Source organism: Gambusia affinis, linkage group LG01 (assembly GCF_019740435.1).
Source record: "Gambusia affinis linkage group LG01, SWU_Gaff_1.0, whole genome shotgun sequence".
Taxonomy (NCBI): Eukaryota; Metazoa; Chordata; class Actinopteri; order Cyprinodontiformes; family Poeciliidae; genus Gambusia; species Gambusia affinis.
In genome coordinates, this window is record NC_057868.1 from 39,213,703 (window position 1) to 39,335,598 (window position 121,896).

General features: G+C 38.5%; 3 protein-coding genes and 4 long non-coding RNA genes across 17 annotated transcripts; 3 read left to right on the forward strand and 4 right to left on the reverse strand.

Annotated features, from left to right (window-relative positions):
* Positions 1 to 13,859: 13,859 nt before the first annotated feature.
* On the reverse strand, positions 13,860 to 15,205 carry LOC122835700. The gene is made up of 2 exons (XR_006371346.1): positions 14,986 to 15,205; positions 13,860 to 14,483 (listed from the first exon to the last, which is right to left on the reverse strand). It is a non-coding gene; the product is annotated as an uncharacterized LOC122835700 (long non-coding RNA).
* A 9,441-nt stretch (positions 15,206 to 24,646) lies between these two features.
* sox18 (SRY-box transcription factor 18) lies at positions 24,647 to 30,812 on the reverse strand. The gene is made up of 2 exons (XM_044124975.1): positions 30,035 to 30,812; positions 24,647 to 28,525 (listed from the first exon to the last, which is right to left on the reverse strand). Exons 1-2 carry the CDS (start codon positions 30,432 to 30,434, stop codon positions 27,195 to 27,197), a joined length of 1,731 nt encoding a protein of 576 aa, XP_043980910.1. The 5' UTR covers positions 30,435 to 30,812; the 3' UTR covers positions 24,647 to 27,194.
* A 33,761-nt stretch (positions 30,813 to 64,573) lies between these two features.
* LOC122835775 lies at positions 64,574 to 65,709 on the reverse strand. The gene is made up of 2 exons (XR_006371356.1): positions 65,085 to 65,709; positions 64,574 to 64,991 (listed from the first exon to the last, which is right to left on the reverse strand). It is a non-coding gene; the product is annotated as an uncharacterized LOC122835775 (long non-coding RNA).
* Positions 64,884 to 75,872, forward strand: tcea2 (transcription elongation factor A (SII), 2). 3 transcript variants are annotated; one of them, XM_044125005.1, is made up of 10 exons: positions 64,884 to 65,021; positions 65,889 to 65,951; positions 66,309 to 66,414; positions 66,657 to 66,750; positions 66,915 to 67,039; positions 67,237 to 67,293; positions 68,098 to 68,252; positions 68,339 to 68,485; positions 68,562 to 68,633; positions 75,795 to 75,872. In XM_044125005.1, the coding sequence occupies exons 1-10, from the start codon at positions 64,953 to 64,955 to the stop codon at positions 75,870 to 75,872; spliced, it is 966 nt and encodes a 321-aa protein (XP_043980940.1). In that variant the 5' UTR covers positions 64,884 to 64,952. The 3 variants fall into 3 exon arrangements, with proteins under 3 accessions (XP_043980940.1, XP_043980924.1, XP_043980931.1); XM_044124989.1 differs by lacking the exon at positions 75,795 to 75,872 and adding an exon at positions 69,903 to 70,252; XM_044124996.1 differs by lacking the exon at positions 75,795 to 75,872 and adding an exon at positions 69,903 to 70,252 and having other exon boundaries at positions 66,918 to 67,039.
* rgs19 (regulator of G protein signaling 19) lies at positions 75,434 to 103,575 on the reverse strand. 9 transcript variants are annotated; one of them, XM_044125042.1, is made up of 6 exons: positions 103,335 to 103,506; positions 94,566 to 94,676; positions 83,655 to 83,830; positions 81,792 to 81,881; positions 80,400 to 80,634; positions 75,434 to 78,677 (listed from the first exon to the last, which is right to left on the reverse strand). In XM_044125042.1, the coding sequence occupies exons 2-6, from the start codon at positions 94,578 to 94,580 to the stop codon at positions 78,489 to 78,491; spliced, it is 705 nt and encodes a 234-aa protein (XP_043980977.1). In that variant the 5' UTR covers positions 94,581 to 94,676; positions 103,335 to 103,506; the 3' UTR covers positions 75,434 to 78,488. The 9 variants fall into 9 exon arrangements, with proteins under 9 accessions (XP_043980977.1, XP_043980994.1, XP_043981003.1 ...); XM_044125059.1 differs by lacking the exon at positions 103,335 to 103,506 and adding an exon at positions 103,178 to 103,257; XM_044125068.1 differs by lacking the exon at positions 103,335 to 103,506 and adding an exon at positions 97,554 to 97,811 and having other exon boundaries at positions 81,792 to 81,869.
* On the forward strand, positions 97,701 to 98,712 carry LOC122835770. The gene is made up of 3 exons (XR_006371355.1): positions 97,701 to 97,794; positions 97,882 to 98,296; positions 98,452 to 98,712. It is a non-coding gene; the product is annotated as an uncharacterized LOC122835770 (long non-coding RNA).
* A 3,749-nt stretch (positions 103,576 to 107,324) lies between the features above and the next one.
* On the forward strand, positions 107,325 to 110,153 carry LOC122835782. The gene is made up of 3 exons (XR_006371357.1): positions 107,325 to 107,413; positions 107,637 to 107,711; positions 109,002 to 110,153. It is a non-coding gene; the product is annotated as an uncharacterized LOC122835782 (long non-coding RNA).
* The last annotated feature ends 11,743 nt before the right edge of the window (positions 110,154 to 121,896 follow it).

Below are 121,896 nucleotides of genomic sequence, written 5' to 3' on the forward strand. Positions count from 1 at the left end.
CGCCAGTGTGTTACTGGGGAGGGAGTCTGTCTGAGGAGTGGGAGTTTGTGTGGCGTGGCAGCTGCCATGTTCACTTTCTGTTGTTTAGTCACAAGCTGCAACGATGTGTGCAAACACACACACACACACGCACACACACAACAAAAAAAAGACTCCCTGCAAATAGAAGGACAGTGAGCACAGAGAAAGGGACACAAAGGGAAACATTCAAAGTCTTTCACCTGCTGTACACATCATGCTTTCGCTGTCTGCTGCGAGCATGCACACATACACACACACACACACACACACACGCACACGCACACACACACGCCCACGCACACACACACACACACACACACACACACTGTAACGACCGTCCACCCTGCTGGCCCTCAAGAGCTCAGGCTCAGTGACGGATTCACACAGACAGCCTGACATAACAGGCAAACAGCAGAAATAAAGTGAGGTAGAAAGACACAGAAGGAGAGACAGAAAGATTTCCAGAGACGAGGACGGGGGACGTGGGATCGTTCTAATCCTGTTGTAATGTTTATATAAAGAAAAGTTATTACTCAACCATCAGGGTTTCTTCACTTGCTGCGGGCAGAGAGGACTAAAGAGCCCAGCTATGGTAATTTACCAGGCTGGCCGACATCCTTTTCAGAGAAATGTGAAGGAATTTGGGATTTCTGGGGTGTTTTTGAAACATTTTCTGACAAACGACTGTGTGTGTGTGTTTGCTAACAGTGAAGCTGTTAGCAAAGTAATTCTGGCTTTAAATCCTGAATCTGCATGAAGTTTGAATGTTCTCACTACATGTGTGGGTCACTTTAAATTACTGTTAGGTGTGTGTCCTGTGTGGCTCACTGGCTACTTTATTACTAGGTCAAGCAATTCAACTCCTTAAAACAAACAATAATAAAAACGAATCATAACGCAATGCATTTGGACACCTAGATGAGGTGACTGAGATCCAACAAAGTCTCAAAGTGGGGAGAAAAAGGAGATTTACGGTGTTTTGAAAGCATCTTGGTGGCTGGTGCTAAAAGATTTTAATCCAGCAGGAAGCTTTCGATCTGCAGCTACTGATGGATTGTCGAATATTACAGGGTGTGTCTGGCTTTCTCTTCCAGAAGCTTCATTTATTATCTTCCATTTGTAAGAACAAGGAGAAACTTTGGTTCCATATATGTGAGGAAGTAAAAAGAAACTTTCTAATAGCTGAATTTCCCCAGAGGAAAATGTGAACGCTGGAGACGGTGAGGAGAGACGTTGAAGAGATCGGTCTAATTCAGCAGGGAGAAGATAACAGAAGGTACTGTACCTCCCAAAGACAGCTCTGTCTTACACAGCTTATATTGTATTGGAATGAGAAGCTGATGAAACATGGAGAGTCCAGAAACATCTTAAAATTTATTCCCCAACACACCAACACCTCAACGATTCCAATAATAGTGCACGAGATAACACCCGATTTACCAAAACACGCTGTGTGTGGGAGTGGATTCAAAAAGTGACAAAAGTAGCAAGCGCATATTTTAGGTTTTTTTTTTTAATACTAAATGTAATCTCTCTGTTGGCCACTTTATTAGGTACAACTTGTGGTACTGAGTTAGAACCGTTTTTTTAAGTTTAACCTTTGTGCTCTAATTTTCAGCAGGACAAAAACCAGCTGACAACAAAATTCTGTTTAGCAAAGGATTCCTTGTCCTGACTTGTGTAGGATCCAGAAGCAGTGAAGCAGAGGAGAGTTAAAAATGTTTAATAAATATAAATGTTAAATGTGCAGAAACTAAGACCCAGAGGTTAAAGGACTTGAGAACCAAGAACCGTGTGAATACAACAGAGCATCCGGAGAGGACTGAAGGAAACAAAATGTGGAGTTTAATTAGGAAGCAGGTGAGTCAAATGATAAAAAAATTAATAATTCTCCAGGACTGCAATAAATAATCAGATTACTCGTGATAAATCGATTATTTAAATAATTCTCAACTAATATAGTAAATGTCTTCTGTAAAATGTCTGAATAAGACGCCAACATCTCCTCTGATTGGCTGATAGATGATGAGCGTTAGCACCATGGCTAAATTATAAATAAATGATTTCTTTTAATGTCTTATTGCGTTCATGTGTGATTTTAATTTCATTCATTACTTGATGGAAACATCGCAATTTTTCGACATTAGAAGAATATCGACAAAGTTTTTATTCTACCTCCAGGGTTTTTTTGTGGGCTCTAGTAGGCTGACAGGAAAGGGGGAGGAACGGGGGGAAGACATGCGGAAAATGTCGCCGGGTCGGGGAATCAAACCCGTGACGGCCGCGTCGAGGACTGAAGGCCTCCAAATATGGGTCACGCTATCCCCTACGCCACCACAGCACGGCCTCGACAAAGATTTTGAATGAAACGCAGCTAAAGAGGGTGTCTGTTTACAAAAGAGCAGAAAGTCTGTTTGGACAACCTTGAAACTTTATGTCTAGCCGCTTCTCACAGTATGAACATTCTGCAGCTGATGCTATAATAAGCCAGAATGGAAAAAGGTTGAGGTTTGGATGTTCCCTCTTCATTTAAATCTCTGCAAAAGCATTCGGTAAATCTCGGCCTGACTGGACTGTCTGAACAGGCTCTGGAAAAATCCATCACACACTGTCTAAAGGCTGATTGACGCTCCACTAGGGGCCGGCATGATTGAGAGCTGCTGTTGGCTCACAACACTGATCTCATACTAAACTGGGCAGACTCCTTGTATGCCGCTATAAATAATGGAGGATGTTCCTCTCCATCAACAGTTTTCCACTGACTTCCTAAAACGAACCAAGATGTATGATAGAGAATGATGAGACAGGTAAGAATGCAAATCTGTCAGATTTAAACACAAAAGAGCTTTCAAAATCGCACTGAATCAATCAAGCAGCAGTTAAAGTCTGGTTGTTGGTCCTCTGCAGCAGCACAGTGCACAGAGCAGCAGTAGCCATCAATAACTGCTGCAGCTGGCCTGTAATTTAATGCACTCAGCCTGTAGGTGTTTAAGGAAGAATGTGTGCAGATTCCAGATTAGCTAATTCTCACATGCTGAGCATGACACCCTAAAAAATTCTCCACACGCCACAGATCCATTTTCTCACACAAAAGTAAAAAACAATCTCATAACTGATTACTTGCCAGAAGAAAGTGACATAAAGCCCAAATTCAGACTGAACGGAAAGCATCGTGCAGCAGCTGCAAAGCTTTTGGACCAGAGAACCTCGGATCAGTTTTAGGGAATTATTCTCTAGTAATTCAGTCTTTTCTCCAGCAGATCACAGGACATATTATTCAGTTAAGAGACATTCATTTTGACAGTGCACTGGAAATGGAAAAAAATATATATATTTTTTGCCTTACATGTCAATAAATAAGCATAAACTCTGAAAATATTGGAAATATCGAAAAGTAAAAAAATTTAAACAGCTCATAAGTTCTGGAAAAACCTCTTGGTTATTCAACTAAATATTGATTTCTGAACTCTTCCCGAATTAAAACTTTGGTGTTATTGTTTCTAAATGAATATAAACTTGTTTTCTTTGCATTATTTTAGGTCTGAAAGCACTGCATCTTTTCCATTATTTTGACAATTTCTCATTTTCCGCAAATAAATAATACATTTTTGCTTGGAATTTCAGAGACATGTTGTCAGTAGTTCATAGAATAAAGGAACAATGTTCATTTTACTCAAATATATACCTATGAAAAGTCAAATCAGAAATGATTAATTGTTTATAAACATGCAACAGAATTTTTGCTTGTTGGTATTAAATACCCAAAGTTAAATTTTTGTTTAGAAGTAACCATGGTAAACATGTCAATGTTTCTGTCGTGAGTCAGAAATGAGTTCTACTAGTATTACAGCTGCAAGGTTAACAACATCCTTATTATTCAACGTCAGTGTGGAGAATCTGCAGAACACGATGGAAATTTATGTGACACTTAACAAGAAAATCTGCTTTGTTGGAAACAGCTAAAGGCTAAACAAAGTCAGGATGCAAATGCAGAATCCATTTCTCCATTTTCTGCTCTCATAGGGATCCGAAATATGTTTCAGGAACATTTTTGTTCATATCTCAAGTCTAATTATCATGTGCATGGCACTCATATGAATAACTTTAGTCAAGACATCGTCATGCAGAAGACGGTCTAGATATTTTTGGCTAATAATAATAATCCTTCCCCAAAAAGAGTCATTTTCTTTCATCCTTTTAATTATTTAGTTTCAGCAATGAGGAGGATTTTTTTTCTTCTCATCTCGGTCTCCAAAAACGGCAACTGTCTCATTATGATTTTAACAATCTTGCTACAGGAAGAATGAGGGGAGAGAAGAACGATGACTGGATGGGCGAAGGGGAATGTTGCCTATTTTGGGGTGCACATCTTTTTACTCTTTTGGATTATTTTCTGTACCATGGTTGCTTTCAAATCCGTGGCTTTTAACATGTCCAAGTTCAGTCAGTCAACAAGAAACAATTTAGCAAACAAAATTATTATTTAGCATGGAATAAAACTAGATTATTAGTTACGTTGATTACAAAGTGACAGCTTGACTGCAGAGAGGTCACCACATTAATACAAATCCAGTTCAAGGGTCTTTCGAAACTATGACACTGTAAAAGGTTTCATTATTGACAAAAATAACTGGACATTATTGCACTTTAAATATTTTTTTCTCAAACACAACAATGCAGGGTTCTGTGTTGGTTATTCTCACCAACAGAGGCACATTTAATCGCTCAGTTGCCTGTGCTAATTTAATTTTTGCTTCATTTAGCCTGTATTTATCCAGTTATTAAGAACAAATGATTATTTTGTCCTTAATCTGGCAGGGAGGGAAGAACACATGGCTAATGTCAGACTAGCTAACACAATCTGCCACATCTGCAACATTTTACACATATGTTACGGCTACAGTTTTCATCTAATTTATTTTCCACTATCTTCACATTGTCAACAGATCACAATCTTACATTCCTGCTTTCAGGTTTTGCAATTGTAATTTTGACAAGTTATCATGTTTGTGACGAGGCTCCTGATGCATAAATAAATCCCTGTCACCTACCACTGCTTAAACCTGGGCGAGGGGGAGAAGTGCTGCACAGTCAGTGTTTATCTAAAACTCCTGACCAGATGTTTTCCCCTGCCAATGCTCTCCCCCATACTTTAATATCACTTATAGTGGTTTATTTACGACCCGAAGGCCCATCAGTGTTCTTAGCTTAATTACTAAAGGGTTATGTGTAATCACTGATGGAAGCTTCTGGAGACCGCAGAGAAAGATTGGCTGAGAGAAACGAAAGGTGGCCATAAAAGTGAGCGCTGCTACCTGGGTGAGTGAGAAGGAAATGAGAGGCAAACACACGAGGGAGGATAAAAGACAATTAAGTTTTATCCATATGAAGCGAATGGTGAACGGCTGCAGGAATCAAGGCGTTATTAAAAAGACATATAAATGCATTCCTATCATGCTGGACCATATTCTGTTTGTTTGAGGTTTTACAACTCAAACCTATCTGTTTTATAGCATCAAATATTCACAGGAATTATGGGTGTAACAATAAATACATAAAGTACTGAGTTTAAGAAAATGATTTTATTATAACATTAATATTATTTTTGGTTTTCCATAAACGAACCACGGTCTTTCCAAAGCAAAATTTATCTTAAAAACAACATTGGAAATCTTTGCTACCCAATTCAGTCTAAGTTTGACCAGAGGGCATATTTTAAAAATTTCTCTGTTCTGGGAAAAAATGTCTATTCAAGTTGAAAACACCAAAGCACTCATACTGCAGCAGAAAACAGATCCCAAAACAACAGAGCTTTGTGTTTTCTTTGTTTACCTTTTCCTTTTTATTAATATATTCAGCAGATGACTAAGTTTTAACTGACATGACCCCGACTCCGCCCCCCGTGTGGAAGTAGAGCAAACAGTTTTAGAATGGCTGAGGTAGTGGAACTCAGTTCATTACATCGTTTGAGTCATTTTTGCCTCATAAGGCAACAGGCCATAAAGCTACAATCGTAATCTACACAAATAAAATCAAGCATAACTACCTTCACTTAATGATCTCCAATATGACTATCAATAAGTGTCTTTATGGCAAAAAATTAACAAAAAATATTTACCACCAGTAGAGATGACCGTGGGGTAGTTGGTCAGTCACTTAACGTAGACATGAGGTCGGCTGCAGGCCTTCATCCATTTCTTGCATTATTCCAGACTCTGTTTTTTTTTTTTATGTAATAAATTGGATTCTACCGTCTATCCCCTCTAGAATGATTGACAGGAGGCGTCATGTCAGATTACTCTATATAAAGCAAAACGGATCTTTAAAACCCCTCAAAAAATAAATTGTTGCTGTTGGTATTTAAACAACAGAAAGCTTTTCCTATGTTGTTTTCTTGACTTCTTATTATTGTTTTTCATAATGTGATGCACTTTGAACTGTCTTGCTGCTGAAATGTGCCATACAAATAAACCTAATTGATGGATATGTTATAAAAATATACGCCTTTTTTGTGGCCACGTCACGTCACATGGATCTATATTTGTGTTTTGTGTTCAGATTTGAATTTCCATGTTGTCCATGTTTTGCAGTTCATTTCGATGTACTTTTATCTTTGCTGGCTATATTGTGAGACATTTTAAAGCTTTTTAAAATGATCATTTCATTGCACATTTGCACCATGACTATTAAAAGAACCTTGATGCATTAACAGGTTCACAGTTGTGAGTAACAAACATTTTAGAACAAATATAAACCAACAAACTCGCTACTAGATTGTAAACTGATCCTGCAGCCTTTATGCAGTAATTTCTGTAAATAAATCAACTGTTAGGCAGCTAATTTAGGATTAGCAATTTGATTTTTGGGTTGCAGTCAAAATAAAATTTTTATAACTTATTTTTAATATTGTGATTACTGTAATCGGGTTCTATGAACAACTGTGTTTATAGGATATGTATACATGATAGTGGTCTGTACTTTAATGCATCCTAAAGAGTATAAAAAAGCAAAAGTATCAGTTCTCTAGAGGTAATTGGGTTTTCCAGTGTCCAGCAATAAGACTCATCTCAATCAGTTGGCCAAAGCAATAAGCTCAGCACATATTCCCTCAGAGCCTCATGCCTTAAACTCAATGAACTGAAAGCAAAGCCTAATGAAATGGATGATACAGAGGGAGGATAAGCTAGAGTCACAAAAATCAATGAAAAGGAGCAACGCTCTGTCTCCTGGCTACAGAGTTTGCCAGCTGGAGACCATAAAGTTTGGAAAATTAATCCATTACAAAAAGCAAAAGGTGCAACTTCTTCTTGTGGATATTTAGATGTGCTTTGTCTTTCTTTGTGTTTCTTTGTTTTCCAATTCAGCCTCATCGTTCAACTTAATTTTTCTTCTGTTGTGATGGAATACACAAGACAAAACTATATAGGCACCCTCCTGTCAAAATTTAATCAGGGGATGATTGATGAATGATTAATGACCATAAATAATTGCTTTTACTTTCCGGTCACATGAATACCCCCCGCCCCAATCCGGCCACGTGATGCCCCCTCTTCAAAATAGCAGGAGGTTGTATATTTAACCATTAAGCACATTGATTTTGAAAAGCATTAGAATATGAGCTCTTTACTCAAATCTTCATTGTGGTAAGATCATTGAAGAGTTTCTTATATCGATGAAAACTCAACATTATGTGTGGCGGGTTAGCTCAACTGGTCAGAGATCTTGCTAAGAATGCCAAGGTCATGGGTTCAAATCCCACATTGGCCACTGGAATCATAATGTTTTTTGTAAGGTCAACTCTCCAAAATTGAAGCAGAAGACTTTAAATTGAACCATTATTCATGTTTATTTTGGAAAACTTTAGAATTTCACTGCTTTTGTCAAGGTCATGTAAGTTTTTCTTACATTGATGAAAACTCAACATAATGTGTGGCTGGTTAGCTCAGCTGGTCAGAGTAGGGTACTTATAATGCAAGGTCATGGATTCAATATCCCCACTGGCCTACAGAAATATAAAGTCTCCAGGAAATCAATTCTTCATAATAGCAGGAGGCTGTATATTAAACCATTATGCACATTGAGTTTGAAAAACAATAGAATATGAGCTCTTTACTGAAATCTTCATTGTGGTAAGATCATGCAAGTTTTCTTAAACCCATGGAAACTCAACAATATGAGTTACCTTGTATTTAGGAAAACTCTGTCCAGCTGACATTAGCTCAGCTGGACAAGGTGTGGTGCTAATAACCCTGAGGTAGGTGGTTCAATCCCCGTACTGGTCAATGGGTATCAAAAGTCTTTCAGACAAACAATACTACAAAATTAAGAAGGGTGGAAAACAAAATAAACACTTCTAAATAAAAAAGGTTGAAAAATAAACTCAATACTTCAATATCAAAAAGGTTGAAAAATAAAATAAACACTTCAAAATAAAAAAGGTTGAAAAATAAAATCAATACTTCAAAATAAAATATTGCCTGAAAATATCCTTTTAAGCATGTTGATTTTGAAAAACATAACAGCATTTTTTCAAACCTTGATTGTAGTAATATCATGTACGTTTTTCTTATACAGACGAAGATGCAACTTTATGTGTGGCTGGTTAGTTCAGCTGGATAGAGTAGAGTACTTATGAAGCCAAGGTCAAGGGTTCAATCCCCCTACTGAAATAAAACATTTTAATACAATCAACTCTTCAAAATAGCAGGAGGTTGTATATTTAACCATTAAGCACATTGATTTTGAAAAGCATTAGAATATGAGCTCTTTACTCAAATCTTCATTGTGGTAAGATCATTGAAGAGTTTCTTATATCGATGAAAACTCAACATTATCTGTGGCAGTTTAGCTCAACTGGTCAGAGATCTTGCTAAGAATGTCAAGGTCATAGGTTCAAATCCCACTCTGGCCATTGGAATCATAATGTTTTTGGTAATGTCAACTCTCCAAATTAGCTGGACACTTTAAATTAAACTGTTATTCATGTTTATTTTGAGAAATTTAGAATTTCACTGCTTTTGCCAAGATCATGTAAGTTTCTCTGACATTGATGAAAACTCAACATTATGTGTGGCTGGTTAGCTCAGCTGGTCAGAGTAGGGTACTTATAAAGCCAAGGTCACTGATTCAATCCCCCCACTGTCCTACAGAAATATGAAATTTTAATAAAATCTACTCTTCAAAATAGCAGGAGGTTGTATATTTAACAATTAAGCACATTGATTTTGAAAAACATTAGAATATGAGCTCTTTACTCAAATCTTTATTGTGGTAACATCATTGAAGAGTTTCTTATATCGATGAAAACTCAACATTATCTGTGGCAGTTTAGCTCAATTGGTCAGAGATATTGCTAAGAATGCCAAGGTCATAGGTTCAAACCCCACTCTGGCCATTGGAATCATAAAGTTTTTGGTAAGGTCAACTCTCCAAATTAGCTGGACACTTTAAATTAAACTGTTATTCATGTTTATTTTGAGAAATTTAGAATTTAACTGCTTTTGTCAAGATCATGTAAGTTTCTGTGACATTGATGAAAACTCAACATTATGTGTGGCTGGTTAGCTCAGCTGGTCAGAGTAGGGTACTTATAAAGCCAAGGTCAAGGGTTCAATCCCCCTACTGTCCTACAGAAATATGAAATTTTAATAAAATCTACTCTTCTAAATAGCAGGAGGTTGTATATTTAACAATTAAGCGCATTGATTTTGAAAAGCATTAGAATATGAGCTCTTTACTCAAATCTTTATTGTGGTAAGATCATTGAAGAGTTTCTTATATCGATGAAAACTCAACATTATCTGTGGCAGTTTAGCTCAACTGGTCAGAGATCTTGCTAAGAATGCCAAGGTCATGAGTTCAAAGCCCACATTGGAATCATAATGTTTTTGGTAAGGTCAACTCTCCAAAATAGAAGCAGAAGACTTTAAATTGAACCATTATTCATGTTTATTTTGGAAAACTTTAGAATTTCACTGCTTTTGTCAAGGTCATGTAAGTTTTTCTTACATTGATGAAAACTCAACATTATGTGTGGCTGGTTAGCTCAGCTGGTCAGAGTAGGGTACTTATAATGCAAGGTCATGGATTCAATATCCCCACTGGCCTACAGAAATATAAAGTCTCCAGGAAATAAATTCTTCATAATAGCAGCAGGTTGTATATTAAACCATTATGCACATTGAGTTTGAAAAACAATAGAATATGAGCTCTTTACTGAAATCTTCATTGTGGTAAGATCATGTTGATTTTGAAAAACTTTGGTTTTCTTAAGTCCATGTAAGCGTGCTGAGGTCATGAGACATCCTGGGGTGAGGGGGCATCATGGATCCGAATTGGGTGAGGGGGTTCATGTGACCGGAAATTCAAAGCAATTAATTAGGGTCATTAATCATTCATCAATCATCCTCCGATTAAATTTTGACAGAAGGGTGCCTATATAGTTTTTTTCACAAGAGTTATTCGCGTTATTGTTTCTGCCGGAGCCGTTTGATTACTGACTCAGATGCTTCAGAATGTTGTTATTATTATTATTATTAAAAACCAATAACTTACTGTTGAGGTAGCAAAATTGTCATGGGATTGCAGACGCCTGTAGGAGAGAGTTGAATACTTTTCTGAGAGCCAGTTTCAGCAGGAGTGTGAGAAATCAGCTGTGACTGCAGCGAGCTGGGTCAAACCTGGCAGGAAGAGCTTTCTGCTGATGAAACTGGATTATCCGCACACACTCTTACACTAAAGGCACATGTACCACAGAATATCAGAAGAATTTTATTCAGAAAAGTGTCCGGAAAACTGTAATTCAGTCAACAAACCTCAAACATGACATGTACTGATACATAAGCACAAAGGAACCCAGTGTGAGTGCAGCTGGCACAGCTTTAAACTAAATGCAGAAGAAAAGAAACAATTTGTTCACATAAAGGAATTTTTGTTTTTTTTGCATAATGTAGAACTAAAGTTATTTTTTTAAGCTCACATTTAGGTTGATGGAATCTCAGTAAAGTTATAATTTTGACATTAGAAATGTCACAGCTCAGTCACACTGCATCAGTTTTGTATATATTTATATTTTTGTGGAGTGTGTTTGTTTCTCTTGTCAATGTTTGCTTTGTTTGTTTCACATGAAAAGATCAGATGTAGGCAGTAACTAGTTACATTGACTCAGTTTCTTTTGCTTAATATATATTGTGTCTACTCTACTCACCTCTGTTAAAGTCATGGTGGAAACAGTGATATTTGTTGCACATCTTAGATTAAAATTAAATAATTTTTTAACCTGAGAAAGCTCCAGACCAACTTCAGTCTTCGAAAGCAACTTCCAGATGCATCTCTGCACCAACTAACATGAAGATTAATCTGATCCCAGTGGGTTGAAGAAGGATGTATCTAAAGCTACGTTGACACTGCAGACCTTAATGTTCAATTACAATTTTTTATAAAATCCATTGGTTTTTTGTTTTGATTTCCTGTTCGTTCATATTTCTGAATATTTGCGGCTTGTATGGGAGAACTGCAAACAACCTAAAATCATCCTGTACGCACATCAGTGGATGCAGTAATGTCACACGTAGCGAGCGCGCTAAGTGGCACTAAAAAGCCAGCTAATATGGCAAAAGCATATTATTTATGTTTAAACAGCTACATAATGTGCTTCTTTTACTTCACATTCCTTTTGCCATATCTTTATTTTATATTTATGAATTTGCACTTACAGCTATGAGCTTTATTCTGTACCATTGTTAAACTGTGAATTCTGTGCTGCCTATAGTTTCCATGAATCCTGGTGTAGCATGTCGACACATGAACGTTTGGATTCTCCTGGGTTTGATGCATCATATTTCTTTTGGAACAGTACTTGGTCCAGTGGGTCCAAGACCGGAGAGGTGTGTGAGGAGAGAGGCTGAAGTTGTGAAGTTGTTAATCCAAGCAGAAACATCTGTTAAAAAGCTGATAATCCTGCTGTGTTTACAGACAACACTGCTGCTGCGAAGACCACGGTGCAAGATGCAGCAGACAAATGTTAATCTGGCGCCATCTGCTGCTCAGTCACTGGAATTACATTCTGATTGGAACTATTAAAAGATTAACTGTTATGTCGTAAATAAATAAACAAAAAAGTATTATAAAATAGATTAGAGTTACTTCATTTGCTTAAAGTAAATGTAGAAACAAGATAGTTCTCAGCTGTTTCAGAGTCACAGATTCACACTTTATTTCAATCGGTGACATCTTTGTCACTTCAGGATTATTTTATTCTAAAAGCTAAAATTTGCTTTCTTGAGGTTTAAGTGCTAGAAAATCTCATTTCAAGTTTTGTCCAACATATGCACTACCATATATGGAGTGCTGACGTATTGTACTGCATGAATGAGATTGCGCTGTTCACAAAACAGATTTTCCAACAGGAACAAGTCAAATGGATGTATAGGTGCTTGTTGGCAGCACAGTAAAGGATGGAGTAAACTCTGTTATCTTCTTGCTGTAGGATTAGGAAACAAGCTTAATGCAAAGCTGAGGCATAAGACACAATTCATTTAATGCCCAAAACACAGAGCTCAAACAGAGACACAGTGAATATAAAAAGTCTAAACAATCCTGTTGAAATACCAGATAATGTTGAGGTAAAACAATGTAAACAAGATAAATAATTTCAAAACTTTTCTACCTTTTAATGTGATGTTCTTAGCATAAATCTTCATCCATAATCAGGATGTTTGTTTATTTTTGTAATAGGTGAGGTAGGTCTGACAGCAGCACTGAGGAGCGACGTGACGTTCTGGACAGTTCTGTTCCTGTTCTGGAGGTAACTAATTCAGACACACAATGAAAAAAAATATTTGCAAAAAACAAAGGCGTCTGAAATACTGGGGAAAAACATGTTGTGACTGAGTGACTCTTTATATTGGATTCTGTAAGAAATAAAACCATTTGTTGTGATCTAAGTGAGTCATTCTCTCAAACTGTACAGTTTTTCAGTAATTTGCTGCCAAGACTTCAGGTCACTCTTTGGTCTGGTGGATCTCTCTTGGCTTCAGCAAAGTAGCAATAAAAACCTGGATCTTTCTCGGAGCTCTTATGGCTTCTAACCCCGGCCTTTGGATGGGACCAAACCAGGACCAAAATACCACTTGAATGTGCTTTAAGTGTTTTCATTATATGTTTTTATTTCTTATTCCCTCCTGCCCAAAATTACGTCTGGCTTAAATCACATCGTCTAGAGAACTAAAATGTTCTGACATTAGCTTCTCAAACTGGAGGAGAGTCCAAAGAGTCAATGACACTTTAGTTTCTCTAACGGTGAACATCAAGCTGCGTTACTTTCACTCTTTCTGTATGGCTGCTGCTGATGTTCCTGCAGGTGTGGACTCAAACCACAGGACTTTAACTTGTTGTTTAGAGTTTAAAACCATAGTTTATGATTTGGGACTTGAGTTTTATGGCTCTCAGAACCTAAAACCTGCTATAACTGTGGGTCTGCAGAGAGGTTTGAGTCCTGTGGGACGTACGCAGCATGCAGGGTGTTATCTGCTAAACATTTTCCAGGTTACTCTTAAACCTACAAGTGTTGGAAATCTTTGCTGAGACTCAGATTTCACAACGGCAATTTGTTTTTTTGAATTACAAATGAATCTCATGAATTAATGAAAACATAAATTGGTAAGTAGTAGAGTTGCACCAATGTTCTTAGCAAGTTCATTTATATTCTGTGGTGGATTTTTCTTTGCAGAAATCTTCATTAAGAGAACATTGTCCTTTGTTTTACATCTTTCATGCATTTTCAACAGTGTAAAATTTTATTATTCAAGTTTTGGTGACGTGGACAAAAAACAACATAAAGACGTCAATGCATTTATTAAGAACACGTTTCCATCTTCAGGTCATTTTCAATAACTACGTCATTCTCTGATGTGAGTGCATTTGCAGTAATTTGCTTTCCTATCCAGCAGAGGGCCGTTCTAAAAACTGCCATCATTTTCTGCTTAGTTCAAACTTTGAACTCTCAAATTAAATATCCATCATTTCAGATGCAAAACATTTACAGAGGTGTTTTTTTTTTCTCATAATAACTACATTCATTTACTTTTTCACTGGTAAAAGAAAGTCAGCTGGAGGTCTGGGCAACAGAATAGCACCTTATAGCATAGCTCTATTCTCCAAAGAAATAAACGAAGCAAGCAAGAAAAAAGTGGGGAATTGATGCCAGTGAGATTTGTAAAACAGCTGATGAACGCTGGTATGCAGCAGCAGCCGCTGCTGGCTTCTGGTTTGGTTTCTTCTGCTCTCTGTGTTGTGCTTCTTGAAAGGTCCAAGTTTTTATTGCAGCTCGTTTTACGCCAAAAGAAGCAGCGGACCACACATCCAGAACCGCAGCAGAAACACAGCAGCTCCTGGAGGCTTTCAGGTTTTTGGGCTTCTAGAACCTTTTGTGTCGCCATAAATCACAGCTGACTGTTCAGACGCTGTTTGACAAACAAAATAATAACAATAAATAATCTTAATTAGGAATTTAAAAACAATGTAGGACAGGATGCTGTTGTTTGTTTATATTATCAAAGAAAGGGGAAATGATGCTGGATAAGAAAGGAAAGATAGTGGCTCTGTTTAAACTGTAAGCTTTAATGGATTATACAAAGTCTCCAATTTCATTATAAAATATTTGTCAAATAAACTGACAAACACCAAAATGTTATAATAGAGTCTGAGCTTCTGGAGGCATAATCCTGATTTTCTCATATTTTTTTATTGATTGTAAACTGAGCTTTGATCTAAAGAAGTTTGGTGCTTCATGACGTAACTGTGCAGTGAAATTAATCATATTAGCTTCACTTCAAACAGACTGTGATGAGTTTGTCTTCATGTTTGTGTGGGAATCCCAGCTCAACTTTTCTCTATTCTTACTGTTTTATATATTTTGATTTCATAAAACCAGATTAAATTTTTTCCTTCACAGATTTCCCCTACCTTAGATCTGCATCTCTGCAGCTCCTCCAGAGCAGTTTGGTAGTTGAATCATTTTCATTTCCAGATAAGTGGAGCTGAGTTCTGTGAAACGGACAGATTATTGTTTGATAACCAAACTTTTCCTCAGCTTTCTCCCTGACCTTTGTGCTGCTCTCCTCAGTCTCCATCATCTGGTTTATTGGCTTTATTGTTTGTTCCCTGATGTTCTCTAACAAAGCTCAGAGGCCATCACAGCTGGATTTGTGGTGGGGATGAATTACTCACAGCTGAACCCAATTTAGTAACTTCTGAAGGCACAAGTTGTCACAGGCTGAGCACAAATGCATGCTGCACTGTTTTAGTGTCAAAAATCCTAACAACCTCAAAGATTTTACTCCTACTTTATGTTTGTTCACTACTTTGTGTCACTATATCAAATAAAATCTCAATAAAATACATATAAAATGTTAAAAAGCGTAGGCTTAATTTTTATTTAATATTTTTACTCAGATGTTTTAATTTGTTTCAGCTCCATGTGAAATACTCATTTGAATGAGAAACATTTTATTAGGAATATATTTTAGACAGAAACAAAGATGCAAACCATTGAGACTTCCACTGGAAAATCTGAAGTCTGTTTCCCGTCTCAGGCTCTCCGGCTTCACCTGCTGATTTAGTTACCCCTGTTTACCGGTTAGAGCGCTTCACGGAGCAGAAACCTGGAGTTTGTGGTCTCCCAAGAGCAAATTTCACTCCAGCAGATTCTGCTGTCGGTCTCAGAAATGGTTCGTCTGGAGTTTGAGTGTTTGGAGGCTTGGGACGAGGTTTTGTGCTGAGTTTGCATCCCTATATTTGAAGACAACATTTAGGCAAATGCAGAGTCACAGCTGCAAGAATTCTGTTTTGATGGTAAAACGAGATCCAACTGATCAAAACCAGTAAGAAAAATTTAATTCCACCATTCTAATTGGGTGGCTTATTGTCTTACGCAAAACAAAACATTGTGCTCTGAATAAACTGATAAAATTGAAAGTGGAATGATCAGAAAAATGCCCTAAAACTGATCTGATCTGCAGGGATGATAGTGACTGCAGTTCAAAACTCCAAATAACCCCAATTCCAAACATCCGGACTATTCCTGTGAATCGTTTTGTCAACAAGACGGAGTATTTTGTAGTCGAAGCTTCATCTTTCAGATCTGATGCGTCACCTTTTCCACAGACTCACAGTGAGCTCAGCAGATCTGACACGGCAGAGCGAGAGCTAAATGACAGAGTGGGGAGCGGAGAGGTGCCCCTGTGTCCCTGGTCACACCAGTGGGTAACCACACACTTCATCCAATGGCTCCAGACACACACTCACACACTCACACACACACACACACACACACACACAGGAAGGTCAATGATATGTTGGGAAACGTAGTGAGGGGGAAACCTGAGAAGGGGAAAGCTAAACCAAAGAGAAAAAAAACAATAACAAGAACAACCTGAAAAGATCAACACAGTTTCCATTTCTTTTGTTTTTTCTCTCCATCTTTGCAGTTTGGAGCTTCATGATGGACCAGTTAGTAGAATCCTGCGTTTGAATCCCAGCCTGGGAACCTTTAGTATGAAGTTTGTATGTTTTCCCCGGTACTACTGCTTCCTCAGTTAAGACTGCTAGGTTAGACGGTCACCTTAAATTCTCCTTCAGGTGTGTGTGCCTGGTTGGACGTCCTGCAGGGAACAGGATGGATGGACACTTCCTGTCTTTATCCCACCAGCTGCGTTTCCATTAGCCATGTAATTGTGCAAATTGTAATAATGAAAGTAAATTCCCTTAATGGGAACAATGCGATTTTATAAAATAATAGTGTTTTTTGATAAGAGGGTTGCAATGGAAAAAGTTTTTTTTCATATCACACGAGTCACATGGATGTTTTCACCAGCGGAAAAGATGAAGAAGAAGATGTAGGAGGATGATGGGACAGCCTGCTTTTTTAATAACTTGTTGTGTGAACAAATTTATTCTCATGAAATTTTAATTGAGGACTTAATTAACGGAAACACCACAAAGAGAAATCCTGTTTTTTTTTCTCGACATTAGCAGAATATTGACACATTTGAACTGATAAATGGGCTGCACAGTGGCGCAGTTGGTAGAGCTGTTGCCTTGCAGGAAGAAGGTCCTGGGTTCGATTCCCGGCCTGGGGTCTTTCTGCATGGAGTTTGCATGTTCTCCCTGTGCATGGTGGGTTCTCTCCGGGTTCTCCGGCTTCCTCCCACAGTCCAAAAACATGACTGTCAGGTTAATTGGTCTCTCTAAATTCTCCCTAGGTGTGAGTGTGTGTGTGAATGGTTGTGTGTCCTGTATGTTTTCTGTGTTGCCTGCAACAGACTGGCTACCTGTCCAGGGTGACCCCGCCTCTCGCCCAGAACGTTAGCTGGGGATAGGAACCAGCAACCCTCCTGACCCCATTAGGAACAAAGGGTGAATAGAAAATGGATGGATGGTTGAACTGATAAACTTTCCCTCGCTCCTCTAGCCCCTTTAAAATGCTGCATGCTAAGACATGTTGAGCATCCTGTCTTTGCCTGTTGGTCATACCAGACAAGATGGTTGCCTAGTTTTCAGCTCTGTAGTTGACCAACATGAGCTAAGATGGAAACAGGAGCAGTGTGTGTTTGCTTGAGGTTTTTTGACCATTTCAATATGCTCCTTTGATTTATTTATTTTTTTTGCAGTCTTTTCACCCATTCTGTTTTTATTATTTCTTTTTTTTTTTTTACTTGAATAGATTTGGTTGCCAAAGTAACTGCTGTCACTCTTATTTCTCTGTTTTTTCAGCATCACCTTCATGTCTTTTTTTATTTTCCCACACTTCTGTTTCTCCTGTGTCTGTTTGCAGCCCCGCGTTATGCTCACTACAATGTCATGCTGGGTCACTAAAGCAAACACACACACACACACACACACTCTCCCACGCGGCGTCAGTGCCTGTTATAGTGACAATGCCACGAACAAAACCAACAACAGACAAATATATAAAAGTGGGCTAAAATTCCACTCAATTTCAGGAGATTTCCACATCAGCGCTGCTCTCATAAACCCTATGTTTAGACATCCATGCAGTTTCAGGAAAACCAGGGGAGCCAGAAAGATAAATACACTGAATTATAAAGTTTTGGAGACAGTCATCCCCAAATAGCATGGGTACTTTTTTCATGGGTTAAAAAGGAGACACATGGGACCACAGAGCGTCTGTAGTCGTAAAAAAATGTCTTCGTCTTCTCTCGCAGGCTGTCATCTTAAATTTGGATCTCATTTCTCCTCTTGTTTGCTCTGATTTGTGTGTGTGTGTGTGTGTGTATTTTTCCTTTTTATTTATTCAACATGTTTTTCATTTTCTATTTATAAAAGTTTGGAACTTGTTTAGATGTTGCACACAGTGGCGCATAAAAGGAAAAATCAGCAAGAAAATGGAACAATGCTGAAATAAATTTCCAGAAAAGTATTTTTCTATTTAAAAAAGTTGGTAAAAATGATGGAAATAGATAAAATATCACAGTGTTCTGCATTTCTTGATATTTTTTATGTTGCAAATCATGAAGAAATCAGTTTACACTATAACTGTGTGTAAAAGGTCGACTCACCTTTTGAACTTTTTCACATTACAGTGTCAAACTTCAATGTGTTTGGTGACAAACCAATGAAACGTCGTGTTTGTGAAGTTATTATTTAGTTATTTTTAAAAATATCTAAAGCTCAGACTGGGTGGAGAGAATCTGCATTTAGATTTATGCTTTGACTGGGCCAATTTGCTCACTAATGCTCTCTAACCTCGACATTTAAACTAACACAGGTGGCCTCCACCTTTCAGCTTGACATACTATACTTTTCTTGTTTCTATATTAGAAATGTATAAAAGTCATGAATCATCTTCCTTCCAACTTCACAACTGCATGTCACTTTGCGTTTGTGTTTTAGTGAAAATCGCAGTAAAATGGATTCTATTGCAATGTGACAAAATGTGAAAAGTTAAAATGCTCTGAATACATTTACAGGTAGAAACGAAAAGTGGAAAACTGCTCTTTCTGAGATTCTTCTAAAAAAAAATCTAAGTCTTTATTAATATTTCTGCACATTTATGGACCCAGGACAGTTTGCTGAAATCCCTCATACAATGAAACTGGCGGATTTCCAGTCTCATATTTTTCTGATAATTTGTGGCCATTTATTTTAAATTAGTCAGTTTCTTTCCTCTCTGTATCTAATTTCAGATTGAAATCTAACATAAAAATGAATTCAGGAAGGAAAACCAAACAGAAAAGCCTAAAATGGTGGATATATTTGTTAGACAGAAGCCCAGAATAAGAAGAGCTGGGTTCCTGCTGACTCAGAATCTGGCTCCAGGATTGGCTGATTTGACCATTTCCACGCTGATTGAGGAGTTCCACCTCTGAACATTAGTGGTTAGGCCTGCCCGGGATCTGAACCCACAACCCACAGGCCCTTCAAAGCCAAGGCCACCAGACCAGCAGACCTCTGAGGTTTAACACCCACACCTTGGCTCCCACCAAAGACGGAGGGCGAGAGCCGGGAGGAGAAGGAAGGATAGACTACAGCAGGAGAAAAAGATGAGAAAAACGAAGACTGAAAAACAAAGAGGCATTATTTTCTTCATAAGTCCCTGAATGCCTGTTTTGTCATCTGCAAACAGTGCCTTGTCTAGCAATGTTCCCAAATTTCCAGAATTCCCAAAAGTTCAAGCAAATGGCCCAATTTTTATTTTTTTATTTTATCGTTGTTTTGAAGCAAAGCTGCATCTAGAGGCTGAAAGTGAAGTCAGACGCCTGGTAATGTGATTGTGTCTTAGAATGACGAGTTGAGAAATGTACAAGTTGCTCCTGCATTAGGACGGGGTGTGTCCGTTTGCTGTGATGTCCGTCTTGTTTTATTTAACTAGGACACAGATGTTCATTTCTCTAGACAGTCAGCAAGTGCTCAAATAATGAAATAATCAGAAATTATGTCTGTCTGTCTTTGGTTTTAGCTGCTTCAAGCATTCACAGTGATGTATGTGTGAATTATACAGTCTTTTGTGAATTGTGATGCTCAGGAACCTTTCAACATGTCCACCAAAAAAAAAACCAGTGTTGATTTTTATTTACCTACAGAAACTCATCTTCACATGTTACTCATTCAATTTGCACTACAAACTTTGTCAATATTCGGCTAATGCAAAAAAAAAAAAAAAAAAACTCTTTCACATTTGCGGCGTCTCCATTCATCAAGAATAAGTATCACATGTGAACGAGTTTGTTCACGTAATTATAAAACACGCAGCGCCATCATCCTCCTACGACTTCCTGTCATCTTCTTCGTCATTTCTGCCAGTAGTAACATCCGATTGTTCATCACATGACTCGTGGGATGAGAATTTTTTTTTTCTTGAGAAATACACAAAATTTGAAATAGCACAAAAATATTTAGCTAGGATGTTTTTTTTTAATTGCCATTTTTCATAATTCCAATTTGTGCAATTAAATTGTCAATATACGCATTTAGAGCTTGTATACGTTCTGATAAAAAATTTTAAAAACCAATACTGAAGTGTAATTAGCATGCGTACTGGTGCAGAGGCAGACCAGCCGTGTAAATTATTAAATGAAAGTCTTCACATTTGTGAAGCTGAAATGTTTTGAACGTTAATCTGGTGCAGTTTCGCCTTTGATGTTTTTCTTCCATGTTTTCTTGCTCTTCTTCCTATTTTTACTTTAAAAGTCAATTATTGTGGCCTGAATGGTTGCTGTAATTCATGAACACATTATTACTTTTAAAGTGCGACTTTAAAAGTATGAAACACAGAAATGCCAAGCTTTTTAATTCAGCGAACCTTTCCTAACAGCTCCTACCAGAGGATATGAACACATTGCTACTTCCTGCAGAGACAGGAAACAGGAAGCAGGGGGGGAATAGAAGACAGAGCCTGACATCCTGCGGCAGAGAGGGAAAGACCCCCTTCACACACACACACACACACACGCACACACACACACACACGCCCCTTCACCATTACATCATCGCAGTCAACTCAAGTCTTGTAATTTCTAGTTTAGCAAGAGTTATTTGGCCTTTATGCAGTGAATGTAAAAAGTATGTATGCCAACTTTACTGCGATGTGTGTAATTCACCTGTTATTGCAAGAAATACAAAATATAAAAAACTGCATTTATTTGTTCTTTTCTAAGTGTGCACAGCATCGAACGAATAATTTAAAGGGTGTAAACTGAAACTAGTAAATTCTTTAAATGCTGAGATGAAGAACTTTTACTGAAAACCTTGCCAGTAATTAATTCCTGTTGCATATGAATTAATGGACAGATTATAAGATTTGTGAGAATCAGAGTGGTCACAAATATCTCATAACAGAAAGACAGGAAGCTGCAGCAGCCAATATAATCTTAATTTCAGTCTGAAGTCACCGTAAAGACAGAAAAATGCTTTGGTTTTCAGAGAAAGCACAACTTTATTGTCAATGTTTTAATATTTCATAGATAAAATTTGTGAAAGTAGACTCATGAGTTGATAAACTGTGACACAAAAGGAGAGTCACGTCAGTTGGACCGCGCCATCTAATCAGTTATCAAACCCTGAACCTAAATGTCAACATCTGGATGTTTTATTAAATCACAAACTTCAGAAAACGCAACAGAAATAACAACCAGACTCACACAGACAGAACCTACAATTTGGGTCACTGCTAAACCAGCTAATTAAATGTAACATTACAAATAAATTAAAAACAGACATATACGCTCATATGCAGCAAATGCCTTTACATAAAGTTTTATGTAAGACTTATAGGAAAACGTACACGAAGAAGCTCAAATTCACAAATACATTTACAGCATAAACTAACTGTCATCTTCAATCAGACTGTGTAAAATCACACACACATGGATGACCAGTGATGCAAATACACATTTAGTGTGTCAGTGTGTGGTTGTGGCGACTGATCTAACTTTTTGACCACATGTGACCAATAAAACACAAGGCAGACAAGACTGGAAAATCCCCCTCTTTATTTCTCTCTTTCTTCATTTCTTTGAGCTTCGACTCAAACTGTCTCAGATTCACGAATCCTTTTCCTCACATTCTGATTCCCGACAGAAAGGGAGGAATCTACCTGTTTCTGGTTTATTTTTACTTTTTTATTTGCTTCAGAGTGATATTGTTTATTCATAAACACTTTTGAACATTGATCAATTTGCCAAGATCTCAAAAACATCGCAGCACGTCGTCATAATGGTTTATTTGTGTGCATAATTTTGAGGAAAGAGAGTAAGTTAGACAACCACTTCAGTGGTTCTTGGTGCAGCGCCCCACTAGGCGAGGAGGGGAACAGGTTTTTCAAAGGGTTTGATGGTTTGACAGTGCAGTGGGAAAACAACCAAATGTTGCAATCTGCTGGACTATCAGGTGCAAAGTGGTAGAGATGTTTACCGTTGTGACAACAACAGTAGGTGTTCAATACACTGAAGGTGTATTCTGACTATGGAGGGATCAGATTTTGGACTTTGAGGAAACAGTTGCGTTTTTGTCCTGTCTGTGAACTTCCAGTGCTTTAAGGGTAGTTAGCTTTCACCTGGATCTGCTAGGTCCATTCATCGAAACTGAAGTTTCAACTTTCTTCAAAGGCTTCATGAGACATGAACAACAATGCTGTTATTTATGAAGCTGAGTTTACTGAAGAAAGACTTAAGCTTCAGTTGGATTTTTCCAAATGTTGGCCCTGAAAGACTCTGATCTGTCTGCTCCGTCACTCCACAGTCAAAGTTCAGAATTACCTCTTCATCATGTAATCCAATCTGCAGAGATCTGTTAATGAAACATGAGCTGAAGCAAGGCTACATCTAAATCTCACAGCCTATCGGCTTTGAGAACGGGAATTTCAAACGCCTGCAGCAGAATCTCACGTTTTTTAATTTCCAGCTGCAGGAGCGGGAATCTTGTCTTGTTTTCTTTTCCAGTCAGAGCAACAAGCAGCCGGGTGAGGTGTTCTCACAAAAATATACACCTCTTCCCCTTTTCACTTTCCACACATAAAGAGGGACACACACCCTTTTTGAACATCCCAAACTTCCACACGAGTTTCCTCCTGGTTGCTAACATTCCTGTCAGCTACCTAAGCAACACACATACACACACACACACGCACACACACCATGAGATGAAAGTACACGAGTCACAGTAGGAAAACATGCCTGAAGTCCCAACCACACAATGTTTGGTCATCTTTTACAGACCAGTTGACATGTCCAAACGTTGTTCTGCTCCAACGGAGATTTAATGAAATGGATTAGAAACGTAAAGTAAACAAAATGAGGTCAGACAGAAAATAAAGGGAAGGTTAGGCGTTTATTGCCTTTTCAACATTTTGAATGTTTTATTCATGGGAAAATATTTTTATCTGAATATCCGCAAAAAAATCAACAAGAATGTTTTTCTGACACTTTTCTAGTCAATGTCTTTAAGAAGTGTTAAATAAACAACTTTATGATTATTGATGCAAGTTTTCATAAATGTAAAAGCTAGAAAAGTATTTTTAGCTCTAGAAGCAATTATTATCTTAATTCTTATTGGAATTATATGATTTCTTTTAAAGAAAATGCATCAGCCTGGTATTATGAACTATCATTTTGTTGAGAATCCTGTTAGTTTCCACAAACTCCTTTTATTTGTTTAGTTTGTTTTGAGTCTTTTCCAATATTTCACACCTTAGATGTGTTTATTCAGCAGCTCTGCCTGTTCTCCATCATAAATCAGAAACCTGTCCTCTTCTCTGTGTAACAATACCACCCCATGCTCATTTTCCTTTTCCTGCTCATATTAGGATTATTTGGGTTAACATCCATTTGACAGGCGGGCTGTGGTGGCGTAGGGGACCCGCCACCCACGCTTGGAGGCCTCGAGTCCTCAAGTCGGCCGTCGTGGGTTCGATTCCCGGACCTGGAGACATTTTCTGCATGTCTTCCCCCTTTTCCGGTCAGGCTACTGTCATATAAGGGACACTAGAGCCCACAAAAGACCCCCTGCAGGGGTAAAAGAGAAAAAAAAATTAGTTCTAACAACAGAAATGATAATGATTTAAAGTGATGACAAAAAAATAAAAATGAAATTAAATAACACCTGGGAAAGGTCATATTTTTTGTAGCAGTGGTTTCTCCCTGCTTTTTGAGAGTTTCTCTCTTGTTTCCTGCCTGTTATTTCATTTCTCACATACAAAGTAATGTAAACAAAATTGTAAAATTATGTCAGGCCACTAAAAAAACTATTTTTAAAAACAGGAATGTGGCCCTAATGAAACTTCTGTTTAATGTCTCTTTAAAAGTTATTCATTTGTTTAAAATGTATTAATTGTGACTGCATGAACCTGTTAGGTTTAATGTGTTTAGTGCTTTTTAGCGGCAGATTCAGATGTTTCTGCTGGTGTTTTATTCTGGTTTAACAACACTGGCCTTAACGTGGCGTTTTATGTCTTCTATTGACAGAACACACACTTCAGACATGTATGGATCTGCAATAAAAATTAATCCTTTTATGTCCTCTCGGCCGTCATGCTTTTACTTGAATTTGACTTGAACATAAAAAATAAAAGGGTTTTTGTTTTATTGCTACAGAGAGTCAGAAACTAAAGTAAATCCTTAAAGGTGTTTATTTGGTACAATTATTGAATACAACAGAACAGATCCATTTACAGCCAACACACCGTTTTCAAACACATAAAGAAAACCTTTGCTTTTTGTAGAAAATCTAAAAGTTATCCCTGTCAGGCAGATTTAGAAGCATCCCAGTGACACTTCTGGGAAAATACTGGTTTTAATTTGTTATATGACTGCTGAGAAAAATGTCCTTTGATTTAATCCCAAAATCCTGGGTGTTTTCTTTATTCTCTTAGATAATTATTACCAAAAGGCCCCAAGTTTCCAAAAAAACGCCTGTCTCTCTCTGAAGTCTTTTTGTGTCACAGTAAATTAAAACGGAAAAAAAAGAGTGCTTGGTGTCAACAGAGAAGAATGTCAAATGCAGATGTAGAAACTTATTTTTACTAGTTCACTTGAACTCCTGCTTCTCAGTAAGTATCTAACTGAAGGAAAGTTGAAAGAAGACCTAAAACCTCAGAAATGGCATGGCAAATGTAACTGGTGGCTCCGTAAGAGATACTTGATTTTGTTCCACTGTTTCATGTACATCAAGAAACAAGAAACAAGAAACAAGCAGTGTCGCAGAGACTAATGCAGAACAGATGCAGGCTCCATCTTTCAGGAAACTTCTTGTTTTTCTTTCCCTGTACACAAAGCTACAACAGGACGGAGAGAATGCTGAAGATAATCAATCAACAAATATATTTTAACCTTTTCTTTCAAGTACGGCCAATAATTGTAAAGTTATTCAATTACTTTTAAGTCAAAAACTGCTAAAAAAGATCAACATGCTTTTCCTGTGTATCAAAGTGTTGCGAATTGTTAGCCTAGCTAAATAGTGGCACTTTTGTTATCTTAACTCTTCCAAAAACAAAACAACAAATTGCAACAGCAATACTTTGTTGGTTTTTGGAGGAGTGTTTAGTATATATTGAAGGGTAAACTTTAGGATTTCATAGCTGGTGTGTGCAGCCATTTCTCCAGTTTTCATCCATTAGTCAAGCTAGGCTAGCTAGCACCCTAATTACTACACAAATATAAAAACAATGTGTTGGTCTTACTTCCAGCAAGAAAGCTGGTAAATATCATTCCAAAAACTTCCTATCAGAAAAATAAGATCATTTCTGTACAAAAACATATTTCAAACAATAGATATTTCATCTTCAAAAAGTATTATACCTCCTATACAGCTAATACATTAAATGCAGTGCAAAGAGAACATTTCATAGTCTAAATCTCTCTTTCACAAAAAGCACTGAATCAATATACACAGTATGACTACATGAAGCCTACAGTTTCCAAAAGAAAAATACAATGAACAATCATAAAAAATCTTAATGTATGCACGTATCCGGTTGCAAGTCATCAAAGTTGACTCTAACAAATTAAAGAAAGTGACAAAACTTTTTTTTTAAAATATATTTTCTCTGATATGTTCCAGAAGTTTCAAAGAACCTGAGCCTAACGTGGAAAAACTGTTTTGTTTTAATAAACGATCTGTTTGGTAAATTAGAGGACTGCGGTAAGATAAAGCAAGACTTGAAAACAGCATCAGAGGATATCTGCTTGCCGGTAGACAAAGACATGTTTTAAATCTCAAAATATTATATTTGCCTTTTGACACAAGACCCTGGGATGAACTGAGCTGCAGAAGGGAACGGGATGTATCACATGGAGAAAGAAAACCCACCCTGACTTGTAAAACATCCTAAACGTTTGTGGGAGACATCAGCGGTCTGTTCTGGGTTAGTGGTCAGGCTTTCTGAGACTGGAAGCAACCCCCACCCCACTGAGTTAAGGTTTCATCCTGAAGGTTTCTGACATTTAAATTTAAAGTCACAGTTAACTGAAAATATTGTGGATTTACAATTAGTAGTATCAGCTTACAGCACGGAGACGGCACCAGAGTTTTAACAGACTGTTGGATGCTCCGAATACCGTTTGGGACATTATCATTCTACTTCAGGTAACAATACTTACTGCCCTTAGTGTGACGGGTTCTTGCAGTTCCATATTACACCCAAATAAAGCCACTACTTCTGGATGTTAAACTGGTTTTGTCAGTGGATGTTTACTTCTAGCTATTATAATAATTTCTAAAATACATTTTGATGCAAAGCACAACGACATAGAGAGAACAACAGATTTTGATCATTAGTGAGTCTAATTCCAATATGTAGAACCACTGACTGATCAGATTTATTGATTATCCAAAATGAATCTGCTGAAAACAGGAGAGAAAGAAAAAAACTAAAATGTTTGTTGGAAATAAGAAGTCTTTTAGTGTTTGATTAAATATTTCAGCAACATGTCATGTTTTGTTTTTCTTGTCTGATCTTTTTACAATGCACATTATATAATTAAGATCTAAATAAACTGTTTGTCAAAGGGCCCGGAATAACGTTCAACATTTGTTTCACATTTAAAAACAAACTCAAGCAGTTTTAGAGTAGGACATGACTCGACACTGACTTCAATAAAGTTTTGATATAAAATTTTCTTTGCAGATGCATTGAGACTGTGTGAGATGAGATTCTGTATTTATCCAGTTATACAGGCGCTGTAATAAACGGCACTGCTGGCGTCAGAGAGAGCAGATATCAGAGGGCTGCTTCCATCATCACAGCCACCAGCGCCACTCATAATACTGCTAACGATGCTGCTGCTGCTACTGCCTCCAATGGCATTACACCCACCAAGGACTTTTGACCCTCCTCCACACCCTCCAACCAGTCCGTAGGGCTCTTCTCGACTCCGTCCCATGTTGACATACTGGTCAAATTCATGCCTGTCCACCTCAGACCAAAACTCAGCAGAGGAAGAGCCCATGTGGCCGCCGGCCTCCAGGCTGGACTGGTCTGAGTGTGAAGAGCGACTGAAGGTGGATGCAGGGAGGATGCAGGAGGATGAGGAGGAAGAGGAAGAAGTTTCAGGAGGAGGGGAAAGCTGTCCCAGGTGAGAGGGATTGAAGTGCGTAGCGCTGGACGCAGTGCCTCCATACATCTGGTTGAGATACCCGACAGGCGCTGTGCTCAGAGGTGTTTGTTGGCATTTTACCGGCTCATGGATGCTGAAGGACGGGCGAGGATAGGAAACAGGAGACGAGGAATCGGCTAGAGGCGGAGGACATTTCACAGGAGTCCTTAAGGGGACCTGATGACTGAAAGCATGAGTAGGAGCTAGCTTAGCGCTAACTGAGCTAATGCTTGACGTCATGTTTGATTCAACAGAACTTATTCTAGAGTCGAGTCTGGAAGTCCTGCTTGGACTGAGACTTGCGTTCATCCCGATGTTCAAGCTGGCGCTGACGCCGATGGCGTTGTGGTGACTGTGGTTGTTGTTGTAGTGCTGCTGGCTGTAATGTGGGTTGTGATGGTGAAGGCGGTGGTAACCGCTCCAACCTCCCATCCCCGCCTCGTCTTGCATGTGTTGGGGGAAGAACACGGACTCTCCGGCTCCGTCTTCCAGGACGTCCAGCGGCGACATCTCCGGGGTGGGCAGGCCGTAGCTCTCCAGGTCGGCGTGCGCTGGGGCCGGAAGGTCCCGGAAGTGGCCCAGGGACGGCAGCAGCTGGTGGGGGTGATGGTGGTGGGGAGTGTGGGTGGCCGGGTGGCCGTAAGCAGCAGCACCAGGTACGCCATCAGCAGCCAAAGCGCCGACGCCGGGGCCTAACCCGAGAGCCGGGGCCCCACCTTGGGCCAGGCTGTGCAGCAGGAGCCCGGGTTCCACTCGCTTCAGCTTCTTTGTGGTCTTTTTGCGTCGAGGTCTGTACTTATAGTTTGGGTGATCCTGGAGGTGTTGCACACGGAGACGCTCGGCTTCCTCCACAAACGGCCGCTTGTCTGAGGCACTCAGGGCCTTCCAGGACTGACCTGCAAGATTTGGACAAAGAGCGGAAACGATTACACTTTTCATTAAAGAACAAAGTTATTATTTCTAATCTAACTGATGTCGTGAGTCCTAATCGCATTTTACCCTCATGTCCTGAAACCTGAATCCCTTTTTACACCTAAACCTACAATCATTTTAATTCATGGATATCGTTTTAGTAGCTATTTACATACGGCCAATGAAAATATATCCAATAGTGTACTTATAGTGTAAACAAAGATCCTGAAAGCAGGATTGGTTGGCCCCCTAACCACCTTTAAACCACATTCAGACCTCTATAAATCTCCTTATCTTGACATCTTTTAACTTTTCAGTTTCTACAAATTCCCATCTTGTTTAGATGGAAGACACCCTCGTATTTTTTTTGAGTCTAATTAATAAAGTTTTGCCCTGAGGGTTGAGCTCCATGTATTTATGCTCTGCATTAAGGGTACATATTTACAGTTTGTCTTGTGGTTGTAAATGCTGGCTGCTTCCAGATCTGCAAAACAAACTTTTTTTCCCAGAAACCTGCGGTTTGGATTTGAGTGACTCTGAACATTTCAAGCTGCAGATGAACTCCAGCTGTACAGTGGGTCTGCACTGAGCAGCTCCCACGTTTTAATCTGAAGCTCAGCTTACAGCTGGACAAATATACAATAAAATAAAAAAAATCAAAGGATGTTAGTTATTATATCTAACAAAGTGACATCAGCAGTTCTTTTTATTATTATATTCAGTTCTAAAATTTATTAAAAGAAATATTATTTTTATCATTCATTAATGACATAGTTAACTTTTCAGTATGCAGAGTTATAATCAGTGCAGTAACAGACAGCAGTTGAGTGATTTATAAATGTTTGTTAATATTTTCTGAAGATTGTTGCATTTTTTTAATATTCAGCTCACATCTTTAGCAAAAAGTGAGATGCACAAAACATTGTATTTAATGTAAATATGTCTTTAAAAAGCTGTAATATTTACTAAAAAATTACTGTTGAATTGGCTGATTATACCTAGATCAGGTCAAAGTCGAAAAATCAAACTTTATTTTGTTTGCATTAAATGCATCCAAACTAAGAACTCCTTCAATTTTCTATCATCAGATAAAAGCAAAGGCTTTCACCCACTTTGCATCAGATCAATAAAAATTGAAGATTAGGTTTGAAAATGCTTTGATGCCTTAATGGAGAAAGTCTGGTCATTCTTTAATTTTCTGTTTGACTGAAAGCTACCACCAGTAGCACATTTTTCTGTCTTATGTGGTTTATTTCTGTCATTTCATCAGATCTAGAAGAAAACCAAAAGCTGGTGAAGGTCAATAAATATCTGATTAATGCATTTTTAAGATTTTATAGCTGTCTGAACTCTTAACCTTTAATATTTTCCATATAATCCTTTTAAGATTAAGCACACAGAAAAATGTTAAACTTGTAAACTTAGCCATGAATTATGAGTTTTACATGATAATTGCTTTGCTTGTTAAAAGCTGAGGCTGCCGCTCGTCTTACCCAGCATCTTGCTGAGCACGGCGTTGTGCAGGTCCGGGTTCTGCAGGGCCAGTCGCTTCCTCTCATCTTTGGCCCAAACCATGAAGGCGTTCATGGGCCTGCGGATCCTCTGCTCGGCCCCTGAGGCTTTCCCATCGCCCGCCCCGGCCAGCGGGCCCCCTCCCGGGGTCAGGTCAGGGCTCTGTCCCCTGGAGCCGACCGTCAGAGCCATCCTGGGCTCGCCTCTCCTGGGTTCTCCAGGGGCGTCGGGAGAACTGCAGTCTGCTGACAGGCTCTCTTCAAAATCCATCTCAGGGTCGGAAGCGGGACTCGGGGTCTCCGACGTCCAGCGGCCTCCAAAGGGCATTTGACTGGGATTCAGGGAGGCCTCTCTAGGCAGGTTGGGCTCAGTTAAATTCATCCCACTCAGGTTAACGTTCTGTCCAGAAAATCTCTGCTTTATGTTGGCTGAAAAACTCTGAATGTTTCAGATGGAAAACGACCGAAGGATCAAATGAGGAATCTGACGGATTTGGTGCACAAATCCTAAAATAAAGCATCGAGATCTGAGAGGAGAGTGGAAAGGAGAGAGAAAGGAGAAAACAAAAGTTGTGGTGCAGGATATTCCCTCTGAAGAAAAAAAAAAATCCAGAGACTCTGCCTCTTTTGTCCACTTCCTTTTTTTTCCCTTCCCAAAAAGACAACAGCTCTTGTTTGGATTTTGCGGTTCAGCAGTTGATTTCTCTCAGTCGGCGAGGCCGTCCAACTATCCGTCTCTCCGTCTCTCTACCTTGTTTGAAAGTTTTGAAACTTGTGGCCAGATTTAACCGACCCACGCTGTGTATATATACCCCGCCCTGACCAATCAGATAAATATATAGCTGGGGCCTTAACCAATGAGATGCCAGGCGGCTGCGAGGGAAAGAAGTGAGTCTGTCTGAGAGACAGCGAAGGGGGAGTTCAGAACTTTGCCTCCCCCTTTTTCCTTCTTAACGGCCTTTCCTCCCCCTTGGAACTACACACACACACACACACACACACACACACACACACACCCTGTCCGCCTGTTCAGGGAGATGTAATCAGAGAGGTTCCATTGTTTTTACCCAACTGAGACTGGAGCATCTCACACACACATACACACGCGCACGCCCACTCACACACACATGAAACAACACACACATCCTCTAATGTGCAGCATAAAACAAGCAGATGTCGCATTTATAATTAACCTCACCAACAAATGAAAGACAAAAACACAACAACACTTTTAGTAATGGCATGTGAATCTGCCTGATGTGTGTTTCTGCACTTGAAGGCGTGTGTGTGTGTGTGTGTGTGTGTGTGTGTATTTGAGGGTAGGACAGTGGTCACACAGCCAGCCGCAGTCCCAACCAGAATGATTAGTGGCTGAGATTAACAACAACTCACTGGGGAAACTGGGACCTGGAGGCGGTGGGGGGGCATGGCAGCCATGACGCCTGGGACATGATGTTCTCCAACTGGGTCCACGGCTTCCATTAAAGCACTTTTAATTGTAATCACAGGTAAGTTGCTGCAGATTGTCATTCTGCAATGCATTTTGTTATTAATAAAATTATTGAACGTTTCAAGAAAAAAAAACTAACTCTGCGCTGAAATGATGATTTTCTCTTTAAAACAGAAATTTGAAAAGAAAACTCAACTCAACTTCAACCATTATCTTTGTTGAGGTTCATAAAACAATTACAGCCACCCTCTAGTGCAACAATATCATAACCTCTACACACACAGACACACGCACACACACTTCCCTCCCCACGCCCAGCTCCATGGGAGGCTCCTGTGGCGTCTCAGAACCTCCTGCTCGACCAACCAGGAACTACTCCCACGTACCACTGTTGTCTCAGGCTCACTGTCTGTGTGTGTGTGTGTGTGTGTGTGTGTGTACCATAAGAATCTATGCTGAGAGTTACTGTAACTGTTTAGGTGTGACAACTTCAGTATCAAACCTTTGGCTTCTCTTTGTGTTTCTCATTTTGTCTCATTTCCTGCATATTTTCAGTCCTCATCCAGAGTCAAAATGAATATTTACATTTAGTGACTCATTCTTCCTTATGGTTCAAATCATCAAACAAATGTTATGTTCAGAGAACTTGAGTGCTTGAAAAATGAAGCAATTTTAAATTTTTATCATGAGAAAACAGCTATACTAACCAACTTGACAATGAAAAAGTAAATGCCCCCTAAACCTAATAACTAGTTGTGCCACTTTTATCATCAGGATGACTGTGGATTAGTCTTTTACTTCTCTGTGGAAGAGTTTTTGGTGAACTGTTTCTGGCAGAATAATTCACATTCTGCCACATTAACACATTTTTTGTAAATTGTGAATTTAAGGTCATGACACAGCATCACAATTGTATTCCAATTTAGACTTTAACTAGGCCACTCCACGAACTCTATCAAGCACAGCAAACTAGAACCAAGTCATCGCACTATCACCATCATGTTTACATGTCAAAAAAAGTATTTTATTCTGAAATGCTGTGTTTAATAACAAAGTTATTCTTTGTAAAACTTTCTCTTTTGTCTCATCAGTCCACCGAATATCGCAAACTGTCACAAAATTCAACCATTTCTGCTCTGAATTTCACTTTTGACAAAAGAAGGAATATTGTTTTTCTGCAAGAGAAAGAATTGGATAACCTGCCTTCATTGGAGCTTCAGCCCTTTTTTCTACCATTATATCAGGCTTCATGAATGTCCCTTTCCAGCCGTTTCCGTAACTTAACAAGTGGAATGTGTGTGTGAGACAGTGCCGTAGCACCACACCTTTGCCACAGAGGAAATTTGGCAGCGGCTGCAGACTTTGTGGCGAGAAAGAAAATAGAGAGAGACATCGAATGAAGGAGAGAAGACATGGCGACAGGCGCATTTTTTCTTACGTCTTCAGATAACGCACACACACACACACACACACACACACGCAAACACACACAGAGATCTCCATCTTACAAACACAAACAATCACACACACACCAACATTCTGGACGACCAGCCGGGACACAATGGCATCGTAATGGGCGTGTTTGTGTGTGTGTGTGTGTGTGTGTGCGTGCGTGCAGTGTGTTTATGTGTGGGAGAGGTCATGTTCACACAACTTTCTATTTTCGAACACGCTGAAGGAGGGAAATGTGTGTGATGATGGATGGGAGACACACACACACACACACACACACACGCACACTGTTAACATGGGTCACCGGGAATCCCCCACCTTTATCACACACACACACACACACACACACACGCCTACGCTAAAGAAGTGGATCATATCAGCACTTTGTCTTGGATACTGGACATTGTAAACTACTGTCAACAATTAGTAAACATGTAGATCTAATCAGAAATTCTTTCCTTTTTTATAACCAGAAGTGATAAAAATCAATCATCTTAATAAGACTAAATGTGACTTTCCTTTACCTTTTAGTAAAGTCTCCACAAAGCTATTTTATATAAACACATTTTTAACACATTTATTGGTTTGAAAGATCCACAAGTTTTGTATTTTTACTTTTATTCTTCTGCAGACATTGAAAACTCAAGATACTTTACACTTCGTATCATTTATTTCATTTTCAAGGGATTGAAATCCCCTTTTCTAAAGGTTCTCATGAAAATCTTGACTTCATTCTGCTGGATTTATCCTGCAGGAAGTAAATGATGTCTACTATTTCCATCCATCCATCCATTTTCTGTTCATCCTTGTCCCTAATGGGGTCGGGAGGGTTGCTGGTTCCTCTCCAGCTACGTTCCGGGCAAGAGGCGGGGTCACCCTGGACAGGTCGCCAGTCTGTCGCAGTGTCTACTATTTATTAAGGATAAATCAATCAGTGACTTAAAACCAATGAATGGTAACATTGTGATGGATCTGATGGAAGACTGACGTGGTTAATCGTTATGAAAAAACCATAAACCATATTTGTGGACCCAACTGCTATTTTTGGAAAAATGCGTAAAATAAAATCAGAGTCTTAACCTAAAATTATTGGAATTCAGTTTGATCTGAGTTGCCTAAGAGACATTCTAAAATAACACAGAATACAATTACGTGTGAATTAGAAAGATCTTGTGTCAGTCATTTTGGCCTTTTTTAAAAAACAAAAAAACAATTTGGGGCAACAAGCTACATAAAATTACTTTATTCTGAAAGTGGTAAGTTTTTTTTTTTTTACCATTTAAAGCTGCATTTTGCTGAGATTGCATGAACAGCCCTTGTTATTTTCCATTTCTGTTTCAATAAAAGTTTTTCTACTCTCTTTGATATAATTAGTGGACTGAAGTCAAATGTTGCATTCCCGTTTTCAAAGGGTGTACAACCCAGAAAAAGACAAAGAGAATTATGCCAAAGAAAGAAATTAGGCTATTTTCCTCTAATCTGTTCCATAATATTACTAAATATTTCTTTATGTGTTTTTGTGAGGTTTTATGGTCAGCAACTGCTTGGGTGTGATAGAAAGAATAAAAAATGTTCTCCTTTGAACTTGGAGTTTGAAGAGATATTTGCATTCAGTTAGCAGTGAGTTACATAAGGAAACAAAACACTGCTGAAGGTTTTTCTGTATAAAGAGCCATTAAATTTAAATAAAACCAACACAACATGAGGTGACCTGTTTGTTGAGCGTGTTCATGTGTGTCAAATGCACTTTTTCATGTTCTGACTTGTTGAAGTTTTTACAACAGTGTAAATAAGTTTGATTCTTCCAGACAAGGCTGGGTGCTGCTGATTGTGTCGTTTACATCATCGCTGCTTTTGGGGCTCAATCACTGGCAAGGAAAATACACGTTGCTCCTGGATTGGCTCCTTTGCCATTTGCTTTCTGGTTTGTGAAGAAGCATCGTGAGGCATTTCAGTTTACCAAGCTGCAATTTCCTCTATTAAAATAATCTGTAAATATGCCAATGTTTTGTAAGTAATTTGAAGTGAAGATCTATACATCATCTTGGCTAAAGTGTATGTGCAACCATCCATACAGAGCATCTTATTGCAACACTGATCTCTACACCTCACATTATTTTTACTTTTTCATTGTTAAAGGGGCAGTTTTATGTATTTTCCAGGCACATATTGTCATTTTGTAGCACAATCAAGTAACTATGTTTCCTTTAGTTTTCTCCAACTAAATAAAAACCAAACTGAAATATTAGTGTTTGGACCAAAAGAGCATAGATTAAATATAATCACCCCCCTTCAGTCCATTGGATTAAAATGCTCTGATGAAGCTAAGAATCTGGGGGTGATCATGGATCCTAATCTGAACTTTAATAACCACATCAAATCTACCATAAAAACATAATTCTACCATCTAAAAAATTCTGCTAAAATTAGACGACTCATGTCCCCACAAGACTCTGAAAAATTAGTTCATGCCTTTGTTTTTAGTAGACTCGATTACTGCAACGCTATTTTTACTGGATTATCAAAAAAAGCAATAATACCGCTCCAGCTTCTCCAGAATGCTGCTGCAGGAGTCCTGACTAAAACAAAAAGAGATCAGCACATCAGTCCAGTTCTAAGATCCCTGCACTGGCTGCCTGTTACTCAAAGAAAAGAATTTAAAATCTCCTTAATGGTTTACAAAGCACTTCATAATAGAAACCCAGACTACATTTCTGATCTTCTTCAACCATATAAACCACTCAGACCTTTAAGATAATCAGAATCAAACCTTCTAACTATTCCGAGAGTCAGAACTAAACATGGTGAAGCAGCTTTTAGTTTTTATGCTCCAACGCTCTGGAATAAGCTTCCTGCCTTGAGTTTATTTAAAACAAGGTTAAAAACCTTCTTATTTGACGTTGCCTATTCTTAAATGTTTGTTTTTTAACGATATTAAAAACTGTAATGTTTATTTTGTTCATTTTTAATCTCCTTGATCTTTAATTTACATTTTTTATTATCTTCTTGTTGTATGTTGTTTTTAACTTTTTTGTACAAGCACTTTGAATTGTCTTTGGCTGAAAGGTGCTATATAAATAAAGTTGCCTTGCCTTTAGTTGTGATAAAAATGCTACGCTAACCCTGAGGAGTAGCTCCTATGATGTGCAGTTACATCAAGTGTTTGCTTATTGCTGCTGGCTAGTCTGAAGGAGCCAGCAGATCAGACACTGCACCTTAGAGGAGGAGCTAGGTCCACCCAGGAGTTTCACATTGATGAATGGTTGCCATGGAGATTAAAGGATCGTTCAGGATCATGAAGTTTACCATCAGGTCCAAGCTGCGCTGACCAGTGTTGACTTCTGTGACTCAAACTAAACGCTGACTGATTTCCTTTTCTCTGTAGATTCAGTTTGCACTGAATGATCAAGCTAGCTAACACTTCCCAGCTGGTTTTTAGGACTTCTTTAAACTGAGATTTTTTTTATGAGCTGTTCTGATAAATAGTTTTGCAAATGTTCATATTTTCTCTATTAAAAAAAACAAAAACACTACTGGTTTGAAGCACTGCAGGTTATCAGGTTTGGCCAATAATCTTTCACAAGCATAAAATCCAGTTTTTACATTCAGTTAATGTTTTACTGATTTAGTGTTTACTGATGTGCTTCTTCTCCTTTTTCTTCCCAACAAGCATAGCAACGTTTTAGACTGTCACAACAAAATCACAAAACAGCTCGAATCTGACATATTTATGTCTGGTATTTTGGTAAATAAATAACATCTTATTGCGACGTCTGCTTCTGGCTCCATATCGGTGTAATTTATGAAGGTCTCCCCATCCACAAGCTGACTTCATGTCTGAGACGGCGATTTAAAACACCCTAAAGAGAAGAAAGTCAAGAATTTTGTTGTTGCTTACAGTCTCTAATCAACGCTTCAGCTACAAACGCTTAAAACAAAAACATAAAATCTCTCAGAAAGAAGCTTTTATGGTGAAAGCTCTAAGTTTGCATCCGGTTGCTCTCACAGCTATCTGTCTGTCTGTCTGTCTCTCTGTCGGACTATACATAGCGCGTCGGCAGAGCTTATCATTTCTCATCCTGTAATTAATGCAGCGCAGCACCACAGAACAATATACGACCTTTCCCACCAAACACAACGCCTCTGTTCCTGAACCAAGCACTTGTTTTCGTGTCTCTTCTCTTCTGTCCTGTTGTCTTGTCTTTCTTATCGTGGTCCCTGTCATTTTCAGCCTTTCTTTAACTCTCTCTGTCTCACGCTAGCATTCTCACAACACTGCCGAAGAACTATGTGACTCTCTCATCTTTATGTGACGGGCTTGTTTGACTCAAAGTAAATCTTACTTTGCTGGCTTTGCGATTAGCTTTATATTCAGTTCTCAGGAACAGAAAGTAAAAAAAGAAACGGAAATACAGGAAAGTAAAGGAAGGTTTGGAGATAAAGTAATGACGCATTATGGAAAGTCATGAGAAAAAAAATCACATTAGTTACCTTTGGATGGGTAACGAATCAAAAAACAATTCTTTCTTTTTAACAATTTTTTTTTAGATGTTACATAAATGTTTAAAATCAGATTAAATATTCTAGGTTAAAAATGCCTGGTCAGACGGCAAGATTTTTAAATTATCGACCAATGTTCAAAACCGAGAGTCCACACACACACACACACACACGCACACACACACACACACACACAACGACGTCAATAAAAAGCCGTAGGTATATCAGGACTGGTTTTAAAATGTGTTATCAAGTATTTTTAGTCTTGTTTTTAGAGAAAATGTCTTATTATACTTGAAGTAAGACAAAACTAACTTAAAAGAAACTTTTCAGCAAGAAAACTGGCAGACTAATTTGCTTAAAGCATTTTGCCCACATTACAGGAGAAATAATCTGTCAGTGGAACAAATACTTTGCCATATTGAAGCTTTCCTTAAAACAAACTCCTGAGTTTCCCCACTAACAGACCATAAAACTTTTTTCTCTTCTTCTATTCTGATTCTTACTGATAGTAAGAATTTTTACTCCATCCAATTCTTATTCTTACTCCATGTTGGAGTTGCTGCAACATGGAGTTGCAGCACTGTAGTAACCATTGACTTAATCTTTGTTATTTTGGTTAGTCTTTGAACTGAACGACAATTTAATGTTTTAATTTTCTGGTTTCCATGTTGAAGCATTTCAGATAATTTTAGCCAGGCAGCCAATCATTTTCTGTGCAAGCAGGAACTTCTCTGGGGAATAATTTACAGTACTGAGGCTCATCGGATCCAGATGAGTAAACCGCTGGTTTCCGAAGAAACGTCACAATTTTAACAGTTCCTGGTAGGAATTGCAGTTCCAGCTGAGAACAAGTCAGTTTGACCTGTTATATTTAGTCCCAAATTGGGTGCTTTGTCGAGAATTTGCATGATCATTTTCCTTCATTTAATCCCAGGACAATGTGGAGAGACAGGAAGCCCAAGCAGAGATAAGAACCCAGGAGAAAAATTCCCCCAGCGGATGCAGGAAGGATAGGTGCATACCACAAAAACTGCAACATTCACTGTTTTCATCTGGTCTGCAACTTTTTCTTATCTCTCTCTCTTTCTCTGACTTCCTCTTAGCTCATCACAGCAGATATATAAAAAAAAAATTCACAAATGCATTTCTCAACGTGGGATAAAAGTTATGATGGCGCCTCTTACTGCGGCTCACTCAGTGCAGCGGTCCTGAGGTTGACTCTTGGCCCGATCCACTTGCTGCATGTCAGCCTCCTTCCTCCGTTTTTCAAATAACTGCTAAATAAATACCACACAGGTCCTAGAGAATGTTTAAAAAATTACAAGCATAGGTTAAAATCCTGCATAATAGGATGAGAACAACATAAATACAAATGAAGAAAATGACTGCACTTGTTGTGACAACTGGTGGTTGTCTGGGATGCTTGATCCACCTTTCAAATAGTTGTGTATAGATGGAGTGTTTAATTAAGCACCAAGAGCACCTGTCCACTCATGTTTTTGTTTAAAATCTTAACAGACGTGCAGTGAATTACAAATCTAATCGTCGGGTTTGAACGTTTCCACATTGTGCTTCATTACAACCACAAAGCTTCCAGTTGTTGTGATTTTAAATGATAGACCAACACACACTAGTGCACAGAGTGAAGTGTAAGGAACGCGACACATCTTCATTTCTCTGTTTATTCTCTTTTACAAATAGTAATGTGATTTAAAAATAGTAATCTGAAAAGCACCAGGTGCCATTAATGCAGCTGTTCTGTGAACGCCTCAGAGGTTTGCTGGAGAAAATGACATCATGAGGTCTAAAGATCCCAGCTAAGAGGTCAGGGAGGACGGTGTGGAGAAGTTTAAAACAGTTTCAGGTGATAAAACTAAATCCCAAAGCCCTGTTCAACCTTAAGACAAAGCTGTCCAAAAACTCCATAAATCTAGTCAGACAGAAATTTATTTTTTAATGAGTATACATTATGAAATTAAAATAATTCACATTAAAAAAATAACTGATCATTAGCACACAACATTGTTAATGATTATTTTATCCATCATTGAAAAAAATAAACTCACATTCCCTGTTTTAACCACCAAAGTAGTGTCAACCTTTTCACTGGAACATTGTCTACTTTATTTCTTCTACTAATATAAATTGAAAATGTTGATTTTTACAAACAGAAAATTCCACTTACTAACTTCTGTTTTGTTCAACCTGCAATTCAATTGACAACAAATGTGGTCTCAAGGTATTTTACAATAAAATAGTCATTTCAATTCAATCAGTGCATTAAGCTCAGTTTACTATTCATACTAACCTTGTTCACACCTTCTCTACGTTGAAACATGGTGTAGGCAGCACCATGCTGTGGGGTTGCCTTTCTTCAGCAGAGACAGACAAGCTGCTCAGGAATGATGGGAAGGTGAGTGGAGTTAAATATCAGTAAATCTTGATATTTACTGTTAGAGGAGTTCAAATGATTTCCAGCAGGACAAAAACTAGAAAAGTAAAAACCGAAATTTCATAGAAATATGTGATTTTAATTTACTTGAGATTTTCACCATCCAATCTGACTGAGTTTGAATTATTTACAAAAATATCAGTCTCTAGTTTGTAAAGCTGGTTTATTGAAATACACAAAGACGTATAGGCAAAAATAAAACTTTCCAGTTTTATTTGAAATTTATTTTCCTACGAGACACTTTTGTTTTGTTTTCTTTTACAAACTCACTCACTTCTTTTGGGCTCACTACCATCAGTTTTCTTCCTTGTTCCTGTCACAAGATCTGGCAACATGCAACAGAAAAGGGAAGATCAATGTTGCATATTCATAACTCAACATGGCAATGCAAATAATTTGCAGCACTTGCAAATTAGCAACGCTGTATGAACAGGAGTGAGTGTTTGAATTTCCCAACCGTTCATGAAGGCATCAGATTCTCAGCACAAAAACTAAAATATCTCCTGTGACAGCGCTCTGAAATTATGACCATAATTCTGGTGTTCTCGGCCCCAAATACCTACATACCATACATGCAAATTACAGACTCAGATCACATTATGAACATTCCTGCATTACTCTTCATTAAGAGCTGGCTTATCATCTTTGACAGGGAGAAATAAAAATGATTTCCAGCGACTGAAGGAGATGAAACAAACTAGACAGCAGGGATACGTGATTCTAACTGATGTGTCTGAATGCATTCCTTCTGTCTGCAGTTTTAACACTTTGAATTTTCAGAATGTGTGCCTTTTATAGGAGGCAGTGTCACGTCGCTGTACATGGCAAAATTATGAAAAAAGGAAAAAGAAATAAAGCAAATGTTTCTACTGATGGTAATATTCATTGCAGGAAAAACTGCAAGAGCCTGAAATGTTTCCCTGTTTTCTGAGTGTGAAAAGTTTCAGCTTTAAAGCTGCCAGATCAGAACGGAGACCAGGCAAAATAATGCAAATCAGGCTGAAAAAAATAAAAATAAAATCACTATATGAAATGTGTTTATGGTTGTAAAAGATCTTTTAAATGTGAGTCTCAGCCTCAAAACTCACTTAGAAATATAAAAAATATCTCCTGAAACTGAAGAAAAAACTAAACCATATTCAAACTTCACATATTCATTTGTATTTAAGCCTGTACTTTGAGTAGGCCATTCTGACACATGAATATGCTTTGACAGAATCTGTAGCAACAACTATACAGACCTATTCAGTAAATTAGAAAGTTATTGAAACTAAAAAATTTAGAAACTTTATCACTAAGTGAAACACTTTATATAGATTAATTTCACACAGATTCATGTTTGAAATTCTTTATTCTGTTAATTATGATTTTCCACTTATAGCTAATAAAAACATGACATTTAAAATTAGAATATCACGTCAGACCAAAAGAACACTGCTTTTAAAAATGGAAGTGTGTTTTTAATGAAGAGAATGTTTAATACCTGCTTAAAGGTTGTTATTTTCAAAAGGTACTTTTAATCTGACTAAATGAGAATGTATTGAGTATGACTGTATGGCTCCTGGAAGGTGACCCTCCACCACAGTTTCTAGTCTTTTGCAGCTTTTAAACGGTTTTCCTCCTGAACAAAATATCAAAATAAATTTGGTTAACCAAAACAAAATGTGAAAAAGTATGCTAGTATACAGTCACTTGTTAAACTTTTGAAAGATTAGAAAATGATGTGGAGCTTTATGGAGCTGGAGCGATGTGTGCAGACGTTTTTCCTGCAGGTCACTGCTGTCACACATGCCCGTACAAACAGTTCATGCAACATTTCACGTATTCGCTCTTTGTTCCAGAAATGAACTGGAAGCCTGTTTAGTCTGAACGTTCGAACATTTCCACTTATCGCACGTTCCCACTTTTCTCCTTTTTTATTCCCACTCACAAAAACTGCGTAAACTCCCAGCATTTTTGAACTCGCTTGCATTTCCGCCGGCGATCGAATATCTTCTTCTAAGATGTGTTTGGGAACAAAAGAAAGTTTGAGAGCAAGTCCGCAGTGCAGCGAGAAAGCAGAGTGCCGGGGAGAGGGGCCCGCAGTGGAGCTCGGGATTGTTTGGCACAACCAGAGGAGTTGGGTGGGAGGTGACTGTTTTTTTTCTTTGTGTGGTGTGAGTGAAATCTATTTTTTTCCTTTGTGGTTCGTGTAAAGAGAGTGTTTTTTTATTCTTTTGTGGTGAGTGTGTGGGAACCGCTGAATGAGATGGAGTGATTCCTGAAGTCAATGCTATCAGCCTCCGACACACTTAAACACTGGAGGGGGTTTGGAGGGGCGGGGGGGACGATAAGGACTGGGATGGGTAAGCAGCTTGGAATTTGATCTTGATACCAAAGCAAGTCAATACAAAGGCAATGCAATCAAATGTCCAGTTTCAACAAGATAAGAGCAAAATCTGACCTTAGTTCAAACCTTCCATTAGGAGGTTAGGTCAGTGCAACCAATCCTTCTTTATATTCGACTCTCTGTCACATTGACGCATGTACCGACCAGAAGAGACATGTTTCAAATTATTTCTGAGGTTTTGTTTCCTGTCATCACCCGATTAAGTTAGTGAAAGAACTCTGTGATTTGATTTTGAGTTCACAAACTGTTTTTTTCCCCGCTGCTTTTGGCAACATGTTAAGCTCATAAATGAATGATGGGTTAATTATTGTTTGTGATGTAAAAAAAAAAAAAATCAAATGTGTCTTGAGATCTGAGGATGTTGAGGCTATTATATAAAGAACACCGAGTAAACTTTTGGTGATTGTGAGAAAGTTAAACGCTCCGCCCGCAGTATGTGTCTCTATTGAAGACATCTGCATGTGGTTGTCACTAAATCTTCTCTTTTTACTTTTCTCGCCTTTGAGGCTTTTCAGACTCACAGTTTTCAGATTTCAACAGTATGGTGTAGCTTGTGTTCTTACTGTTTATGGCTGTCTGGACCGATAGCCATCAAATAATCACTGAGATCAGCAAAAAGGCAAAAGCTTAGAAGCCAGAATCAAAATTTGAGAAAACAAAATGTTTCAGATTAGCAGTAACTCTACTGAAATCAGTTCTGGTTCTAAACTAAACAATATTTTGATTTATCTGAGTTGTGTGAATATTTTTCAAGCAAACATTTTCATTCACATGAAGAGTTAATGGTGAGATTTTTGGGACATTAATATGACGTAATTATTTAAATTATGGATTAAAATAATCACTTTCTACCAGGGTCACATTATTTAATAATAATGACATATTTCATATACAAAACTGAATACCCAAATCATTTTGGTATCAGTGCATTGAATTTTATCTGATGTAAAAAAAAACACACAATGTATATTACAGATCAAAGTGAGTCATAATTCCTCTATTTCTCCCTTTTAACCACTTCAATCATTAAAAAGATACATTTTTGTTGCATTTGAAATATTTTTTTTTTATCATTCTCAACTTTGGTTAGCAATAATAATCATCTTGGTCATCTTAACTGACCATTAACATAAAGATCTTAGTGTGATCTTAATTTATATTTTGCACAACGTACCTAAACATTTCGTTTCCATGGTAACCTGCTAGTAAAGAAGGTAGAATGAGAATGCTAAATCTGCTCCTTCAATACAGAGAAAGCTCCAAACAAGCAAAAATCACAGGAAGAACAAAAGTTTTTTTAAAATATAACCAGCTGTAAACAAAACAATGGAAATATTTCTTAGTAATTTTCATCACAAATAAATATGTATGTACCAAATCAGCACAACACAACACAACACAAAGAAAAGAAAGATGCAATGCTGCTTAGCAGCATATCAGAAATCTGACAGAAATCTGCTGCTGCAAAGTTAAAATGGAAAATGCAGTTATGATGCTAACCTACCTAAAAGAAAATCAAATAAAGTTTAGGTTCAGTTGTTAGGATTATAAAATAAGATAAGATTTATTTGTCATTGTCATCAACAGATTACGAAATTGAGACCATGCTTTACTCGAGTTAAAGTGCAGGTTATATACACAACACACAACTATTAGTTGTTCAAACTAAGAAAAAAAACATAATTGTTACAATACCAGTGATGCTTGTCAAATAAAATCAGACCATTTCCTACCTTTAAACACATTAAAAGGTGTTTCATGGTGAACGGAGTGTCTTACAAAGAGTGGAATATTTCTAACATGACAGCAATAAAATGGAATGTCATCAAAATTAAAATACGTGAAACATATCAGCTACACAAGTTCAGATTTCCTGAACTATTTCAATCAGAATCTGCTTTAATTCTGATGGATAAAACTTATTTTGTAACTCTAAAATTCAAATGTTAAAAGGAGTCATCACAGTCTTCAACAATCTGGACTTCATTGTCAATTATTCTCAAAACGCAATCAGGATACAAACTCATCTCGTTATAAGTGACTTGGCAGTGTCAGAAAAGTTTTTCCTTCATTCCTTTAAGTCAACAGGAACACAACAGCCATAATTATTATGCACAAGTTAAATGCTTAGAAACAAAGAGTATCTTTTTTGCTGCAAATATTGGACCATTGTGGTTTTTTGTTACCTCGTATTTCATTTTCGGTCATTTATTTGAAGGTTTTCCTCTTTAAACAAAAGAAACTGCTGCTATTTGTTTCCCCTATGATCTTGAAGAAATTGTATTACAAATGTTCAAGTTCCAGTTGAATTGCTCTTGATTAATATAACATGAGACGATTCCTTTAAATTCAGTTGTGTATCTTATTTTGACTTTTTTGTTTCAGATTCTTACTTCAACGAAGTTCCAGTTTTTCTTGTCAGTTTTAACAGAATCTGAAGCTAAGACCTGAAACATGAACAGAATCCAGTCGCACAGCAAAGCCGCTAATTTAGAACTTAATTACCATCCACTCTTCCTCTATCCACTTAGTTAAAGTTAAATCTCTTCCCTGTTGACGTTTTGAGTGGAGCAAAAGAGCGCAGAAAATGATTTAGTAGTAAAGAGACAATTATAATGTTCATTCTAGTCACTTGAGGTTGACCAGCGTCATTAATTAAAGCACGGCTGAGCATCTGTGATGACGAAATGAGTAGCATCGCTCCATGGGACGCCTTTGTCTGAATAAAACAACACCTCCATCGCTTGTAATTTAAAATCCAGCTGATGTTTGAAGTTTTGATGTTTGTCGGCTATTGTCTCGTTACACAGAAACCATCACGGCCGCTCCTTTAAAGCGACACCAAGTGCCTTAAACTGGGAGCCACTCACAGTTAGTCTGATGTATTTTTGTGAACTCACAGCAAAGTGATTTGGAGTCACTTTTCTTCCCAGGAGGAACATGAACCATACATACACATATATATATATATATATATATATATATATATATATGTATATATATATATATATATATATATATATATATAATAATTACACAACGAGGTCTAGATAGCGTGTAGCCGGATATTTGGGAAACCAAATACATTTTTATGACTTGGCCTTTTACCCACATGTATTAAATATTACTGAAAACAAAGAAAAAACTCAGACCAAAAGTGGAATAAGAATTCTCCTTGTTTGGAAACCAGAGATTTAGAAGTCAGTGCATCACAGTCTGCAACAAATAATGTGTTGCTGCTGTCACATATAGTCTGAAGGTTTTTGTTTCTTTGTCTTTACAAGCCCAACTGCTCCAATATGTTGAGTTGCAACAGAGCAACAGCGCTTGGAGGTCAGCCTCAATATGGAGGCACAGTACGGTTCAGTGGCCTCATACGTCCATATTGCTTTGACACGATTCCCAGTCCGCTTTGTTTTGTGTTTTATTAACTTTACATAATATGATAGTTAAAAGTAGTTCAACCTCCATGTCTGTTCACACAAATAAACCTCCTGGTGCCATGTTTCATTTCTAAACCATATCAAACTTTACATGCAAATTTCTTATTATACCTCTTGTATATCTTTTGCCATACAATTATTAATCAGTTAATCCAAAAAATAATCAATAGATCTGCACTGATGTGAAGTCAAGCAGAAAGAGCTGAGCTTTTTACAGGTTGGTGTTAGAAGTTTTTTTAGCTGAAGATTCATCCTTTGCTATAAATGATCACTTTAAAGCATGTTTCTCAATTCCAGTCCTCAGGCTCCCCTGCCCCACATGTTTTCGGTGTTTCCCTGCTGCCACACACCTGATTTGAATCTGAGTGATTAACAGGCTTCTGCAGCACTTGATGCCTGCAGAACAGGTAATGCAATCATTTGGATCAGCTGCTCTGAAATAGGGGAACATCTAAAACAGTGTTTCCCAATTCCAGTCCTCGGGGCTCCCTGCTCTGCATGTTTTAGATGTGCCTCTATACCAGAACAGCTGATTCAAATGATTGCATGACATCTTCTGCAGCCACCAAGTCCTGCAGGAGCCTGTTAATCACCCAAAGATTCAATCCAGGTGTGTGGCAGAAGGGAAACACCTAAAACATGCAGGCAGGGGGGCCTGAGGACTGGAATTGAGAAACACTGCTTTCAAGGAATGCTGTTGTTGAATTGTAGGAAATAAAAATGTTTATTTTCTGTTTTAAAAAAGAATTAAATTATTTGTGTATTAGCATATTTAATGCATCTATAAAACTATAAAAAGGCTTAATTGAAATCGCTGCAGAATGTGCCAATTTCTTTTTTATCTGATTGTCAGAAAAAAATTTAAAGCTTAATTGTTAGCTAAAATAATTGTTAGTTGTAGCCCAAACAGTCTTAAAAGTCTTCAGAGGATTTTAAATTCTACACAGCAGATGGTCCTGCTACCAGGGGAAAGAGTTTCATGGAAGACAACTGATACAATCCCTATAAAACGTCACAAAAAACACAAAATGCTTCTAATCTCGAATCTGTTTTAATTTTTGACGTCAAAGTTGGAAATGGTTGAAGCTTGTCGGGTCAGATTGGACAGTCAACCTCCTTAGACAAAACTGTCCTGTTAGCAGAAAACTGTCAACTTTAAATTCTGTATACTTTCCATAAAAGCAGATCTGTATGTCGTCAACCATCGTCCCACAAAGCAGTTGGCGAGGCCGTTTGTTAAAACAACACAAACCCATTCACCCAGTAAAGCCGCTAATTTAAAACCTAAGTGCTGTTTTACCACTTTCCAGTGGCTGCAGCTGTTTTGAGTGCGGTTCGGGGGAGAGAAAGTGATTTAGAGGTGAAATGGGATAATGATGATGTTCATTCTAGTAATTTCTAACGCAAAAAACATCCTAATTTAAATCAGTCCAGACAATCTGTGATTAAAGTGTGGCAGATGAGGCCAGCAGGCTTGGGACAAATATAATTATAGGTGCTATTGCTGGCAGGATTTTGACACTGGTATCTGGTTTTCTGCTGTTGAGTGAGAACAAGTGACAGAAACTTTAACCCAAGCTTCATTTCTAAAGACATTTCTTCTCCTGCAAATTCTTTCTTTGCATGCAGGCAACAAGATTCACCAGTCTCAGAGGAAGTTGTGTTTTGATAACACAGAAGAAGAAAGTCATATGTTAGAGCTAGAAACATTTCTCCAAAATATTCCCTAAGGCTAACCAGCAGTGGAAAACACGAAGGAAAACCATTCTCAGTAACTCTGAGTAACATGGAAATCTGCTGACTTACACTTCATGATAATTATTGGGCACTAGGGGTGCTAGGGAGATTGGCGATCGGTCAACACTTGCATGTGAAGCCGATATCATCCCCTGATCTTGTCTTCCTCAGTAAAAGTCTAAAAATCAGTCACTGTCCTCTCAGGTCATGTCTGCAGGTTTGAGGTTAACAATAGTCAAATCCAATGTTGCCAACTCAGCGACTTTCTTACTATTTTTAATAACAAAAAAATTGGTGTTGGTCAAAACTGGAATCGGCAGACCTTTCAAAAGATCGGTAATCGCCGATCAGCCACAAGACTGCGATCGGTGCATCGCTGAATGTTCCATCTTTTATTTTATGTAGTTAAGCCAGAACAAAAAAATAACTTAAGGTTATTAAAAGCATGTTTAGCATACGTCTTCTGATGAAAGTTTTTCACAGTTTGCCACATAACATGCGAAAACCTCGACATATTTTACTAATATTTTACAGACCAGCACATTTTCACTGTAGCTGCAGTGAAAATGTAAGTAAAAATTAATCACCTGGACATCTTTGATCAACTTTTACATTTTAACACTGATGCTATTCTAACATCTGAATGAGTTTTGATCTAAACTGTTCCAGTGTAGCTCTGTTTAGGGTCGTTGTTCTGTTGGGAAGTGGTTCTGCCTGCTGGTCTCGTGTCTTTTTTCAGTCTAACAGGTTTTCTTCCAGGTATTTAGCTCCTTTCCTCATCCTGTCAGCTGACTGCTTACCTGACGCTGATGAAGAAATACAGTGAGATACTTATTATTTCAATATTTAATTTTTTACAACATTTAGGAAGAAAAAATAAACATGTTTTCTTTTCTTATCAAATAAAATATAGCAAAGTCCTTGGTAGGAAAGTGACAAAAGGTCAAAAATGTTAATCCTTTTGAATGACACTGTTAAAGGTTTGCAGCTGTTTGTTTCTTTTAAAATGACTGATAATTTCCACTCCTACTGACTGATTTTCTCAGAACATGAAGATAATTGTCTGAATTGATCCGGCCCTTCGCAGAGTGAGGCATTATGGGTATTCAGCCAAAACAGATACATTTCTATGGATGTCCAGGAACCAAAAAACCCTATCAAAGATCTAGCTGATCCAGTGAAGTTTAGTGTTACATTTTATGAGCTTAATAAAGGCCATTAGAAGAAGTTTCATTACACAAAGAAAAAGTGTGAGAAGCAGAGGAAGAGTCTGGAGAAAAGCGCTGGTGCTTTCTGCCATTGCTTTGATCAACATTCATTTGAGTACACACGATGTAACAGCACAGCTGTCTTGAATTGATGTGAATGGGAGTTTTGTGAATTGCTTTTTAGCTTCAGATTACAGTTTCAAACGTTTTTATATTGAACTTTTTTATTGAAATGTGTGACCCAGATCATTTAAATGCAGCATAAATCTACTCAGATGGAGCAAATGCTATTTATCACAGGACCAAGTTGGTTTGGAGGAATTAAAAAAATACTTTATGTATTTACTCAGCCTATCCTTGTTTGAGATTATCCTCCATGGTGTTTTTCAGGTTATTAATAAAGCTGAATTGAGTAAAGATGGCACAAACTACCATTAAAAAGAAGAACTACAGTGAATGCTGAGAAACCCACTGCGCTTTAAGCCAACTAACACAAATCACCTTTACAAACATGTCTTCCTGTCAAGTCTTCCCCTTGAATGACCTTGACCCATTAATAGCTTCACCTAATCACACGGCCTGGAATAAAAGAAGGTTTTGGTTTTGTTCTCTGACTCAGCAGTTCCTCTGTGCAGAAAGAAGTTCAGCTGAATGACATAAGTGGACTGGATCTAAGGCAAATCTCTGAAGTGGCGTTGAAAAGAGTGAGGAAATCATTTCTTTCAGCCTGTGTCTCACTGTAAACATTACCGACAGCCGTACAGCTGTTAAAGTCTCAAATCATCACCTTATTTTCAAAAGTTTTCACTTCCACTGAGCCATGGTTTCTTCAGATCTTTTAAAGTGAAGTTGATCAGAAATCTCTCTGAGCTGCCTGAAGGTTTCTCAACGTTTTTCCTTCTTTTTTTAAAACCCAATTTTTTTGAGGGAGTGGGTGGGTGGAATTAGAAAATGGTTGGTTAAGATGCACTTTCAGAGTAAAATGGTAGACCAGGATAACGCAAACAGAATGGCCAACTGGGAAAGAAAGATGTTCTTTTCCTAAAACTCCAGTCCAACTTTAACATATCGTCAAGTTCTGCAGCTCCCTGCAGGGATTCCCCTCTTGGCTAAAAGACAATAAATTGTCTGCTTTTGTAATTTTGGAGAGAAAACACAGCAAAATGTTGGAAGATGTTTAAACTAAAACCTAATCTCATAATGCTTACTTCACAGTCTTTGGTGTTTTGACAATTTTCTTGTTCATTTAAGTTCAATAAGTCTTGTCATTTTCAACTCATTTCTGTGTGTTTATTATAGGTAGAAACATGTTTTCATATTAGTTCATTCCTTTGCGTTTATTTTCCTGGCTTATTGTTTCTGTTATCTGTGCATTTGGATTTATTTCTCTTAGATCAGTGTTTGTCTTCTGACTTGGTTTTGAGTCTACTTGTCTCTCTTCCTCAGTTTTCCTGTCTGCCTCCTGCTGCAGCTGTTCCACATCTCCTCTGGTTAGTTCATCTAGTTACTTTGTCTGCCTCTGTATTTAAGCTCCTGGTTTCCGTGTTTACTATTTACTGTACTCTTTGTTTCCATATTCTGTATATTTTGCTCCAGTATTTTTATTTTTTTAAATGTAGTCTACATTAAAGCTCCTCACTTCACATCTCAGCCTCTGACCCGCCTGCATTTGGGTCCAACTAAAAACCAACCATGACAGCTTATGTCCAACTGGTAATTAAAACAAATGGAAAACGTTCAGGTGTTGTTCGGTCTTTCTGTTTCTCTGTTCTGGATCATCCCAGTTCAGACTTCTGGGTCGCAGACTGTTAGGAATGCAGCTTCCAGTTTGATATGGTTTAGATGTGACCCAGGGAGCTGTGGTGGTATTTCTGAAGACCGACGCTGAGCTGCTTCTGTATGATTGAATCCTTAGCGGTGCAGTTTTAAACCCACTAGTGGTCCCCAGTTCCTGCTGGGATGCAGCAGCAAGACAGGAGGAATGCACTCAGGCAGAAAGGCCAAGTTTACAGTTTAATTAGCTGAGTTCAGCTTGATGCAACGAGTCAGTAACGATACTGCAACCTAAAGTATCTAATGTGCTTCGGCTCATTGTCAGGCTTTATGGGATTTATGATTTAACTTATTAGCTAATGATTGTAATGATTTTAATCTTTGGTTTAGATTTTCTGTTTCAATTATGTTCGGTGGTTTTCTGTTGTGTTTGATTTATCTGTTTCTCTTGTGCTCATGTAGCTTAGTTGATTCTGCCTTGTGTCTTGTGGGAAATAACAGCTGGAAAAACAGCTGATCTTTTAATGCTCCTGCATTCAAATGGCAGAAAATAGTAATTCAAAACAGGCTTTTTCGCCACAGTGTTCCACAGCGCCTGTTTAACCATGAACAATACTATTTTCAGCACATGGATGTAGCGTTTTCATTAGCAATGTTTCATGTAGCATAAGAGCAGCTAAATAGCTGCTAACACAGTTATATCACTGTTTAACAAGGGTTAAGTGCTCCAAAGCACATTATTACAGTAATCAAATTGTCACTTATTATGCTTAAAAACACTTAACGAACACAGAACACAAAATTCATACCTTCTCCCACGGACAGAAAGGGCAGGACGAGTGCATGGGAAAACACTTAGACTATAATGGTATGATCCGTTACCTTGTCTTTTGAAATGCTGAACTGACACTCAAAACAACAATCCATGAACTCAATATGTTCAACAGTAAAGACGATAATTTGCATTTTCCTTCGTAACACATTAAATTTTAATAATAATAATAATAATAATTTTGAAAAAGGAAGTTACCCGCTGTTTTGCAATGGACCTGTCGACGTGCATCTTAAAACCTTTCTCCAGTTTACTTGTTGGGGCTTCGGATCGATGTGCATCATTAATTGTTACCTTGGACAAACCCTGCAAACACCCAGTGAAAATGCCATTTTCAATAGATCGGAAACGATTGAGCCGCTTTTCCCCGAACGCGGAAGCTGAGGTGCAAAGAGCCCATTGCTTCTCACTTTACAATCTAGTGCAATCTAGTGTAACACTGCTACACTCAGTTATGCTGGGGTCTTTTTGGGTTTTTTTTTTTTGCTGCTTTTCAAAGTTTACCTTTAAGAATGTAATAAAAAATTTTATTAAGTCCACATTTTTGTATTAAAATTTATATATCCCTACATGTTTATAGTTCTAAAAATATGGGATACTGTTTGTAAGTTACATGAAATTATACATACATTTAAAAAATTAGCTGAATAATTTGACAGAAAAGGGGGAGAATTTTTTCAAAGTCACATTTTCACCATGTTACTCATTTATTTGAAAATGTCACAATAAATATTTCACCGGTAAGCCACATTTATAGCTCCAAACAAACTATTTAGCTCTGCGCCAGATAAATATCAGAAATATTTAGCTTACAAACTAAATATTTAGCTAGCTCAGGGCTAAATATTTAGCTACAGCCTACCTAGCTAGCTAGTTAGAAAGCTAAAAATATAGTTTTCAAATTAAATATTTTTCCTTCCAAACTTTTTTAGTGAGTAATCTAACTCTTTAGCTCCACACTAATTTAATAAATGAATTAATAATGTTAGCGCCATCCAGACCTTTTCTCTTCTCAGATGTTTATGTTTTAAAAAAAACCCAATAGTGTATAATTTTCCTTCAAATTGATAATTATGCCCTAATTTGTGTTGGCCGGAATCCAATTTAAATAAGTTGGTGGCTGTAAGCTGCTCAAGGAGTGTGTAATTATTTTATTCCTAGTGGCTGAATGCCTGTCCTGGGATTTATGTTTTATGTTCCCCTTTTCTATAGGAACAAAGTTTGATTTGGTTTCATTTATTTCATGAGACATGAATGACTTTATACATCTTTTGCACTACATACATTTTGAATTTTTCCTCAAATACCCAACTTCAGAAAAAATAAGTTATGTAAACGAGAAAATCTTACTTTTAGGAGTGGGTGGGGTCACTTCTGTGTGTGTGTGCTATAAAGAAAAGATGTAAAATGTTGATTTAAAGTAAGGTAAAAAGAAAAACTACATAAATAAAACATATTTAAAAGGTTTGTGGATTGTAATCAGTCGTTTCAGTGCTATCCAACCCGAGGTTGTTGTTGTCTGATGAATGAAACTCCTTTCAGCTGCTATAAAAACTCTCTTTTTTTTTAATTGGCTGCTCTCTCTCTTTGTAGTTTGACCACAGCTTCTTTGTTGTGGTTACATTTCAGAAAGACGCACAGACACCCAGAGCAACAAAAACACGAAATTTAAGAATGACTTAGGAATGAAGATGCTGTTGGCATCATAACAACCAGTGAGTCACAAAATATGATTTTGTTTTAATAGAACCCAGAAATAAAAACAAGCTGCTCATATTAGCATTCACCTCATTTCTTTTCTACGAATTCGTCTTAAACTGAATATTTAAAATCCTCTGTCTCCCATGCAGGATTTATTTAAAATTCAGATATAAACAGTCAAACTTAACAATTTATCCATCAAAAACAATAAAACATTTTAATAAATTCCTTATAAAGCAGTTATCACTGCACTGACTCCTGCAATACAAGAAGAAAAATTGATGTGCATTTTGTTTCAAAGAAATGAAAAAGTTTGACAATAATCAATGTTTGAATATCCTATAAACTAAGCTGTGTCACTGCTGAACATGAGATAATTAAAAACGACATGGGAATATACAGCAGCTGTTAGTTTAAACTGAGACTAAAGTAACCGAGCAACTGATTCAAAACGGACAAAAAAGGAAAACAGAGCAAGAGAGAGAGATCTTAACTGAGATCAGATGGAGAAAAAGGTTTACATACAGCGTGGAGGTGACAGATGGAGAGATAGAAGAGAGGACAGGAGGAAAAAACAGGGAGAGAGAGAGAGAGAGGGGGAGGAACAAATTCAAACTCAGCGACTCGAATTGAGTCGGCCACAGAAGTTGGGAAAGTATTCTGTGGTCTCTGCAACTATTCAGAAAATGTTAGATGGAGGGAGGGGATCACTGACTGCTCTCCCTGTGTGTGTGTGTGTGCGTGTGTGTGTGTGTGTGTGTGTGTGTGAGAAAGGATGAGTTACAGAGAAAGAAGTATCTATCCATGTCTTTTACATGCAGCCAATTATTTCCATTAGGTAAAATATTAAATGTGTAGCTGCGGCAATGTTCTGTTAAGACGACAACATTCATTAGAGCAGGAAAATCAGTTTTACTGAAATTTGTGCAGGACATTGTTGAGGGTGATATGGCCTTTGGGGCGGCTTTATTTCACATTTCCATTTCTGTGGGAGGATGTGTGAATATACATGGGTTGTAAATCATTCTTTATTTGAGTTTGATTCTTAGCTGGAGCTTTTCTTGACGTTAGCATGTTTCATCCTGTGCATACAGAGGTTTTCTCCAGAGACTGCGGTTTCTGCTTCACAGTCCAGAAACATGCATGTGATTGTAAATCTGAATGAAAGGAATGGGCTGCTTGTCTGTTAATACTGACAAGAAGCATAACAATGGCACTTAAACAGCACTGTTCAGGGCTTCAACAATACACAATTTTGAGAGGAGACACTTTTTAGATTTGTGATTTCTTATAAAATATGAAGTAAATACCAAAACAATAGAGCTTGAAGTAGATAAAGCTGGATTTTGGTACCAACACAGAGATTTCTAAAAAGCACAAAATGTGACCAGGAATAAATGAAAGTTGATGCATCTCTCAGGTCCTGATTAGATCCTGAATTGATTCTTTGGTCATCTCTGTCTGATGCTATTGGCTATTAATGCCGATTCATTTTAACACCTGAATGTGAACCCATCAGATATTTGACTGATGGGTTCAAGAAAATCTCAAGAAAAAAATGATTACAAATCCAGTCCAATTTTCTGAATATTATAAAAACAGGTTCATTTTGAGTCCTCAGAGGCTACATGTTCTAAATGTGTCCCTGCTGTTTGATTCAGATCATTTTATTTCTCCATAAAACCAATGAGTGATTCACCTGCTGTGGCCTGAACACTCACAACGTCTTCCTGGCCCAAACGGACCTGAACAGTGTGGGATCAAATGCCTCGACTGGGATTCCTGCAGAGGCCACAGCCTGGAGGTTTTGGACTTTTGCTGGAGACATTGGAAACGGGAGCAAATTCTCATTTGATGAAGCAATTTAGACTTTCCAGAAATGGAAAGACTTTTAACAAACTGCAAAACATTCTGTCACTCATATATGATGAGTCTTTGCGCAGTGAACCAGTCATGACCAGAGGTAGAACCAGCTGATCCTCATGATGACTGAACCATGTCACAGCTACACACGCTTTGCTCAAACGACATTTCTCACCTTTCTCATCGTCTCACAGTCCAAAAAGAGCTGATGATGCGCTTTGTCTGCAGAGAGAGAAGAAAAACACACACAATCACTGAAAAGCAGACAATTTGTGGATGCGCAGTGTGGAGGAGCCTGTGGATGTGTGTGGTCAATAACAATGCCCACACACACACACACACACACACACACACACACACACATCGAGCCATGCCACATTCACTGCATCCCACCATTGTCCTGCTGCACTTAACTGATCCAAAATGTAAACACATGTTGACACACGTGTTAAACGTGCTCTGCGCACTTAAACACATCAGCTGATAGGAATCTATATAGTGTGTGTGTGTGAGTGTGAAATAGAGGGCAGTTTCTGGGAATTGTGCTGCTGCCACAGTGGGGAGATGCTGAGAGCAGCAGGAGGGTGGAGTGTGTGTGCTTGTGTGTGTGCTCATTGTTTTCTCTTGTTAAAGATTAGCGCTCCTTTTCAGCACTAAGAAGCAGACACACACACACACCCCACACACGCCGCCATGTATACACCCAACCTGACCTATATCCAACTTTATGCTAACACAGTCACATAATGAGGGCAGGCATGCTGACAAACGGACAAAGCATGTCACTTTGTTAAGACTGATAGAAAGTGGCAGAATCTCATTTACTTCACTAAACATTCTTGGACCTGCAGTTTGTTGTGATGCATGATCACATTTATCAGAGGATTGATGTATGCATCTGCATAAGGTGAAGTTCAGCATTAAAATAAGCTCTGCAGGTGTATTTCCACCTGTCTGTTTGTTTCTATCTGGAAACAAATAGACATTGTAACAGTAAATACCATACTTGCTCTCCAGACCTCTGATATGTACATGTGAAAGAAGACACATAGCTTTTTATTTAGGCATTCCGTGTGAAACTGTGTCAAACATCTTGTTGGAAAAGGAGAAAATGCAGAAGATGGTTGTAATAATCAGTGACAAAGTCTGCAGAGTAATAAATGCATTTGGTTTGGAAATCCCAGCACCACACTTACAAATGTGACTGAAAATCTAGGCCAACATCCTATCAATCATAAACATGGAAGCAATTATTTAGTCGATTCTGAATCTGCATTTTGGATGCTTTCCTCAGTTTGGTCCATTTACATGAGACCAAGATCTCAGCAGAGACTGGATGGTCTCTGCAGGGTGTCAGAGGGGCCTGCTGGGATGCATCATGAACTCAGTGCACTCTGCGCTGCACATGATGGAACGGGACGGCTCCTGCAACAACTTCATACAAAATCAAAAGTTCAGCATTGAGATCAGTGGGGTTCATTACGATGGTTTTAGCATTTCCTACATGGAACATAAAGGCGCCTGGATGCAGGGGTGTCCTATAGATTGGTTATCAGAAAACGCTACAACTTCATTGCACCCACTGGCAGTGGACAATAAATACATCAAAGAACAATAGTTTATATCATTGGCTGTGCAAATGGGTACGAAATGTTCTCCTAGCAACTGATGCATAATTGGGATATAGTATCCTGTGGCAAACACAAACTCCAAAATCAAACGACTGGCCTGGAAAAATGCGGCTTCGCTTTCATGATTAACAATTGTTTTCTCTTATCATAAATGTAAATCATAAACATGTGGACCACTCAGCTAAGTTGGATTGGGGAGCAAAATTGTAACATTTGATATATTTTCAGTTGCTGTTGTTCCCTTTCTCACTGCACTGTCAAACCAACAAATCCTCTGAACAACATGTTCCCCTGTGCGCCTGTGGGGGCGCTGCACCAAGAACTAATGAAGGAAATTACAAAATCTCTGAGGAAGACACTAAGCACAACTTCCTTCTTCATAAAATGTAAATAAATATTTAGTGGCATCAGATTTTAGCAGTTGTAGGATTTCTCTCTTGTCTTTCCTAAAAGACCATGAGCCATTTCTCCAGCTAGCACTAGGCTAGCACTTTGTTTTGGTTATATTTACCCACAATGCCTTGTGCTGTAGTACACTTCCTGTTTTGGAGTGCTTTCCGGTTCGTTTTTTGTTCACATATCCTTAGTATTAAACGTTAAAAGGTAGAAAGTATTAAAGATGGATGACTGCTTGACTAGTAGGTCAGTCCTCAGGCCCTCAACCTACCAAGATGTTTTAGAAAAACTGTTCAAGGTGAGTGAGTTTTTCATTTTATCTGTAACAACTGTAGCTAACAGCTAAAAAGCCTAAAACAGCTAAAGATCAATAACTTCAAAATTAGTGACACTTGGCTTTATTTTTTGTGATTTAAAGAAAATTAAGACATCAACAAAGTTTTAATCCAAGTTTCCAATTTCTACAACCTACTTGTTGCATTTTGCAATTTGTCTTTGAATGCTCATTAACTCAGGTTTGTGTGACGTTCTTCAGAAAAAACAAAACAAACCAAAGAAAGTAATGAGATGATCCACAGATGCTTCTAAACTCCCACAAGACTCAATGAGAGGAAACTGAGGGACACAAGGACAGGAAGACAAAGCAGGGAACAAAAACATTTTCACACCACTGAGAGAGTTGCTGCTATTCTTCTGTCTTCAATCCCTGAGGAGCAAAATCACTCAATCACAAACACACACAAACATACACACACCTGGGTGATAACACAAAAGTCAAAACTCAGATGATGGTAAACAAGCAACGTCACTTTCAAGCCTCTCATTTTAAATACGGTCTACAAAAATAAAAATAATAATAAAAAACCTGTAAGGTTGTTCCAAAGTCTGGTCCAGACTATAGAAAGTATTATTTCTGTAACTTAAGCTGCTTTTCTGGCCCAAAGTTCAAATTTGGTTTTGTGAAAACATCCATTTTACTTGTCCAGGAAGATGAACCAAAATTAAAAGATTATTCCAAACAACAAACATAAAATTAATGCCAGAGAAAAGGAAAATCTGTGTATTTATGAGAATGAGTGTGGACAGAGGCAGGGGCGTGTGGAAGGGAAGTGTGTGGGAGTAGAGCTGCCAGTGCCTTCCCACACACACACACACACACACACACACACCCGCACACACACACACGCACATCCTAAAATCCTCATAAAACCCAGAAGCACTCAGTCGGAACTAACACACACCCACTGCCCAGCAGTAGACCAGTGGACTCAGGCCTGCTGTGACCAGGCCAAGAGGAAATCTTACACACACACACACACACACACGCTCAGGAAAACTCTGCTTTTATTCATTCCGAGAAATATTTTGACCAATGAGGAAAACTGGATGTCAGATGTCACAAGAAAACAAAAACAATAGTAGAGATATTAGCAAGGAAAACAAAACAGACGTATGTACCTAATTGATTTTATGTAAGCAATAATCTGAAGCTCTTTATATTTTAAATATTTATATTTTAACTTGAAATTCTTTAAAAAATCCACAGACCTCTGACAACAATCTTTCATTATCAGACAACGAATTAGATGCTGATTTGGAAGGGCTTAGAAAGTCAAATAATATAAGGTGTTTTAGAGAAGTTGATCAATATTTCTCAAGGAGATAATTATCCATCCATCCATTTTCTAACACCCTTATCCCCTAGTGGGGTCAGGAGGTGCTGGTGCCTCTCCAGCTACGTTCCAGACGAGAGGCGGGGTCACCCTGGACAGGTCGCCAGTCTGTCGCAGGGCAACAGAGACAGACAGGACTCACAACCATTCACACACCTGGGGAGACGTTAGAGAGTCCAATTTACCTGACAGTCATGGTTTTGGGCTGTGGGAGGAAGCCGGAGAACCCGAAGAGAACACAAGGAGAACATGCAAACTCCATGCAGAAAGACCTCAGGCCGGGAATCAAACCCAGGACCTTCTTGTTGCAAGGCAACAGTGCGTCACTGAGCAGCCCCAGATAATTATGATATAATTAAAACCTCCTGCTCCATATGCTTTTGCCCCTGCTTTATCTCCTTCTTACGTCTGTACCCCATACTGTGCAATTTGAGTCTTTCACTCCAAGCCTTAGTTGGGTGGTGAAAATCTTAAACAGCTGCTCCCGCATACAAACAAATCTATGGCGAGTATCGTTACTCATAACAGATCCTACAGAATCCCCCAACCAAAAAAAAAAAGAATCACAGAGGCAGCAGAGCATCAAAGCAGACATACTTGACAAACAACAAACTGTGCTCTTATTGTGGTAATCCCTGGATCACTTATTCCAACATGAACGGAATCAGTTGAGAAACTTCACTAAGTTCCCACAGATTAAGAGTCATCTGGCAGCTGGGTCTAATTTTAACAATGTGTTTTACAGTGTGGATGTCATTTTGATGTGACGCGATGACGGCGACACGCTTTTCTTTGGAGCTAGCAATGCTAACGCAGCCAGACAATTATTTGTAGGAACATCTGCCCGTTTTATTACGTTTTACTAGCAGGCTGCTAATTAGATGGATGGAGTCATTTCAGACGGACAATTTATCAGCTTCTCCTGTATTGATGAGATGATTGTACAACTGCTAATTTTAATGTAAAAATACAGAAAAAAACTATCATACAAACATTATAAACTCCCTTTATAAATGCTGACAGATACTACTGCATGCTAACTTTAACAGTGCAGAAAACCCTTTGATCAATTAGAAAGGATTACTGGCACTTCTGTATTATTTTCACATATTGAACCCAGACTAAAATATTTAATAATGTGGCAAACTGTCATGCATGTAAGTCCGGTGTCAGAGAGCTTTCAACCTGCAGATTTGTGTTTCCTCTTCCTCTTCTTTCATCTGTAAAAAGACACAGCTAATAAAGCTAAACGCCTGCAGCACAATGATGTTATTGTCCAAAGCCGCACAAACAGTTTTGAAATATTGCTTTATTCACTGGGGCTTAACAGTTGGAAACACGTTTTCCTACCAAAGTCAGAGATGGAACTGGTTTGTTCAGATCATGTTATGAAGTACAACAAAGCTTTAGGTAAATTTTTTGTATACCAATAATCTATCAAGATGCATTTTTTTCATTATTTTTGATTGTTTTAAGAGAAAAATAAGAACACTTGTTTTATATGCTCCTGGAAAAGGTAAGGTAATGATAGAGACCGACTACTGCAGAGAAAATGGATGCATTCATTTGGATTATTTATGGATTTAATATTAAGGCAGAACACAATAAATGAATGTTAACTTAAAATGTTTTCATATTTATTTATAACATTTTCTGGTGATTTATTGCTGAGGTTATCAAACAGCTGATGAATTGTAAATATTGAATTTCCATCTGAAAAACAAATGAAACTTTGGTTAATTGTTCCAGATCCGTCCAACACCAGAACGTAAAATAAACTGCACTTGTCTTAAAAGGATAAAAATCACACAATGATTTCTGGGTAAAACTGTAACATTTAAAACATACATTGGAAAAGACAATCAGAATGAAAACATTACATCACCAGCAGCTGCAAAACCAAACATGAAATCCCCACAGAAACACAAATCAATCACAGTTTTTCACTTTTCATACTTTCAGGCGACTGTGGGTGCATAGAAGCTCATATTTATAGACTCAAAATAAAAAGCATGCGGCTCTAATAACATGCACTCTCACAGGTTAGTGAAACATTTAAACAGGCAGGAAAACTAACTTGTCTGAGAGGTTGTACATCTATGATGCAGCATCAGCAGGACTTAAAGATCAGCATGAAGATTCCTGCATGTGGAAGACAGATGGAGGTTATTAATAAAAACATGAGGAGCATACAGAAGAGTTTGTCTGTCTGGGAAAATGCCTCCATCTCCATCCATCATGTTTACAGAACTTTGCGTAGGCCTTCGTTCATCAGAAAAGATTTTGAAGTTGGAAGAAAGTTCTAGACATTATTAAAAACATTATTACGTCGTTACTGAAGCATTTTCTGCTAAATACAAACTGATCTTTGCAGATAGGACCAATGTATCCACCTACATTAGCCGCGTTGGCCTCCTGGTCTCCGTGTGGAATATTCCTGGTACCCCAGATCTTGGTTGCAGTGGCGTTTGCTCTGTGCATTGTGGGTAACTTCCGGAGAAGCATTTATTCTGTGAATGAGATCAATGCGGCCTCTCTTCTCTTGATGCATGGACTCATTCAGGTAACCTCTGACGCCAGGAAGTCCTTCTCTGCTTCAACTGGATCCACAGGGCCTCATCTGGAGCAGGAAGTGCCCACTTTCCTTCATCTCCAGCTTTTCATTTTGACCTTCACACGCCACCAGGAAGTGTTCTTTCTGCCCAAACTAGATCTATAGAGCAACTGCAAGTTATGATGGGAGACAGGAAGAGCCCTCTCTGTTGGATGGATGGAGCCATTCTTATTTCCTTCAAAAATCCGGCCAACTATTGTGTTGAGGGGGTAATTCTTCCTCATTGTTGGTAAATGAGTCCGGCAGCCGCTGCATCACTCGCTGAAATCACAATATCAGCCGACACGTTCTGCAGTGAAGTCACTTCGGCTGATGCCAGATTGTCTGAGGGGCAGAACACTACTGCGTCCATCTGGACCATCCAGGGTTGCACAGCATTCATCAGTGAACAAGTCTGCTTGAAAATGGATCTTTATGTATGGCTGGGCCCACTGAGACCGGCTCTGGTTAGGGGCCCAATAGTAGGTTCATGGACCACAAGCCTCTGGAGGATCCTCCACCTTGAGGCTCCAGCAGCTTCAAATAACTGTTTGCTGCTTTGAAAGGGCATTTTAACAGCTGCTCTCTTGATCCCATGAATTTGTCTAACAGAAACCTTCCTCATTATGTCTTTATCTGTACAAACCATCTTTGTTCTGAATCAGACACAAATCTCTTCACAGTACGATAACACTTCAGTTTTTGTTAAATATTGAATGTTTTCATACCTTGTCATATGTAACTACACTATCTGATGATTTTTGTCAGCAGAGATTCTTTCTCTTTTTCATATTGCTTGAAACCTGTGGCCTGCTTAATAATGTGGAACATCCTTCTGAAGTAGATTTCTTTTAATTGAGCTCACCAGACAAATTAATCAATCCAGCTCTCCGAAAGTAATTACAGTGATTCAAAGAGCCTTGACATACAATACCATCTATAAATTTAATAGCACAACAAAAAAATGTATCTTTATGACACTTAAATCCAATTTGCATAATAATTTAGAACACAGTGTATAATATTTTAATGTCATTGAAGGTGAGAAATTGTTCCCAGTAAACTTACCTGGTTACATAAAGGTTAAATAAATAAAAAATAAAAACATAACTACTCAAGAAGATGTACTTAAAAAGACAGTAACAGCAGGTAAAAATACATATATTGGTTCTGCACCTTATTAAAGCAAATCTGCTGCAGGTGGAAGGTCTGGCCCTTTTTTATAGCGATGCACCAGGTTTTCTGTCCAATCACCAATTTTTAAAAAGCTTGACCTGACGATTCCTCATTATGTCAGAAAAGTTGCTAAATATAGCAGCAAACACTGCTATTCCCACTGAAACACGGCTGTTTTTTACTAGGAATACAGATGCATGAAAATGTGTTAAAAAATGAGTGAAATGCAATCACAGAGGGGAAAGGAACAAATAATGATCAGCAGAAAAGTGAAGAAGGGATGAGACAAAGAGGAGGATCAGATTCTGTGCTGCAAAGACAACAATAATGAAAACAAATGAAAATGAGGAAGAGTTGGCAGAAAAGATTTCAGGGAAACTGAGTAATAAAGCAATGAAACTGAGTATGAAAGATATGACAACACAAAGAAGTGAAATTATAGACAGCAGAGAGGATAGAAGTGAAAGAAGTTTTCTGGAGCAAACAAACATTCTGGTAGAGTCTGACAGGCTGGCAGTCGGTAATGTTACTGGAGAGCTTTGGCCTGAGGAGAGTTCAGCTGCAAAAAGAAACTTTATTCACTCATCTCAACTCCAGAGAGGCTGAAATCTGGATGAGGACAGAGGGAAAGTTACAAGCAGGCGGCGCTGTGAGTGGTTTAGATTACATGGAGCATATAGAAATATGAAAGATTTCCATCCATTTCTGCTTCTCACTGAAATCAGCATCTCTGCTATTTTACTTTGTTTTAGCTTTTGCCCCATAATGAGGTTTACTTTTAATCCATTGAATGTGTCGAGATTCTGTTTAGTCATATAAACAAATTAACATGGATTTTAAAAAGCAGTGAAGTAAAAACGAGAGCCAACCCCTTCACGCTCTCTATGACTTGCGTAAAAACATGTTTTTGAAAAACTTCAATTGAACATAATTGTGATGCTTTATTGCCCACTTAGTTAGAAACATTTTCTTGAAGCTCATTTTGATAATATATTTTCTTTTGAAATTGTTCAATTTGACATTTTGTGGAATGAAAGACAAAAAAGGAAAATGTATTAGAAAATAAAATAACTTAATACTGACATCTAGTGGAGGACGGGAGGAACACACAAGTCCAAAAACGGGCTTCCTTGATAGAAATAGCAGCATGTTAGCATGTTAGGAGAGACAATTTAGAAAATAAACATGCAAAAGCATCTGTAGATTTAAAACTATGTGGACTATAAAGTCATATATCAAAGTATTTCTGTTTGATCAAAGCAAAATTTCTCTTTATTTTATATGAGCAGTAAATTTACTGAATTTTCTTAGAATTATCTGTATAATCTAATATAAACTCAAAAGCTCCAATGATGTTTTTCCTCTTTTATGAAGCTCATTTTTTCTTTTTCATACACAGCTCAGTCTGCAGCGTTGGTTAAAATCCTGAGATGAACCCAGGACTTGGAGAGATAACCAGTTCTGTAGAGCAGGCGACAATGCTAACCAAGCTGAGTCTGTTCCTTTGATTTGTGGCTGTGAACTGACAGATACTTCTCATCCGGTACAGAAGTTTTATGATGAGGACAGCAGTCATGGTCTAAAAGATGGAGCACCTCTTTGTTGACACAACAGTGTTCAGCAGAGAGTCTCTCCTGAGCTCGAAGCATGATAGTGATGGAGGAAAGGTAACAGCTATGACAGAAAAACTGTTAACTCGCGGAATATTCCCTAAACATCTAATAAAATACGCCTAAAATTATTTACTTTAATAAAATTTGTCCATGTATTTACAAAAATTACATCACCTTTCCACAATTTTTCCCAAGGTAAAGCCAAGATTTAACACATTTTTTTTTTTAGGAATGATATTTATTTTTGTCTGCATAGGACTTGAAAAAAAGTTCTCCAGTTTCTTTTTTGCGTAACAGTGAATATCCTTATGTAAGGTACAATACCTACTTTTTTGCCAGCCCTTTTCATATTATATCTTTCATTTTAATATATTGTTTACAAATTTTTTAACTAAGTTATAAGGACTAGATTATGGTATTTAATATTTTCATTATATAAAAATAAAGTTACATTTTATAATATTTTAGTACTTTTACTACCAAATAATATAGATTTCACATACAATAACATGTTCACACTTTTTACATTTTATCACTATAATTTGTTTTATTCGTTTATGCCCCTCCTAAAAATGTGTAAATGTTTTATTCCAACATAAGAGGGAAAAAATGTTGAGACTATAGTTTCCAGATGAGTTTTGCTTCCATATGTTTTAATAAAAAGCCACAACCATATGTTGAAATCGGTTTGCTTATTTCTTACAAAGAAACCTTCCATTCACATAATGCTTTTTACGGAAATACAATTTTATTTTATTCACTGTGCTGGTAGTTATCTTTAGAAAACTGGAGAAGTTGGGTTTTGGTCTCCATGTACAAACTCCATTTCCCATCGTCCCTCGGTGTCACATCACAACAAACGAGCGAGCGAGAAACAGCAGCTGGGAGAGAAACCCGACAGACTGTGTGGAAAGAAGGACAGAAAAAGAGAGAGAGAGGGATTTTTTCCCCTCTTCTTACATGGAGCTTTTCGCCGCAGCAGAGCAGCTGAACTGACGAGGAAGAGTCCCCAGAAATGGCCAAAACGCAGGAAGTGGAGCGCATCGCCAAAAAGCTGGATAAAATGGTGCACAAGAAAAACACGGTAAGAGCACAAAGCAGTTGCTGCATCCGCGGAATGAGAGCAGCCATCAAGTGATGAGTCTACCTTTAACCGGAGAGGGAGGGAAGATTCTGGAAACGGGGACAGCGGCTTTTAACGCCGTTTATTCCTGGTCTGACAGAGAAAATGTTAAAGTTTCTGATAAAACAAGCCGAGTTTTCTGCCTTTTTTAAAGTGGTTTGCTAGTTCTGAATCTCGGCAGCCATTGGTCAGAAAGTTGTCATTTAAATAAACACACGCACCTGGAATTAGTTACGTCATCACTTCAGTTGGTTTACGGTTTTATTTTTCTTACCCTGAATTAATGAATCAACGTGTGTGTGGTTATTGTGTCACTGCGTTGATAATATTGCTTTAAAAGAGTCATGACTAAAAAAACCCAACAAAACCACAAACTACTTAATTAAAATGATCAAATTAATGTTTATTAATTATTAAATTAATGTTCATTTCATTTATTGAAACATGTTTGGCCCTATAAAGTTGCTTAAAGCTAATGCTATCCGTTAAATGACTAACTTCAGGTTGCAGCTGCATTCAGTGTCTCCATTCATTTGGCTCAGACACAGAAGAAAACGGGATCAGCCATATTGTGCTCTCATGAACCTTTTTAAAAACTGTACTGTAATCAAAATATTTGATTGTTTTATTCACCAGCAAGAAGAGCTCATGTGGGTAAATAAATCCAATATTGCTAAAACTGCATAGAATAGTAGAAGTAGAAATATTAAAAAAATTATTTGGTGTAAATATGTTCTGTGTTTGGATAGAAAGCTGGTTATTCAGCTTGGTAAGTTGGTGTTATATTTAGAGGCTAAGATCTGAACCTAAAGCTTTCTTCCTTTGAAGGACGGCGCTCTTGATTTACTGAGGGAACTGAAGAACATGAAGATGTCTCTGGAAACTCTGCAGGTCAGTCTGACCTTCGTGTTTTCCTCCTCATTCTGCGTCTTTCTGATGCACTTTCATCATTAGCAGGCGTTGGCTGTAGGTCCCAGGATGGTATTTCAGGATGTTTAGAGCTTCTTTTACCATCTTTCTGTCTACTCTCATGGTCAACAGACAAACCAGGGCAAGTTAGTAGTTTTTTGTAGCATGTTATCTACTTGTCAGACAGTTTTTTGCAAGATGTAACAATATGATCGATGACTTACCTGAAATTCTTGTGAAATGGGATATATTCTCTGATGTCTTCTATAACAAAAGGAAAGGATTATTTTGTTGGGGTTTTGTGATAATTTTTTGATTCTCTCGAACGTCTGAATTCAGTCAACCAGAGTTGGGATGTCGGTGAACGCGGTGAGGAAGCAGAGTTCAGATGAGGAAGTTCAGACTCTGGCCAAAACTCTCATCAAGTCCTGGAAGAAACTCCTGGGTGAGCGCCGCCTCTCTGTGGACTAGTCAGTAACTAGTCAGCAACTAACTAGTTCACACATGAACGGTGATCCACCGGTTAGTTTTCCCTCCAAGTTAGTGTTCAACGCATCATTTCTCAGACTCACAGTTGTTTTGTTTTTCTGATTCAAATAGTTTTAGCTTTGAATCTTCAAAATTCACTTGAAGAAATGTTATTCTTGTGTTCATGTTGATGTGTGTGTGTGTGTTTTCTGTCTGTAGATGGCGCAGAAGGGAAGCCTGATGAGAAGAAGAAGGAAGGCTCTCTGGTGAGGTCAACGTCTACCTCCAAGGACTCCGGCTCCACTGAGAAGAGGTTCTGACCAGCATGATGCTGCCTTTGGTTACAGTTATTCAGAGTTACTGTCTGTGGTGAAGAAACTAAATGAGAGATTATATCTTATAGTTCTCTTAGTAGAGTCCTGAAAGTTGTCTCTGTTTCCTAGCAGCCATGTTTCATCTCATCCTCTCATTTCATAGCAGTGAGAAGTCTGTGGAGACCCCGACCACGCACCGGTTCACCTCGTTCCCCCCCGTCCCCGTCACTACGGACAACGTGCGGACCAAGAGTCGAGAGCTGCTGGTGGCGGCTCTGCAGACTGGAGGTGAGAACATCTTTAATCTGTGTTAAACCTCGACTTCAATCCCTTAGTTACTTGCTACGTTGCTTAATTTCTTGTTTCCTGCTCTCTTCCTAAATTGGTTAATTGGTTTTACTTGACCGCTCTCTAAAAAATTTTTTTGTCAGTCCCTGATGAAATAATAATAATAAAAAAAAACAAAAACACGTTGTGTGTTTCAGATGACTTCAAGGCCGTTGGAGTTGACTGTGAACATCTAGCAGCACAAATTGAGGAACATATCCTTCACATTTAATTCACATTATAGAACCAAAACTTTGAAGTTTTTCCTTTTTATTCAGTTATTTTCTAATTAAAAATGAGTGTTTATATGAGTGCCATGCAGGATGGTGCAGTTCTGACCGAGCTGAACATAAATCTGACCCAACATGTGATAAAAGGTAGTTTTTATCAATCAGGACTTTGATTAGACCACAGTAACATTTTGAATCTTTGGTTTTTTAAGCCACAATTAAAATTTTTTTAGTTAAGATGGAACCAGTGCTAAATCAAGGATGGTTCATCCTGTTTTGGGTGAATAATTCAGTTTGCAAGACGCTGTTATGTCTGCAACGACCACCAGGGGGCACAAGTGGAGAGTTCATAAGTAGAGTGACTCCTGATTTTCTGGAAAATCTTTTAAATGAAATCCTACATGCCGTGACTTTCTAATTGTGGAGTAATGATATTTAACTCACTACCTGAGACCTGTTGGGATGAGATTTGATGCTGAGACGGTTTCAGTTTCTGTCCTTATTAATATTCTGTTGACACATTTAAACAGTCCAGTAGGAAACTAAAAGAAATCCTTTGTTTTTATAGAAGTGTTTCACTTTCTGATGGTCAGTGTTGATAATTTTATTTAAACGTTTCTGAAGCATTTATTTTCTGAGCTTCCTTCCATTCAGAAATTGTACAGACCTACACCTAACATCTCAGCAGACCCCACACATTCTGGACACAGAGTTTAAACGCTGTAGACATCGTCCCCACTCCTTCTCACTGTAGATGTGTTTTAGTCCTTGACAGTGAACCGTCCTCACGGATATTTCAGGAGTTCAAATCCACAGACATGAAGTACAAGACGCGGCTGCGGAGCCGCATCTCCAACCTGAAGGACCAGAAGAACCCGGAGCTGAGACGCAACGTCCTGTGTGGGAGCATCACACCTGAACGCATCGCCTCCATGACGGCTGAGGTGAGTCCGGCAGACTGCAGACGCTGATGAGTTCAGTGTCAGGCGGTAACCGTGGGAGACAGCTGTTGTTGTGGGTGTGATTCCAGGAGATGGCGAGCGCAGAGCTGAAGCAGATCAGAGAGGCTCTGACCAAAGAGTCCATCAGAGAACACCAGCTGTCCAAGGTCGGCGGAACCGAGACGGACATGTTCATCTGCAGCAAGTGTCACGGCAAGAACTGCACGTACACACAGGTACGGAACCAGAGTCCGCCCTGGAGGAACCCCAGGCTGCGTTCTGCTTTCATCCATTGGTCCGGTTTGTTTCCAGGTCCAGACCCGCAGCGCCGACGAACCCATGACCACCTTCGTTCTGTGTAACGGCTGCGGCAACCGATGGAAGGTGAGGAGACGTTGGGTTTTCTCTTGTGGGTCTCGCCAACATCCTCTGAGGGCAGTTTGATGTTTTACCACAAGGTGGCAGCAGAGACTGCGCTCTCGTTTCTTCCTCTTCACTCACCTTCATGTTTCTCTCTTTCATCTTTCTCTTCATGTCCTCTGTTCTTGTTTTTTCCCCAGACTTTTTCCATTGTTTCCTCCACCCCCCCTTCCTCCTCCTTCTTCAGTTTCATCGACTCGTTCTTCTCCCTCCTGCTTACATCTCCCACCTCTTCACTTTCCCTTTCACCCTCCCCCTCAGGCTGTCCACCTTTCCCCTCCATATTAGTCCTTCCTTTCTTTTCCAGTCCTTCATCCCTCCCTTATTTAGCTGCTGGCTCTGGGTCGAGGTGAGCTGACTGATTTCACTCACTGATCCTCTGATAGAAATGATCAAAAATCAGATTTATAGGTATTGAAATAACCCACCAGCTGGATGTTAACATTATAGTTGGACAGTTTATCACTGTTTTTTTCGGTGCATCTCTTGAGAGGTTGAGACTGTAAAGGTTGAGTTTCACTTCTGAGTCTCAGAGCTTCACAGAACTTCTTCTGAGTGAAAATGTTTTAATTAGCTCAGCGTATTAAATCTGAGATAATCACTCCTAACCTGCAGGTTATCAGTGTTATTCTAGTTCTACCTGAATGTTCTTAGACAACATGGAGAGTTTTCTGCAAGAAAACCAACATTTCTCAACATTTTCTATTACAAAATAAAGGCAAAAACATTAAGGAAATGTAATAACCACATTAAATGAATGTGTATTTGAAAGATTTCTATTCAGTGTCTGACATTTGCTACGTTATCACAAACTTCAGCACACAGTGAACCTCCAATAAAATCTGCAACTACCTGAGACTTTTTCTCAAAACTCTTAGAACAGCCTGTTTGAATGGTTCAAACACCAAATATAGTTTATATAAATATATATATATATATAACTGTCTTAGCAGTTTGAAGAAAATTAAAAATTTTCTTGAAAACTTTGGTAATTTGAGTTCCAAAAGTTGTACATTTTGAGACTCAGAAATTGAGAAGTGACTGAAATGGAAGCTGGTTGGCAGTAATATTAGTCATTTTAGTCATTTAAAAAAAAAATTTTCTCTGGTTTTATTGCATTTTGGAGAAACTTGAACTGCACCAACTTGTAGGTGACGCTGCAAGCTGAACATTTTCCACCTGTAACCCCGACAGGCGAACTCTAATCACCCCGTCTTCTCTTTCTCTTCACAGTTCTGCTGAACACGTGTGTGTGTGTGTGTGTGTGTGTGTGTGTGTGTATATTATTGAGTAAAGAAACAAAGTCAGTAAATAATTAAATTTGAATTTGCAAAATATTTTTTATTTTGTAGTTTCTTTTTTATAAATATAAGACTAACAGTTGTAATATACTAAGATGAAAATATGGAGAAGTTTCTGTTTGATTAGTTTTGTATGGAGCGAGCTTTAAGCACATTTACAGTTAGGCCTGGTAAAAGTGGTGATGATGATGATGATGCCTTTCTTTGCCTTGTTTTCCTGCCACGTATTTTTCTTCTCGCACTTACATTAAAGTTGCTCTTGGATTAACATCCAGCCCCTGATCTATTTTCTTTATTTGTTTGCTTTTATTGAAAGAGTAAAATTCAATGAAGTGTTGGTCCATTTAACCAGTGGAATCCTGTTCCTTCCCAGTTAATCAGATGAATCGATTATTGAAATAATTGTCAACTAATTAATTGATCAAATACTAATAATTAACTGGAGTCGGCCTCCAATAAGGCCATGAGATTAAAGAACATAAGGCAGAGCAATAATTAAGCCAAAACTGTACAAATGTGTATAAATTTTGTGTTGGCTTCACCTGGTTCAAATTATTTTTTTAAAAATCTCCTATTAAGCAACTTTTGCCTCAGTTTTGGTTAATCCAAATTCTGGTTTTGTTTTTAGCTCCAGGTGCATCCTTTGCTACAAATGATCAGGCATTGACTAAAGTAATTCTGTTATTTCATTTTAGGACATAAAATGTTTTCTGACTTTAAAAAAAAAATCTATTTTCATGCATTTCTAGTGTGAAATAAGCTTAACTCATTAAATAATAAGTCTCCAGAACATCCCTGGGGTTTTATGTCCAATTAAATGTCAGAATAATCAGTTGCTAAAATAATTGTTAGTTGCAGTTCTAGAGTAGGAAAATATATGCAATGTTGACCTTCAAAGCAATACTAATATCGGATATCAATATTGTCCCAGATTTTTGTATCATTGCATTTCTACGTCTTTGCAGAAATGAAAACTTTTCAGACATTTTAAACAGAGAGCCAATGTGTGGATGTGGTGGATAATAATATATATAAGTTAAAGACCAAGTAAGGATCAAAATTCTAATAAACTGATTGAATTTTTTTTTTAAAGGCTGCAAGAGCTGCTCTATGCAGGTGTCAGAATATTACCAGTCCTTCAGAGGATACTGACTGACTGTAAAAGAGAAAATATTCAAGTCACAGTTTAAATAAATCACGCTTCCAGGCGAAAGCCCCGTGACGCTGACCGTTCCTCTCAGTGATGGCGGCGGTGGCGAGCGTGTTGACAGAGGAGATGAGAAGTGGTGAGAAAGCCGAGCGCAGAAAGTTCCTGCAGTGTTTGTTGTGGAAACAGCACTGAGCTCTTCCCATACATGAGCATGAGAGGAGGAGGCGGAGGGAGGTGATGAGACTCTTCAGGCTCTGGGCTCTGATGTTCCACCTTCTGCTCGCCATCTTCTGCCTGGATGGAAACGCGGCCGACGGCACGCAGTGGACGACACAAACCGACCCACAGCAACTGTTGGGCTGTTAAAGAACGGCTCGAAATGAAGAAACTCACAAATGAAGGTCACTTTTCCAACCATGTCAGAAGTCGAGTGGCAGCTGAATGATGCTAATCCTTGTTTCTGGTAATAACTGGCAATACGTTTTCCCATCCGCCTCTGCTGACCCTCCACAGGGTTCAACAGGTACGGAAAACAAACGCTGTCAAACTTTTCCATGGCATCAAACAGCTTCAACTTATTCTTAGCTTATTACATTTGTTTAGCATACATGCTGCCTCATTACTGCTGATTAAAGTTGGTAATAAGTTCTGGGGTGGAAAATTAGATCAGATCTTGACTGAATCATATCAAGCATTTTGTCAGTTCGCTCCCAAAATAAGAAACAAACTGGATTCCTTTAATTTAGCAAGGAAAACAGAAAAACCATTTGAAGTGTTGAATCTACAATCCCGTTCCTATAAATCACATATGTCAGAGTCAAGGCCCGCGGGCCACATCCGGCCCGCGAGAAGATTTTTTACGGCCCCTGGGATGATCTTGATTTATTATTAGAACCGGCCCGCAGACCGCAGCAAGCCGGCACCCCGTCTGAAAAAAAATATCTTCCTTATTTGAACTGTAAGTAGTTCTTTAAATGTTCTGTGAGATGATGTACTTACCCATGTATCCATAACAACCGGAACTTTCAATATCCACCAAGTTATTGCCGAAATATACCGTCTATTAAACGAGTGCCCCCCGGATTAATTACACTCTCTGCAGCTCAGCTGCGAAGTTACCGTATTAACCCGATACTTGCTGGAAAGTGCAACGTCTCCCCTTTCAGAAACCGTTGGAACTTTTCCACTTAGCGCTACGTGTGGCGGAATTACGGTACTGCAAATTTAGATGTGTCGCCGGCGACACGTCCGGTCTAGAAGGGTTATTAGCACAGCAGTCATCAGCATAACTGTAAAATTAACTTTCAGATACCCATCAAAAATGGCAAAAAGGAAGGTGGACACTGAGAACCGGGGGTTTCAAACAAGGTTTAGAGTTTATATTTAGAGGTTTTACTCAGTTCAAGTTTAAAAGTTAAAGTTTAATATTTGTTTTCACTGCATATTACTTCTCCTTGATGAAAGTGTTGTTTTTGATTAATAGAGTTTTGCACTTTATTTTATTGTATTTCAATCCAATTATATTTTAAAAATATTTCAGTTGTGTCTGTTGAAAATTAAAGATTACTGACAGAGCCATAAGAAAATATTGCTTTATTTATCTGATCATATTGGAATATATTTGTTAGGTTTTCAGTAGGTTCAATTAGGTTTACTAGACTATATGCGTCATTTAAAAAAATTTCAATGAACATTCGATCAGTCCGGCCCTCGGCTTGTAGCTAAATTTTTTATTTGGCCCTCCGTCTATTTGACTTTGACACCCCTGCTATAAATCAATCCAACCACTTTAGTTGTTTACTTGAAACAGTTCATGCTCAATTTATTGTTGAGTAGGTCAAAGAAAAGTAGTTTTTGAAATATTATTTTACACGGTGTGTACTTTTAAGCTGATGCTTTTGGCCCACATAACAAAAAGTCCTGCTTTAGAGGCTGTAATAACAGGTTATTAACTGTTCATAAAGTTAATCTTACTGCAAAGTGGCAGATAAATATCTCAGTGAAGGTAACTGATATTTTTTCTAAACGGTAGAGCAGTTGAGAAAAGGCTTCACAGATTTGAAAACATAAATCCTTACAGCCACTCAATGAAATGACTGAACAGATCAGCCAGTTGCGTTAATAAACCACTAGAGGGCCCATATTGCATCCCTGTGTGGTTTTGAAACCAACCGCTCTGGATTTCCTCCTCCATAACTCGATGAATTTCAACTGTGAAAATCGACTGTTGCTGCTGATGACATCATTTCTTATCCTGTCCAATCAGAATCCTACCGTTTCCCCTTTTCCTTTTCAGCCATCTTTCTGTCAAAGATCACCAGCTGTCACTTTTTTTCTCCATCCACTTCACGCCTGACCTGCTGATTCCGATTCTGTCCCATACCGATTTTTTGTGTCGCTAAATATAGTAACACAGTCGCTAAATTGACAAAAGTGAGTTGACTAAACAGTGCATGGCGGACCAAATGGAGATGGTGGCGGGTTTTCAGACCTTTGTAGAGGCAGATAAGATCGTTTTGACATCAGTATCAGCCCACAGGTTGTATTTTGTATTTTCCAGGTCACAGGTTCACAGTCAAGTACAATATGTTACCGTCAGTGGTTTTAAAAGGCTCCACATATCAAATATGACTTAAACAAAATTTGACACCTTAAAATTGGGTATCTGTCTCTTTAAGAACCTCCTGCTCTTTCCAGCACCACAGCTTTTTACAGCCATTCATTCATGGTCTTAGGTGCGGTGGTTAAACTAGCTGTTAGGCACCCCAAATGGTTGCTATGGGAGATTAAAGGATTTGTCAAACATGAGGGAATCATATTATAACATGGTGTATAAAAGTTGGTTTTAAAACACTCTGTTCCTTTAACTCATCCACCTTCTGTACCTGCGCTCCTCCAGGACCTCTGCTAATGAGCTCAGATGATCCGTTCAGTTTGCATGAGCAGAAATTAAACTTTAGCTTTTATAGATATCAGCTGCAAAGTTTTTACTACTTGTTGAAGAAAAACAAAATCTGCCTCAGGCATTTTGATGTCTTATCCAGCCATTTTGCTGCTCCTCCATACATGCATGCATGACGTTTGGACATTTGTGTATGTGTGACACACACTTGAGAAATCCCAAACAATAGCAGCTCAAGTTACAGTGAACTGTGGGAAAGAAAACAGGCACAGAAGCTGCAAAATGACAGTTTGATAGGTTGTGTGAAAGAAGGTATGTGCTGGTTTCCTTCAGGAGCGCGGTGTTAGCACTATAAACACTGCTAACTCTTCTCAGTTCAGGTTCACTTTCACTACAAACACGACTCACTAAAGTGTCACCTCAGGAAATGGACTGCAGCGTTTCTTTGCTGGAAATCTCAGAGACCGGTTTTAGATTTGCTTCTGGCCTAATTCATCTTGTCAGAACTGGCAAAGTGAATTTAAGCTGGTGGCTTCCTGGAAAGCAGCCATCTTTAACGCAATCAACACAGGTTTAATAGGGTTGCGTTTGGGGACGCTGGGAATTTTAGTTATTCTTTCCTAAAAAGGTTTTTGTTCATTGGAGGAAACAGTAGCACCAGGAGAGAATGCTTACATGCACAAGGAGAGCCTGCAAACCCAGAAACTTCTCGCTCCAAAGCAACATTTTTACCAACAGCGCCACCATGGCAACAGCAAAATCACCAAAAATACCTGAAAAAGAATATCCACATTAAATCAACCGCTGCTCTTTAATCCAGTAGAACATGGCTTCCAAATGTTTTATCATGTGGGACAAAATTGTTGAGTCAAAAATACTCATGGGCCAATAAGACAAATAAAGTTGCCCAATTTTTTTTACATTTAAATTGACTTTGCATGTTTGCTTTACTAAAATAATGGCATCCTGTTTTCATATTCTTTTAGGCTCAGTTAAACAAATTTATTTCAAGATTTGAGTCACTTTCTATCAAAACTGAAGAATGAAGTCGTGTCTACTTGTATTGCAAACTTCATTTAAAAAAAAGAAATCTCATGAAGAACTTTTCTGGACAGGTTTTAGAGTGATGTCCAGGCCGTTTCCACACTTATCCGTTTGGATCAGATGATGTTGCTTTGTTCAGTGATGTTGTGCTTTAAAAACGCAATGAATTCATCCTTTCCTTGAAAAAGCCGTAGTAAAAACTGAGAAGGAATCTGACTCCTCCGGTATTAGCATGACCAGTAAAAACCAAAATGTCTTCTTCGTTGGAGACCAGAGTATTTTATGTTTGTTCTAAATAATCGGATTGAAATGTTTCTGGTTTATTAAAAACACCAACGCAGAACAAATGACACAGCTATTCACTGGATGCTCAAGGGTTTCTGTTTATATATGTACAATTAAAATCACAGTTTTAACAAAATATAAAATAAATAACATTAACAATACTAAGGTAAATGCATTCTGAGTGGCCAACCTGGTAAAAGACTCAGATAGCTCTTTTTTTAATATTTAAATGGTCTGTCTGCCGCTACAGGCATCTACAAACATTTGTTCTCCTCACACTACATTTCCCAAGAAGCACCGGGGTTATGCATACCGTCTCATACAATAGTTACCTTGTTTTCATCTCTGTATGTTTTTATCAGCTATTTTTCATGAAGTTTTTTTTTTTTTTTTGCTCCTGGGATGTTTTTTCCCACCCCTCTTTCTGAACTGACCAACCACAGATCAGCCCTGCGGCCTCCGGCAGCCAATCAGGAGCAGGCGTGCAAGTTGGCATCAGACAGTGGTGTGGTCAAAGGTGAGAGGTTACAGAGGTCAGCAGCAGCAGTGCCCAGGTAGGCCACCCTGGTGTGTGTGTGTGTGTGTGTATGAATGTTTGAATTACTATGCTTACTGGGACTGTTCTGAAATGTACGTTTTGATTTTTTTGGATATTTTTAAAGTGCAAAACATTGAATCATCCTTGTTTGTTATTGGCTAATTAGATCTACAGAGGGTTATTGTTCACATATGTGAGATTTTTAGGCTGCAGTAATGTTATCCACCAAAGGTTGCACAATAAACTGGCAACTTTTCTAGAAAAGATGTGGATCCTCAGCTTGACAGAAAACAAAACAAAACAAAATTTTCTTTAATATAAATGCAACTAAATTTAGACAGGAAGATGTTATTCATTGAGGCCACCATGCTGAATTTTGAGACCAGGTTTGGAAAGAAATTAGACTTTAAGTTGTTTTCATGAGACTATTTGTTCTCAGTGTTTAAGTTGTCACTGCAACACTAAATAAGCAAATCATTATTATCTTACAAACCTGCCATAATAACAGGCTGCAGAAAGATTTAGCCTCCATGTCCAAACGTTTTGTCACATTGACCAAAATCATCAAGTCAGAATCACTTGAGTCAAAAAAATATAGAATTTATAAAACAATTTAAAATCATAAATTATTTTATGACCTTTTTTCCTGCTCAACAATAATCTAAACGAACAATAAATAAAGAAAACTTCCAATTTTTAGTTTTTCAGCTTCACTGGGACAAAAACAGGATTTTAGTCTTAGATCAATTTTGCCATATTTAGAGAAGCTTAATCAATTAGCTAAAAGCAGATTTACATAACCAAGTCACTACATAAATGTGTTCCTATTTCCCATAAAGTCAAAAAATACAAAAAGATGAATATTTTCTATTTCATCAATGGTTTTCCCCTCATTAGAAGATTTTAATTTATTTCTAATAATTTTTCCCTAATTCAAAACAAAAAGTCTCAATTTGCATCAACAACCTGCACAAGTTAGCAGCCAAATTAATGTCATTTTTGAATTATATTTGGGGGCCACACCAAATCAGCCCAGGCCTCAGGCCACGCTTTGGACACCTCTGCTCCATGTCAGATATTTTCATGGTTACCAGATGGACTGAAAAGCTCATTAGTTAATGTGCAAAGTTAGGATTCATAAAAAAAATAAAACAAGAAAAGATTATGTCAACACTAATCATAACCACATGTGATCAAACTTTTGATCATATATGGGCTGAATTAATCAATAAAGCTTAAAAACTGAGGCTTTCTTTAAAAACCAGCTTCAAGCTGAACTCTGCTGCTCCTGAACACCGTTCAGGAAGTTGGTTTTGGTCTTGTGAGGAATATGAGTCAAGCGGTCATCTGCTGCCTTCGCTTCCATTTTAATGGTAACACACACACACACACACACACACAGCTCCAGCAGGAAAACCTGAGTAAAGAGACCGACTGTCCCTGAGAGGGAAACAGGAAACGCTCAGAGCAGACTTCTGTTTTCCTCCTCTTTAACTCCTCAGGGTTTTCTTCATCACTGGGAATTATTTAGTGAATTAACTTATGATTTCTGAACAATCCCTGTATGCAGAGTGACTCAAATATGATCAGTGTGTGACTGGACTCCAGTGTTTTATTGCGGTGTGTGTGTGTGTGTTGGGTGGAGATCAATACAGTCTCAGAGGAACTCTCCTCTGCTTGCAAAAAATAATATCATTCAGGTGAGGGACTCAGTAGGAGAAATAAAATGAAAAAAAAATATATATATATATAATAAAATTGTTTCATAGAGTTTTCTCTTAAAAAATAGACTTGTCGTCTTTTTGTAAATCAGTAGTTGGAAGGAATGTCGTCCTTCCTTCATCCGTTTGTTTATGACAGGTGGGAAACGATTGATCCAGAAAACTTTGTGGGTTTTTTGTTTTAGTGGGAGATGGAGCGAGCACCCTGTTTTTCCAGTTGGACGGAGGAAAAACAGAAAGAACGGGGGAATGATTCAGCATCCGTCTTTTCCTTTCAGCGTTCCGTCCTTTGTCAGGAAGAGGCGACTGCAGGTTGAAAGTCTGGGACGTCCTCCTCTGATTGGCTCGTTGCGGCGAATCCACCAAAGGTTCCTGGCACAGACGAACGGTTTTCCTCTTGAAATGCATCAGACTCTCAAAGTAGTCAAGTACATCTCCACATAACAGTAGATCCTAACTCATAAATACTTAAATATCCAGGAACGCGTCCTTCTCCGGTTGTTTACTGCTGAGGTGGAGAGCAGAAAAAAAAAAGAAAAGAAAACAAAGAGGAAGAAACTAAATCTGCCTTCATGGATGGGCTTGACCTGTAAACACGAGTGAGGATCATTGAACTTGAATATTTCTGGCAATAAATGTTAACTGATTCTACTTTCCTTCACTTGGATGTGCAGAACATTTATTCAAATTAATTTCAAATTTCAAGGCCTGAAAAAGACCTGAAGCTGATGGTGGAAAAGAGAAGGTGAGGTCGTCTTGGCAGTGATTCAAAGAAAACGTGATTTGAACAGAGGAGTGTGTGACAGAGGAGGTGAAACGCTCCTGTCCGCGGAACACGAGGCAGCATGGAGGCGGACGAGGGGCTCCGGGAGGGAGGACTAGGACTCTGAGGAGGTGCGGGACCCGCCCAGAACCAGGGTCTTGTAGATGTTGGAGGAGAGGAATCGTGGGTAGGAGTCCCTGTGCATCAGCGTGTAGATCTGCAGCTGGGCGTCTTCAAACGTGTGAGGCGTGGGGTCCTGCATCTTCCTGTTGATCACCTCTCGAACCCGGGCATCCAGGCTAACCTTCAGTTCAGAGCAAACAGGAGACAAAGACGACAAAAGATGTTATTAAAGATCGTACAAAAAAACAAACATCTGTTCCAAACAATTTACAGTAATAAGATGAGAAAAACATCTGATTGTTTAATATTGCACTGACCGTATCCACCAAATGTGTTTTGCCCACATGCTGACATGTTCTGCATGTGAACAGAAAGTGTTCTCTCAGCTCTGCATGTTTTACTGTTAGCTTAAACCCACCACTACTTGAAACTGACTTTAAATTGTTTAAAATGCCTGTTTTGGTTTATAAAACACCAAATATACCTTAACATGTTCAGTGGAAACCGTCTACAACTGAAGCTAATATCTACCGTCTTCATCTCAGCTCTTGGGCTACAGCCAATCAACAGCAAGGAACATTAATGGGGCTCCTGGATTGGCTGCTTTGCCAGAACCGGCCAATAGAAAGTCAAGCAGCATTGAAAGTCAAGCAGCATTGAGCTTCAGCTTCCAAAACTGCTTTCTTAAAAAAATATTTTAGATTTAAAAAAAAAAAAAAAAAAAAAAAAAAAAAAACTTCTTCATGTCCCTGTTTTCATGCAGCAACAGTTGACCCTATAGGCTGACATTTTGTGCTCACTCAGATGTTTTATCATTAATCAGCTCTCAGAGGCAGAAGTACAGCGAGAAGCCCTGAAACACACACACACACACGCACGCACGCACACACACACACACACACACACACACACAAGCCCTCTAGGCAGCACCAGATATTTATAGAAAGACAAGCTTTCTCTTATGCTTTCCCTCTGCTCTTATTTAGGGAAGACTATGTGTCCCTCTAACACACACACACACACACACACACACACACACCCACGCACACAACCCACAAATAGCGAGATAGGCATCGTACCAAGGTCAGATGTGCAGACAGCCTGGCATGCATCTTCTGTGCCAAACTCGCATGGCTGGATGTCTCTCTATTTTAGTGTGTGTTGGTATGTGTGTGTGTGTGGGCGTGTTGGTGTGTGTGTGTGTGGGCGTATTGGTATGTGTGTGTGTGTGTGTGTGTGTGTGGGCGTGTGTGCGTGTTGCTGTGTGTGGGCGTGTTGGTGCGTGTCTATAAAAACGTTTTAGTGCCTGAAGGTGATGAGAGCAGCAATTTATAGCTTCCTGTAAACACACTGTACAAACACACGTGGTGGCATACATGTACACACGGACATGTCAACACATTGTGACGAGCCGGGGACGGAACCAGACAAGAGAACCCCCGGGCTCTCACACACACACACACGCATTATGTGTCTATATTCATAAGGACTATGCATTTACTTCCATTCATTTTTTAGTTATTTCTAAAATCTAACTTTGACCCTTACCATAAAACACAAGTTCTTCTGATGGGCCCCAGGCTTTGGGCCCCATAAGGCCTTATGTGTCCTCAAAATATTGAGTTTGTTGGAAAAATGGGCCTTACAAGTTAAGAAACACAGTACAAATGTGTTGAAGTGAAGAAAGCCACCCTCCTCCCCTGAACAGGAGGGACGTCTCTTCATCCAACAACCAATAATCACTGGGTCAATCAGCACAGAGCGCACTGAGCATGTGCAGAACATCTGGCACATCAAAGCCTGGACGTGTGCAGCAGCAGAGTGTTTCAGGAGTTCCTATTACTGCCGTTCAGTTTGGTGACACACTAACAACGTTGTTTCAGGTAGTCAGAAGAAACTTTACCTCTTTTGGCGATAATATAGAAATATAGTCTTCGTAGATGGACCGAGCTTTTTCTTCTATGGCACTCTTGTTGATTTCTTGTTTGAGGTCTTCGCATGCCAGCCAGAACAACATGTTCTCCTCGCTGTACTCGGTCCGCAGGAACTCCCGGAAAACGTTCCGACCTGCGGGGTTCCTCATCAGCTTGTCGAACGACTGAGACCACATCCGGATCTCCTCCACCGAGGGCTTGGGACTGTGGGACGAAGAGTGGAAAATATCTGTTTGTTTTGGTTTAAATAGATTTTTTTTTTTTTTTAAGAAAAGTAATGTTTTTGGTACCGCAGGGAGTCTTTGCGAAATACAATGAGGTCATGGAATTACGGGTTAAAAGAACAAGACAGAGGGAGAAATTAGAAACAATTAAAACTCATATTGTGTCATTAGCAGCTGCACTTTCAACACTTTATCAAGACAAACAACTTGACTTCCACATCCACAGAAAGAATATTCAGATTCTGTGTCTAGATTTATGCATATTAAGAAAAATAAAAGGAAATTGTACAGATAATAGCTGCCCTGCAGTTTGATGGAGATTATCATCTAAGTGTTGGAGGTCCAAATGGAAATTTATCAGATATTTACCTGCAGCGCCACAAATCTGTCAAATTTGGGTTCCAATGATTTGTTTGTTATTTTTTAGTCCTCAGTGATTATGCAACAAAACAAGAGTTATATGCATAAGACTGAAGTAATGGTACATTCTCTCACCCTCCAAAGAAGACTTAGAGAAAATCTAAAGAATGAAGATTTTCATAATTTTGGGATTATTTATATCATAATTCAATAGAAACTACAATAAGGTGAAAGAAGAAGAGACGCCCTCATTAAAATGTTAATTACTGATGTTAGATATTCTCATGTTTATTCTGCTTTATAAATGACTTACTGAACTTTTTTATTATTTGCCATGATAAAAACATTCATAGAAACTAATAATTGTTTTGTCTGTTTTCTTGTTTTTCTATAAATGTTGCAGGATTTATATCCTTGAACTTGTTCCATGTCTATGTTTTGGAGTCAGAAGTAAAAAAGATTTGAGAATCACAGTTTCTTAGTCATTCTAGCGCAGCTAAACGTCTTTACTAACATTTACTGATACATTAGTGAGCGTCAACGCCTAAAATGCTCATTCAGAACCAGAGCTGGATTACAGGAAGTCATGTGTTGGCAAAGCAGCAGAAACTCAGTTTTTCAACTTCTTCTAAAATTGAGAAGTTCTGTATTTTTTTTTTGTTCTTCAAAACTACAAAAACTCCCATTGATGCTTTTCCACGGTGTCATGCAAAAAAAGAAAAAAAGAAAAAAAAGTGAGTTGAACAAATTCAGTTTTTATATGTGATCAGATCTCACCAGGTTTCAAGTTTGGTTTCTATCTTGGTGTCCTGTGATATTCTCTTCCTCCTTCTCTTCCGTCTCTCCTCTTCATTCCTGACGGTGAGACTAACATGATAAAACGGCTTTCAGGCAGGAAACACACACGCACACGCCAATCCAACCACAGCTTACATAGATGTTAATGCTTTTAGAACTATACACACACGTACAGTCACACACAACGTTGTCGTTATCCCTTTTAATGACAGCATCAGCCACAGTTATGTTAACTGCAGTAGTTACAAGTGTCTTTACTCTCACTGTGTGTGTCTGTGTGTAATTGAGAGTGAGCTATAAATAATTTGTGCACCTTTGGGAACTACTGAGCCATAATCACTGCATGGCTACTGTCTGACTGCTGGATCAAATGTTCATCAACTATTTGTCTACGAAATGTTCACTATCCACTCAAACAAAACCGATGCTTTTCCAACCTGTGTGCCAGTTCAGTGCTTGGCTCAGAGGCTAAACGACAGCTCAGTAAATAATGAGTGAATAGTGAGTGTTAAAGTTCATGATGCTTTCACATGATCTCAGCTAGCTGCTTGTGTTTGCTGTGTATGCTAATGTTAGCACTGCTCGTGTTGTGATCAATATGAGCTCAGTATGCTGTGCAACTATATGAGACAATGGGTTATGTTTGGGTTATGGGTTATGTTTACATGGTATCTTAAAGCTATGCTGATGAATCTGTATAAACATAAAACATCAGCTTCACTCTGCTTCCCAATCTCAAGCAAATAGGTTGTAATTTACATTAGCTGTTTTTCTACTAGGGTTCATTTACGATGCGAAGGGAGAGAGAAAAAATAAAAGAGCAAACCAAAAACCAGAGCCTCCTGCAGATAACATCTCTATTATAGTTCATGTCACCGAACAACCATTTCAGTCAACTTGACTTCCTTTCCGTAAGTTTCTGATGCCAGTAGAGATTAAAGCAGATGAAGACCAGATGAAATCATCTCAAGAAAGGACTCAGGAAACCATCGCTGTTTTCTAGACAGATATTGCAACCATGTTGTAATCCAGCAAACCAAGCGGTTACCTCTAAAGTTAGTGGAAATACAGCACTCTGTAGCGAATTGATGTTGCAGTTAAATAAATACATTAATTGTGCAAAAAACACAACCCTTTATCATAAAGTAATTTTCAAGTTTGTGTTTTATTTTGGAGGCCAGTTAGAGAGTGATGAGGTTTTTTTGAACAGTGCAATGCTTGCTGAGGTTAAGTGTTGTTAAACAGACATTTGTGTGATGGATGGGTGGATTTCTGAGGGTCTGTTTGCTCCTCAATTTACAGCTTTGTAACACAAAAGGTTTTCCTTTAAAGGATCAGCTTGCTTTGAGACAAACAGAACAACTGTTTATTTTTTTCTTCTTTTTTATTGCTACGCTATTATGCTACTATAAATCTGCATGCTGGTAATTCTAGTTCTTAGAAAGTTCAAAACAGGAACTGGACCAGAAAGCTAAAGTCAATGCAGCTCTTAAAACAAATGTGCAAGTTCACAAAGTCTTTGTTTTGCATTTGCAACAAATGCATTATGAAAATCTGATCATCTGAATATAAACCTCTGAATCAGTTTCTCTGAAATCTGACAGATAGGTTTCTCAGTAATAACTTTTTAAACAGCTTGTAGGCACAGATTCTTGATTCTGCTGACAAATCCTGCTAAAGTTACCGACATGCTGCTAATGAGCTCATTTCACCAGTGATTAAGCAGTTTTGTACAGCTGGGCTAAACAGGATCCATGCTTCTCTCTCCTACCTCAGTGTTTTATGACAGAAGCACATGTTTGTTACTGTGTGTGTGTGTGTGTGTGTGTGTGTGTTTCTTACCATGAACAGCTGCAGCAGCAGCACCAACAGAAGCAGCAGGCATTAGGCCGCTGGGAATTCTGGGTAGTGGTCAAACCCCGGGCCTCTCCTGCCTCGCTCAGAGCTGACGTCTCACTGCGACCTCCGCCCATGGCCAGCTCACCACCCTCCTGCTCGGCTGGAATCGGACCCGTGTACTGCACAGAGATGGAGACCCAATGTAACGTTCACTTCTCTTACAGTAGCAACATGAAAATCTAAACATGAACTCAACTAAAAGTTGTTCAATTGTATTTGGAGATCACTGACGGCACATTCTCCTGATCAAAGCAGATGAGTTTTGTGATGGTGGTTGTAAGTAGAGGTTCAGTGTTCATAAAGAAGAAGCAACAGACAAATCTAAAGCTCAGACTACAGCCATGAAAGTCAAAATCTGAATAGCGAGTGGAACAAACTGGAGGCTATTAGTCGTTGTCATTTAGACAAACTACAACATCAGTACCTTTACTGAATCTGTGGGGGGAAAAAAAGGTGTATAAAGTTACTAAGTGCTACATAAATCAGTCTTTCCTGTCCTTTTCTGTCAGTTATCACCCTGCCATGACCCCATTGAGCTGCTTTTGCAACAAGAAATGGCATATCAGTGACTACTTGTGGTTTTATGGTCAGGATCTCTTGGGGGGAGGTGTGAACAGAGTCTCATTAGGAAACCTCCACTTTATTTTCTTTGGCTCGTTTGTTTGCAGACGACATGATTCTGTTCAAGCCCTGATCTTCAGTGTCATTATTGCAGTTCTCTGTAAAGTCTAAGTCAGGATGAGAGTCAGAGGCCACAGTTTCAACAGACTCCCCCCCTGTACAAAGGGAGGGAGCACATTTCTTCTCTGAGCTGGGAAACCTGGGGAACCCCCATGACAATCTGGTGAATGATGGAGCGAAGCATGGCTTTTCTTTCAGGTCGTGCTCAGATAAGTATTAGCTCCTTACAATTTTTTTTTTTTTTTTTTGCAATAACTAGAACCATTTTTCTGTTCTAGTTATTGGGGAGATCTGTCAGACAGGTTATATTTAATTTCACTAAACTCCACTGAGCGGTACTGCAGGAGGATTCAGGAGAGCATTTCCACATCCAGTAGGGTTAAACCTAAACGGTAATGTTGCGTCATACCAGTGCAATGACAAATGTGACTAGCAAGTCTTGTGATTGCAGCAAACAGTTAAATTTTCCTGTCCCCATATCAATGGACTGTGTTGTGTGACGCCAGTAGCTCCGCCTTAACCGTACCGTCGTCCCATTGGCCGACAATTGAAGGAAGCCCAAGAACGGCTGTACGGGACGGTTGTGTGAGACGCTTTTACAGTGGAAACACAGTAAAGACCAAAAGATCCGTCCAGCAGTCAGTGAAGCACACAACAAACCCAACTCATGCCCAGATAAAATCAGAAGACATGAGGTAGCAGTACGCTGAATGTAATATATAATTATGAATCATGAGTAAAAAAAAAAAAAAAAAAAAAAACATTCTAAAAATTTGTTTCTTTGCAGTTTGTACCGTTATCTGTGGGTTTCCAAAGGAATCCCTGCCCAGAAGCTAATGCTGTTTGAGCAAAGAAAAGTTTAGAAAGCCTTGCTTTGGAGAAAAAACACAGGAGCTCAGTAAAAATTAAAAAACAAAGAATGTGTAATACAATGCCCAAAAAATTATCCAGAACAAGATTTAAATAAGCCTAAATATAATAATTAAAATGTGAACCAAGGAAGATAAAGAAGATGAAAGATTGGAAGTATAACTGAATGACTTCAGGGCATTTCTTTTCAATTTAACCTCCTTTAAAAGGTCTGAAACAATGCAAAGCTGCTAATCTACGATAACTTTAAACCAAAACAGCACTAAAATAATATCACCATGAACAATTGTATGTTTGTTTCCCTCATTTTCAACTCGAGCACTAGTGACTGGCAGGGGAAAGATACAGTGATAAGTAAAGAGTGAGGGCAACACAGAGACAGGTAAAGGAGGAGATGTTGGCAACAGGACCGGAGTCTAAAAGAGGAACAAAACAAAAAAACCAGGAGATTTTACAAACAGAGGACTGGAGAAAGAAATGGGAGAAAGAGCAACATGATGTTAGACAGAGGAAGTGAAAGAGTGGGTATGGAAACAGACTAGGCAATGTGATGCATCATGTGATTGAGCTGTGATCACACATACAAACACACACAGATCCTAATGCATATGGATGGACTTTGGAATATGGACTCACTTGGATTTGTTCAGATTTGAATTATTTGTTCAAAACAGGATAAAGTTTATCTCAAGTTAGACTGCAGGACGTAAGGATAGAGACGTGCATCCTCTGCCACACACATGAGATAAGGACAAAGCAACTGCCTCTGATTTTTACTTCCATGTCATTTTTGTTCCTATCAGCAGACTCTGCTCTGTTTGCAGAAGGTAAACCAGAACCAATCACAGCAGCAGCTGGTGTGAGTTACTGTGAAAACGTACATGATACCTACAAAAGGTTTCAGATATCATAGGTTAAGTAAAGAGAATCATCAATATTAGATACAAGTGAATAATAGTGAAATAACAACAATATATAAAAGGAAGTGCAGTCTTTCCTTTTTGAAAGAACAAGACCTGAAAGTTCCCAAGACGCTCCAGGTTAAAGTAACACAGGAACCTTCGGTCTGGTCGGGATGTTGGTACCTTTCAGGTTTTTAAGCCTCTGGCACCAAAATGAAACTCCTTCACATTAAATTAGTGGTAACAAGATCTCAAACTGTTAACTCTTCACAAACTTTTCTCTTTCAGGTGACTGCTATCTTATGATCTTGGGCTTCCTTCAAGTTGTAATTGAAGACGTTTCAATTATACTTAAATTATTCTTTTCGGAGAATTTTGGATTTCAACACACAAGCAACATGCAAGTAGAAAACAACCGATGGGTAAATATCTAAGGTTACACTGAGCAACACAACAACAGTGACCTCTGTCAATAGCACCAGGGAAATGTTGTACTGCTGACTACACATAGTTTAAATACTCTCAAACATCTGAAGAGATAAAAAGGTTTGTTGATCAGTTTGAGTTTGTGGCAAAATATATTAAAAAAAGCAGAGTAAAAGCTTTTATAGAGAAAGAATTTGATTGAAACAGTTTTCATTAAAGTAAAATCTTGTCTTATCTTGTTCTCCTGAACTCAATATTGTGGCTCATTTTGTCTTATGAGTTTTAGGTATAGTTACTGCTCTAGAAATAATTACATTAAAAATAAGGTCAGAGGTTTAAGAGTCAGAAGATGCGTGGGCAGGCAGGAAGTGTTGGCTGGTTTAGACTGGCAGGGTTTCCTGAAACCCAGATATGAAGTTATTTCACATCAACATGTACATTTGAAACCAGATGTTCACACATTGTATGCAAAGACCTGTAGCATTTTTCCACTGTCTGAACATTAAATCAAAGAAAAATGATTCTATTTTAGGTCAGTTTGTATCAACACTGTGAGTCTATGGACGAATCATGGTGTTACTACATTTAAAACTGATAAAACATGATGTGATGCGTTGATTTCTTCAAGCCAATATCTAACTTTCAATGGAGCCAAGAGAAATCACATGTGGGGTACCACATGGTTCAAACCTGGGGCACCTCTGAGTATCTACATACTCCTGCTAGCCCAGATTACAACCAGTAAAAAAAACAAACAAACAAACAAACAAACAAACAAAAAAAAACAGAGGAGGAGCAATCAAGAGTCAGCATACAGTTTCAGCCAGAAACTGATGATCAGACCTGAACATTCAGAGACACAAAGATAATTACAAAATCAGTCTTCCATCACCTGAAGAACATTAGGTATATGTTGTTTAATGATGGCAGGTTTGTTCATTTGAAGACTTCCAACTGCAGCAAGTAGGCAAATATAAATGCCAGGGGTCTCAAACTCCAGTCCTCCAGTCGCTGTCAAAGGAACAAAACACTGGAATGAAACGGCTTCATGACCTCCTCCTGGTGTACATCAGTTCTCCGGAGCCTTAATGACCTAATTATTCTATTCAGGTGGTGCAGCGGAGGCTCATCTAAAAGCTGCAGGACTGCAGCCCTTTAGGAGACCCCTGTTTATGTGATCTGGGCAAAAGCAACATCAGAGCACAAAGTCTCAAAATATGAAGGACTAACATTCACTTCAGCCCATCTGGACATTTGGATTCATATGTACACCTTCTACAGGTAGATAACGAAAGGTTTGTGCTGCAGTCATTGTGAAGACAAATAAAGACGGGGAAGCAAGATCCGTACAACGATCAACACTTCACAAAACAAACAGGTGAGAGCTTTCTTTTTTAGTTTCTGTTTAAAAGGAGACGACCAATGGTGGAGTTACTGACAGGTGCAGCGTCTGTGTGAGTTTACTCACTGCAGAAACACACACAGACAGGCATAAAAGTCAAACATAATCTGTCTTGTACATACACACACAACGTTTACCTGATATGTCAGAGAAAAGATAGGGCACTCCCTTACCTTCAGTTATCACCCGCCTCATCTTACGTAACACAGAGATATCATGCTGCTGCCTCTGAGGGTTTTAGTCAGCGAGTGAAGCAGAATGAGGGCAGGACTGTACAAAAAGTAGGTAAATTTATCTCTTGGAAAGTGACCGACTGGAGAAACGCTGATTAGAAGGTTTTAAATGCCAGATGGATGATACAAGGGTGAAAAATGTCTGATGAAAATGATGGAGAAACAAAAACAGAGATGAAAAATGAAAAAACTAAATCCAATGTAATCAGAGGCATCACTTCCTCTTTTACTCCATGCGGCTTTTTAGACCGAGTGTATTTAAAGGGTTCTGGGTTGCCGTGTTAATCTGATTAAACGAGCTGACATTTAAATTAGATGGAGATAATTTACATATGTGCACCAAGAGGTCACTAAAAGGACAGATAATGACTTAATTAAAGGCACAGAATACCGATAAGTGAAGAGAAGAGCAGCTCTGTCTTGTAAGCAGTCATGTTTTAAAAAGTGAAGTATGAGGAAAAGTGGTGAAACATCCTGCTGCAGGAATGAACTGATGTATGACTGATATGAACAGTGAAAAAACAGTTTATATCTGGAATAAGTCAGGCATAAAACCAACAAAACTGTTTCGGTTGAAGTGGCAAAATTACCAGCAGAGGCCTCATTTAGCAAACAAGCATTTCAAGTTAATTCAAAGTTTAATGTAAACAAAAAAAAAAAAAAAACTAAGTGAAAAATTTGCTGCTCAATACAGCAAATCTAAGCAACACAATAAAATCTGAATGATTTATTACCAACCAACACAGGAATTTACTGAATGCATCTCACCAAAACTTAAATAATATAATCCTTCAGTAGAATAAGTGAGTATAGATAATGCTCACTTACTCATTATGGAACTGGTTTTATTTTTATTTTCAAATTATTTTATTGTGCTAAAAGTGCAATGAAATGCATCAAGTATTTGTTATTACTGACGAGTAAAATGTAAAACTGGAATTTTGCTGTTGGGATTAAGAAGATTTCAGATTCTAGATCAAGGCTTTGCTGTAGACAATTATCTACCAAGAACCTTCAACAAATGGCTGAATGGCCAGAAGTGTCGGCCCAGACCTGATGCTCTAGAACGTTTTCATCCAGAATGTTTTTGTAAATTGCTGCGTTGGGTTCCTGGTCTCCCTCTTCTCGCTGACCGCTCGGTTTAGATGGTCGACCGGCTCCAGAAAAACTCCTACTGGTTCCAAACTTCCTCCTTTTACCAATGATTGAGGCCACCGAGCTCATTGGCACCGTCGGAGCAGCAGAAATATTTCTGTGTCCTTCCCCAAATGTGTGCAAAACACTTTTTTCCACATTATCATACTGTGGTATCTGTGAGTAGAATTTTGAGATTAATTCGATGCAGCTTGGGATAAAGCTCTACCGCCACAAAATGTGGAAGAAGTGAAGCGCTGTGAATCCTTTCTGGATGTTCTGTATTGTGTTACGTAGGGAGGAGATGCACACCATCGTTTATAGTGTCTACAAATAGACTTGATGGGAAAATCTGAGGGCACCCTCATTTTGTCTGTCTTTTTTTTTTTTTTGATGGGATTCCACATTTGTTTGCGAATGACACACAGTCGAATCCTAATGGGAACCATTTTGACTGCAAGGCAAACAATGACACTACGACAGAAGAACCTTTGTCCCAGAACATGAACTGATGCTTCCTCCATATTCCATCTTTCTCTTGTACGTTTCCAGATATTTTCTCCCCCTGAACTAATTTAAAAGTTGGGTAGGGCCGTGCTGTGGGGGCGTAGGGGACAGCGCAACCCACATTTGGAGGCCTAGAGTCCTCGACGCAGCCGCCGCTGGTTCGATTCCCAGACCCGACTGACATTTGCCGTACATCTTCCCCCCTCTCCTGTCATATAAGGGACACTGGAGCCCACAAAAGAAAGAAAAAAAAAAAGAAAAGTTGGGTGTGAACTAATTTAGCATTTAGAAGTGGTCTACTGGGAAAGCCATACCTGGTATATAGTTTCAAAAATATCTGATTTAGTTTAGAAAACAACAAATAACAAATGGTGAAAGCTATGCAGTAATCACCTTAGTGTTGGTGAACTGGCACGCCTCCTGTACCTCCATGCTTTGGCAGCACAGATGGACTCGCATACCAAGCCAATAAAGCAATATGAAATTCAGATGAAGAGCGAGACGGACAGCCGGAGCCTTTTTTTGGTACAGCGTGTCCATCCGTCCGCCAGCTCACACACGTTCCACACACAGCTGCAGCTAACAGCAGGCTTTAAGCAACGAAGCACTCATTTTCAGTATTAATCTGAGATTACGCATCTATAATCTCTCCACCTGATCGCCAGCAGTCCACCGAGTGTCTGAGTGACGACTCACGATCACAGATCAAAAGACAAATGAAGGAGTTGAAAGAGAAAATTGGGATTTCTTTGACTGTTTTTTTTTTTAAATGTTGGAAAAAGAATAAGAAAACATGATGAAAGTTTCCCACAATTATTACCCACTATGTTAGCAGTAAAAATACATTCACATAGCTCAAGAAAGTTTATGCTCATTCAATCAAAGCAAAAATGATTGTGTCAAGTAAGCAAAAAAAAAAAAAAGCTAACAGCACATAGGTTTTTATTAATGTCCTATTAAAATGGAAGTAGAAACAGCTGGTATCCACAAATACTTGAGCTCAGAAATGCTTCAAACTGCTTTCTTTAACAGTTCAAACACCAAATATTCCTCCTGTCGCACTGACATCAAGTATTTCAGCTTCTCAAGCTGCACTTTGATGTCAGACTTTTGATACGCCCCAAAACAAGAAAAACAAATCTGTCCACAGAAGAGTCCTGGAATACTGTTTACAATTATCAATGGACATGAAGTAAAAAAACGTAGAACTGAAATTGATCAAATTCATCAAAATCCATTCCTTTATTTATATAAACTACTGTAAAATAACTGTTTTCACACCTTAATCATTTATTTTGGTTCAAATCAGTTAACAAGTTTACTATCTTGTAACTTTTTCCAGAGGTTTGGTTTCTTTTCACACCAGGAAAACCAAGTGAACCTGCAGCCACAAACCAGGTGAAAACATTCAGTCTACTTATTCAAGAAAACACAGAGTTTCATTACATCAGTAGTATTTAATTTCTTACCTTCACAGTTTTAGCTTAACAATGAATCCTAAGTTAAGGTGTTGCACTTTTTGCTTCAGACAGAAGCAAAAAGTGTGCATCACCTATATTAGGTGATGCACAGAGTCTGCTAGACTCACCTAATATAGTAAATATAGGACAACTATTTACATACAGTTGTTATTTTAACCAAAATCCTGCATCTTTCTCATAACGGTAAGCTGGTCTCATTTGGGTTTCTAAACCGTTGTTCTGCTCATAAAAGCTGTCTGGATTCTCCTAAATGACAACAAGAGATTATGAATATTTTATTTTCTTTTTAAAGAAAAAACTATTATTAATCATAACTAATCAATACTAAATGGCTATGATGAGAATTGAAGCTTCCATCACCAGGACTTGGCCAGTTTTCAGGCTGCAGTTGGGATAACTGTTTCTTAGCAAACTTATAACCTTTCAAAATAAATTGCAGAAAAACATTTTCAATATCTATGAAAAACCTGAATCAATTTAAGGTAATGAATACTGTTTTATGTGCAGATCACTTCTCATTATTGTTATGCTATTTGGGATAATTGATTGTTAATTACCAGTGAGGCTGTTGCTGTCTCGACATCAAAGCCATTTAAAGTAACCGACAGCTGCTGCCTGGGATCATCCTATTCTGGTTCAGTCAGAATTTCAGTTTTTGTTGTTTTTCCAAAGAGCGCACGTTTCAGGGAGTCACAGCCAAATGCAGTGCAGCAAAGAGGAACAAATAGTTGAAGGAAGTGAACTTCTCCAACCTCCTGCCCTGACATGTTGGGCTGTGATAGAGCTCTGCTAAAGTCCCATTAAAACACACACACACACACACACACACACGCTGAGCTGCTTTTCTGCTTGATCTATCCTCATTTTTCACTGAAAACGTCCCACAGACCACCTTGCTTTTCCACTTTCCAACAGTCACACAGTGAAGCAGACGCGGAGTAAGTGGCTCCATAAATCCAGATTAGCACTGCATAGAGGTGACACACTTCATGTTTTTCACCACAAACCAAATCACCCTCCACATTCAATTCGAGCCCTTATAAGGAGAAGTCTGTTTAAGAACTAAATGCACACAATTAATATGCAGCGTCTCACATGTGAGAAACTTATAATCTGTTAACGTGAGGCAACATGCACACAGTCCCTCCAGACTACAGCTACCGACAAGTCAGACCAAAACAAGCTCTTCGGCAAAAAATAAATAAAAAAAAAAGTGTCCAGCTTTAACAGGAGCTTTTCAAACAAGTTGCTGTCGGAGCCAAAAGATGCCATTTGGTCATAGGAAGTTAAAGTTTCACAATCTGAGGGTCATTTCCTGGATGGAACGATCAACTTTAACATTAAAATCACACAATGTTTGTCAAGGACAACATATGAGATTTAAAAAAAAACAAAACAAAAAACCAATTCAGCTACCTTGGAAAAGCTGTGACCCAACTGAACGATGCAGAACCAAGCAGAGAGAATCTGATGGAACATGTTAATGTGTTTCATGCATCAGCCTTAAATGAGAAGCTGCAAGGATTAATGAACATTCTCCAATTTAAATATTAATAATGATATAATTTCAAAGTATATCACAATATTATTAATAATATTAATACCATTAATTCCATCCTGGTGGCACAATTTTCGGTCCATCAGCGCACCAACTCTATCTGCAGATAGAAAAACTTCAGCGGTAAAGCTCACCAGAGAGACGATTCAAGCCTGGACCAGCGAGGGTTTACTGAATGACAGAGTGAACAGATGTCTCTTTTTGTGATGTCTGCTCTTTCCCCGGTGCTGATTCTGTGCGACGACATGCCTCACCCTCCAGCAGAGAAGGAAGAGACGCGAGGCGGCCCGGAGCAACAGGAAAAGACGGGGAGGGATGAAGACACCGAGGCAGGAAACAGTCAGAGGCGTTGTGACACACAGGGCTTCTTGGTTTCTTCACGAAACTTGATGAATCAGACTGGGTGTCCACAGAAACACCCACACACACCCTCACACACCCCAGCAGCCGGCACCATGTGGGCTGAGCTAAGCTTCGTTTGCATCAATAAAAGCAAATCAGTAAAAAAAAAAAAAAAAAAAAAAAAAAAAAAAGTCAACGTTTACATTCCAGCTCCATCTGAACTTCTAGACTAGACTTGTTAATGTTCCTTTCACAACCACAGAATAATTTATAACCTGCCTTATCTTCACGCTAAAGAAAACTCTGGAATCCATGGAACATGTTTGAAAGCTTTTCCACAAACATGACCGGGTGTTAGGTTTCATGTGAACAAGTTAACGCCTCCAAAACTAGAAATGATCGATTGTCTTAAAAGGCCACCCCACTGTCCACATCTTTATTGCTTAAGATGCTGGCAGGCAGGCGTGGGTATTTGAAGCTGATAAATTAAACTGTTAAATATTCTTCTAAATCACTGACTGACACTTTTCTGAGTGTAAAGAAAAGGAACCAGCTGACAAAAGTGACTCAACTGCAAATGACTCAAGTATTTGCAAATAACATGCTAAAACTGTGCAAAAAAGTTGTTTTACAAGTTAATAGTCAAACAAACTGTGGAATCTGCAACTTCACTGAGACTTCCTTCTAAATGAGCATGAAGTTAAAATTCACATCATCAAATTTAATGTCTTGTTAAACAGTGATCCAACTGGTGTCACAGTGTAGACACTAGGTGGCGCTTTACAAGAAACCTACAGCATTTACTTAATGTCTGGTGATGCAGGGTAATTTATTTAGGATTTATTACACTCTGGTAGAGCAGCACAATATGTCAATTCACACATGAAACTATTATAGACACTTATGGCTTGCCATATACACCCAACTTCACTGAGCACAAATCCCTGCAAGTGTGGCGCCGCGTCAGTGGGTACGTTTCTATTAACCATTAACCAATTTGTGCAATTCTATTAATTAGAGTTGCACAAATTGATTTTATAAATATTTAATGGAAACATTCCAAAAAAAAAAACAACTAGTTTTTGTACAAGCATGATTTGATTTTCGGCCATATTGAAATAGATGTTGCGTAAAACTGCAATAGAAACACTTTCAGTGATGGATATCATTTAAAAAGCAGCAATTAGAAAAAGAGAGAGAATGTATAGACAGTACACATGCAAACCTTTTTGTTGAAATTTAATTGAGATTTCACACATTAAATCAAGTCATTTGAAGAAAACAGGAGCAAGAAAAGGAAGAGGTGCAGTAGATTTACCAGTACATCCGCCATGCCGTGAGGGTGGGCAGTCTGTTAGCGTGCGAGTCGTCAGGGATGTTAGCAGGCTGGACACATGCATGTCATCCCCCCTTCTTCCTCGGACCTCTCCTTTACAAACACACACACACACGCAGACACACACACGCATAAGCACGAACACACACACACATATGAGTCCACAGACATGCATTCGCACAAAATTGCCAAACACACGATGCAAATGTATCGTACAACAACAACAACAAAAAGACCATAAAACAAAGATTCCACACACAAAGGAGCACACACACACACACACAGCAACAGTTGTAGCAGCCACAACATGCACCAGAACCCCAATTATAAGAACATGGGTGTCCACCAGCAACAGCACACACACACACGCACACGCACACACACACACACACACACACACACAGAAACAAAGGAAGAGAAGAAAAAGGCCACAGTGAATGTGTGTCCCAACTCAAATGTGGTCAATTAATCGCAATAAGATTTCATTTAAGTTATGGAAAACTTTTGGTTTAAAAAAGAAAAAAGTCATGACTCTCCTATAAATCCCAAACCTGTCCTCAGTTTTTCTGACATTTCTAAAAATATTATTTTTCCATCAGGTATTGTGTTTGCATTCCACTTTTGCTAAGTCTAAAAACAAGAAAATCTTTTTTTGCTAATAAAAATGTGGGATCTGTATTGCATGTTTATAAATACCATTTGGTGAAAATGTAGCAGCAATTCTTGTGTCTTTGCACATTTCTAATTATTCTGTTAAAAAGAAAGAGACATTAAGGAATTTTGTTTTTATGAGCAGTATTTTGTCACTAGTGGCCTTCATCAGTAGTAGTTGGACAGGGTAGACAAAGGAAGGGAAGGCATGCAGTAAGTGGTCCAGGTCCGGGAATCCAAACCATAATCCATAGTGGATTTAATGTTCGGGGCTAATCTTCAACTTTTAAGAATTTTTAACATGAAGTTCCAGTTTATTTCTCTAAACCGAGGCTCACAAATCAGGAATTTTGCCAAAGAAAAAAGAAACGTGTATATGGTCATTAATCAGTTTATGGTGAGCACACACACACACACACACACACACACAATGTGTCCATCAAATATGCATGATTCAAAATCATTTTGGTCATGAATTGGAGAAGTTTTTTTTTTCTTCAATAAAGCAGTTTAAAAGCTGGAGTTTGAAAGCAGCTGCCCTTTAGAAATCTCCTAGTAGAGATAGTTCAGCTTTATAATCTCACATTGAAACCATGAGACAGAGATTAGTAGCAAGGCTGTTGCTCATCAAGCCAATTAGCTTGAATACAGAAAGCTAATGATGCTAAGAAGTTATTTAGAGAAAAAGAAAGGCTGTCAAAGCAGATTTCCTGAGCTGAGATTTACTGCAAGACATTTTTAATTGTTCTGGTAAATTCAGGACTTTTTAAAAACTTTTCCTGAGTGACCTCAGTGCCTTTCACCTGGTTCTGAATACCGGGTGGAGGAGTTTGCGCTCATGTTTTCTTAACTGCTGCTTGGGCAAGAAAAGATTAAACAACTAAATATTATGTGACATCTAAAAAAACAATTATGTTCAGAATAGAAACTAAAACTAAAGGAGACAATGACTGACACACACAAGGTGTGGGAAAGAGAAAAGCAGAAAATCTTTGTGTGAACTAAGATTACGGATCCTACAGCAGACCTGATCGCCCTCTGCTTCTGTTTCAGACTCACAGAAAAAGACGTTTCTCCAAAAACACAATTTTAGAGAACACCAAATAACGTTCCCATGACACCTTGTCCCTGAGAGCGCAGAGTTGTATTAACAGCAACAGACAAATGATAAAAACATCTCAAGCTGTTCAAATTTACAGCTTACAAAATTTACAAATCCCCAAAATATATGCAAAAAAATTAACACTGCTAGGTAAATTTTAAGCATTAAGTTTCAAAAGTTAATCATCATAGATCCAATGCTGGAATTAAAGATGCCAAGTTCCTGACAAATTGAAGGATTTATAGTTTTGCTTTAAAAAAAAAAAAAAAGAAAGAAAGAAAGAAAAAAGGTCCTCAAATGCAGCTAAATTTGGGGATAAAAAAAAAAAAAAAAACAGGAGTGAAATCTAAATGTAGTACGCCGACTGCCAATTATGTTTTAGTACAATCAGACTGTAAACGAGTAAGAATTGACCAATTTTCTGTGGAGCAACATGCATAAATATTAATAAAATAATTCAAACTGATACAGTGGACCCCAGGATCCGCAGCGGTTAGGAACCACAAACTTCAGACTCCCTCCAAAAATATGCACAAGTGCCTAGATTAGTAGTTCAAGCACCAAATATATTGTAAAATCAATTAATACAGTGAAAATCTGCCACAGAAACTAACATCCAGGGCTTTCCTTCCTGCTGTTGTGGGTATAACCAATCAGCTGGAAGGAAAATTAATGACACTCCTGGATTGGCTGCTTAGCAAGAACCGACCAATCACATGACAAGAAGCATTGTTCAAAGGTATTTCAGCTTTTTCTTTATGGTTAATGTTTGTTACATTTCTCAGTAAGACTAAACGTGAAGGTTTGGATTCTCAATCTCGCCTCCAAAGAGTCCGACTTTCTCAATGTCCTTTAAAGTGACGTTGATTGAAACTTCTCAAAGTTTTTCTTTGGACTTTGACCACTTCATTCATTTTCAGTCCAGTAATTGGCCACTGAATCTCTGCTGTCTTCAAATAACACAAATTTAGCAGAAGCATGATATAAAATGCATCTCTAGGCTTTTTTTTTTTTTTTTTTTAACAGTGACTTACAAACAATAACACAATTTCTCCTCCTGTGTCCAATCTTTCATTTGTTTTTATGGTAAAGACTTCACTCTTAGGAACTGCTGACTACAGGCCTGGTGCTTCTTATTTTGGTCACTTGCTGCACATTAAGGACTTTTGTAAATAATTTCACTTACAGGAGTGAAAATATCTAAAATAAAATTCTACCTCGAAGAAGCCTGTAGATCAGGGGTGCTCAAGTCCAGTCCTGGAGAGGATGGACGCTTCCCTGCTCCAACACACCTGAATCGAATCAATGGCTCGTTAGCAGGTCTGTTCAGAGCTGATCCTGGTCTGTTGGAGTAAAGATGCATCTAAAAGTTGCAGACAGAAGCTCTTGACGACTGGATCACAGGTGTCAAACTCCAGTCCTCCAGCCGCTGTCCTGCAGTTCCTAGATGTGCCGCAGGTACAAAACACTGGAATAAAATGGCTTAATTACCTCCCTGTGTAGATCAGTTCTCCAGAGCCTTAATGACATAATTATTTAATTCAGGTGTGGCGCAGAGGCACATCTAAAAGTTGCAGGACAGCGGGCCTTCAGGACTGGAGTTTGAGACCCCGGCTGTAGATCTACTGATTGAGACTTTGAATGGTTAGGAGAGAAACCGAGAAACCTTTGAAGTTCAAGGTCAGTGCTGGTTTGAGAGTTTTGAACAGTTTTGAGCATTACTACTAACAAGCAGACAGAAACATTAGGACCAATAAGAACTGCAAGTCAGGAGAAGAATGCAAGAAAGAGATGAAGAGGGAAGGAGATGACCAAGTTGAGAAAGAGGAAGTAGGTAACAGACAAAATGAAGAAAGAGCCAGGAAGAGGAAGTGTGAACCAACTGGCAAGAACAAAAAGAAAAATACTTCTAGAGTCTTCCTGAAGTCACTGAAGATATGCACCACAGAATGACATAGAGGTACTTTAATAATAGTAATAAATTCAACCTATTTTGTTCTGAAAAAGTCAAAGTGACTAAAAACCCTAACGTTTACATTTGCAAACAAATTTCATTTTACTTTTTAATAATTCACTCAGTTTTTGGACTGTGTTTGTAATCTGACTCCGCCACAGGAAGGGGCCGGAGAAACACGGATTTCTGAGGATAAAGGGACATGGCTGCTGACATTTGATAGCCAGGAGTTCCTCCTGCACACACCCACCAATCTGAAAGAGATGTACTTCCAACTCACTCTGTCAGGTCTTCCTCTGTTCTTTAACCCAAAATTCCTCTCCTTGTTCACCCAAACACGCCTAGAATTGCTTTATTAATTGTCTTTGATTAGTTCATATGTAAAATCTGATTTATTTGCTCAGATTAAACATATTTTAACAACAGCACGTTCGTTTCTGCTTTCTGTCTCTTCCTGCTGAGAAGAAACCAATTAAAGGTTTTAACCTTATATGGTTTTAAATAGGCTTAAAACAAGAATCCTACAAATTCCTGGAGATGATTTATTCCAAGTGTTTTGTCAGTTTGGGCATTAACATGCTTTAGAGGATATTGAAGTTCCCACAATTAGCCACAAACACAAAAATAGCATGGTGTGTGACTGAACCTGTGGGTTTAGTTTTCTCTAAGAAAATGCACAGAGACCAGGTCAACTTTCTGACCTGTAATCTGTTGCAACCAGGAAACGTTGTAGTTCTAAAAACTTCTCCTAGTAGAAAAAGAACATGTTCAATAACTTCTTTAGGAAACGTTGTACATATTTAGACGATGCAGGAAGCTGATAATAAATGTGGCATATGTATGGATAAATATTGTAAATGCAGAGAATACGACTACAGTGGATTCCTGGTTAACAAATACATAAAACCTGCAAATACTTGAGATTAAAAAGGTTCAAAACTGCCAAATTTAACAGCTAGAACACCAAACATACCTAAACATACCTAAATATCCATTAATGTGCACAGTGGAAACGATCTACTATACTATAAAAACTATGGTCTTCCTTATCTCTGCTGTTTGTGGCCAATCAGCACCAAGGACAATGAGAGGTGATTACAAGTAGAAACCAATAGTCTGCTAAGCAGCAAGTATTTGAGTTTTCCAAGTTTCTTTTTGAATATTTTCGATTTGCTGCATGAAAAACATCTGAAAGTACAACATTTTTCACTAATACTGAACTACAAATAGATGAAGGGATTATAAACATGTAATATTGCATTTGTAAAGTTCCACTTTTATCAATTCTATTTGTAAATGCAAACAGAAACCTCACAGCATCTGCAGAGCTTGACTGCATTTAAACTACGGAGGCTCTCACCAACCTCCACCTAAAAATTCAATATGGCTGCCGCAGGAATAAAGTGTAGTGACAGCTGCTGGAAAAACTGCGTATGAACTTAAATCCAACACACATACAGTCCTGCACAACATCTATCAGTGAACATGCTGTTACAATGTTTGATAGAAGCTCATAAATTGGCACAAAAATTTGCATGTCCTACTGACTTTCCCAACTTCCAACTGGAACACATTTAGGGTTGGGGTAAACACAACGCATCATACCTCTGGTTATGACTTATGAGTGACTATTGCACTTCTGAAAACTTTGCATAGAAACCTTTGCTCTGCTCATTGCTTAAGGAAGTGTAAAAGCAACATCTATCAGCAGGGGGCGACGTTGAGATATTTCAATGTTATTAGTTCTCAATTCTTCTCAAGAAGACAGATTAATGAAAATTATGTTAAATACAACGCTTTAAGCAAATATTAGACAAGAGTAGACTAGTAAGTAAAATTACATGTGAGATATTAACATTTTTATACATCTTTATTATAATTTTTAATTAAAGATCAACAAAGATAAACAAACTGATGTGCAGTGGTTCAAGTATGTAGTTATAAAAAGGTTAGATGTGCTTCTACTGCATTTTCAGTGTAATTTTGGTTCATTGTCAGTCCTAAAAAAAAAGAAGTGGCCATTAAAATTCCTTCTACATTAACGCCGGCCAACTGCAGTCAACAAGAGTCAGGGTCGAGAATGTTTTAGATGTTACCCTGGCTCAGCAAAACTGAATCAAATGAAGGGTTTATTACCAGGCCGCAGCAGAAGTCAATGAAAAGCTGAAGAGTTAATTTAGCCATTAATCCAACTGTGGAGCTAAAACGGCTCTTTGAGGTTGGAGAAGGACGCACGTAGTCCAAACGGTCAGTCCAAATCCAACAGTACGTAATTCTGCTTTCATAGCGCCTTACATCTTTACTGCGTTCCCAAAGCCTCAAGGTGAAGTGTAGCTCCACACCCAGAACGGACCACCATGTTTTACTCTAGACCAGTGTTTCCCAATTCCAGTCCTCAGGGCCCCCCTGCCTGCATGTTTTAGATGTGCCTCTATACCAGAACAGCTGATTCAAATGATTGCATGACATCTTCAACCCCTGGTCCTCAAGGCACACTGCCCTGCATGTTTTAGGTATTTCCTTGCTTCGGTGCAGCTGATTTCAATTGATGACTGATTAACAGGTTGAATCAGGCACATTAAAGCAGGGAAACCTCTAAAACATGTAGGACAGTGTGCCTTGAGGACCAGGGTTGGGAAACACTGCTCTAGACTACAGTCACTGTTAGACTCTCATATCCTCTGTTAAAAAATGTTGTGATCACTTAATATTTGCTTGAACAGGTATGAAATGGGAATGCATAGGTAGAAAATACATCTGCAAATTAGCAAGGGGTAAACTGACTCATTGACCGATTGGAAAGAAACTTTATCAAAGCCAGTTTTAAAGTCTAACCAAGTCTAGACTGGTTGTAGGACCCACCATATTGTGAAAAAGTCACTCCCCGGATAGGATGGTATGCCAGACGATATGGGATAAAAAACCTTACATTTGTCTGGTCAGTCCACAGAATATTTCCTCAAAAGTCTTGCAGATCATTTATGTAGGATTTTTAAATCTACAGTACACCTTTGTGTTCTTTTTGAGCCGCAATGTGTCGCCTTACATCTGTCTCATGGATACCAGTTTCAGAAAGTCTTTTCTTAGCTCTGAATCATGAACACAAACCTAAAGGAGTGAAGTCTGTAGGGTTTTGGATGTTGCTCTGGGTTCCTTTAGCACCTCCTGGGTGAGTCGGCGCACTTTTGGAGTAAATTAGGTTGGCTGGTCATTCCTGGGAACATTCACCACCGTTCAGTGTTTTCTCCACAGTGGCTTCCTGGACCTTTATGATCCTTTCAAAACCAATGGATAAACAACTTTGTTTCTCATCCGTTCTTCAATATTTTTAGATCGAGGCATGATGTGTTGCTTTACGAGACCTTTAATGTCGTCATAAACGTAATAATTTTAGTGCTTTTTTGAATCTACAGGTCTGGCAGTAACCGAATGTTGGTGTGGCTGGTGAAATTGAACTAAGCCTGACATAAATTTGGTTAATTTTCTGTTTAGTACACTTTAATCCAAACCTAGTTTGTCTATTCAGAAAGCCTGGCTCCTTTAGGGAGCTGTGAATGCACAACTGAATTCTGATATGGACCAAAAAAGCAAACTCTGGTCGGCCTACAAACCGAGGTCTCGGTTCAGTTGAAGTGAATTCTGATGCGAATGCATATGTGAACGCCAACCAGACTGGAGATAGCACCAATAGCAGGAAGCGGCCCACAGCAAATGGCATTCTGGGTAAATACAACCAAAATCAACATGGAAGTTGCGCTAGCGGAAGAAATGGCTTGTGGTCTTTTACCGAAGACAAAAAGAGAAAATATTACACCACTTTGTTTTTATTTACACTTCCTGAAGAAGGAACCTGTGCCGAGTGTGTTCGTCAGTTTCCTTCAGTGGTTCTTGGTGCAGCGCCACCATCACAGGACCCCCCTTGTCCTTTTACAGGCGAGGGTTTTTTTTTTAAAGGATTTGGTTCATTTGACAGTGTAGTGGGAAAGTGGACCACACCAACTGAAAATGCAACAAATATTGCAATTTGAAAACACCCTCAAATGTTTTCACATAGCCAGATCTCCTCTTACATCATCAAATGAAAACCTATTTACTAAGAATATGTTTGTCTAATGACACATTTTGTTTGATGATCTGAAACATTGCAGAGAAAGTAAAACAGAAAAAAAGAAAAATGAATGCACATTCTTCTTCAGGAGGATGTTATAGAGACAAAAAGCAACAAATGCACCCAGGTGGCAGCCACACGTGTACACACTGTCCTTTTATGAGCCGGTCACCTACAATACATACTAATGTCTCCTGAGGACAGGAAAAAGGCTCACTTTATGGTGCAACAATTAACTCATCCATTGACATTTCTCTCTCTCTTTTTTTTACACTTAACGTCTTATTGTTACACGCAAAACCTTTTGAAAGTTCATTAAAATGAATGAAAACTGGTACACAAATTTAGTTAGAGCGCATGACAGTAACTTTAAAGCAGAGAGGTTGATCTATAGTTTTCTAATGTTTCTCAGAAACTAATCGACAAGACATGACAAGTGACAGAATGTCATAAAACTGATGGAGAACCAAAGTGCCACTGGTGCTTTTTCCTAATGAGCTCCTCGTGTTACATGATACAGAAATAAAAGCCGTCAAAGAAGAGGTGCGAGACTGAACCGCCCCCGCTGGAGTCCTGGAGTCAAGTGTCATTAAGAAAAGCGTTTAAATGAGGCGGAAAAGGCCGAAGAGAGAGACTTCTGTCGCCTCTTTCACTTCATCTTTACCCCCGCAGACTAACTACTGCAGAAAGCGAGGAGGTGAGAGAGGGAGGAAAGGACGTAGCGGGTTGGGGGGAATGAGGGTAGGGGAGAGGAGAGGAAAGGAATCAAGGAGACCGACCTTTCCCTTTCCACCGCGCAGCGACGAGCGAGAAGCCCCGCCGCGGAGCCCTCAGAGCGGCCAGGTTCAACTGGCACCAGCGCCCCCTTCCACTCTTCCACTCCTCCACCCCACTTCCCGTGTTCCAGCCCGTTCCACGAGCCGAGCAGATACTCACAATCTTGGCATTAATCAGGTCCGGAGGGCGGTATCCGCTGCGCTTTCGGAGACACATCCGCGTGAGGTTTTTTTTTTTTCTTCCTCAGCCGCCCCGTACCACCAGGTTTGGTGCGGTTATTTTATTATTTAATTAATTTTATTTATTTATTTATTTATTTCAAATAGCCTGACTCAGTCGCTGAATCGGAAGAAGAAGGAGACCTCCTCCTCCTCCCCCTGCTGCTGCTCTCCTCCTGCTCGGGTTTTTCCCAGAGAGAGAGTGCGATAGAGAGACACCCGCGGAGAGTGAGTGTGCGAGAGAGGGAACGAGATCACCGCCCTGGTGGACACGGGCGGCAGAGCGCATGCGCCGAGCCATACGTCCTTCCAAGCAGGGGACCCGGGGTTTTCTTTAGTAAAGCTACTTTAAGCGTGTTTTCTAGATCCGTATTTCCCTCATAAGCTCTGTAGACATAATTTATCTTTTCAAAACTTATCTAAAAAAAGTTTTAATAAGTAAATCTTTGCTTCACAAAAGCATATTTACTTGCAAAACACAGAAATGTGCTCTATTTTTATTACAAATCCTTGTATACATACAAGCATTTGTACTTTTTTAAGTTGTTATGTTTTCAGTGCATTGTGCTGTGGGAGGAAACACCAAATATGTGTAGAAAATGGCCTATTCATTTTTTTTTTTATTCTTAAGGCATATCTTTATATTAAGAAGATAATGCTGCTTGAGAAGCTGGAATATTATAACACTACGCTGCTCGGCATGGTACAGGCTGGCATTTAAAAAGCAGCCAATCAAGGAGCACCATCCATGGCATGGTATGATCGAATGCAACCCCCTACCATGACAGAGCCACTACCGTGTTTTACAATTGGCTGCAGACACTTGCCGTTAGAACTCTCCTTGTTGTTGCAGCGGTTTCCACAGTTGAGCTCATAACCCCACAGAGTCTGAAACACAGCCTGACATCAGGTCGAATTTGAAAGTGAATGCTTTAATAATCTTTATTTAAAAAGATAAAACCTCACTGATATCCTTTTCAAGAGGCAGATGGTAAGATAGCAGCAGCATTTACAAGTTTCAGCATTTACATTCATGCAGTGACATTAATTAATTTAGCTTTGAAAGCATCAAAGCATGAATACTAATAGCATGTGTTGTTGTGCCTTAATTTATTTGGCTTATTTGGGTGAGAAGCTACTCTCAGATCCTCTATTGGGTTTTGTCTAGATTTGTCACTTTCTTCATGAAATGACATTTGACTTGCTTTTATACAAAGTCTATCTCATTTTAACTGTGACAAAATGTTGTTTCACAGACATTTTTGCAGATATACACTTTGCACATTTTATATATGTTGGTCTTGACAAATAATTGCTTACTAGTGTAGAACGATGTAAAGTATTATAAAAGCTATCAGTTCATCATGTCCTGTTGTTTCTAAATGCTGGAAATGCAACATTTTCTACAGGCTTTGTGTGAAGTACCTAAAATATGATTTAATTTTACTTTAGAAAGCCTTTTATAGCCCAGTGATACCTAACCTGTCATATGGAGATAAACACACAAACATATTCCTTTGAAAGATATTAAGAAGAAACATGTTGAATGCACAAATACTTGTAATATTTTTTTTTTTACATTAAAATACTTCTGAAACTAATAAAATATTGTGCTAATGAGACAATAGTACTCTGTAATTTAATTTCTTCACACTTTCACATATTCCTTTGGAAGACAGTCCTGTCATATTAATTACAAACTAGAACCAGTGTGTCATACACCTTTTCCGTCCGTCCGTCTCGCGGCTTCATGGAATTGATTTTGTCCTTTCTGTCCCGCCTCCTGTTCTCAGTGAGATTATTCAGAGACTTCATCTGAGGCCAGTCTGATCCTCATATTCCTTCCTGGATTTGCAACATTACAATGATCTTTACATCTACAACAAGCACAACAATTATCATTTCCAAAAGAGCGTTGACTGAAGGAAGATAATTTGACATGTTACTACAACACCAAATGATATAAAAGGAGTAATGGATGCATGAAATGTTGCTTCCTTCTGACCGAATCTGCAGCAGAAAATTTACGTCTCTCTCTTGATGCAGCTGGAATCTCTGGAAGAGGAAGATGCTGTTTATGTCTTACAAATCTTTGCTTAGTTTTTATATTAAGTGTGAAATAAAATTACATTTATAAACACCACTTTAGTATTACAGATTAAGAATTGCATGGTTTTTTTCTTTAGGTTTTAGGCTGAAAATGATGTGCAGGGATGCATTGAAACAGTAGGGGGCACCACATACCACGGAGAGAAATAAAGAGGAAGACAAGAGCAAACAGTCACACAGATTAAAGCATATTTTAAAACAGAACAAGGACCAATTTGATCGGTTTTTCTGTCTTAACAGCTGATATTACATACCATAAGTTAGGTTACGTTATGGTTTATGTTCACAAAGTCTCACCTTATGAATTATAAAATCTTTTCATGTTAGTTAGCAGTCAGAATCAAGTCAGCTTCTTTATGTGAAAGTGTAGATAACTTTGTTTGCTAAAATCTTGCACATGCATAATGTTTTCAATGAATCACATTTCTGAGAAGTTTCTGTGAGGTCCTTGAATCTGCCTGCAGAGGTTTTGGTCAGAAAGAAACAGAAACTTTGTCACATAGGAAGCATTTGGCTGTAATAACTTGCAGCTGTTTTTCTAATGCAGCCTGACTCAGACTGTTCAGGCTGGCCATTTTTATTTCAGCCACAGACTCTTATCAGATTGACCTTTGAACCGTGATATAAGTCTGAGTCACATCTAGTGGCACAAATCTCCTCTGACACAGGTGTGCTCTCAGCTATCAAGTACATTTTTGTTCCTAAAAATGATCTTTACTTTACATATGGATAGTTTAGAAAGATTACCCAGAATATCTCCTAAAGTGCAACAACAAAAAAAGTATGGGGTTCTCTAGAGGACAGAAAATAATCAAAGATAACGTGATTATTTGTGAAGACTTCACACTTTTTCTGCAAAATTTTTTTTATTTTCTGTGTTAACGTCTTACTGGACTGAAGCTACTACTTGTCGAATGCCCTGTGTTTTCCCCTGAGGCACCACTGGGGGGCACTAAAGCTGCATGTTGACACACTGCACTGACGGTGTGCAAATTGTCCATTTTTGAAGGAGATATTGACCAACAGATGCAATCAGGATTCATTTGCATCCTCTACACCCAAGTTCTGATTTCTCGTCAAAAGGCAACACATATATGCCCATGCTGTTTGCTTTTTCTAATTTGCTTTTTCTAATTTGCTCCCTCTGTTGCATTAAGAAAGTCTCATTGGTTTGTCTAAAGATCACTGTGATTCAGTTTCCCTCTGTTGGAATTGCCACCTGACTGCAGCCTGGATAGGCAGATTAGATGCGGTGGGGGAGTCAGGACTCAAAACTGGATGAGACCGGTTGATCTTCACGGCTGTGCTTAATTCCTCTCTTACGCACAAATGAACCGATTCATCAAAAGCAGCAAGAAAACTGTTTTTGAGAAAACATTTGCAGATTTGCGCAAGATTAGAAATAAAAGCATCAAGTGGGCCGAATTGAATTTTTCATGCAGAAGGAAGATTCATCTTTGATGAAAACAAACCCAAATGAAAGAGTCTCTGTATCATCAGATGTTTGAGAAGATTTGTTGAAATAAAACATCCTGTCAAGTGACTGCTGGTTTGTAACTGTCACACTACCGGCTTCAGTTTCTCATGTTTTTGAAGTCATGCTCGTCAGTAGTAAAATATGAATTCAGAAGTTGAAATTGACGTTTGGTTAATGTCAATTTCTTCTCTTCTCTTGCCTCTCACCACAGGCGTGAGGATGTTGTCAGGCCGAGGAGGAAGTGAAACCTCCGCCCATATTTGCAAAAGAGGAAGCACAAACACACACCCACGCATGACTAAGAATTATACCACCACATGCACTGATTGCAATCAACACCAAAAAGCACAAACTTGCATATCACTATCTGTCACTGCTGCTCATATTTTCTTGACCTCATATTCCTTTTGACTTTCCTACAAATATCAATACAAGTAGGTGTTTTATTTAAATTTTGTGTGACAGACAAGCTAGCATATAACTGTGAAAAGGAAGGAAAAAGATAAATGGTTTTCAAAAGTCTTTTATTTTAACAGTAAGATTTGAGCCATACTTTCCCATTCAGTAGAAACACCTTAATGTTTAGACAGATCGGTTGCAGAGTTTCTGTGAATGCCTTTTTTTCTTGTCTGAAAACTGATTCCCACTTTGATTTAGGTCTGAACTGCTGGGCCATTCGGAGACAGAGATGGAAATGGAGTAATCAGAGGAAAAGTGGTACAGCTGTGGCAGGTAGAAAGCAGAGAGAGAAATTATTAACACAGAAGAAGCTGAACTAAGACTCCTGTCCCAGTAGTAACATCCAGTTGTTGGTCATTTGACTACTGTGATGTGAAGAAAGTGTTTCCATTACAGTTTTGTGAAATAAACCTATTTTGATACAGCCAAAAAAAGCCAACCACCTCATCTCTAAGGCCAAAACCTTTTATCAAAATTGATATGTTTCAGTTACGCAAATTTATTTTCAAAATGTCAAATTGCACAATTAGAAATGCAGCTATTGTGTTAGATGATCTACAAACCAGATCATCTGGACGTTAAATATCTCAGTTTCAAACCTTCCTGAAATCTTTAGCATTCAATGAGGGCAGGTGAATCCATCTTTATTTGTAGCCCTGTATAATGGCTGGACTTTGGTTTCTGCAGCGCTGAGTGTAAGTGTTGGTCTCAGCACGCTCATCAGCCACGTATTCAGGCCCAGCAGCAGGTAGATGCTGCCAGCTACACCTCGTGGTAATAAATGCACATCCCAACACATTGCTGGGTGTGGAGGTTAACAGAGAACAGAGAGTCTTAACACAGAAAAGCCACTGCATGTAGGGTAGTGGCAGAAAGAGATCCACAAAGATCTGGCTGAAAGAAAGAAAAACAGAGCAGCTGGTGAGAAAAAAGAAAAGTGATTAAACAAGATAAATCTGGACAGCTAGAGGTGTGTACTATCATCGCTTCAAATAAGTGTTTGTCTTACCTTTGATCTGTAATTTGTCAAAATTGTGAGTCATTGTTTAAGGGGGAGCCTGGAGCGATTAATCACTGAGAAAAACCCAATTCAGGAGTCACTGGTAGTGAAAACATCGTAGCAGCAAAGCATCACCTGCTGCCGTCATGGAAAACAGCAAATATCTCCGTGTTTAGCTGTAATTTTAGAATGAAAAATGTCCTCCATAAAATAAAGATTGGGTCCTTAGGAACATTTTTTATTTTTTACTTTCCTATGCTCTGTACTCTTTCTGCGTGAAAACCTTTACACATTTTCTGACATTACAAACTTCCAAATAAAACACTTTTATTATCATTTTGTGGAAAAAACCAACAGAACATAATGTAAGTTACAAATAAAAATCACTTTACTTTTTTCTCGTTTGACTGTTTCGATTGTTTTTTCAAATCAATCATGATCAATCAAACAAGGCGTTTTTGATAAAAAATCCCACATGTAAAAATAAAGTGAAAATTGATTTGTGCAAATAATGACAAATAAAAATATATAACCTAATAATACTATTATATTCTCCTCCACAGGGACATGGAAGCTGGTCAAAGTTGATGAGAAAATGGATGGAGCTGAATGCCGATGGGACAAGACCAGTTAGATGGAGCAAAAGACTTCAGACTGGGGCAGAAATAAACGTTTTTAAAGTCAACCAGATCTACAAAAAACAGTTTGGATCAAAGTGCATCCAGTGTAAACCTAATGCAGTTGAGAATCTGTGTTAAAGCCACAAAGATTGATGTTCAGAGTTCCTCTACGTCTATTTTTAATGAGCCTGAGAGATTTTGACTGAGGAAGACCCTGCAGCTGTAGCTGCAGTGAAGGATGTTTCTACAAAGTGTTGACAGGAAGAGGTTGATCACATTTTTTATTATAAAAAATCAGAAAACACTGAATCATTTCCTTCCACTTCAAAGTTTTGCAATACTCTTTTGATGGGCAAAAACAAAACATACTAATGAGAAAAGTGAAAATGTGAAAAATTGTGAAATAAATATTATCCTCCTTTGGAAAAACAGATTTTTCCTGTTAGCTTCAGATGCATCACAGAATCTTTTTAACGAGACTCCTTGTTGTGTCAAATCGCCTGAAGGAGGACTGTAAGATTTGTTGTAGTTTGCTGGTTTAATTAGAGAAGCACCGTTTAACAAACTGGTTTCAGTCGTAGTTGGATTGGATTAAAGTGGAGCCCATCTGTTACTGTATTGAATGCAACTATGATTGTGGCTCAAATTAAATCAGTTTTTGTTTTTCCCACTTTGTTTTTATGTAAATTGCCTTTAGTAGTCACTTTGTTTTGATTCAATGCTACAAGATTAAATTAACTTTGAATTAAAGTCGATTTCACTGACATTGATTCTCTACATTTTCTCTAAATTGACTTTGAATAATTGAAAATATTTTGAAAACTCAGCATTCTCTGTGGAAAATGCTCCCTGTTCTGCATAGAGAATGGGTAGCACTTCTGTATGGAGCAGAATAGTGCATTTTGCATTTGCAGTGGTTGTGTGAGGTACCTATGAGCAGTCAGTGTCTTACCAGCAGTAGAAGTGGTTCAGCATGTCCAGAGTCTGGAGTTCCCACCGATGAGCTAAGTTAACTGGCTCGTAGGTTTGGGTTTACCACATTTTTGGCTATCAGAAAAAATAAACTTCAAACAATTCTTTGTGTTTGATGCTGTTCTGAGGATTTTGACATTTGTTTAATATATTAAATAAATATGTGTGACATATCCAAGTCTGAAAAGCATGAAATTATTATGCTGCACTGACAGGGGGCAGTGCTGAGCCCCACAGGCACAAAGGTCAACAAGCGTTCTTCTTCTGCACATCAAAAACACTCAAAACAATCAGAAAAATACAAAAATACATTCAGACTAGAACCATTACAGGATGATCATCTCCATTAAAGCAAAAAATGTTCATGACAGATTGATGGATCTGTTCATGGAGAAAGATGCACAGACTTCATATGCAAATAAAATTAAGAACATGCACAATTTTTAATTTGCCTTTCCTGTACATGATGAAGCAGAATGATGTGTAAAGCATACTCTAAGCCTCTTGGACCGCAGCTTTGCAGAACAGACACAGATGAAATCCTCTATATGCTTTATCTTGTAGAATCTCCTCAGAGAAGCAGATAAGCTCTTAGACGCTTTGCACACAACGGGTGCCGGATTGCACAAAGCGTCTTTGGGCCAAACAGATGAAACATTTACGAACTCTCACATGGTTTCTTGTCTTATCCAAAACTTTTTTTCTCAGTTTGAAGAGCGGATAAATGATTTTACATTGTACTATTGCATAAAATAGGACATTTATGTTTTGTAAATTTGATAAATGGCTTGCTACATTGTATGTCATTTGTTTTATCTTGTTTATTTTATGCCTTTGTTTTTAACCTCTGTTTTTAAACTCTTACTCTTTATTTTTCTGTAAAGCTCTTTGAATTGTTTGTACAAATAAATTTGCCTTGATTTGCTTAAATGTTCATTTGTTGTCCATATTTTACTCTTGTTGTCACTTTTTCACCCAGTTACCCCAAATGCCACCATGCAGTCGAGGTTTTTAATTGAAAATGTTTGTTAGTTGTGCTGAACAATATTTACACGTCTTCTTTCACTTACTGTGAGCTGATTCTTAACTTGGTTTCTGATTCTCAGCTTTTCATTCTGGCTAAATGAAAAGATAATTTCTGTGTTTTTGAAGAGTGCGGGAGACATGTGATCATCTCTAGCTTGAAATCTTCCAGATCTATTTCCCATCTCAGATGAATAACTCTAAAAGAGACTCTCTAAAAGCAGCGCAGTGAAAAAGACCTTGCAGCAGCTGAGCTCGGCACAGTGTGAAAACGAAATGCAGTGGCTGAAAATGTAACAAATGTTACAAATTTAGTCCTCAACCAAAGCTAGAACTTGACTATCCCGTGTGAAAACGCCCTGATTGATAAAGACAAAAAAGCAAGAGAAATGCTGTCCACATTAAAACCAGCTTTCATAATGGCAGCAAGAAGGATTCAAATTTATGTTTCCAGGAAATTACCCTTGAAAGGTCATGTACGATAGATGTTTTCTTTTTCCGAGTCACTTTTGTTCTTCATCATTTCGTACTCCATCACACCATGTTCTGCGTTCCTTCTGCTCCAACAACAGTCGGTGTGTTTGTCATGTTGTACCAAATCAAACCAGACTCCCAGTTGAAAGGTGATGGACCTCCACAATGTTTTAGTCAGACAGGAGAAATAATGTGACACTTTAGCTGCTGCAATTAGCCCAGATTATTCTTTCTGCAAGGCCAAATGTGAGACGTTCTCCAGCTGCTGGTGGGAGAACAGCTGCAGCCGCTCACAACAACAAGCAGAGCCTCGGCTGGAAATGCTCTGTTCAGCTGCTGCGGTTCCTTCACAGCCACTGTCCTCAGCGACGTCCAGCTGTTTTAAAGTGATTCTGTCAGAGACATGACTAATGAAGGAACTTCAGCGAAAAATCAAACCATGTAGACGTAAAAACCACTTAGAGCTCAGCATGTTCGGCTTTTTATGAACAACAGAAGAAAAACAAATTGTATTTTTCCTCAAAGAACAAGCCTGCGTCGCTCGCTGACTCATCTGTTCCTGAATTTCTATCGTCAGTTACCCAGTCGAGCAAGTACAGTCAGAGTTTCCATTTTTCTCTCCCCATTTTCAGTTTGGTTTCACACAGTGTGTGTTTGAGGTTGAAATATCCTGTTGGTTGTTGGTGGAAAACACAGACTGAGCCAATCTGGACAGGATCAACATCCCCAACAGAAATGAAGCGACCCAGCCTCCCCCACGGAGACGAAGCCAGTCTGAAAGGAGCCTGCAACTTGTCACAAAATGACAGATCAGATATCTCTGCCTCAGCAGACGGATCCATGGAGAAGGCCGTAGCTCGGTCCACCATACCCAGAGAGCGGCACCGTCCAGCCGAAACGTGATGCTTACCTTCATTAAGGAGGAAATTATTTTGATAAAAGGAGTAAAGGTAAGATGCTCGGGTTGATTTAAGTGGCAGCAGCAAACAAACAAGAAGTGGTCAGCACATCAGACACAAACATTCTCATATTTAAAATGCTTTCTTATATCTGATACATGCAAGAAGCAACCAATAATAAAACCTCCTTCATTTAATACACTTCAACATGAGAGCACTACACTACATCATCGTCTTTAGATGGGAAGAAATTAAGCTTTTAATTCAACCCACTTTATCTGCAGTGCATCATTCATTTACAGTATAATTCAAAGTGCTTTATGGAAAAAGTTAAACACAATACAATATATTTACGACAAGAAATACATTAAGAACAATAAAGACTCAGTCCTGTCCTGGCAGCTTAGAATGATGGAGGTTTTGATTGTATTCAGATGTCCCAGTTACACCTTGGCTTCGTTAGAGGGGCCAAATATTATGTACAACCAACTAAGAAAACATGTGGCATGAATCAAAAATAGCTCAAAAGAAATTTGACTTAACAATGTGATGGTTTGAAATCGGTCTCTGTCCCTTTAAGAAGCTTCTCTTTTCCGACGCTCTGCCTTCAGCACGTCATCTCAACAATGATCCTTTATTTTACCTTTTACAACAATTTCTGGAGTGTTGGACTGAGAAGGATGTAGCATATTTGTAAAGATAATATATTGCAATATATATCAATGTAAATGGTTGATGAATAAAAAATAAATGGGCTAATTCCTCAGAAGATGAGATACGACTCATGAAGGAGCAGACAGAAACTGGAAGAGACTACAATTACATACATATTTACAACATCAGTGAAAACATCTAAATGGCCATTTAAAATGCACAAAAGAGAAAAACTAAACAACAAAAATAAATTCATCAATCCCACAGTTCCATAATTACTGAACTCTGACCCTTCAGTTCATCCACCCCAAGCTGAGGTTGGTTAGAGGTACCAAGCAAGTTCATTATGCAGTGCTTGGTGCAGTGCAGGTCATGGGCTGACGAAGGTCAGATCAGAGTGGGGACAACATTGTTTGTTGGCTCCAAGGAGTCTCCTACCAGCCTGGCAGGGGAAGCAGAAGTCCAAAAGTCCAATCTTTCCTGGGCTCTAGGATTGGACCTTCAGCTCGTCATCAGAATCTGGCCAGATCTGCATTTTATAAGTCACACAAACTGTTTTTTTTCATCTCATCTCGGCTCATAGTAGTTGGCTCCAGCAGCTCTTCTCCTCCCAACGCGTCCTAATCTTTCATACTTCCTCGCTCCAGCTAATATACCTAGCAGATGGGCTGCTGTAACACATGTGACCCTAATACTCAACAGCGATTGGCTGTGTAGTAGTCAGGGTAGAGAATCGCTGATGTTATGTTAGAACTATTATGAGATCTGAGAGATGAAGAGGCTAAAGAGTGGAAAAACCAGAGAATGAGGGAATGGAAGTTAAAATTTACACCTGGGTTACAAGTAGCTCCTATGATGAGCTCAGCAGTTTCATGAGGTGTTTACTAATTGCTGCAGCTGCTAGTCTGGAGGAACTGAGCTAGCTGTGCTAACATGATGAAATTCCCAAAAAAGTCAATTTTACATAACACCTCACCTTTAAATCAGAAACAGCACAACAAGGTTCAGGTAACAGGTGAGCAAGGCTAACACAGGAGTAAATAATACTAGATGAAAATGAAAACACAAGGAGAATGCTTTTACAGCAGGAATGAACTAACTCGAGTTTAATTGATCAACATTTCTGATAACCTTCCAAACTGCTCAGTGTTTAAATGCATGACCCAAACCTAATGGACCTCTGCTCCTCCGTGTTCCCTCCTGCCCGTCACACCTGAGCAGGTCAGCCAGAGCCGCCTCAGCTTGGTGGGTCGTGCTAAGCTAAGTGCTATCAGTGTGACTCAGACCAAATCAATGAGCATGTGTGCGAGTTTGTGTGCATCGGGTTTCAGCTTTAATTTGGGATCCTCCATCCTCCATTATCTTCTCCAGCCTCTGTCTCAGGAGAGAAACAAGTGTGTGTGTGAAGTTACAGCGGCTGGCAGGGAAAGTTAATTACAGAGATAGACTAAACCTAGATTGACAGAGCAGTCTGCTGCACAAAGTGGAAGAACTTATTGCTCGTCTAGACAGAGTCTTTGTGTAACATGTGTTAATGCTGAGGTCGAAGCAGCACCCCTAGATCTAACTTATCACAGCTAAGCAGCTGTTTTATGAAGAGCTGTTGAAATAATAATACAGTGAGTGCACACTTGAGACAGTTCACTGGCTGCTCCGAAGTGAAAAATGCAGAACTGAACCGTTAGAAATGCTGAATGATTGAGAGATGCCGTGTAATGACCGTCAGTCATCCAGGTGAGGCTGTTCCAGACACCCACCGTCTGGACCTCTGATTGTTGGGATTGAGATTTAACAGAACTCTGTTTATTCTGTTCACAAGAACTTGTAAGGCTGTTTGTGTGTCAGATGTTTTTCCCGTTGTCATCAGGCACAGTCGGCTCCATCTAAATGGAGTCAGGATTCTGACTCTGATTTAATCATCTTATACCAGATCCAGTTACACATCAATGATTACACACATGTTTAACTAATTTAGGAATCATGGTGAAAGTCTGAGAAAAAAATCAATGCTGAGGTAAAGCAACTGTACTGGTGGCAACTGTATGTTTTATCCTCAAACAGAGGAAATAAGACAGAGACAGCATGTATTTTCCCTCCAGTGGAAATCATTTACATTTGGAATATCTTGCAGAAGGCTCAGCTGGAGAAGATACTACCATGGTCATGCATTGAATTTGCTCTGCAGAAAGAGTTATTCGAAAGAGGAAATCAACACCTGACTCCCTGGTTGGTGGCAAGACCAGTCTGGGTAAAATATTCTGTCAGAACATGTTCATCACACCGTCTGTAATCCTGTCAGTCTGTCTCCATCTCGCACCCAGCAGGAACCCGGGTCGTTCTCACACCCTGTTGTGTGACGGGATAATGATACGCCGTGACAGATTCTGTGTGCTTGTGAGGCTGTGTTTCCCAAAGAGGAAGGAAAAACTGTCAAAACACTTTATAGTTTAGCCTGCGAGCAGTTTAGAGGCCCCTCGGATTAATTTAGTTGTGTTTTTATTGATCCGTGTGGCAAAGGAAACAGTTGAAGGTCAGAACTGTAACCCTGGAGTAGATACAAAAAAATTATGCAACAAAGACAACAGATAGAAGAGTACAGCGCTGTCTGGACTTTGACTACACCACTAACACATACACAGAAAACAGAATATTTTTTCTTAAACGTCTTGAGGAACATGGAAATGTTTTTTGGTCTTTATGTGTCTTTTTGATTTCTAAATCATGAACGTTCGTCCTGACTTTTCATTTACCATTCTGGAGGAACATCATTCATCCACTCTTTGATAATCAGTTCTGAAAAGGTTCACCATATTTTCATGTTCACTGGAGTCTCAAAGCCTTAGAAATTGCTTTTCCAAACTGATCAAAGTCACTGATTTGTTTTGTCGACTCTTTACGTGATGTGTTGCTTTTTGAGATATTTTAGCCTACTTCATGTTGTCAGACAGATACTATTAAAACGATGTCTTGATTCTATAGATCTGGAAGTGATTGTGTGTCTTAGTGATCAGAAAGCTTTTAAATCTGGGGAAATGTTTTTAAATGACATTTGACCCCCTGTCCCACTCTTTTCTCACTTCATGATCTAACTTGTCTTTTCCCACATTAAGTCTAAACATTTTCAATATTTTCATTCACTTTTATCCCTATTCCGTCGTGTGTTTTCACTGTCTCATAACCATTATATTCATCTGCTATCTTTATCTCCTTACTTCTTCCACTCTTGTCTCCATCTCTGACCTTTGACCCTTTGACCCTGTTTTCCTCCCTCTGTTTCGCTGCTTTATCTTTTGCCACATGATCAAAATTGTATATCTTTATACTCCATAAATGTGCATTAATTTACCACTGGATCAGTGTGGGCGCTCTCCATGTATCTTGTGGTCATTTTTTTAATTGCTCTTTTAGGTTTCTGTTGTTTAGGTTGAATGGTTACTTTGAACGGGCTGCACAGTGGCGCCGAAGACCTTCTTCTTGCAGCAAGAAGGTCCTGGGTTCGATTCCCGGCCCGGGGTCTTTCTGCATGGAGTTTGCATGTTCTCCCTGTGCATGGTGGGTTCTCTCCGGGTTCTCCGGCTTCCTCCCACAGTCCAAAAACATGACAGTCAGGTTAATTGGTCTCTCTAAATTCTCCCTAGGTGTGAGTGTGTGTGTGTGTGTGTGTGTGTGTGTGTGTGTGTGAATGGTTGTGTGTCTCTGTGTTGCCCTGCGACAGACTGGTGACCTGTCCAGGGTGAACACACTTCTCGCCCGGAACGTAGCTGGAGAGGAACTAGCAACCCTCCTGACCCCATTAGGGACAAGGGTGAATAGAAAATGGATGGATGGATGGATGGATGGATGGATGGATGGATGGATGGTTACTTTGAACTGTCTTTAGGAATGAAGGTGTGTGTGTCTTTATGTTGACCTTTGATGGACTGGTGACCTGTCCATGTTGTAGTTCACTTCTCAGCCAGTGTCCACTGGAGACAGGCAGATAAGTGGGTTTAGAAAACGGATGGATTCAGAATATTGATATTTAGCCGCATTCTGTGGTGGCCATTAAACCAAATTACTAAGCACAACTGCAAATTAAGAAAACACAGCAAGATTAACAAACAGAGGAGATATGTCCCACTGGGAAACTTATGACATCGCTGATTGGACGTTTTCACTTTCGGCTTTAGGACCAGAAATCATTTTGGCTTTAATTGTTGAAAATATTAACATTATCAGTGATGCAAACATAGCAACTGCAATCCAAGAACATTTTGAGTTGAGACATACTGTGAAACTAGGTTTTGATCTTTTCATAGAGCTCTGACTGTTTCCCTGCTTGTGTAAACAAAGAAGGAGAGAATGCCAGAATAATTTCTGGTTCTGAAACCAAAAGTGTTCTCGTCCAATCAGAGATGTCTGCAGTTTCCCACTGAGACTTATCTCTTCTGTTTTGTTAATGTTGCCGTCTTCTCTTGATTTGTAATCATACAATCAGTAGTTGTGTTTAGTGATTTGTTGAAATGTTTTGCACTATAGCATTCCTCTTTAGAATGCTTCAAAACTTTAAAGTTGCATTGTTCAGAAAATGAAGTCTGAAAGGTTTTGCAGGTAAAAATACCTCTGCATAAAAAAAAAAAAAATAGATCTGCGCCCCCAAAGATCACCGTGACATCAGTCTGGTGTGACCAGAACATTCGCCCTTCATTCCATCTGGCCACCAAGGACACACAGCTATGCTCTGTGTGTGTGTGTGTGTGTGCGTGTGCGTGTGTGTGTGTGTGTGTGTGTGTGTGGCTGAAAGGCTGTTTATTTGCTCGTCTAATTTGCAGCCTATGTGAGACTGCATACGTCATTAGCACAAGCTACAGCGGCTTGAGTGTCTGTGTTGAAACGTGTGATTGAGAGCAAGCCGACGGTTGTGACTGAGGGGAATACCAAGCAGGGCTGCAGAGAGCGCAGTGACTGACAGCAGACGATAAGGACAAGTGGACGTAGAGACAGCGGCAAGGCGGAGAGACCAGCAGGACAAACAGGAACATGATAGGACAGCTAATGAGATGGATGAGGGAAGTGGGGATTGTTGACCGCAGGTCTGGTCACCAGGAGCTTGTAAACATAAAACAAGATCTTATTGAAGCTTAAATGTGATCTGACATTTATATGTTTTTTTTATTTGCTGTTTCTGTAATAAATACACAGTTTAAAACTCCTTTTAACCTTATTTACAGTTTCTGATTCACACATTCAGACAGAAATTCTTATGCAGATGCAAACATGAACTGCTAAAAGCCTCCACAGAAAAACCGCAAGAATCTCACACAGAAAAAAATCAGAGAATTTCACCTTTAATGTGAGTCAAAAACAATCCATTTATTTGACTAAATTAACAGTGGGGTAAAATTGTTCTTACATAACAATTCATTTATATCTAAGGATTATTTTACATATTTTTAATTGATTTAAATTTAGTTTCTACAAACTCTTAATTAGCATGATTTTGTGTTTCTGTTTTTGTCAAAGAGGCTGTTGATTCTGATTTGTCCTGCTAGCATCACCGTGTTTTAAAGGTGTCTCTACGGCCTAGTTCAAGTACCAGAGCAGCTAAAAAGGAAGCATAAATTTAGATTCGGTCCATTTAACAAAAAACAAGCAATTTTGCTCTAACCTTGTTTTTATCTGTATTTGATTCTCAGGTTTAATAGCAAAAATAATTTTTTTTACCCAGATTTTGTTTATTTGTACACTTTTTGTTTAACAGTGGAAAGTTTTTTTTAACAGCCAAATAATTTTAATGGAATGGCTGCCTTTTTGTGGTAAGATAATAGTACTTATTAGAGTGTCTTCCTTTATTTTATGATTTTTGTACTTTTAAGTCACCACCTCTGAAAACTTGTTACCTTCCTTTGGCTCTTCATCTGTCGTTTCCCATCCTCTTCATCCTTATACACAAACAATTATTCCCTGTGGAAAAGAAAATGTGCAGTAAGAGAATCAAAGAGAAACTGAATATCTGGTAAATGTAATGAAAATGCAAGAAATGTTTATGTTTACTGTTTGCAAGATCGTCACAGGTTAAGCAGAACAGTCAGTGTTTTCCTCCAAAGAAAGATGTTTTCAGAAATAAATGCAATATTGGAAGCAAGAAAAGGAGAAGTTTCATGAGACTCAGTGCTGCACATGAAAGAGAAACAGATCAATGTTTTCTTCTGCAGAGCAGAAGAGTTCAGCTTTCTGAAATGTTTAAAAACTATGCTGCCTTAACGGCTCACAGACAAGTCAGAAAACAGAACGCAGAATCAGAAATCTTCCGTCAGCAATGATCTTCATACAGTCAACCACAGCATGTTTGTTTGAATATTTCAGCAACAAGGCAGTTTAAAGTGCTTTACATCAGAGAAATACTAAATACAAAGTCATACAAGACAGAAAACCAATTGATCAATATTTAATTTATTATGGTTCAAAAATAACTCTAACTAGACCTACCAAAGAAATTCATTGTTATTAATTTTTTTTACCAAAAGTCTTGGGGATTATTGAGTTTGTTTTATTTTTTTGGACAAATGTTTAGTCCAGACTGTTTGTTGTGTTTGTTCAGCAGGGGTTTTGCTAAGGAACCCAATAACTGTGTTTCCATTGACAACACAATTGCAAAAATTGAAATTACAAATTAAAAAAAAAAATCTCACCATGTTTGATAAAATCTTTTTGCATTAGGATCAGGTGATTTATCAGCCATATCAAAATTGATGTTTTTCACCAAACTGCAATGGAAACTCTCTCTTGTCTTTTTTTGTCCAGTCTGCCTCTGTTTCTACTGAATCATGAACCGTATCCTGACCTGAACTCAGGTCAGAGTTCTTCAGATGCGGCTCAGGGTTCTGTTATGACCTCCTGGATGAATCGATTATCTGAGTAATTCTGACAGGCCGGCTGCTCCTGGGAGGTTCATGTTGTCTCTATTTGTGGATGAAGGCTCACTCTGTGGTTAGCTGGAATCCTCAGGACTTTGAAAAGGTTTTGTGATCCTTCCCAAACTGAAAGTTGTTGAAAACTTTACTTACTTACTTTTCACAACACTTTGTTTCATCTGTTCTTTAATGATGTAAAGTATTAATATAGATGAGCTGTGACAATTCAGCTGATGCTTTTTAATAAAATCCATCACTAAAAACAAGTAAGCATGGCTCCAGCCTATGCATAATAAAGGAGTGTGTGTGTGTGTGTGTGTGTGTGTGTGTGTGTGTGTTTTATGGCCTTAAGCCAATTTCTCACATCAATACACATCTAAATTGGCTCATCCATTTTATTATGAGGCAGAATACTACCCACAGACACACACCTTGTGTAGTTTACATAAAATGTTCCTTATTTGGTTTTGGTTTAACATCAGTCAGAGGCTGACATGGTGGCATGCTGCTTTGTGGCACAAAGTGGAATCATGTCATCTTAAAGGACTTGGACTCGGACCATGTTTGGTTTCATTCGTGTCATAATTAACCCACAGCTTTAGGTATTGATGAAAGAATTGTTTCGCATTCTGCAGGAAGTAGACAACTGTGATTCAGTTTGAACATCAAATACTTCAAAATATTGTAAAAGTAAAAAGGTTGGACACTAGCACAAACCCTTTGTGTGTGTGTGTGTGGGCGTGTGTGAGCTGCTAAAACACGACATGAACGATCCACCCAGCTCACTTTTAGCTGATCCGTTTTAAATTTTTTCTAATGTTTTGAACAGTAATTAATCCCAGCAGCTAAAGCTTTACAGCCCCAGTAAAGCTTCAGAGATGAACTTCTAACTTCACAGGTTTCTGGGTCATTGCAGTTACTAAACTTCAGTTTGTCATGCGATGCATAAACAGTAAAAACTCTAATCTAACTGTCTCTGCTTTCCGTCTTTCCAAACTTTACAGCCACAGAAGATAAATCCATCCATGCTTGAAAAATACATCAACGCTTCTTAATGCCAGTTAGATTCCATCTCAGACTAATTAATAATTTACGAGTGTGTTCTCTGATGCTTTAAAAACCAACATTTGCTGAACAGGCTCCTGTCTGTAATGTTCCAATAAGTACTCAGATCAGGACGGTTGTCCACTTATTACAGTATTTCTGCAATAGTAAAGATTTCTACATGACATATTGATTTATTTCTTCTTGCTTATATCCAGTTTTTGGATATATCTTTAGGTTTTTGTGACTCTGCAGAAAACCAGAATTGGGTTTTTATTCTGGCTTCAGTTTTGTGCCAATGTGAATGTTTTGGTTCTGTTGACTTGAAATTGAATCTCACAACTTCAGAGTGAAAATGAATTACAATTTAAACTTTATTCTTCAAACTATTTCGAACTGAAACTAATTTAATATGAGCCTTGAGTCAATGAAAAAACTAACATCTGTGTTCTCTAACTGTGTTTCCTTTTAATAAACTGATAAATAGTGAAACTATAGCTTTACAGTTTTAATATATTTACTAAATATGTGATGCCAATCTTAAACCCAATCATAAAGCTTGTCAGATCCTGGGTAGATTTTGATGTTTTTGATAAATTACAGTATTTTTGGGAATCACATTACAATCCTTATATATCCGACATCACAACAACAGAAAGGATAAATATACACCTCTGTTTTTATATTTATTCACTCTATTATGTTTTTTTTCCCACCATATTTGCTTTCTAATTATATTTGAGTTTCTCTCTGCAGTTGTCTCGCTGTGTTTTGCCTCTTCACTTCCATCTGTCGTCGTTTTTCTTCCATCTCTCTTCACAATCTTTCTCCTCCTGTCTGCAGACATGGAGCTCATTCATTCCTCTCACTTGTCTCCAG

Coding starts and splice junctions, on each gene's coding strand:
- sox18 (XM_044124975.1), bottom strand. CDS start 30,434: ATGAATTTAACTGAGCCCAACCTGCCTAGAGAGGCCTCCCTGAATCCC. Junction 28,526..30,034: donor CGTGCTCAGCAAGATGCTGG/GTAAGACGAGCG, acceptor CAAATCTTGCAG/GTCAGTCCTGGAAGGCCCTG.
- tcea2 (XM_044125005.1), top strand. CDS start 64,953: ATGGCCAAAACGCAGGAAGTGGAGCGCATCGCCAAAAAGCTGGATAAA. Junction 66,415..66,656: donor GTCCTGGAAGAAACTCCTGG/GTGAGCGCCGCC, acceptor TTCTGTCTGTAG/ATGGCGCAGAAGGGAAGCCT. Junction 68,634..75,794: donor GCTGCGGCAACCGATGGAAG/GTGAGGAGACGT, acceptor GACCAACCACAG/ATCAGCCCTGCGGCCTCCGG.
- rgs19 (XM_044125017.1), bottom strand. CDS start 103,391: ATGTGTCTCCGAAAGCGCAGCGGATACCGCCCTCCGGACCTGATTAAT. Junction 83,831..103,334: donor ACCTGATTAATGCCAAGATT/GTGAGTATCTGC, acceptor ATCTCTGTGCAG/TACACGGGTCCGATTCCAGC. Junction 81,882..83,654: donor TGCTGCTGCAGCTGTTCATG/GTAAGAAACACA, acceptor TTATCATGTTAG/TCTCACCGTCAGGAATGAAG.